The 140,794-nt window shown below is 47.8% G+C and overlaps 3 protein-coding genes, 1 long non-coding RNA gene, 1 other non-coding gene and 2 pseudogenes across 11 annotated transcripts in view; 4 read left to right on the top strand and 3 right to left on the bottom strand.

The window, feature by feature from the left end:
• GATAD2B (GATA zinc finger domain containing 2B) overlaps positions 1 to 54,098 on the top strand; it is a 123,169-nt gene extending 69,071 nt beyond the window's left edge. The window contains exons 2-11 of one of the 3 annotated variants that reach the window (XM_003892694.5): positions 30,253 to 30,588; positions 39,224 to 39,353; positions 40,357 to 40,488; positions 40,807 to 40,938; positions 41,426 to 41,596; positions 42,374 to 42,689; positions 45,415 to 45,617; positions 46,714 to 46,824; positions 46,997 to 47,114; positions 48,535 to 54,098. In XM_003892694.5, coding sequence (XP_003892743.1) covers positions 30,254 to 30,588; positions 39,224 to 39,353; positions 40,357 to 40,488; positions 40,807 to 40,938; positions 41,426 to 41,596; positions 42,374 to 42,689; positions 45,415 to 45,617; positions 46,714 to 46,824; positions 46,997 to 47,114; positions 48,535 to 48,668 — 1,782 coding nt within the window. In that variant the 5' untranslated portion in view covers position 30,253 and the 3' untranslated portion in view covers positions 48,669 to 54,098. The remainder of the gene's footprint in view (positions 1 to 30,252; positions 30,589 to 39,223; positions 39,354 to 40,356; positions 40,489 to 40,806; positions 40,939 to 41,425; positions 41,597 to 42,373; positions 42,690 to 45,414; positions 45,618 to 46,713; positions 46,825 to 46,996; positions 47,115 to 48,534) is intronic. The other 2 variants (XM_009181975.4, XM_017947299.3) reach the window with 2 other exon arrangements.
• On the top strand, positions 2,729 to 4,756 carry LOC101015992 (annotated as a pseudogene).
• Positions 54,099 to 77,252: 23,154 nt separating the features above from the next.
• On the bottom strand, positions 77,253 to 82,548 carry SLC27A3 (solute carrier family 27 member 3). 3 transcript variants are annotated; one of them, XM_003892692.5, is made up of 10 exons: positions 81,289 to 82,548; positions 80,726 to 80,935; positions 80,209 to 80,367; positions 79,546 to 79,670; positions 79,068 to 79,262; positions 78,870 to 78,960; positions 78,540 to 78,738; positions 78,204 to 78,301; positions 77,942 to 78,072; positions 77,253 to 77,583 (listed from the first exon to the last, which is right to left on the bottom strand). In XM_003892692.5, the coding sequence occupies exons 1-10, from the start codon at positions 82,004 to 82,006 to the stop codon at positions 77,407 to 77,409; spliced, it is 2,103 nt and encodes a 700-aa protein (XP_003892741.3). In that variant the 5' UTR covers positions 82,007 to 82,548; the 3' UTR covers positions 77,253 to 77,406. The 3 variants fall into 3 exon arrangements, with proteins under 3 accessions (XP_003892741.3, XP_031508881.1, XP_031508882.1); XM_031653021.1 differs by having other exon boundaries at positions 79,068 to 79,163; XM_031653022.1 differs by lacking the exon at positions 77,253 to 77,583 and having other exon boundaries at positions 77,966 to 78,072; positions 78,154 to 78,301.
• Positions 82,549 to 82,658: 110 nt separating this feature from the next.
• Positions 82,659 to 131,818, bottom strand: INTS3 (integrator complex subunit 3). 2 transcript variants are annotated; one of them, XM_031653020.1, is made up of 30 exons: positions 131,001 to 131,741; positions 118,639 to 118,722; positions 118,005 to 118,088; positions 112,431 to 112,544; positions 112,138 to 112,222; positions 110,425 to 110,491; positions 107,931 to 108,075; positions 106,766 to 106,895; positions 104,426 to 104,523; positions 100,122 to 100,313; positions 98,301 to 98,388; positions 97,534 to 97,613; positions 97,009 to 97,100; positions 96,248 to 96,354; positions 95,069 to 95,188; positions 94,554 to 94,683; positions 94,037 to 94,091; positions 93,702 to 93,805; positions 93,174 to 93,218; positions 92,846 to 92,965; positions 89,553 to 89,706; positions 88,395 to 88,463; positions 87,522 to 87,597; positions 87,112 to 87,225; positions 86,693 to 86,741; positions 85,458 to 85,625; positions 85,007 to 85,107; positions 84,736 to 84,808; positions 84,369 to 84,525; positions 83,385 to 84,257 (listed from the first exon to the last, which is right to left on the bottom strand). In XM_031653020.1, the coding sequence occupies exons 1-30, from the start codon at positions 131,151 to 131,153 to the stop codon at positions 84,180 to 84,182; spliced, it is 3,132 nt and encodes a 1,043-aa protein (XP_031508880.1). In that variant the 5' UTR covers positions 131,154 to 131,741; the 3' UTR covers positions 83,385 to 84,179. The 2 variants fall into 2 exon arrangements, with proteins under 2 accessions (XP_031508879.1, XP_031508880.1); XM_031653019.1 differs by having other exon boundaries at positions 82,659 to 84,257; positions 84,736 to 85,107; positions 131,001 to 131,818.
• LOC116272488 lies at positions 104,939 to 105,042 on the top strand. The gene has a single exon (XR_004181162.1). It is a non-coding gene; the product is annotated as a small nucleolar RNA U13 (small nucleolar RNA).
• On the top strand, positions 106,998 to 108,187 carry LOC103876129. 2 transcript variants are annotated; one of them, XR_635222.4, is made up of 3 exons: positions 107,026 to 107,113; positions 107,817 to 107,844; positions 107,979 to 108,070. It is a non-coding gene; the product is annotated as an uncharacterized LOC103876129 (long non-coding RNA). The 2 variants fall into 2 exon arrangements; XR_635223.3 differs by lacking the exon at positions 107,817 to 107,844 and having other exon boundaries at positions 106,998 to 107,113; positions 107,979 to 108,187.
• Positions 131,508 to 135,600, bottom strand: LOC103876126 (annotated as a pseudogene).
• Between the last annotated feature and the right edge of the window lie 5,194 nt (positions 135,601 to 140,794).

Raw genomic sequence — 140,794 nt, 5'->3', positions numbered from 1 at the left:
TATAGCATAAACATTTTTTCTAAACCACTTCTAAGTAAGTTTTAGACTTTTACCTCTAAATACTTAAGATTGCTGTGGTAGGCAAAATAATGCCCCTTCTCCCAAGATGTCTACACCCCAGCCCCCATAACCTGTGAATATGTTCCATTTCATGGCAACAGAGAATTAAGATAGTAGATGGAGGCCGGGCGCCGTGGCTCATGCCTGTAATCCCAGCACTTTGGGAGGCCGAGGCGGGTGGATCACGAGGTCAGGAGATTGAGACCATCCTGGCTAACATAGTGAAACCCCGTCTCTACTAAAAAAAAATGCAAAAAATTAGCCAGGCGTGGCGGTGGGCACCTGTAGTCCCAGCTACTTGGGAAGCTGAGGCAGGAGAATGGCGTGAACCCAGGAGGCGGAGCTTGCAGTGAGCCAAGATCGCACCACTGCACTCCAGCCTGGGCAACTGTGTGAGACTCTGTCTCAAAAAAAAAAAAAAAAAAAAAGATAGTAGACGGAATTAAGGTTACTAATCAGTTGACCTTAAAATATGGAAATTAGTCTAGATTATCCAGGTGGGCCCAATATAATCATAAGGGTCCTAAAATGGAAAAGGGGAGCAGAAGAGTGTCAGCGAGATGGCAGTCAGAGGAGTAGGCTTGAGATTTGAAGATGAAGGAAGTGGCCATGAACCAAGCAAAGTAGATTATCTCTAGCAGGTAACAGCAAGACAATGGATTTTCCTCTAGAAACTCCAGAAGGAAATGTAGGAGCTGACTAGGCACGGTGACTCATGCCTGTAATCCCAGCACTTTGGGAGGCCAAGACAGGTGGATCACTTGAGGCCAGGAGTCGAGACCAACCTGGGCAACATGGCGAAATCCCATCTCTACAAAAAATACAAAAATTACAAAAATTAGCTGGGCGTGGTGATGCACACCTGTAATCCCAGCTACTTCCAGTCCCCAGAGGCTGAGGTGGGAGAATCGCTTGAGCTGCAGAAGGCAGAGGTTGCAGTGAGCCAAGATCGTGCCACTGCACTCCAGCCCAGGTGACAGAGCCAGACTCTAAAAAATAAATAAATAAATAAGTAGGAGCCATACCCATGCCTTGAATTTAGCGTAATGAGACCCGTTTTAGACTTAATGACTTTCTGAGTGAAAGGTAATAACGTTTGTATTGTGTTTAAGCCACTAAATTTGTGGTAATTTATTATAGCAGCCATAGAAAATTAATAGTAGACTGGGCTCGCGCCTGTAATCCCAGCACTTTGGGAGGTGGAAGGTGGGTGGATCACTAGAGGTCAGGAGTTTGAGACCTACCTGACCAACATAGGAAAATCCTGTCTCTACTAAAAATACAAAAATTAGCCGGGCGTGGGGACACATGTCTGTAATCCTGGCTACTCGGGAGGCTGAGGTAGGAGAATCACTTGAACCCAGGAGGCAGAAGTTACAGTGAGCCAAGATCTTGCCAGTGCACTTCAGTCTGGGCAACAGAGCAAGACTCTGTCTCGGGGGGGAAAAAAAAAAAAAAGAAAAGAAAAAAGAAAACTAATGGTACAGTTACATCTCAAAAAAAATACGGACAATCTCCTGTTCAACCACAATACTATTATAACCAACAAGATTAATAATAATTCCCTAATATTATTTAATACTAAGTCCATTTGAAAATTTACCCAGTTCCCCATAATATCTTTTGTAGTTGTGTTTAAACCAAGATTCAATCAAAGATTATACATTATATTTGGTTATGTCTCTAAGTCTCTCAACCTAGGACAGTCTGTATCACCACCTCTTTTTTTTGATATCACCTGTTTTGAAGAGACAACGCTTATTGATTTGAAATAGGTTCCACATTGTAGATTGGTCAGATTGTTTCCATGTTGTCTCAGTGCCTGCGGTGAAAAGTTTGATCCCTAGGGTAAGGTAACAACAAGATTGTTCCATTGTTAAGATGTGTTTTTCCTTTTGCATTTAATCGTCTGTGGAGTTATTTTATTTAAACTGAACTAGTTCTTATGAAAATAAATGTTAAACTTCCAGACCAGCATATTTTATAATGCCAGGATAACAGACCATATAACCTAAAACCCTTATGCTATTCCATTACAAAACACCTAGTAATGCCGGATGAAATGTAACAACTATTTTTAAATTTTTAAACAAATGTTTAAAAATGCATAGCTAGCTAAGCCTGAAAGAATTAAGGAAAATTCTTAGGGACTGCAGATGAAAGAGGAACTGAAAATGAGCAGTATGCATGTGACTTAATGCTGTGGTATTTCTGGGTGCTTCGCCTAGTCTCAGTTACCTAAAGGCTTGGTTTTAATGTCCATGAGCCTTAGGCCTGTATGGAACAGAGTTAGAAATGCAAATCTGTATATAAAGCAGGGAGCCTTAAAGGTTCATACTCAAGAGAAAGGAAGGGACCACAGAAAATTCCATCTACTGTATGAGGAAACAAGGAAACTTTTGTGTCTCAGTCTGGACTCTGGCTGGGGGTAGATGGGAATGTCTCCTGAAAATTTATGTTTGGACTCAAGAATACACAATAAGGAAAGGATCAATAGGGCAAGGATGGTCCCTCCAACAAATGGTGCTGGGAAAACTGGATATCTACAGCAAAATAATGAAATTTATCTTGTACTGTACACAAAAATCAACTCAAAATGGATTAAAGAGTTAAACATAAGACCTGAAACTATGAAACTCATAAGAAGAAAACAGGGAAAAAGCATTATGACATTGGTCTTGGCAATGATTTCGTGGATATGACATCAAAAACACAGGCAACAAAAGCAAGTGGAACTGCATCAACCTAAAAAGCTTCTGCATGGCAAAGGAAACGGCAGAATGCAAAGGCAGTCTACAAAATGCGAGGAAATGTTTGTGAACCATGTATTTGATAAGGGGTTAATCTCCAACATTTGTAAAAAACTCATACAACTCAGTAGCAAAAAAAAAAAAAAAAAAGGCCTAAAAATAGGCCCTATGCTGCCGTCCGTCAATTTATTTCTCCAGGAAGAAAAATGGCATCTGTTGCAGTTGATCCACACCACCCAAGTGTCGTGACTTGGGTGGTCAACCTGCCCTTGGTGAGTTCCATGTATGACCCCATGTCCTCAGCCCATGTCAGTACAAAGGACTAGTGTCCCTACTTGAAGTCTGTGTGTGAGATGGCAAAGAAGGGCGTGAAGACCATCACCTCGGTGGCCATGTCCAGTGCTCTGCCCATCGTCCGGAAGCTAGAGCTGCAGATTGCAGTTTTGCCAATATCTATGCCTGTAAGGAGCTAGACAGGATTGAGGAAAGACTGCTTATTCTGAATCAGCCATCAGCTCAGGTTGTTGCCATTGCCAAAGGTGCTGTGACGACTACTGTAACTGGGGCCAAGGATTCATCACAGGGGTAATGGACAGGACCAAAGGGGTAGTGACTGGCACTGTGGAGAAGACCAAGTCTGTGTCAGTAGCAGCATTAACACAGGCTTGGGAAGTCAGATGATGCAGCTCGTGAGCAGTGGCATAGAAAATGCACCACCAAATCAGAGCTCTTGGTAGGACAGTACCTCCCTCTCACTGAGGAAGAGCTAGAAAAAGAAGCAAAAAAAGTTGAAGGATATGATACGGTTCAGAAGCCAAGTTGTTACGTTAGACTGGGATCCCTGTCTACCAAGCTTTACTCTGTGTCTACCAAACTTCACTTCCTACCAACAGGCTCTCAGCAGGGTTAAAGAAGCTAAGCAGAAAAGCCAAGAGACCATTTCTCAGCTCCATTCTACTGTTCACTTGATTGAAATTGCCAGAAAGAGTGTGCATAGTGCCAATCAGAAAATTCAGGATGCTCATGATAAGCTCTACCTCTCGGGTGAAGTGGATAAGGAGTATTGGATACGATGATACTAATGAGTCCCACTGTGCTGAGCACATTGAGTCACATCCTTTTGCTGTTGCCCACAACCTGACTTAGCAGCTCCAGACCACATGCCATACCCTTCTGCCCAACATCAACGGATTGCCACAGAACATCTAAGGTCAGGCCAAGCACATGGGGGTGATGGCAGGTGACATCTACTCAGTGTTCCACAATACTGCCTCCTTTAAGGAAGTGTCTGACAGCCTCCTCGGAATCTTTAAATGACTTGATGGGTTATCTTGTTAATGACATGCCCCTCAACTGGCTGGTAGGTCCCTTTTACCCTCAGCTGACTGAGTCTCAGAATGCTTAGGACCAAGGTGTGGAGATGGACAAGAGCAGCTAGGAGGCTCAGTGATCTGAGCACAAAACTAATTAAACCTGCCCCTGTCACCAGTGCATGATGTGGCCAGCCAGTTAACACCTTTTGTTATGTTGAAATTAACCTGCTAGGCAACCCTAAATTGGGAAGCAAGTAGCTAGTAAAAAGGTCCTCAATTATAGTTATTTCCAACTGGATTAAGAGCTTTAAAGTTTCTGGCATTAGCAGATGATTTCTGTTCACCTGGTAAGAAAAGAATGCTAGGCTTGTTAGAGCCTAGCCAGAACTCACAAAAAATTCGAGTGCACTTATGTTCTCATTCTGTGGCCATTGTGTTACTCTCTGTTACCATTTGTGTTGAACAAAAACATCTTCATGTGGGCTGGGTGTCTGCTCTGGTATGATTTGAGCAGGACTCTTTACTGATTTATCTCATGATTGCTTGTACAACTTGATTTTAGTTTTTTATTTCTCAAATAGGAATACTACCTTTGAATTCAATATAATTCACTGTAAGATTTAACAACAAAAAGTGGGCCGGGCGCGGTGGCTCAAGCCTGTAATCCCAGCACTTTGGGAGGCCGAGACGGGAGGATCACGAGGTCAGGAGATCGAGACCATCCTGGCTAACAAGGTGAAACCCCATCTCAACTAAAAAATACAAAAAATAACTAGCCGGGCGAGGTGGCGGGCGCCTGTAGTCCCAGCTACTCGGGAGGCTGAGGCAGGAGAATGGCGTAAACCCGGGAGGCGGAGCTTGAAGTGAGCTGAGATCTGGCCACTGCATCCCAGCCTGGGCGACAGAGCAAGACTCCCTCTCAAAAAAAAAAAAAAAAAAAAAAAACAACAACAAAAAGTGGACCAAGGACCTGAATAGACATTCTCCAAAGAAGACATAAAAGTGGCCAAGTATATATGAAAAATTGCTCAACATTGCTAATCATCAGAGAAGTACACATCAAAACCACAATGAAATATCATCACCTCACACCTGTCAATGTCAAGATGGCTATTTTTTTTTAATTGACAAAGGAGTGAAGAAATTGAAACCCTTGCACACTATTGGTGGGAATGCAAAATGGTACAAGAAGCCACTATGGAAAACATGGAGGTTCCTTGACATATTAAATATAGAACTACCAGATGGTCCAGCAATCATGCTTCTAGATTTCCAAAATAATAAAATCAGGATCCCTAAGAGATATTAGCACTCCCACATGTGACAACATGGATGAAGCTTGAGGACATTATGCTAAGGGAAATAAGACAGTCACAGAAAGACAAATAACTGTCTGAGTCTACTTATGTGAGGTATCTAAAGTAGTCAGATTCATAGGTTGACAGTTAAATGGTGGTTGCCAAAGGCTGAGGGGGAGGAGAAATTGGGGAGTTGCTAAACAATGTATGTAAAATTAATGTCAAGCAGGAGGAAAAAGCTCTAGAGATCTGCCATACAACACTGTATCTATAGTCAACATTAATCAACATTAATGTATTGTACACTTGAAAATTTAAGAGGGTAGATCTTGTGTTAAGTGTTCTTATCACAATAAAACGAATTTTTTTTTTTTTTGAGATGTAATCTTGCTCTGTCACCCAGGCTGTAGTATAGTGGCGCGTTCCTGGTTCACTGCAACCTCCGCCTCCCGGGTTCAAGCGATTCTCCTGCTGCAGCTTCCTGAGTAGCTGGGATTATAGGCACATGCCACCACGCCTGGCTAATTTTTGTTATGTTGAAATTAACCTGCTAGGCAACCCTAAATTGCCTAAATTGCTGGAGTTCAAGACCAACATAGGCAACATGGTGAAACCCCACCTCTGCTAAAAATGTAAAACATTAGCTGGGTGAGGTGGCACATGTCTGTAATCCCAGCTACTCAGGAGGCTGAGGCAGGGGAATCGCTTGAACCCGGGAGGTGGAGGTTGCAGTGAGCTGAGATCACACCATTACATTCCAGCCTGGGTGGCAGAATGAGACTCCATCTCAAAAAAAAAAAAAGGATTAAATATAAACATTTTGGAAAAAAAGAAAAAATACTTTGGAGGAGACATTTGAAAAAGAATCAAATAGAAAATCTAGAAATGCTAAAGAATATTTTGTAAATATTTTGTTTTGTTTTGTCTTTGAGACAGAGTCTTGCTCTGTTGCCCAGGCTGGAGTGCAGTGTCATGATCTTAGCGCTCTGCCCTCTCCACCTCCTGGGTGCAGCCTCTGGAGTAGCCGGGACTACAGGGATGTGCCACCATGTCCAGCTAATTTTTTTTTTTTTTCTAGAGATGGGGTTTTGCCATGTCTCCCAGGTTGGTCTTGAATTTCTGGACTGAAGCCATCCACCTGCCTCAGCATAGCCAAAGTGCTGAGATTACAGGCATGAGCCTGTAATCAAGAATATGGTCTTTTATCAGCACATATTTTATCTAGTAAATATTGTAGGCCAGGCACTGAATAAAGTAGAAACCTCTCCTAAGGAGTGCTTACATTTTATTGAATGGGAAATAGATGAACAAATAGAATATGTCAGATGATAATAATTACTGTGAAGGAGAGTAACATGTCTGGTGCCTGGGCTGAAATGACTCAAAAAGCAGAGGAGTGCCAACTCGGTGTCTATTGTGGTCTCTCCCTGAGGCTTGGCTTTTTTCACAGCATGGCAGCCTTGGGGTAGTGAAACTTCTTAGTGGCTCAGGGCTCCAGATTTGAGTATTTCAGTAAATAAGAGAGAAGCTGCATTGTTTTTTACAACTCAGTTGCAGAAATCGCACAGCAACTGGTTGAAACAGTCAGACCCCATCCCCCAACTCCCAGCCAGATTCAAGAGAAGAGAAGAAGACATAGACTCTGCCTCTTGATGTGAGGAGTCAGGCTTTTTTTGTTTGTTTTTGAGATGGAGTCTTGCTCTGTTGTCCAGGCTGGAGTGCAGTGGTGCGATCTCAACTCACTGCAGCCTCTGCCTCCCGGGTTCAAGCTATTCTCCTGCCTCAGCCTCCTGAGTAGTTGGGATCACAGGCGGCCACCACCATACTGCCTAATTTTTATATTTTTAGTAGAGACAGGGTTTCATTATGTTGGCCAGGCTGGTCTTGAACTCCTGACCTCAGGTGATCCACCCACGTCAGCCTCCCAAAGTGCTGGGATTACAGGCATGAGCCCCCGTGCCTGGGCCTGATTTGAGGAGTTTTGAAGAATTTTAAGGGGACAGTGTTTTTAAACTGCGACAGATGCCATTTAAGCATTTTGAGCGAAGGAGTATTATAATCTTAAATTTTAGAAAGATCACTGTGATTTCTCTATCGGACATAGACTGAAAGCAGAGTAACAGTAGAAACAGAATTAAAAAGAATTACCGGTAAAACCCATCTCTACTAAAAGTGCAAAAATTGGCTGGGCATGGTGGTGCATGCCTGTAATCCCAGCTACTTGGGAGGCTGAGGCAGGAGAATCGCTTGAAACCGGAAGGCGGAGGTTGCAGTGAGCCAAGATCGTGCCACTGCACTGCAGCCTGGGTGATGTCTCAAAGGAAAAAAAAATCAAATTTAAAATACATTTGGAAGGTGATGCTGATAGCGTTTACAGATAGAATGCATGTGGGTATGAGAAAGAGGAACTAAGAATGACTCCAAGTGTTTAGTTTGAATGGTGGTGTCATTTGCTAAGATGTGTAACAATAGGGGAAGAAACAGTTTTGGACATAAGATTATAAAATGCTTGTTAGATATCTGCTATCGTTTGAATGTTTGTCCCTCCAAAATTTATGTTGAAATTTAATTGACATTGTAATAATATTAAGAAGTGGGACCTTTAAGAAGTGATTAAGTTGTTAGGGCTTTACCCTCATGGGTGGGATTAATGTTATAGAAGGGCACCTTCTCTTTGCCCATCTGCTGTGTTATTAGACAGCAAGAAGGTCTTCACCACATGCCAGCACCTTGATGTTAGGCTTCCCAACTTCTGGAACTGTATGCCAATAAATAGCCAATAAACTTCTGGTCTTTATAAAGTACCGAAAGCTGGGTACAGTGACATACACCCATAGCCCCAGCTACCTGGGATGCTAAGGTAGGAGGATCATTTGAGCTCAAGGAATTTGGCAACATGAAGAGACTCCATCTCTAAACAAAACAGAACACACACACACACACACCCCTATGTAAATTACCCAGTCTGGGGGTTTTTTGTTTGTTTTTTGTTTTGTTTTGAGATGAGTCTTGCTGTTGCCCAGGCCAGAGTGCAGTGGCGCGATCTTGGTTCACTGCAACCTCTGCCTCCCGGGTTCAAGCAATGCTATGCCTCAGCCTTCTGAGTAGCTGGGATTACAGGCACCCACCACCACACTTGGCTAGTTTTTTTGTATTTTTAGTAGGGACAGGGTTTCACCATCTTGCCAGGCTGGTCTTGAACTCCTGACGTCATGATCCCCCTGCCTCAGCCTTCCAAAGTACTTGGATTACAGGCATTAGCCACCACACAAAATGGACTAAGACCATCCAAATGGAGATGTTAGTTAGGTAATTGACTACATAAAGAGAGTTTTGGAGGAGAATGACAGCTAGGAATATCAATTTGAGAATTAGTATATAAATGCTATTTAAAACCATGGGAACACTCCATTTTTACAGTTAGAAGATAGAAAGATGAATAAAAACTAATGAAGAAGACTAAGAATAAAGGATCATGAGTGTAGAATAAGACCCAGAGATGTGAAGTCCCGAAAGCCAAGTGAAGAAAGCAGTTCAAGAAGGAAGGAAGATTGAATTGATAAAATGCTGCTGAAAGTTCAAATAAGGATTGATAAATACATAATTATTGGACTTGGCAACATGAAGGTAATTAGTGACCTGGAAAAAATAATCTCTTTAAATTGAGGGAATAAAACCTGAACTGAAGTGGTTTTAAGCCAGAAGAAAGAGACAACAAGTATAGGTAACTCTTGAGGAATTTTGCTGTAGAAGGGTTCAGGGACATGGGGCGGTGACTGGAATACGACAGGAAGTCATGGGAAGAATTTTCTAAGGTGTAAGAAATACTATACCAAGTTGGTATGGTGATGGGGTGATTCTCAACACTGGCTAAATAATAGAACTAACTGGGGAATTTGTTAAAGGATAGCTGCATGAGTTCAATGGCAGACTGATTAAATCAGAATCTTTGGGAATTGGACCGTGGTATCAGTATGTTTGTTTGTTTTACAGTTATTTAGATGATTCTAATATGCATCCAAAGTTGATCTGCTTTGAAGTAGATCAGTAAAATTAACTCGTTATATAAACAGTATATCCAACACAGTTGAAAATTAGGAACAATAGAAATTACACAGAATGCAGCATAGGAATATTAAAAACGGAAAATACGAAAAAAGAGATGAGACATGAAGACTAGAGTGAGATGGTCCAAGATATATCTCATGGGAGTTCTAAGATAGGGTAGAGAAAATGGAGAGTAGCAACATTCAAAGAGATAATAGCAGAAAATTTCACATAATTTCTAAGTATGAATCTTCAAGGAAAAAAAATAGTGAATCCTGAAAGAATAACACTAAAGACAAAGATCTTACGAAAGCAGCCAAATAGATTACTGCAAAGGAATGAAAATTAGACTCAGGCCAGGCTCTGTGATTCATGCCTGTAATCTCAGTGCTTTGGGAGGCCTAAAGAGGAGGATCACTTGAGTTCAGGAGTGAGGCTGCAGTAAGCTATGATTTTACCAGTGCGCTTCAGGCCAGGTGACAGAGGGAGACTCCATCTCAAAAAGATGTGGTCTTTCTTAGTTATCCACAGAAGTGTGTCTAGTTACTCAGCTGTAAGCATTCTGAGGTCAGGGACTAAATACAACAATTAAGTACAATGTTGCAAAAACACTGACATTAAAAATAGAAGTTCCAGGCCAGGCACAATGGGTCACACCTGTAATCCCATCTGTGATCCCAGCACTTTGGGAGGCTGAGGCAGGCAGATCACTTCAGGCCAGGAGTTCGAGACCAGTCTGGCCAACATGGCGAAACCCTGTCTCCACTAAAAATACAAAAGCCAGGCGTGGTGGTGCACGTCTGTAGGCTCAGTTACTTGGGAGGCTGAGGCACAAGAATCACATGAAACCAGGAAGCAGAGGTTGCAGTGAGCCAGGAGATTGTGACATTGCACTCCAGCCTGGGTGACAGAGCAATACTCTGTCAAAATAAAATAAAATAGCTTTGACTGTAAGTAACACACTAATGATGACTAATTCATTGGAACTAAAAATAAGATAGGACTGAAATAAAAAATAAAAATTTAATAGAAGGCATAAAAGAGCAAGAAGGGCCAGGTGCAGTGGCTCACACCTGTAATCCCAGCACTTTGGGAGGCCGAGACAGGTGAATCACGAGGTCAAGAGTTTGAGACCAGCCTGGCCAACATGGTGAAACCCCGTCTCTGCTAAAAATACAAAAATTAGCCAGGAGTGGTGGCGGATGCCTGTAATCCCAGCTACTCGGGAGGTTGAAGCAGAGAATTGCTTGAACCCAGGAGGCGGAGGTTGCAGTGAGCCGAGATCATGCCGCTGCATTCCAGCCTGGGCGACAGAATGAGACTCCATCTCAAAAAAAAAAAAAAAAAAAGGCAAAGAACAAGAAGGGGCTGGACATGGTGGCTCATGCTTGTAATCCTAGCACTTAGGGAGGTTGAGATGGGTGGATCACTTGAGGCCAGTTCAAGCCCAGTGTGGCCAATATGGTGAAACCCCATCTCTACAAAAAATACAAAATTAGCTGGGCATTGGTGGCATACACCTGTAATCCCAGCTACTTTAGAGGCTGAGGTAGAAGAATCACTTGAACCTGGGAGACAGAGGTTGCATTGAGCCAGGTTCACACCACTGCACCCTAGGCTGGATGACAGAGTGAGACTGTCTCAAAACAAACATAGCAATAAAGAAGCACAGAACAAGCAAGGTAAATAGAACAGAAGATGGTAGAAATAAAACTAAATATATTAGTGATCATTACAAGTGTAAATGTACTAGTCAGTTTTTTAGAAACAATTCAATGGAAAAACAAATTCAGGTAAATACTGTCAAAAACATAAAGGTGTAGAAATTGAAATTAACAGTGAAAAAAATGTTGTAGGTAAATATTAACCAGAAAGTTAATGTCACCATACTAATATAAGACAAACTTTAAGGCAAAAAGAATTATTATGGGAATGGTTTTTGGGGAGTTTTTTGTTTTGTTTTGTTTTGTTTTGTTTTGTTTTGTTTTTGAGACGGAGTCTCGCTCTGCCGCCCGGGCTGGAGTGCAGTGGCCGGATCTCAGCTCACTGCAAGCTCCGCCTCCCGGGTTTACGCCATTCTCCTGCCTCAGCCTCCCAAGTAACTGGGACTACAGGCGCCCGCCATCTCGCCTGGCTAGTTTTTTGTATTTTTTAGTAGAGACGGGGTTTCACCGTGTTCGCCAGGATGGTCTCGATCTTCTGACCTCGTGATCCACCCGTCTCGGCCTCCCAAAGTGCTGGGATTACAGGCTTGAGCCACCGCGCCCGGCCTGGGGAGTTTTTTTGTTTGCCTTTTTTTAATAGAGATAGGGTCTTGCTCTGTCATCCAGTTGAGTTCAGTGGTATAATCATGGTAAACTGCTGTCTCAAATACCTGAGCTTAAACAGTCCTTCCACCTCAGCCTCCTGAGTAGCTGAAACTGTGGACGCATGCCACCATGCCTGGTTAGTGGGTTTTTTGTTTTTTTTTTGAGATGGAGTCTTGCTGTGTCACCCAGGCTTCAGTGCAGTGGTGCAATTGCTCACTGCAGCCTCAGCCTCCCAGGCTCAAGGAATCCTCCCACCTCACACCTCCCCCCTCCGCCGCCCCCGCCAAAGTAGCTGGAACTATAGGCGCGCACTACCATACCTGGCTAATTTTTTATATTTTGTAAACATGGGGTTTTGTCATATTTCCCAGGCTGGTCTTGAACTCCTGAGCTCATGGGATCCACCCGTCTCAGCCTCCCAAAGTGCTGGGATTACAGGTGTGAGCCACCGCCACGCCTAGCCTAATGTTTTAAATTATTTTTAGAAGACAGGCTATCACTATTTTGCGTAGGCTGGAACTTTTTTTTTTTTTTTTAATTTAAGCTAATACAGGGTCTGGCTCTGTCATCCAGGCAGGAGTTCAGTGGCTTGATCAGGCTCACTGCAGCCTCAGCCTCCTGTGCTTAAGCAATCCTCATTGAATTGTCTTGGGACCCTTGTTGAAAAATCAGTTGACCATAAATATTAGGGTGTATTTCTGAGTTTTTTTCCATTGATCACATATATGTCTTTATGCCAGTACCACACTATTGTTAAATCCACTGTAGTTTTCATCTCAGACACTAGTCTTCATCTCTAGAAATTTGACTTGAGTCTTTTTGTACATCATCCATTTCTCTGCGTAACTTTTTGAACATAGGGAATGCAGTTACAGTATTAATAATCTGTTTTAAAGTCATTTTAATTCTAACAGAATTAGTTCTGGGTAAATAGATTTCTTCTGATTGATTATTCTTCTCATTATGGGTCATGTTTTCATGCATCTTTGCAAACCTGTTCATCTTTAATCAAATTCCAGACATTGTGAATTTTATGTTTTTGGGTGCTGGATTATTTTTATTCCTATAAATCTTGAGGGTTGATTTGCAATTCAGTTATTGTATTTGTCAACTGTGTGGGTCTTTGCCTTTTTTTTTTTTTTTTTTTTTTTAGTATATAATTTGTTAGGGCAGTACTTAAACTAAGCAGTACTTAGTTTAGGGCTAAAAGTTCCGTAGTACTAAGGTAGGACTTTCCTGCACACTCTACCCGATACCCCATAAATTTAGTTTTTCTAATCTGGCTATTAAGAATAGGCACTATTCCTGGCCCCGTGTGAGTGCTGGGTAGTGCTTGCTCCATTCCTTTCATATGTTTTTTTTCCCCCAGTCTTGGATAGTTGCCTCAGTTACATGTGCTGATCAGCACTCTGATCTCCTCAGTATTTGAGGGGATCATTTTACAGATCTCTGGGCTTCTGAGACTTTATCTGCAGCTTTCTCTGCTGTGATACTCTGTCCTTTGAAATCTGGCTGCCATTATCTCATTATATTCTCAGCTCCATCTCTTCAACTCAGGAGTCTCTCAGGCTTTGCCTCAATCTCCCTCCCCTCCTGCATCATGTCCTGGAAACTCCCTTAGGGCAATAAGCCAGGCCAGTTGTAGAGCTCACTTCATTGCTTCTTGTCACTCTGGAGTCACTGTCCATTGTTGCCTGATGTCCATTGTTTTCAAAACCCTTGTTTTTATGGTTTTTTTCTTTTTTTTTTCTTTCTTTTTTTCTTTTTTTTTGGTGGTGGTGGTTCTTTTAGGTGAGAGGGTAAATCTCTGGTCTCTTGAATCATCTTGACCAGAAGTGGAAATTGCAACATTGGTTTTAACATCAACAAATTGATCCCTAAATGCTGAGGTGGAGAATGGATAACTAATTGTATATTCCTGCTGTGGGATTCTACACAGCAATTAAAGCAAATGAAGTAGAGCTTTATCCAGTTACTTGGACAGATTTTAAATATAAAAAAAATGAAGGCTGGGCATGGTGTCTCATACCTGTAATCCTGGTGCTTTGGGAAGCCAAAGCAGGAGGATTGTGTGAGGCCAGGAGTTCAAGACTAACCTGGGCAGCATAACAAAACCCCATCTTGACAAACAATTTTTTAAAAATTAGCCATGTGTGGTGGTGTGCACCTGTAGTCCTAGCTGCTTGGGAGGCTGAGGTGGGAGGATTGCCTGAGCCCAGGAGGTCAAGGTTACAGTGAGACATGATCACACCACACTACATTCCAGCCTGGGCAACAGAGTGAGATACTATCTCTAAAAAAAAAAAAAAAAAAAAAAAAAAAAAAAAAATGCCAGCTGCAGTGGCAAAAATTAGCCTGGCATGGCAGCATGAGCCTGTAATCCTGGCTACTCAGGAGGCTGAGGCGGGAGGATCACTTGAACCCAGGAAGCGGAGGTTGCAGTGAGCCAACATGGTCCATTGCACTCCAGCCTGGGTGACGGCGAGACTCTGTCTCAAAAATAAATAAATAAGGCTGGGCGAGGTGGCTCACGCCTGTAATCCCAGCACTTTGGGAGGCCGAGGCAGGCGGATCACCTGAAGTCAAGAGTTTAAGACCACCCTGACCAACATGGTGAAACCCTGTCTCTACTAAAAATACAAAAAAATTAGCCAGGAGTGGTGGCGGGCACCTGTAATCCCAGCTACTCCGGAGGTCGAGGCAGGAGAATTGCTTGAACCCGGGAGGAGGACTGCAGTGAGCTGAGATCGTGCCATTGCACTACAGCCTGGGCAACAGGAGTGAAATTCCATCACATACATACATACATACATACATACCTACAAACAAAATATGTTAAAAAGCAAAAACAATATTGGAAAGAAAAATGAAGGATAGTACAGAAGTGATAATTTCTAAAAATGTACAAAATATTCTATATATTATTAATGGCTACATGTATATGCAATAAACTTATTAAAGTATTTATGAGAATGGAAACAACATCTGAAGGAGGAGGGAGGGGAAGAAAGGGTTGAGAGTGAAGTTACACAGTGCTTCAGTTTTATCTAATGTTTTGTCTCACTAAAAATAGGAGACCACATAGATGCCTCATGACTAGTATCTAAAATACATAAAGAACTCTCAAACTCAACTGTAAAAAGGAACAGCAAAGAGCTCGGTTAGGAAATGAGCAAAAGACATGAACAGAAGTTTCATAGAAGAGAATTACAGATGGCAAATAAACATGTAAAAAGAACATCAGTAGCCATTAGGGAAATGAAAATTGAAACCACAATGAAATACTACCACACACCTATCCAGATGGCTTAAGTAAGAAATAATGACACCAGTCAGGTTCAGTGGCCCACACTTCAAGTCACTTCTCCTCTAGTGGCTGAGATAGGAGGATGGAATGAGGCCCGGAATTTGAGGCTGCAGATTGCTAAGATGGTGCCTCTGCACAGCCACTGCACTCCAGCCTGGGTAACATAGTGAGACCCCATCTATTAAACAACAGTAATAAAAATGGCACCACCAAATGCTGGTGAGGGTGTGAAAAACCTGGATTTCTCGTACATTGCATCTGGGAATATATGATGGAGGAAAACAGGTTGGCAGTTTCTTATGAAACCAAACATTCACTTACCATATGACTCAGCAGTTGCACACTTGGGCATTTATCCCAGATAAATGAAAACTTTTCTACAAAAACATTCCCATGAATGTTCATAGCAGCTTTATTCCTAATAACCAAAAGCTGAAAACAACTCAGATGTCCTTCAGTGAGTAAATAAACCATGGTACATCCATACCATGGAATACTACTCAGCAATAAAAAGGAATAAACTGTTGGTACTTGCAGCCACTTGGATAAATCTCAAGGAAATTATCCTAAGTGAAAAAGGCCAATCCTAAAAGTTACATACTGTATGATTCCAACTTTATAATAATTTGAAAAGCTAACATTTTCGAAATGGAGAACAGATTAGTGACTTTTAGGAGTTAGGCATGAATGTAGCAGGAGATGGGAGGGGAGAGGTAGATGTTATTATAAAACGGTAACACGAGGGATCCTTGAGGTGATGGAATGGTGCTATTTCTTAACTGTAATAATGGATACGTGAACCTAAAAATGTGACAAAATTGTGTAGAACCAAGTATACCTACAAATGAATACTAATAAAATGGGACATCTGAAGATCTGCTTATTGTATCAATGCTGAGATCCTGGTGGTGATACAGTATTATAGTTTTGCAAGATGTTACCATTGGGGGAAACTAGATAAAGGGTATGTGGGATCTTTATCTCCATCTTTGAAATATTTTATAATAAGAATATGCAATCTCTTCAGTGTGTACAATAAAATTCTCTGTGACCATTTGAGACATCTCTTCTTGTGACTATTTGAGTCACAAGAAGAGGAATCAGAAAAAATAGTGGAAACATAAGAAATGAAAATTTTTTGCTTATTAATATTTACTTCAAAGTTTTTAGATTTTAAAAAGATAAATTAGAATTTATGAAAGTATTTTTTTTTTAAGAATATATTTTTGGCCGGGCACAGTGGCTCACGCCTGTAGTCCCAGCACTTTGGGAGGCCGAGGCGGGCGGATCACCTGAAGTTGGGAGTTCGTCTGAGACCAGCCTCACCAACGTGGAGAAACTGCATCTCTACTAAAAATACAAAATTAGTTGAGCGTGATGGCGCATGCCTGTAATCCTAGCTACTCGGGAGGCTGAGGCAGGAGAATTACTTGAACCCGGGAGGCGGAGGTTGCGGTAAACCGAGATCGCGCCATTGCACTCCAGCCTGGGCAACAAGAGCAAAACTCCGCCCAAAAAAATAATAATAATTAGTATTTTCGGCAGGGCGCAGTGGCTCATGCCTGTAACCCCAGGACTTTGGGAGGCCGAGGCAGGTGGATGCCCTGAGGTCAGGAGTTTGAGACCAGCCTGACCAACATGGTGAAACCCCATCTCTACTAAAAATACAAAAAATTAGCCGGGCATTATGACGGTTGCCTGTAATCCCAGCTACTCGGGAGGCTGAGGCAGGAGAATCGCTTTAACTCGGGAGGCGGAGGTAGCAGTGAGCCAAGATCATGCCATTGCATTCCAGCCTGGGCAACAAGTGAGACTCCGTCTCAAAAAAAGAAGAAAATGTTTTCATTTCTACTTAGGAATTTTAAACCAAAACAGCTTTTTGTTTGTTTGAGACAGATTCTCGCTTTGTCACCAGGTCTAGAGTGCAATGGCATGATCTCAGCTCACTGCAACCTCCGCCTTCCAGGTTCAGGGGATTCTCCTGCCTCAGCCTCCCAAGCAGCTGGGATTATAGGCACCCGTCATCATGCCTGGCTAATTTTTTGTATTTTTAGTAGAGACACGGTCTCAACATGTTGGTCAGGCTGGTCTCATATTCCTAACCTCAAGTGATCTGCCTGCTTTGGCCTCCCAAAATGCTGGGATTACAGGTGTGAGCCACTGCACCCAGCCTTCAAAACAGTATTTTTTTTTTTTTTTTTTTTTAATTTTGAGAGGGAGTCTCGTACTCTCGCCCAAGCTGGAGTGCAGTGGCGCGATCTCGGCTCACTGCAAGCTCCGCCTCCTGGGTTCACGCCATTCTCCTGCCTCAGCCTCCCGAGTAGCTGGGACTACAGGCGCCCGCCACCTCACCTGGCTCATTTTTTGTATTTTTAGTAGAGGCGGGGTTTCACCGTGGTCTCGATCTCCTGACCTTGTGATCCTCCCGCCTCGGCCTCCCAAAGTGCTGGGATTACAGGCGTGAGCCACCGCGCCCGGCCAAAACAGTTTTTTAAACTTACTTTTTATGTGTTAAACACTATTGTTTTGTGAGGATTGTTGTCTCTTGTTCATTATAAATACTGATAACTTTTCAGAGGTAACATAACCATGTTAAGATCTTTTAGACTATTGCTACTTTAAACTTTTAAGTAACATTATGTAACTATAGGCTTCACTTTCGTCATTTTTGAGAATTAGAGGTTTTCCAACCTAGCTAACAATTTAGGTTTTTCTGTTCTCTGATGTGATTAAATGGAAGAACAAAGGACAAATATAAAGAGCCTTGTACGTTGCCTTATACAGAGCAGGTACTCCAGTACGTTAATTTATTTTGTTCAAATCACCTCTTCATTCCCCTGTCCTCTGTCTGCCTCTCAGGATCCTCTTAAGTCTTTGCTGCAAATCCAGGTTTTGGTTTGATGTTGTCAGAAACTTCACAAGCATGAATGTAGAGTGATTTCATTTGGCATTCTTGTTTCTTATAGGAGTCCAACAGCAAGTTTAAAGTTGGACATTTTTCTTTTTCTGCTACAGTTGTTTGACACAACTACTCTCTTCCTTGAACTTTTTTTTTTTTTTTTTTTTTTGAGACAGGGTCTCGTTCTGTCACCCAGGCTGGAGTGAGGTGGCCTCATCTCAGTTCATTGCAACCTCTGCCTCCCAGGTTCAAGTGATGCTCATGCCTCAGCCACCCGAGTAGCTGGTATTACAGGCATGCACCACCACACCTGGCAATTTTTGTATTTTTAGTAGGGACAGGCTTTTGCCATGCTGGCCAGGCTGGTCTCAAACTCCCAGCCTCAAGTGATCTGCCATCCTGAGCCTCCCAAAGTGCTAGGATTACAGGCGTGAACCACTGTGCCCAGCCTCTGCCTTCTTATATACTACTTTTCATCCTCGCATTTCAGTAAAGAGAAAATTCACCGAAAGGCAAAAGCTGAAGCCAGGGAATAATCCTTTTCTCTGACTGCAAATCTCAGTCACCAACTCCTATCAATTCTGTGTTCTTCCTCTGAATGTAAAAGAGAAAATATGCACATGGTGGCACACATCTGTAGTTCCAGCTACTCAGGAGGCTGAGGCATGAGAGTTGCTTGAACCCAGGGGCCCAGGCTTCAGTGAGCCATGATTGCACCACTGTACTCCAGCCTGGATGACAGAGTGAGACAAAAAGGAGAGGCAGGGCACGTCTCTTTGCAGTGAGCTGAGATTGCACCATTGCACTCCAGCCTGGGCAACAGAGCAAAAACTCCATCTCAAAACAAAAAAAAAAAAAGGCGGAGAAAATGAGTTCATGTAAACATCCAAGTATGTATTTTTGTTATATGCACATCCTTCTATTGGAATGAAATTCTGGAAAACAGTAACTTAGTCTTTTTCTAAAAATCTTTACTCCTAATGCCTGACTTTGACATGTAGTATATGATTAATATTTGTGGGGTAGATACTTGCTTCTTAAGAAGTACTTACTACACAGTACTTGCTTCTTAAGAAGTCTGCCTCTGAGAAGGGTGTTGTACTGTGTAATAGATTGTGGAAGTGAGCTAGACCTGTGTTGTAATTCCAGATTTACTCTCTAAAGCTTTGCAATTGGGATACACCTCTTCGCACCTGTGAAGTAGAAACAATACTACCTACTTAGTAACTTGTTGAAAAGATTTAACTAAGTTTCTTCTCCAACTGGAATGGAGAAAAAAAAATTCAAGGAAGAATACATGATAAAGTGCCCAATAGCATGTTTGGCTTTAAGTGGGTGGTTAAGAAATAGTAGCTGTTACTATTAGGATCACAGAAGAAACAAAAAAAGATTGGTTAGGCATTAAAAGGCAATATACAACCTTCATTTTACAAAATTTTCTTTTTTTTGCAGAGGAATATTTATGTGATAAATTTTCAGTGAATATTATTTTTACAAATTTATAATGGAGGCGTAATTTAACTGTAGAATTTATTTTTAGTATATTTACAAAGTTGTGCAACCATCACAACAGTCCATTTTAGAAGAACATTTACAATCACCCTAAAAAGATCATGTGTGCCCTTTCGTAATAGTTATGTTGGATTTTGATTTTGCAATTTTATTGTGGTAAAATATATGTAATATAAAATTTACTATCTTAAACATTTGTAAGTATATAATTCAGTGGATTTAAGTACATTCACATTGTTTTGCAACCACCACCACTATCTACTTGCAGAACTTTTTCTTCATCCCGGAGACTGTTCCCATTAAACAATAACCGTCACTCCCCACCCCTACCTTAGCTGGAAACCTCTATTCTACTGTTTTTTTGTTTGTTTGTTTTGTTTTGGGTTTTGTTTGTTTGTTTTTGTTGTTACTGTTTTTGAGATAAGGGCATCTTACTCTGTTGCCTAGGCTGGTCTTCAACTCCTGAGGCTCAAGCATTCCTCCCACCCCAGCCTCCCAAGTAGCTAGAATTATAGGCACTTGCCACCGTGCTCAGTCCTCTATTATACTTTCTATCTCTAGGTACCTCATATATGTGGAACCATACAATATTTATCCTTTTGTGTCTGGTTTATTTTACTCAGCATAATGTTTTCAAAGCTTGTCCATTTTACATTGGATTTTGAGGCAGGCATGGTTGTGAGTGCATAAAGTTGAGGTTTATAGATTAGTGAAGACAAGTAGCCGTGGACAGATTGGTCAGAATTCTCAAGCTACCTATTAGGAACGACTTACCTCAGACATTCGTATATCTGGGTTTTGGTTTCTCGCAGCCTCTGATGGGTCAGTTTCTTTCTTGAATCATTAGTGTATAGTAAGGGGAAATTTTTTGATTTACTTTCAGCTATTTGTATAATGACAGTTCAAGGAGCCAAGGTAATGATGGCATCCCAAACTCTAGGTCTAGGTTATTGAATTTTGTTGTTTTGTCATACTATCAATGCTCATGAATATATCTCAAAACTTAGAATACTGTAGTATATCAACTTAAATGTATATATCTTGCTGTGTGTACTTAAGAGACGGGGTCTTGCTTTGTCACCCAGGCTGGAGTAGAGTGGTGCATCATAGCTCACTGCAGCCTCAAACTCCTGGGCTCAAATGATCTTCCCACCTCAGTCACTATGCCCAGCTAATTTTTTTTTTCTTTTTTTTCTTTTTTTATTTTTTTAGGCCGGGTGCAGTGGCTTATGCGTGTAATCCTAGCACTTTGGGAGGCCAAGGTGGGTGGCTCACTTGAGGTCAGGAGTTCAAGACCAGCCTGACCAACATGGTGAAACCTCGTCTCTACTAAAAATACAAAAATTAGCCTAGTGTGGTGGTGAACACCTGTAATCTCAGCTACTTGGAAGGCTGAGGCATGAGAATCACTTGAACCTGGGAGGCAGAGGTTACAGTGAGCCGAGATTGTGCCACTGCACTCCAGCCTGGGTGACAGACTGAGACCTTCTCAAAAAATAATAATAACAAATTTTTTTTTTTTTAGAGTCTCCCAGGCTGGTCTCAAACTCTCAGCCTCCAGTGATCCTCTTGCCTTAGCCTCTTGAGTCACTGGGATTACATATACAAGCCACTGCCTTACTGTGTACTTTTCTAAAGTACAGACATACCTCAGAGATTTTGTATGTTCCATTCCAGACCACCACAATAAAGCAAATACTGCAATAAAGCAAGTCACACAAATTTTTTGGTTTCCCAGTGTATATAAAAGTGATGTTTAGGCCAGACGTGGTGGCTCACGCCTGTAATCTCAACATTCTGGGAGGCTGAGGCAGGAGGATTGCTTGAAGTCAGGAGTTTGAGACCAGCTTGGTCAACATGGTGAAACCTCGTCTCTACTAAAAATACAAAAATTAGCTGGGCATGGTGGTATGCGCCTGTAATCCCAGCTACTCAGGAGGCTGAGGCAGTAGAATTGCTTGAACTCAGGAGGTGGAGGTTGTAGTGAACCGACATCATGCCACTGCATTCAAGCCTGGGCAACAGAGCAAGACTCTGTCTCAAAAATAATAATAAAAAACATAAGTTATGTTTAGGCTGGGTGCGGTGGCTCACGCCTGTAATCCCAGCACTTTGGGAGGCCGAGGCGGGTGGATCACGAGGTCAAGAGATCGAGACCATCCTGGCCAACATGGTGAAACCCCGTCTCTACTAAAAATACAAAAATTAACTGGGCACGGTGGCACGCACCTGTAGTCCCAGCTGCTCGGGGCTGAGGCAGGAGAATCATTTGAACCCGGGAGGCGGAGGTTGCGGTGAGCCAAGATCGCACCACTTCACTCCAGCCTGGGTGACAGAGTGAGACTCTGTCTCAGAAAAAAAAAAAAGTTATGTTTACACTATGCTGTAGTCTATTAAGTGCAATAGGATTATGTCTAAAAAAACAATGTATACATCTTAAATAAAAAAGCCTTCTTGCGAAAAAGTGCTAACAATCATCTGAGCCTTCAGTAAGTCATTATCTTTTAGCTGGTAGAGTGTCTTGCCTTCATGTGGATGACTGCTCATCCATTAGTGTGGTGGTTGCTGAAGGTTGGGGTAACCTGACAATCTTTTATTTATTTTTTTTGAGATTATAGGCGTGAGCCACCGTGCCTGCCCAACCTGGCAGTTTCTTAAAATAAAATGAAGTTTGCCCCATGGATTGGCTCTCCTTTCGTGGAAGATTTTCATGTAGCATGTGGTACTCTTTGATACCATTTTATCCACAGTAGAACTACTTTCAACATTGGCGTCATTTCTCTCGAACCCTGCTGCTGCTTTGTCAGCTTAAGTTTATGGAATATTCTAAATCTTCTGGTGTCATTTCAACAGTGTTCACAGCATCTTACCAGGAGTAGATTCCATCTCAAGAAACCACTTTCTTTGCTCATCCATAAGAAGCAATTCCTTATCCATTCAAAATTTTTTTTGTTTGTTTGTTGGTTTTTCCTTTTTAAAGAGTCTCAGTTGTGGTCTGTCACCCAAGCTCGAGTGCAGTGGCGTGATCGTACCTCATTGTAACCTCAAACTCCTGGGCTCATGCAATCCTCTCACCTCACCCTCCTGAGTGAGGTGCATGCCACTGTGCCCAGCTAATTTTTTTTTTATTTTTTGTAGAGATGGGGTCTCACTTTGTTGTCCAGGTTGGTCTCAAACTCCTGAGCTCAAGTGATCCTCCTGTCTCAGCCTCCCGAAGTGCTGGGATTACAGGCATGAGCCACTGTGCCTTGCCCAGGCTCCCTTCTAATTGTAGTGTTCTTGCTGTTTCTACCACTTTTGCAGTCATTTCTTGCATTGAAACCTTGAACCTATCAAAGGTCATCTGTGAAAGTTATAATCACCTTCTTTCAAATTCCTGTTAATGTTGATAGTTTTAGGCCAGGCGTGGTGGCTCATGCCTGTAATCCCAGCAATTTGGGAAGCCGAGGCAGGTGAATCACCTGAGGTCGGGAGTTCGAGACCAGCCTGACCAACATGGAGAAACCCTGTTTCTACTGAAAATACAAAATTATCTGGGCCTGGGGTGGCACATGCCTGTAATCCCAGCTACTCAGGAGACTGAGGCAGGAGAATTGCTTGAACCTGGGAGGTGGAGGTTGCGGTGAGCCGAGATCGCACCATTGCGCTCCAGCCTGGGCAACAAGAACAAAACTCTGTCTCAAAAAGAAAGAAAGAAAGAAAAATGTTGATAGTTTTGCTTCCTCCTGCAATGGTAAATAATTTCCAGGAAGTTTTTTAAATTTTTATTTGTATAGAGACAGGGTCTTGCTGTATTGCCCAGGCCAGTCTCAAACTCCTGGGCTCAAGTGATCTTCCCACCTGGGCCTTGAAAGCACTGGAATTACATGTGTGAGCCACCATGCCTGGCCTAAAATATATTAATATTTCTTTTTCTTTCTTTTTTTTTTTTTTTGAGACTGAGTTTTGCTCTTGTTGCCCAGGCTGGAGTGCAGTGGCATGATCTTGGCTCACTGCCACCTCCCCCTCCCAGGTTCAAGCGATTCTCCTGCCTCACCCTCCCAAGTAGCTGGGATTACAGGCATGTGCTGCCACGCCTAACTTTGTATTTTTAGTAGAGACGGGGTTTCACCATGTTGGTCAGACTGGTCTCGAACTCCTGACCTTAGGTAATCCACCTGCCTCGGCCTCCCAAAGTGCTGGGGTTACAGGCATGAGCCACCATGCCCAGCAATATTTCTTACATGGGAAGACTTGAAAGTCAGAATTACTCCTTGATTCATGGTCTATAGAATGGATGTGTTAGCCACATGAAAACAACATTAATCTCCTTGTTCATCTCCATCAGAGCTCTTGGTGACTGGGTGCATTGTCAATGAGCAGTAATATTTTGAAAGGGATCTTTTTTCTGAGCAGTAGATCTCAGCCATGAGCTTAAAATATTCAGTAAACCATACTGTAAACAGATGTGCTGTCATCCAGACGTCATTGTTCCATTGAGAGAGTACAGGCAGAATAGATTTAGCCTAATTCTTACCTTTTTTCTAAAAGATGGAGTCTTGCTGTGTTGTCCAGGCTGGAGTGCAGTGGCTATTCACAGGTGCAGTCATAGTGTTCTACAGCCTCAAAATCCTGAGCTCAGGCAACCTTGCTGCCTCAGCCTACCACATAGCTGAGACTACTGGCGTGCACTACTATGCCCAGTTTATTTAACGTAGTTCTTAAGTGCCCTAGAATTGTTGGAATAGTAAATGATCACTGACTTCAATTTAAAGTCACCAGCCATATTAGCCTCTAACAAGAGAGTCAGCCTGTCTTTTGAAGCTTTGGAGCCTGGTATTGACATCTCTCTATGAAAGTCTTCCAGTAGAAGGCTATTTTGTCTACATTGAAAATGTACTGTTCACATGGACTTATAGATGAAAACAGTAGATACTGAGTACTCCAAAAAGGGGAGGAATAGAGTGGGGGATAAGGGTTGAAAAACTACCCATTGGGTACTATGTTAGCTATTTGGGTGATGGGTTCAGTAAAAGCCCAAACCCCAGCATTATGCAATATATCCATTTAATAAACCTACACATGTATCCCTTAAATCTAAAATAAAAATTAGAAAATTTTAAAAAGGGAAAATAATGTACTGTTAATGTGTCACCTTTGTGGGTTATCTCAGCTAGATCTTATGGATAACTTGCGTTAGCTTCTACATCAGGACTTGGCTACTGCTGTACCTTGTACTTTTGTGTTATGGCATGACTTCTTAAACCTCATGAACCAGCCTTTGCTAGTTTCCAACTTTTCTTCTGCAGCTTCCTCACCTCTCCCAGCCTTCACAGAATTGAAGAGAGTTAGGGCCTGATTCTGAATTAGGCTTTGGCTTAAAGGAATGTTGTGGCTGGTTTGATCTTGCCAGTACACTAAAACTTTCTCCATATTGCCAGTAAAGCCTTTGCACTTTGCCATTATTTGTGTGTTCACTGGAGTAGCACTTTTAATAATTCCTTCAGGAACTTTTTCTTTGCATTCACAACTTGGCTAACCTTTTTTTTTTTTTGAGACGGAGTCTCGCCCTGTCGCCTAGCCTGGAGTGCAATGGCGCGATCTTGGCTCACTGCAACCTCCGCCTCCTGGGTTCAAGTGATTGTCCTGCATGATCCTCCTGAGTATCTGGGATTACAGGCGCATGCCACCACGCTTGGCTAATTTTTTGTATCTTTAGTAGAGACGGCGTTTCACCATGTTGGACAGGCTGGTCTCGAACTCCTGACCTTGTGATCTGCCCACCTCAGCCTCCCAGACTGCTGGGATTACAGGCGTGAGCCACCACACCCGGCCACAATTGGCTAACTGTTACATGCAAGAGGGCTAGGTTTTAGCCCATCTTGGTTTTCAACAAGCCTTCCTCGCTGAGCTTAATCATTTCTAGCTTTTGATTTAAAGTGAGAAACGTGTGACTCTTCCTTTCAGTTGAACACTTAGAGACCCTTGTAGGGTTAATAATTGGTCTAACTTCAATATTGTTGTGTCTCATAGTAAAGAAGCTGGAGAAAGAGAGAGATGGGAGAACAGCCAGTCTGTGGAACAGTCAGAGCACACACAACATTTATTAAGTTTGCCATCTTCTGAGTACAGTTAATGGTGCCACAAAACAATTAAAATAGTAATATTAAAGATACATTACCAAAATGTGACACAGAGACAGAGTGAGAACATGCTGTTAGAAAAATGATACCATTAGGGTTGCTCAATACAGGGTTACCGCAAACATTCGTTTTTTGTTGTTGTTGTTTGTTGTTGTTTGAGACAGAGTCTTGCTTTTGTCGCCCAGGTTGGAGTGCAGTGGCGCGATCTTGGCTCACTGAAATCTCTGCCTCCTGGGTTCAAGCGATCCTCCTGCCTCAGCCTCCCAAATAGCTGGGATTACAGGCGTGTGCCACAACACCCGACTAATTTTTGTATTTTTAGTAGAGACAGGGTTTCACCATGTTGGCCAGGCTGGTCTCGAACTCCTAACCTCAAGTGATCCGCCTGCCTTGGCTTCCCAAAGCGCTGGGATTACAGGTGTGAACCACTGTGCCTGGCCTTGTCTTCCTTTAACACAGTATCTGCAAAGCACAATGAAGTGAAATGCAATAAAATGAGGCATGGCTATACTTTTTGCATCTAGGTGTATAATCAGTTGAGTGGCAGACTTTTCCTACCCTCCCCAACTTACCATAGTATGCCCAGTTACTACTCTCAGTTATATAGTGCTGATTGAAGTACTAAAGACATTCAACTATAGAGTTAGGGGGGTGTTCTGTAGCACTCCACTTTCTAGTCCCTCCATCTGAAGATTTTTTTTTTTTTTTTTTTTTTTGAGACAGAGTCTCGCTCTGTCGCCCAGGCTGGAGTGCAGTGGCCGGATCTCAGCCCACTGCAAGCTCCGCCTCCTGGGTTTACGCCATTCTCCTGCCTCAGCCTCCCGAGTAGCTGGGACTACAGGTGCCCGCCACCTTGCCCAGCTAGTTTTTTGTATTTTTTAGTAGAGACGGGGTTTCACTGTGTTAGGATGCTCTCAATCTCCTGACCTCGTGATCTGCCCGTCTCGGCCTCCCAAAGTGCTGGGATTACAGGCGTGAGCCACCGCGCCCGGCCTCCATCTGAAGATATTTTTCAGAGGTAAATTGGGAGGTGAAGTGTGATAAAAATGTTCTAAAGTTGATTATAATGATAGTTGCACAGCTTTGTTTTTTTTTTTGTTTGTTTGTTTGTTTTTTGAGACGGAGTCTCGCGCTGTGTCACCCAGGCTGGAGTGCAGTGGTGCGATCTCGGCTCACTGCAAGCTCCACCTCCCGGGTTCACGCCATTCTCCTGCCTCAGCCTCCGAGTAGCTGGGACTACAGGCGCCCGCCACCACGCCCGGCTAGTTTTTTGTATTTTTAGTAGAGACGGAGTTTCACCATGTTAGCCAGGATGGTCTCGATCTCCTGACCTTGTGATCCACCCGCCTCGGCCTCCCAAAGTGCTGGGATTACAGGCTTGAGCCACCGCGCCCGGCCAGTTGCACAGCTTTGAATATGCTAAATATGGAATTGTATACTTTACATAGGTAAATTGCATGATATGTGAATTATATCTCAGTAAAGCTCTTCTTATTTTATTTTATTTTACTTTAAGTTCTGGGATACACGCACAGAAACTGAAGGTTTATTACATAGGTATACATGTGCCATGGTGGTTTGCAGCAGCTGTCAACCTGTCATCTAGGTTTTAAGCCCCACATGCATTAGGTATTTGTCCTAATGCTCTCCCTCCTTTTGCCTCCCACCTCCCGACAGACCCAGGTGTGTGATGTTCCCCTCCCTGTGTCCATGTGTTCTCATTGTTCAACTCCCACTTACGAGTGAAAACATGCAGTGTTTGGTTTTCTCTTCCTTTGTTAGTTTACTGAGATTGATGGCTTCCAGCTTCATCCACTTCCCTGCAAAGGACATGAACTCATTCTTTTTTATGGCTGCTAAAGCTGTTCTTTAAAAAGAGAAAGAATTAAAAAACGTTACCCCAAAATTCAGAAGTTTGGGTTCTGACTTTTCTCTTGTCTCTAAAAGGTGTGTTTCTGCCTATAATCCCCAGCACTTTGAGAGACTGAGGCAGGAGGATCATTTGAACCCAGGAGTTCCAGACCAGCCTGGGCAACATAGTGAGACTTTGTCCTACAAAAAACTGAAAAGTTAGCCCAGTGTGGTGGCATGCGTCTCTAGCTACTCAGGAGGCTGAGGCGTGGAGGATTGTTTGAGCCCTAGAGTTTGAAGCTGCAGTAGGCTATAATTGTGCCACTTGCACCCTAGCCTGGGTGATAGAGTGAGACCCTATCTCTCAAAAATAAAAATATAAAACAGGCCGGGCATGGTGGCTAATGCCTGTAATCCCAGCACTTTAGGAGGCCGAGGCGGGCAGATTGCAAGGTCAAGAGACTGCGACGATCCTGGCCAACATGGTGAAACCCCGTCTCTACTAAAATACAAAAATTAGGTGGACGTGGTGGCACACACCCATAGTCCCAGCTACTTGGGAGGCTGAGGCGGGAGAATCACTTGAACCTGGGAGACAGAGGTTGCAGTGAGCTGAGATCTCACCACTCCACTCCAGCCTGGTGACAGAACAAGATTCCATCTCAAATAAATAAATAATAAAAGGTGTGTGTTTCATTTTTTGGTTTTGTTTTGTTTTTGTTTTGAGACAGTTTCACTCTGTCACACCCAGGCTGGAATGCAGTGGTGAAATCTTTGCACACTGCAACCTCCACCTTGCAGGTTCAAGTGATTCTCATGCCTCAGCCTCTCAGGTAGCTGGGACTACATGAAAGCGCCGCCATGCCTAATTTTGGTATTTTTAGTAGAGACAGGGTTTCACCATGCTGGCCAGATTGGTCTCGAATTCCTGACCTCAAGTGATCTACCTACCTCAGCCTCCCAAAGTGCTGGGATTACAAGCGTGAGCCACTGCACCCAGCCCCTTTTTTTTTTTTTTTTTTAATTGCAACTGGAAAATAATCTTTTTTATTTTATTCCTCCCTCCCTCCCTTCCTTCCTTCCTTCCTCCCTTCCTTCCTCCCTTCTTTCCTTCCCTCTCTCCCTCTGTTGCCCAGGCTAGAGTGCAGTGGCGAGATCTCAGCTCACTGCAACCTCCACCTGCTGGGTTCAATCAATTATCTGCCTCAGCTTCCCAAGTAGCAGGGATTACAGGCGCCCGCCACCCAGCCCGGCTAAGTTTTTGTATTTTTAGTAGAAATGGGGTTTCACCATCTTGGCCAGGCTGGTCTTGAACTCCTGACCTTGTGATCCACCCGCGTCAGCCCAGTGCTGGGATTATAGGTGTGAGCTGCTGTGCCCAGCCCTGGAATAGAAGAAAATTTTTTTTTTTTTTTTTTTTTTTTTTTTTTGAGACGGAGTCTCGCTCTACCGCCCAGGCTGGAGTGCAGTGGCCAGGATCTCAGCTCACTGCAAGCCCGCCTCCTGGTTCACGCCATTCTCCTGCCTCAGCCTCCGGGAGTAGCTGGGACTACAGGCTCACCATCTCGCCCGGCTAGTTTTTATTTTTTTAGTAGAGACGGGTTTCACTGTTCGCCAGGATGGTCTTGATCTCCCTGACCTCGCGGATCCACCCGCCCCGCCTCCCAAAGTGCTGGGATTACAGGCTTGAGCCACCGCCTAGAAGAAAAATTTTAAGCACTCCATTTTACAAAATGAAATTTTGAAACTTGGGAGGTAAAGTAACTTACTAAATATTTGACCTGGTTAACATAAGTAGTAATTTTGACCTGTGTTTTGACTTAAAAGATTTTCTTACTATTTTATCTTTTACTGTTTCCTACCAGGACAACAACCCTGGATTTGAAAGTGCTGGAGAAAATCTAAATCTGAATTTTGCATTTTGAATTTTTGTGGCTTGCTTCTTGTTTCTAAGACAGAGCCTCACTGTATCACCCCAGCTGGAGTTCAGTAATGATCAGGCTCACTTCTGCAGCCCCAACCTCCTGGTCTCAAGCAGTCCTCCCACTCCTACCCTCCCAAGTAGTTGGGACTACAGGCATGTGCCACCCATGCCTTGACAGGATTTTAATTTTTGTAGAGATGGTCTCAATGATTTTCAGGCTGGTCTTGAACCCTGGGTCAAGAAGCAGTCTTCCACCTCAGCCTCTGGAGGAGCTTGGAATATAAGTTAAGCCACCATGTCAGCCTACACGGATTTTTCCATAGTAAAAAATCAAAGTGAAAAAAGGAAGATAATGATTAATTAGCCATCAATTTTGTTTCATGAGTAAAGAAAAAAATAGTGCTGCTTATCAGGCAACCACCTAAGTTCTTCATTTTAAAAGCATCTTAAGTTTCTTCAGATTTTGAATCTAAGCAATCCTACATGGCCACCATGTAACAAACCTGCACGCGGTAAATTCTTGAAATAAAATGAAATAAAAGCTAAAAAAAAAAAAAAAAAAGGTTTTCAGTCTGTATCCATATAGAATTCAGGGCAACATCAACAGGTCTTCACTTATGTAAATTTAAGTTTACTTAAATTGCTGAGGTTGAATGGAGAGCTCTCCTTTAATATAGATGTTCTAGGACAATATCAGGACATTAGCTTAGTTAACTTTGAACTCTGTGTGTGTGTGTGTGTGTGTGTGTGTGTGTGTGTGTGTGTGTGTGTGTGTGTGTGAGAAAGAGAGAGAGATTCTTGTAACTTTATACTATTTAAGGGACTTTATTCTGATCTTACTTGTAGTTTTCTTTCCATAGGATGGATCGAATGACAGAAGATGCTCTTCGCTTGAATCTGTTGAAGCGGAGCTTGGACCCAGCAGATGAGCGAGATGATGTCCTGGCAAAGCGACTCAAAATGGAGGGGCACGAGGCCATGGAACGTCTGAAAATGTTGGCATTGCTCAAAAGGAAGGATTTGGCAAATCTTGAGGTGCCACATGAGTTACCCACCAAACAGGATGGCAGTGGTGTCAAGGGCTATGAAGAAAAACTTAATGGGAATCTCAGGCCTCATGGAGACAACAGGACTGCTGGAAGGCCAGGCAAAGAAAACATCAATGATGAGCCTGTGGATATGAGTGCTAGACGGAGGTATGGCTCAGTTCAACTGCCTCCAGAGATAGGGTCATCTCATAAAGCCTGTGAAAATGGAATGAATTCCAGTGAGAGGAGGGTATTTTTCATCCTAAAGATTCTTAAAAGAAGATACATCATCGAGTTTGACCATAAATTCATTTTATTTCCAAATGAAACCAGGTGCCTCAAAAACTGCTTAGCCTACAGAGAATCATAGTTCTTACTCTTAAAAAATGGTCATTTCTAGATAAAGGGGCCACTAGATATCTGATAGGCCAAATGGAAGTGAGTTAATGTATACCTTCAGTCTAATCTTCATGGCCATCTTATGAGGAGAAAAATAGTCTTTTTGTCAGATAATTCCAGGAGTTTTAGGATGTATTTATTGTGGAGTCCCAGCTTTTATTGCATCCAAAAATGTGGGCCTAGCTTTTCTTGTGTCAGAAAGCAAATTATCTTCATGTGGTAAGTCTCTGCATTCTTGCTGTATCTGTACCACTTCCCCCAGCTCCCCCATATACATATACATTCATTTGTACATATATGTTACTCTCTCTTTCACTCACTCACACATGCAAACGTGTTTTCCCAGGCCTTTTTTTCTGGTGTCTCTCAGGGTTGAGTACTTGAAACTGTAGAGCACACGGTAAGGAGAGATACCTGGATCTGGCCAATGGTTGAGTCTACATGTGCAGTGAATCATAGTACAGATAACCCTAGTTTGGGGGTTTTTTTTTTTTTCTTTTTGTTTTTTATGAGGTTTTTTGGTGGTTTTGGTTGGTTTTGTTTTTTGTTTTGTTTTGTTTTGTTTTTTTGAGGCAGGGTCTTGCTCTGTTGCCCCGGCTGGTGTGTAGTGAGTGGCATGACCCGCTGGATTCAAGTGATCTTCCCACCTCAACCCCAACTCACCCCACCCCCGAGTAGCTGGGACTACAGGCACATCCCACCATGCCTGTCTAATTTTTGTATTTTTGTAGAAACGGGTTTTTGCCATGTTACCCAGGCTGGTCTCAAATTCCTGAGCTCAAGTGATCCTCCCTCCTTGGCCTCCCAAAGTGCCAGATTACGGGCATGCGCCACCGCACCCGTCCAGTTTTTCTTTTTTTTTTTTAAGATAAGGTCTCACTTTGTCACACAGTCTTGAGTGCAGTAGCATGATCATAGCTCATTGTAACCACCAACTCCTGGGCTCAGGTTATCTTCCCGCCCTAGCCTCCCAAGTAGCTGGGACTAAAGGTGTGCATCATCACACCCAGCTAAATTTTGAATACTTTTGTAGAGACAGAGTCTCACTATGTTGCCCAGGCTGGTCTCAAACTCCCAGCCTCAGGTGATCTTCCCACATTGGCCTCCCATAGTGCTGGGACTACTGTCGTGAGCCACCACACCCAGCCTATGAGCCACTACACCCAGCCTATAACCCTAGTTGTGTGTGTGTGTGTGTGTGTTTGTGCTTTTGTTTTTTTTTTCTTGAGTTGGAGTTTCACTCTTTTTGCCCAGCCTGAGTGCAATGGTATGATCTCGGCTCACTGCACCCTCCACCTCCCGGGTTCAAGTGATTCTCTTGCCTCTCTACTCTCATGAGTAGCTGGAATTACAGGCGCGTGCCACCACACCCAGCTAATTTTGTATTTTTAGTAGAGATGGGGTTTTACCATGATAGCCTGGCTAATCTCGAACTCCTGACCTCAGGTGATCTTCCCACTTCGGCCTCCCAAAGTGCTGGGATTATAGATGTGAGCCACCACACCCAGCCAACCCTAGCTTTTAAAACATTCAGTTTAGGCTGGGTGCAGTGGCTCATGCCTGTAATCCCAGCACTTTAGGAGGCCAAGGCGGGTGGATCACGAGGTCAGGAGATCGAGACCATCCTGGCTAACACGGTGAAACCCCGTCTCTACTAAAAATACAAAAAATTAGCCAGGCGTGGTGGCAGGTGCCTGTAGTCCCAGCTACTCGGGAGGCTGAGGCAGGAGAATGGTGTGAACCCGGAAGGCAGAGGTTGCAGTGAGCCAAGATTGCACCACTGCACTGCAGCCTGGGTGACAAAGCGAGACTCCCTCTGAAAAAAAAAAAACAAAAACATTCAGTTTATAAATAGTTCAGAAACAGCTGATAGCTGTGAGAATTAGTCTTCAGTGTTCAGTTGCCCTCCAAATGACCTTGCTGAGTTTGTTGTAGGACTGATCCAAAGCAGAATCTCTAAAAAGCTGGACTGATGGAGAATGAAGAAGAAAGGAATGGTTATAACCTTACACATGTTACTTTCTCTACCTTTTGATGTCTCCTTACTGGTCTTGTCCGAGGATTATTTTTTTAAACCACGCTCCACAAGCAAACATTATTCTTGGTAGTAACTTTAAAAACTCTTAGTAAGCGGTGGCTCACACTTGTCATCCCAGCACTTTGGGAGGCCGAGGTGGGTGGATCACCTGAGGTCAGGAGTTTGAGACCAGCCTGGCCAACATGGTGAAACCTTGTCTCTACTAAAAATATGAAAAAATTAGCCAGCTGTGGTGGCATGCACCTGTGTTCCTAGCTACTTGGGAGGCTGAGGCGTGAGAATTGTTGAACCCCGGTGGCAGAGGTTGCAGTGAGCTGAGATCGCACCACTACACTCCAACCTGAGCGACAGAGTGAGACTCTTTTTTTTTTTTTTTTTTTTTTTTTGAGACGGAGTCTCGCTCTGTCGCCCAGGCTGGAGTGCAGTGGCCGGATCTCAGCTCACTGCAAGCTCCGCCTCCCGGGTTTACACCATTCTCCGGCCTCAGCCTCCCGAGTAGCTGGGACTACAGGCGCCCGCCACCTCGCCCGGCTAGTTTTTTGTATTTCTTAATAGAGACGGGGTTTCACCGTGTTAGCCAGGATGGTCTCGATCTCCTGACCTCGTGATCCGCCCGTCTCGGCCTCCCAAAGTGCTGGGATTACAGGCTTGAGCCACCGCGCCCGGCCTCTCAGAGTGAGACTCTTAGCTCAATTTTTAAAAAAGCAAAAAGAACAACAACAAAAAACTCTTAGGAAACCTCAGGCAGATTCCCTAGAGGTCCTTGAAGAGAAGAAAAATACTTGTAATTTATAGGTAGTGCCAGCAGAATATTATATAAATAGGTTCATTTTTAGATTGCTTGAAAGAAAAGGACGTCAGTGAATGAGATCATGAACCTGAGTAACCTACTTGCTTTTATAATCACCCTTACCCTTCTGGAGCAAGTAACTTATCCTACTTCATTGGGGACAAAGAGTTAAAGAAATGTTAGGTGGATTCTTCACATCCCAAATTGGAACTCTTAAATGCATTTTTCTTTCCTTCCCTTTCCCTTTCCTGACAAGGTCTCACTCTGTCGCCCTGGCTGGAGTGCAGTGTGGCATGATCTCCACTCACTGCAACCTCCACCTCCCAGGCTCAAGCAATCCTCCTGCCTCAGCTTCCCAAGTAGCTGGGACTACAGGCGTGTGCCCCTATACTTGGGTAACTGTTTTGTATTTTTAGTAGAGACGAGGTTTTGCTGTGTCACCCAGGCTGGTCTCTTAACTCCTGCTCTCAAGTGATCTGCCCACCTTTGCCTCCTAAAGTGCTGGGATTACAGGCATGAGCCACCATGCCGGGCCCAACATTTTTCATAGAAACTTTGTTAACACAGTTTTTTTTTTTTCCTGTTTTCAGTCCTGCTTCTGTAGACATTTTGGTAAGATCTCATTAGTGCTATTGGAATTGTATTATATTGCAGATACAGACAGTATATGTTAAAAAGTCAGACTTCCTGAAAACCCAACTTTTTTTTTTTTTTTTTTTTAAGACGGTGTCTCGCTCTGTTGGCCAGGCTGGAGTGCAGTGGCACGATCTCGGCTCACTGCAACCTCCGTCTCCTGGGTTCACACGATTCTCTTGCCTCAGCGTCCTGAGTAGCTGGGACTACACGCCAGCTAATTTTTGTATTTTTAGTAGAGATGGGGTTTCACCATGTTGACCAGGACGGTCTCTATCTCCTGACCTTGTGATTCACTCGCCTTGGCCTCCCAAAGTGCTGGGATTACAGGCGTGAGCCACCATGCCCAACCAAACCCAACAATTTTTTTAAAAATGTTATTTTGGGGTGATTTTTAAAAATCATTTAAAGAGATGGGGTGTCGCTCTGTTGCCCAGGCTGACATGCATTGGCTGTTCACAAGCACTGTCGTGCACTATTTCCTCAAATTCCTGAGCTCAAGCAGTCCTCCCCACTTGGCTTCCTGAGTAGCTGGAACTATTAGGCATGGGCCCCTGTACCCAACATGGGGTGATCTTTTGAAACACAATCCTCTGGAAGCTTGGGACTCCAGATATACTGACAGTTATTTCCATTTAGCCCTGAGATGTTGTATAATAATGAACAAGACTACTGGGCACAGTGACTCACACCTATAATCCCAGCACTTTGGGAGGCCAAGGCAGGAGGATCATCTGAGGTCAGGAGTTCGAGACCAGCCTGGCCAACATGGTGAAACCCCATCTCTAGTAAAATTACAAAAATTAACCAGGCGTGGTGGCGGGTGCCTGTAATCCTGGCTACTTGGAAGGGAGGCAGGAGAATCGCTTGAACCCAGGAGGCAGAGTTGTAGTGAGCAGAGATTGCACCACTGCACTCCCAGCCTGGGCGACAGACCAAGACCCTGTCTCAAAAGAAAAACAAAAAAACAAAAAACCAACAGTGAGCAAAACTGATACATTCCCAGCAAGGAGAACCATAGTTTCTTTGATAGTGATAAAAGGAGGAAAGAGCTGGGTGCAATGGTGCATGCCTGTATTCCCAGCACTTAGGGAGGCCAAAGTGGGAGGATTGCTTGAGTGCAAGAATTTGAGATCTGCCTGGGCGACATAGTGGTACCTCATCTCTACCAAGAAAAGATGAAAGAATTTGAAAGCAGAAGGCAAGAGAAGTTCTTAACATAATAGCCATGTCATAATAGCCTAAATAGCTTATTTTACCATCAGTTGGTCAAGTTATGATACCTGTGAAATAAAGTATGTATGAAACCAACGCTACTAATGTTTTGAAATTCTAGAAAGACACGGCAGTTCTTAGCTTAGTTGTTTTTACTACTGGGATAAGGATTAAGAGCTTTATAGCTTCTGAGAATATGCCAGACTAAGTCACAAGTGATGTCACAGCAAGTGGGGCTTTTAATAATATCTCTCTAATAGGTAGGAGTTCATACTTAACTACCCCCAGTGTTGTAAATTACATGTATGTTTAGGAAAAGAGCAAAATAATTTCTCTCTGGGAATGTTTAACAAATGAGGCCAGAATCCTAGCTCATTAGTTTTTGAAAATTGAGGAATGAGGCAGGACATGATGGCTCACGCCTGTAATCACAGCACTTTGGGAGGCCAAGGCAGGAGAATCACTTGGGCCTAGAAGTTTAAGACCAGCCTTAGTAACATAGGGAGACCCTTTCTCTACAAAAAATTTAAAAATTAGCTACTCAGGAGACTGAGGTGGGAGGATCTCTTGGGCCTAGGAGATTGAGACTGCAGTGAGCCACGAACGATTGCACCACTGCACTCCAGCCTGGGTGACAGAGTGAGACCCTGTCTCAAAAAATAAAAGCAAAAATAAATACAAGAAAAGAGACTAGGCGCGGTGGCTCATGCCTGTAATCCCAGGTCTTTGGGAGGCTGAGGCGGGTGGATGATGAGGTCAGCAGTTTGAGACCAGTCTGGCCAACATAGTGAAACCCCATCTCTACTATAAATACAGAAAATTAGCCAGGTGTGGTGGCGGGCACATGTAATTCCAGCGACTCGGGAGGCAGGAGAATCACTTAAACCTCAGAAGAGGTTGCAGTGAGCCAAGATTGCACCATTGCCCTCCAGCCCGGGTGACAGTGCAAGAGTCCGACTCAAAAAAGACTTTGGCTTTGCCTTATCTGTGCTATCTACCTAATACTGGTGTGTTTATATCTGGGAATAAAATAATCACTTAAAGTTGTTCTCAGATATAACTTCCTGATAAATGGCATACAATTCCCAAATCTCCATCCAGTAATGTCGCTGTTTGTCTTGGCACTGGGCGGGCAGTTCCTAAGCAGTAAGTGGCACTCATTTGAGCAAGGAAGAATTCCTTACCTTAGAAATAACTTGTAATATATATTATGCAGCCAGGACCAGAATAGAAAGAGCTTCTGCATGAAAAATCTTCCAGATTCCAAAATTACCCATGATTTATTTTTTATTTATTTTTAATTTGTTTGAGACAGAGTCTTGCTCTGTCACCCAGGCTGGAGTATAGTGATGCGATCTTGGCTCATTGCAACCTCTGCCTTCCAGGTTCAGGTGATTGTTGTGCCTCAGCATCCTGAATAGCTGGGATTACAGGCATGTACTACCATGCCCGGCTAATTTTTGTATTTTTAGTAGAGACAGGATTTCTCCATGTTGGCCAGGCTGGTCTCAAACTTTTGGCCTCAAGTGATCTGCCCACCCAAAATTGCCCATGTTAATCATAGACGGGGAGTATAAAGGAATATAGATATGAGAAGTAAATCACACTTTAAAAATGAATTCAGGCCGGGCACAGTGGCTCACGCCTGTAATCCCAACACTTTGGAAGGCAGAGGCAGGCGGATCACGAGGTCAGGACTTTGAGACCAGCCTGGCCAAAACAGTGAAACCCCATCTCTACTAAAAATACCAAAAAAAATCAGCCAAGCGCCATGCCGGGTACCTGTAATTCCAGCTACTGGGGAGGCTGAGGCAGGAGAATCGCTTGAACCCAGGAGATGGAGGTTCCAGTGAGCTGAGATCACACCATTGCACTCCAGCCTGGGCGACAGAGCCAGACTGCATCTCAAAAAAAAGAATGCAGACACTTTATTCAGGCCTAACCATTACTCCTCATATTCGGGGTTAGAGAATGAAAGGCTCTTTTCTCCCTCTAGTGGTTTCTTTTTCTGTATTTCTACCTTCTCAGCTTGCTGTGTCTATGGCCGGCAATCTAGACAAACTTAATAGTAGTTCACAAGATAGTCATTCTTATCTTTCTGTCCCCCTATTCTGTTTCCTTACCTAAGTTTGGTTGATTTTAGCAACTCAGATTTACCCTGTTGAGAAATTGAATGCTTATTCCAGTGATCAGGGTTGCCCTATTCAAAAGGTATCCATGTCCTGACTGGGCATGGTGGCTCACACCTGTAATTCCAACACTTTGGGTGGCTGAGGCAGCAGGATCACTTGAACCTGGGAGTTCAAGACTAGCCTGGGCAGCATAGCAAGACCCCCACCACTTTCCAAAAAATTCAGAAATTATCCAGGCACTCAGGAGGCTGAGGCTGGGGGATCTCTTGGAGCCAGGAGTTTGAGAATGCAGCAAGTACCACTACGCTCCAGCCTGGGCAATAGAATGAGACCCTGCCTCAAAAAAAAAAAAAAAAAATCCATGTGCCAACAGCAGCTAGGACAAGAAACCCTGAGAAGTGGACGGCTAGTGATCTGTGATCATTAAGGGTTTAAGTTGATTATTTAAGGCCAAATGGGAGGCCAAGGCAGGAGGGTCACTTAAGACCAGCTCGGGCAACATAGTAAGACCCTATGTCTACAAAAAGTATGAAAATTAGCCGGGCATGGTGGCACATGCCTATAGTCCCAGTTACTCAGGAGGCTGAGGTGGGAGGATCACTTGAGCCCAGTAGGTCAAGGCTGCAGTGAGCTGTGATCGGGCTACAGGACTCCAGCCTGGGTGACAGAGTGAGATCCTATCTCAAGAGGGGAAAAAAAAAAGGACCAAAGAACAATCGACCTAAATACTCCCAACTACACTGACAATCTCAAGGAAGGTAGGATCTGGGAATGTATCTTTGAAGTCAGAGGAGAATTAGAAAATACAGTCATTGATTTGGGAACCTGAAGCAATTAGAGTTTCTGGAATTCTTGTTACTAGGTCTGAAGCAGTATGTGCCATTTTTTATCATCTTACACAAATAAGCATGATGCTTTTAAGGCTAACCCCAGAATAACCTAAATTAGAGTTATGTAGTAAATAGGATTAGGAGTAAGAGGAACCAATGTGGGAGATTTAGATTTCAAAGTAATTTCTAGACTCTTTGAGGTAAGATGCTGAATAAAACTCTGGTAAGTAGATGCAAGTTCAATATATTTGTTTCTGGAGGTTTAATCCTTTTCTATAAGACTGTAGACATTATGCTTGACACTATTCCGTCAAATTATTAATGCTTCCTTCTTTTGTGTATTCGTCAGTACCTACTCTTGATGGGATAGACTATTTTTTTTTTTTTTTTTTTTTTTGAGATGAAATCTTGCTCTGTTGCCCAGGCTGGAATGCAGTGGTGCGATCTTGGCTCACTGCAACCTCTATCTCATGGGTTCAAGAGATTCTCCTGCCTCAGCTTCCTGAGTAGCTGGGACTACAGGCGTGTGCCCCAATGCCCAGCTAATTTTTGTATTTTTAGTAGAGGCAGGGTTTCACCATGTCGGCCAGGCTGGTCTCGAACTCCTGACTCCAGGTGATCCACCCGCCTCGGCCTCCCAAAGTGCTAGGATTACAGGAGTGAACCACTGTGCCCGGCCCCCCTTGGATTTTTTTTAATTCAGCATAGATAAGAAATTTTCTTAACTTTTGTTGGAAATAGCTTATTTTTTCCTTTTCTTGTCTAGTGAGCCAGAGCGAGGAAGGCTAACTCCCTCACCAGACATCATTGTTTTGTCTGACAATGAGGCTTCCAGTCCCCGTTCCAGTTCCAGAATGGAAGAAAGACTCAAAGCAGCCAACCTAGAGATGTTTAAGGTAAAAAGAAAGAAGAATTTCTTTTTTCATGTTACACTCCTTCTATTTTATTTAATTCCTCAAGAGTCTTAGTTCTGTTTTTTGACTGTTTACTGTTTGGATATAAATACCCATTGATGAAAACTTTATAGTGACTCTCGACTTCAAGGGCTTTTAAAAGGAACTGTTAGAATCAAGTGGAGACGACAGTTTGAAAAGCATGTGTGTAGGCCATTATACTCAATGTTATTTTTCTTTGAAAAATGAAAACAAAAGTTCATAATTAAGTCATACAAAGTACACCCTTGGCTAGAAGGATACCTTCTGCACTCTAACCTGAGTACCTGAGTATGAAGGGATTCCTAAGTTTTTGTGTATATCTAGAGGAAATGTGGCTTTAAGAGATTTAGGAATATTTATTTTAAAAGAAGACAGTGTGGCCAGGCGCTGTGGCTCACGCCTGTAATCCCAGCACTTTGGGATGCCAAGGCGGGCGGATCACGAGGTCAGGAGATCGAGACCATCCTGGCTAATACGGTGAAACCCCGTCTCTACTAAAAATACAAAAAAATTAGCCGGGCGTAGTGGCGGGCGCCTGCAGTCCCAGCTACTCGGGAGGCTGAGGCAGGAGAATGGCGTGAACCCAGGAGGCGGAGCTTGCAGTGAGCTGAGATGGCGCCACTGCACTCCAGCCTGAGTGACAGAGCATGACTCCGTCTCAAAAACAAAAAAACAAAACAAAACAAAAAAAACAATGTTTCTCTTTAGTCATTCTTCTTTTTGCCAGGAATCTGACTGATTAGCATTTATATGTGGTCTCTCCTTTAATTCTGTAAGCATTTCTTTGAGTACCTACTGAATGCCAGGCACTTTGCCAGACCCCAGTGATACAAAGATAATCCTATTGCCACTTTTGCTTCTTGTGAAAGATGAAGGTTTCAGAGCTAAGAAGTAAAGATTGTCTCTTGCAGGAAGGAATTCTGGGTACCTGCTGCCATAGCTGACAGTCTTGTTGTTTCCTTAGGGGAAAGGCATTGAGGAACGGCAGCAGCTTATCAAGCAGCTGAGGGATGAGCTACGATTGGAAGAAGCCCGACTGGTCCTGTTAAAGAAACTGAGACAGAGTCAGCTACAGAAAGAGAATGTGGTCCAGAAGGTAATGTGCCCTAGAAATAAGGGACTAAGGGAAAGTAGAGAAAAACTGGTTTGAGAGTAGGTTACCCCAGGTGGGTTCAGGTGGGTGGCCCATTTCTTCCTGGGTCCATAGTTTTTTAGTCTGTAGTAGTAGTGATTTTTTTTTTTTTTTTTTAAATCTCAGGCCTTAAGAAAACCTTGACTCCCTTTTTCTGGTTTTTTCTGCTGGTTGACAAGAACTTCACACTGACAAGGAACTTTTAAAGTCTAGAAATGTACCAGACTTCCACCTCTGATTATTGGCCTTTTCCACAGTCTTATTTTCTCTTCCCTCTCCCAGACTCCAGTTGTACAGAATGCAGCATCTATTGTTCAGCCATCTCCTGCCCATGTGGGACAGCAGGGCCTATCTAAGCTTCCCTCCCGGCCTGGGGCCCAGGGGGTTGAACCTCAAAATTTGAGAACATTACAGGTATGTGACCCATAGTGGGATCTTAGTGTTGGAGGGCCCTGTCTAATCCTGTCTGTTTTTGGGCTTTTGTGAACATTATAGAAGAACCTGGCCATGATAGAGGTGTTATTATTACTGATTGTTCTGTTGGTCCATTATGGCATGATTTAGTCTTCAGTAGAAAGATGAGTAACTTTCATCTTTCCACTGTAGTTTTTCTTATCTAGGGAATGCTTCCAGTTTTTCTAGAGAAGGGGTAGTTTTCTGTCTAACCCTATAGGATTAGATAGTTTATACGAAAAAAAGCCAAGGACTTCCTAGCCACTAATCAGGGTTTACAGTGATGGTAGATTTATCTCATAGACCATTAAATGAAATTACCAAGTCTGGGTGTGTTCCTATGTTTCTACTCAGGTATTACAGGCAGTGTTTTCCTTTTTGCATTTCATGCTGTGTTATACACAGCGTACAACCTGTGATTAGTTCTTTTCCTCTTCTTCCGCTCCAGGGTCACAGTGTCATCCGTTCAGCTACCAATACCACCCTTCCACACATGTTGATGTCTCAACGTGTTATTGCACCAAACCCAGCCCAGCTACAGGGTCAGCGGGGTCCACCTAAGCCTGGCCTTGTACGCACCACAACACCCAACATGAATCCTGCCATCAATTACCAACCGGTAAGAGAGAGCTGAGCCCTAATGTGGAAACAGAGAAATCCTTTATTTGCTTTGCTTGTCGAAAGAGCCATAGGTTTTAAGTTTTTATACATAGATAAACTCTAGGACAGAAGTGGTTATTTGGGTAGGAATTTAATTGAGAGCAGTCCCAAAAGTAGAAGCTTTGAGGAATTATATTAAAATAGTAGTAGAGAAGAGAGGTTATACAGCAGAGCAGCAGTAAGCTAAAAATCTGCCTAGAAGAGAGTGATCTAGGGAATAAGAAGCACAAGAATGTGTGAGAGAAAGCAAAATCTTTATTTCTCTCTCTCTCTTTTTTTTTTTTTTTTTTTTGAGATGGAGTCTCACTCTGTTGCCCAGGCTGGAGTACAATGGCATGATCTTGGTTCACTGCAACCTCCAACTCCTGGGTTCAAGGAATTTCCAGCTAATTTTTTGTATTTGTTGTAGAGACGGGGTTTTACTATGTTGGCCAGGCTGGTCTCAAACTCCTGACCTCAAGTAATCTGCCCGCCTCGGCCTCCCAGAGTGTTAAGATTATAGGTGTGAGCCACCACGCCCGGCCTTTATTTCTTTCTTAGCAATTTTAGCTCATGGTCATCATCATTTTCCTTTCCTATGTGTCAGAGTTCTTTTTCAATGAATAAGTTGACCACCTCCTATTTTGGAGAAGCGAAATAGTCCAAACCAGGATCAGACATTGTCCTCTGCCAAGAACGTAAGAATTGGTCCTTTCTCCTACATTCCATGATTGACCCCATTCTCAATCTATTTCAGCAGTCAAGTTCTTCTGTTCCATGTCAGCGTACAACATCCTCTGCCATCTATATGAACCTTGCCTCTCATATCCAGCCAGGGACCGTGAACAGAGTGTCCTCGCCACTTCCTAGCCCCAGCGCCATGACTGATGCTGCCAACTCACAGGCTGCAGCCAAATTGGCTCTTCGCAAACAGCTGGAAAAGACACTCCTGGAGATCCCACCCCCTAAACCTCCAGCTCCCTTACTTCACTTCTTGCCTAGCGCAGCCAATAGCGAGTTCATCTACATGGTAGGCTTGGAAGAAGTCGTACAAAGTGTCATTGACAGCCAAGGTAAGGCTATTTTTTGAGCAAGTGGTTGCCAAGCCTAATTGACATAGGCAGAGTATCAGAGGGTACTGTACAATATTAAATAACTTCTCCTTCCTGTTACCAAGCCACCTCCCCTCCCTTCTTTACAGGCTGTTTGGGAGCAACATGTTAGAAGTGGAGTGTGTGTGTGTGTGTGTTTTTGTTTTTTGTTTGAGATGGAGTCTCGCTGTGTTGCCCAGGCTGGAGTGCAGTGGCACAATCTCAGCTCACTGCAACCTCTGCCTTCCGAGTTCTGGCAATTCTCCTGCCCCAGCCTCCCATGTAGCTAGGACTACAGGCACATGCCACCACACCTCGTTAATTTTTGTATTTTTAGTAGAGACAGGGTTTCATCGTGTTGGCCAGGCTGGTCTGGAACACCTGACATCAGGTGATCTGCCCACCTCGGCTTCCTAAAGTGCTAGAATTACAGGCATGAGCCACTGCACCTGGCCAGCCGGCTGGGGCCGGCCGTTCTGTCTGTCTGTCTGTCTTCAGCTTGTTTTTTTTTTCCCTGCGTTAGGTCAGGTATCATTGAGGCTTGATGTTTTTATTTGTATTGTATCTATCTTGTATGTTTTTTGTAGGACAGTAAGTTCTCACTTAACATCATCAGTAGTTTCTTAGAAACTATGACTTTAAGTGAAACAGCTGTGGTGAAGGGGGTCCTCAAATAACACCATTTTATTATAACATTGGTAAGAAAAAAAGATTGGTTTTGTAGTATGTCGTTTCACTTAAATCACAGTCTCTAAGAACCTGTCAGCAACACTGAGGACTGACTGTATTTTGTTTAGTTCTTTTAAATGGTGGCTAGCATGATGCTTGCATAATTTGATAATAGAACTTCTTTCTCTTTTTTTTGTTGTTTGTTTTTTTGAGACAGGGTCTGACCCTATTGTCCAGGCTTGAGTGCAGTGGTGTGATCTGAGCTCTCTGCATGCAGCCTTGAACTCCCAGGCTCAAGCCATCCTCCCATTTCAGCCTCCTGAGTAACTGGGACCACTGCCATGTACCACCATGCTAGTTTTTTTCTTTTGTTGGTTTTTTTTTTTTTTTTTTTTTTTGGAGACAGAGTCTTACTCTGTCACCCAGGCTGGAGTGCAGTGGCATGATCTTGGCTGGCTCGCTACCTCTGCCTCTCGGTTTCAAGCAATTCTTTTTTTTTTTTTTTGAGATGGAATCTTGCTCTGTTGCCCAGGCTAGACAGTACAGTGGCATGATCTCAGCTCACTGCAACCTCCACCTCCTGGGTTCAAGCGATTCTCCTGCCTCAGCCTCCCGAGTAGCTGGGATTACAGGTGCCTGCCACCACGCCTGGCTAATTTTTGTTTTTAGTAGAGATGGGATTTCACAATGTTGGTCAGGCTGGTCTTGAACTCCTGACCTCAGGTGATCCACCTGCCTCGGCTTCCCAAAGTGCTGAGGTTACAGGCGTGAGCCACTGTGCCCTGTCCAAGCAATTCTTTTGCCTCGGCTTCCAAAGTAGCTGGCATTACAGATGTGTTCTACTACATCTAGCTAATTTTTTCTGTTTTTAGTAGAGAGAGGATTTTGCTATGTTGGCCAGGCTGGTCTCAAACTCCTGGCCTCAAGTAATCTGCCTGCCTCAGCCTCCCAAAGTGTTGGAATTACAGGTGTGAGCCACCATGCCTGGCAGGGAACTTCTGTTTTTATGTCAGTGTTTTTGCAACATTGTACTAAATTACTGTATTTAGTCTTTGACCTACCAATGCTTACAGTTGAGAAACTAGACACACTTACATAGATAACTAAGAAAGACCATATAAAAAGCTATAAACCAATACTAAAGCATACTATAGAGTATTAACAACATATAGTCTAGACTAACTGAAGTTATTAAACTTGAATTTCTAAACATGTAGACTTCTGAGAAAGCCTGCCAGTAAAGGAAAATGCCCAGAGGAGTCAGTATTAGCTATAAATAGATCACAAAGTGAATAATTCAAACACTGATAACTATTTAAAACCATAAATGTATATGACAGGGTAAGTACAGTCTGAGGTAAGGAGATACTAAGAAGCAGAAGTATTGGTTGAGTAAGACAGAGTCCTTTGACTTTGAATTGACACAGTATTTTCTTCTCAGTGTGATACAGTAGAAAATCAGGAAACATCCCAGCTTTATCAGAAGCTACCTTTGTTGTTGTTGTTGTTGTTTGAGACTGAGTCTTGTTCTGTTGCCCAGGCTGGAGTGCAGTGGCACAGTTTTGGCTCACTGCAACCTCTACCTCCCAGGTTCAAGCGATTCTCCTGCCTCAGCCTCCTGAATAGCTGGGATTACAGGCGCGTGCCACCACGCCCGCCTAATTTTTTTGTATTTTTAGTAGAGACGGGGTTTCACCATGTTGGTCAGGCTGGTCTTGAATCCTGACCTCATTAGCCGTCCACCTCCGCCTCCCAAAGTGCTGGGATTGTAGGTGTGAGCCACCGTGCCCAGCCAGAAGCTACATTTCTTCGACTTCTTTCCTCATTTGAAAATGAGGATGGCACTGTCTGAATTTTCTGAAGTGATATTGTTATAATCAGATGAAATAAAAGTATTTTGTAAATTATAGAATATCTTTTTTGTAGAGTCTCTTTCTTTAATTCAACAGAATTAAACTCCTGGAAAAGATCTGTTTGATTAAGAGAAACAGAGGCGATAGGAAATGTAGAGCCACTGACTGTTTTTGTTGGTGTCTAGGCAAAAGCTGTGCCTCACTTCTGCGGGTTGAACCCTTTGTATGTGCCCAGTGCCGCACAGATTTCACCCCTCACTGGAAGCAGGAAAAGAATGGTAAGATTCTATGTGAGCAGTGTATGACCTCCAACCAGAAGAAGGCTCTAAAAGCTGAACACACCAACCGGCTGAAAAATGCATTTGTGAAAGCCCTACAGCAGGAACAGGTAAGAATTCTGGCTGCTCTCTGGCCACCTGTCCCAGTTTTTTTTTCCCCAAAGGGTCATGCCTTCTGGTTTGCAGGAGTAGTTCATGTGATCCCTACAGGTCCAGAGGTTCCCTTTTTGTCTCCTTATCATTCTGTCCCATTTCCATTTGAGCGAGTATTCTGATTAAGAACACGGTAAAATATAATGGCTGAGGTTAACAGAAAGGGACAGAAAGCTTGGGGCTCTTGGCTTTTCCATAGCACTCTATTCTCATCTTCATTTTCTCCTAAAACAAATAATAGATTTTGGTGGGAGGAATTTATATTTGTACTATAAATCTCTTTGAAACAGTTATTTACAGTGCATATTTGACAAGAAGTGATAAAAGAAAGAGTGAATTATGAAGTAGCCCAGTGAAGAGTAGTGGTTCTGGAGTATGTGAACATCTCATGTAGCAGTTAGAAGATGAGAGTATCTTAGAGAGGGAAAAATGTGTTGGGAAACTCAGATCCTTTTCTTCCTATTTCCCACTCCACCTATCAGACTCCCTTGTTTGAGTAGCATCATGGACTCCTTGGAAAATCGGGTAGGCAGGAGTCAAAAATAAAACCCCATTTATGCTCTAGGACTGGTGGTAAACAAATAAATAAAAATTTTTAAAAAGAAAAAGTGTTGAAATAAAACCCCAGTAATTCATCAGCCTTAATTATATCAGTGGGTTCATCACCTCTAGCCAACTTCTGAGAGCCAGCTTTCCTGGAGAAAGAGAGGAGGATCCCTTGATCAATGAAGCAAGTTAGCTGCTTATACCCAGAATCTCAGTGTACCACCCCACCAAACTCTTTTGCCTTTTCCATATTCCACCAACTAGCCAACAACATTAGAGGTTAAGAATACCTCTAGGTTTTCTGGTTAGGAAATTGGGTGGTCCAGGCGCAATGATTCATGCCTGTAATCTCAGCACTTTGGGGAGGCTAAGGTGAGAGGATTGCTTGAGCCCAGGAGTTCAAGACCAGCCTGGGCAACAAAGGCAGATTGTGTCTCTATTAAAAAAAAAAAAAAAAAAGAAGATTGGGTTCTGTCGTACTCAACCTGATCTGATGACTCCCAACAGGAAATTGAACAGCGATTACAGCAGCAGGCAGCCCTCTCCCCCACTACAGCTCCAGCTGTGTCCAGTGTCAGTAAACAAGAGACCATCATGAGACATCATACGCTTCGGCAGGTAAGGAACTTTTTGCCTAATCCTTATTTCTTTAGAAGATTTATCAGCCATTTATCACAGTTTGTCCTTTCTATTGTGGGAAATCATACTCTTCTTCTGTACCCCTTATCTTTGCCCTCACTTAACATTCTATCATAGCAAAGTTGTATCAACTGTCTCCTCATCATTGCAGGCTCCACAGCCCCAGAGCAGTCTCCAGCGTGGCATACCCACATCTGCCCGCTCCATGCTTTCAAACTTTGCACAGGCACCCCAGTTGTCTGTGCCCGGTGGCCTCCTTGGTATGCCAGGTAAGGAGGATTAATCTGAAAACGTTTCCCATGGGTCAACTGTTAGTATACAGTTCTGTAGCAGCGCCTTTAGGGGAATTGTTCCTTCCTTTACTTTCTGTTCTTTATGTAGGGCATGTACCCTCACTCTTCTGTTACTCAGCAAATGTTTGCTAAATTCATATTACATTCCAGTCACAGTGCAGTAGGGTTTTGGTGGTGAAAATGACCCAGATCCTACCATTATAAATTTAACTTTTAATATCCCTTCAGTAGAAATGTGGTTATTGATCTCTTTTGGCCGGGACAGCAGGGTTAACTGTTCAGTTTGAATGATCCAGAGATGCCTCTCCACAATCTGCAGTCTCAAAATCAAAGCTGATTTAATGATTCTCTCTCTCATAATTATTCATTTTCCTCTCACCACTGTTTCACTTGTCTCTCCTATACCATCAGAAGCATGTTCATTATTCTTGGTAGGACTGAAATTTTAGGAAGTCCCCTTTTCCTAAAGCTTAGGAATATGAGTGGGGATTGAAATAAAGTTGCTGTGTGAGGCGCGGTAGCTCACACCCGTAATCCCAGCACTTTGAGAGACCGAGGCAGGCGGATCACTTGAGATCAGGAGTTTGAGACCAGCCTGGCCAACGTGGTGAAACCCTGTGTCTACTAAAAATACAAAAATTGGCTATGCGTGGTGGCTCATGCCTGTAATCCCAGCACTTTGGGAGGCCAAAGTGAGTGGATCACCTGAAGTCAGGAGTTCGAGACCACCCTGGCCAACATGATGAAACCCCATCTCTACTAAAAATACAAAAAATTAGCCCAGTGTGGTGGCGGGTGCCTGTAATCCCAGCTACTCAGGAGGCTGAGGCAGGAGAATCGCTTGAACTTAGGAGGCGGGGGTTGCAGTGAGCTGAGATTGCGCCACTGCACTCCAGCCTGGGCAACAAGAGCAAAATTCTGTCTCAAATAAATAACCAGACAAAATTAATTGGCCAGGTGCAGTGGCTCACGACTGTAATCCCAGCACTTTGGGAGGCTGAGGCCAGTGGATCATTTGAGGTCAGGAGTTCAAGACTAGCCTGGCCAACGTGGTGAAACCCCATCTCTACTAAAAATACAAAAAATAGCCGGGCAGTAGTGGCACGTGCCTATAATTCCAGCTACTCTGGAGGCTGAGGCAGGAGAATTGCTTGAGTCTGGAAGGCAGAGGTGAGCCAAGATCGCACCACTGCACTCCAGCCTGGGTGACAGAACGAGACTGCATCTCAAAAAAGAAAAAGAAAGTTGCTGTTGAAATAAAGCTAACCAAGTGTGGCCCGATACTGGTAAATTCTGCTTCCTTTCCATCTCCAACTCTGCAGCCCAAGGGTAGAGCGGAAGGGAATGTTATTTCCTCTTTTAATACCTGCCCTCCACTTTTGTCTCCTGGGTCCAGGTGTCAACATTGCATACTTGAATACTGGCATCGGAGGACACAAAGGCCCCAGTTTGGCAGACCGACAGCGTGAATACCTTTTAGACATGATCCCTCCCCGGTCTATATCGCAGTCCATCAGTGGACAGAAATAACGCCTGTTCCACTTGTACTGCCCCATCCTTGAATCCTTTATCCCTTTCCTCTTTCATTCCCCCAACTTCTGTCGCATGCAGTGCCTGTACTGGTGCCTACCATACACGGAAAGCAAAACAGAAAAACAGAAGACAAAAAATAGAAATCAGCAAGAAAACACACGCCCTGCCCTGCCACCTCCCCTTTATTTCACACTGCTGCGATCTGTTTTTCTGCCGCTCTGTCTTCTCTCTTCAATTTTCTTTAACAGTGAGGTGGATCTTTACCTCTGATAGAGGTCAGAATGAGGTCCTGGGGAGAATCTAAGCCCTCCAATGTGTGTTTCTAAAGTTGTTTTATGCTATAATTATTACCATTTTTAATGATGTTGTGTGTCCTCCCTTTGTTCAGTGGACGGTTAAACCTTCCCCCACTCAACCAATCTTTTTCTTTTTCCTTTTCTTCCTTTTTTCTTTTTTTTTTGTAAACACAAATGATATTCAGTTCAATGATACGAGCATTGCAGATTGCAGTAGGGGTCCCAGCTGCCGAGTAGGACATGACTAAGAGTGTTAGGGGCAGAAGTTTTGAATGCACTTAACCGGAGGAGGGCGTGGGGTTGGGGGTATCGAACAAGGACGAATAGCACCCCACCTGTGGGTGTTTGGGAGCTGGACAATTTGGGTGGCAGTGTTTAGTATTGAAGTTGGACTCTAAGAATGAGGGGAAAGAGCCTGGAGGGAGGAGCTTTAAAACTCAACCACTCTGGAATTTACCCATAGAAGACAGGGAGAGAGAGGTATGAAGATGGGCTTAATTATGAGCCAGGGAAGATTGAAACTAGGTCCTGCCCTTCTGGATCTTGGGGAAATAAGACCAATCTCCTGACCCCAGTGGGAACACGGAAGTCTACTCCAGGCCAACCAGCCCAAAATTATTTCATCTTGTATCCTTTGTAAAATTATCTCTCACCCCACCCTGCTTTTAAAAATTCTAATCTGTCCCCTCTAACTATAGCCCCATCTATAATACAGAGGAACGGCTGTTCCAAGACTGTTTGCTGGGTGTCCCACAAATTGGATGGACATGAATGAGTCAAGTGACAACAGGAGGAAATAGAGGAAAGAAGGGATCTCTCTCCCAACAGTTGAGATTCTCATATTTGCCTATTCTTTCACCCTCTGAGTGCCAGGAGATGAGAGCCTGGGGGCACACAATCAGGTTGGAGTCCTGTCCTTACTCTGCTGCACCAACTGCAGAACCAACTGCTCAAAGCCAAACAGTTCGTGGCAAAACCAGCTTAGGACCTCTGCTGTACAAATAGTTGTTTCCCGCCCCCAGAATGATACTAATTTTGTCTTTTTTTTTTTTTTTTTTTAAGCGCTACTAATGTAGAGAATGAATTGAATTGTGCAATGTTGCTGTTCTGGGGATTGGGGAGATTAGCATCCTATTTGCCCACACTGTGGGAAGAGGGAGTGGACCAGATTGTTTTTGAAGTAAGGGAAGCCCCTTAAAGGTACGGGTTTCTGCTCTTCTCATAGTGTACACCCACCTGCCTCTCTGGCTCCAGAAGCTGCCAGAGTGCACTGGGGGCAATGTTCTCAGCAGAGAAGAATGAGGAGAAGTTTAATATGTTGCCCTTGAAAGTCACCTGAGGAAGTTTCCCCACTTTTATTTTTTAAAATTAATTTTTTTAAAGAAGGCACTTTTAAAATTAACACACACACGAACTGCACATCTTCCCCATAAAATTTGGAGGTGGGGTGGGAGAAAGAGCTAAAATCAGGCTCAGTTCCCCTACTCTGGCCTCTACTCCCTACACCCCAGTGCCACTGTGGGTGACTATACTGGCCCTACGGGCCTTCCTGGCTTTTTTCTTTCCTCCCTTTCCCCCAAATTCATTGAGCACTTAAAGGAGCAGAGATGCAGCCAGTGTCTGGGCTCCCCCAGTGGTGAAATGATCTGGAAGCTAGATGCTAGTAACAGGTAGTGATTGGGTCTTTTCGAGTATTTTTCTGGGGAATGTGGTGCCCCTGACTGTAAGTGGTGGGAGAGGGAGGGGGGGTTAATGGAACTGGGTCTGGGATTATTTTAAAATTATATATATATATATAAAGATATATTCTTACATCTTTTCTTTGCCCTCTGTGCTTTGAAAGCACTGGATAAATTGTTTGGTTTTGCTTTTCTCTCTTCCACAAAATTGGAAGCTTTTTTTAAAAATATTTTCCCTACAAGTCATCTTGCCTTGTGGCATGTCTGTCTAGCCTCTTCCTCCCTCCCTCATGATGAAGTGCCATTTCTGTTACGTCTCCCTCTCCCCAAGCTCAGAGGTGCTCAGAGGTACGAGATGCCCAAGTTTGTCAGTTGAGATTAGAAGTAAGGAACAGAGAATGTGCAATACCGTCTGGCTGTGGGCCGTCCTTGCCCTGCCCTGAGCTGAGTCCTTTCCCTGGGAGCCAGGCCACCTTAGAATGGGGTTTGGAAGTAAGATGTGTAGAGTTGGGGAATCATGGAGAAGGAAAGCCTATAGTCAGTGCCTGCTTAGGTGCTGAGGCCATAGGGGAGATGGTGGAATCTTCCCTGTTTTTATCCCCTCAGGGTCAGTTACATAGAAGCTGCTTCTTGACTAGTATAGCTCGGTGACCCTTTGTTCAACCGCTGAGGTTTGATTTCTTACCCTTTCTTCTCCCCATTTTCATACTCTTCCCAGGGATTAGTGATGGAGGTGAGGTCTCCCTAATCATGATAAAGTATTAACCTTCCACCTCCTCCCTTCCCTCCTCCTTCCTCATCCTTCTGTCTTCCTCAATTCTCTTTCTCTTTTTCATCACTGATTGCCTTGTGTCCCTCCAAGTCTACTTGTTACTATCCATCTCAAGGCTCTGGGCCGTGTAGACACTAAACCTCATGCCCTAAGGACAGGAGGAAAGACCCTCTGTTTGGAATATTATTAGTAGAGTGAGGATCCCACCAGTTCTGCCTGGCTTCCTCCATCCCCAGAGGCACTAAAAGCAGTAGTTTAAGGTTGGTGTCTTACTCCCTAGAAGCCTGAAATGGGTGAAATGGTGGTAAGGCTTGGGTAAAACTGGGGGACAGAGGTTCTTATTTGTCGATTTTATTTTATAATTTGACCACGGCATCTGGACTCCCTCTATCCCTGGAATAAGTATTTTTCCCACATTTTTGGATATATGTATGGTAGACAATTTTTTTTTAAGACACAGAGATAAATGTTTTCCTGCTTTGGTTACCTTTCCTTTCCCCTTTAAAAGGAATTAGCTATAGAACTGCTTTGTAAAGATGCTTCTTGATATTTTACTTTTGTTCCTTTTCCCTAATCATTCCCTTTTCTCCCTACTCCTCCAGAAGGCATAACCCTTCTCTCCACACCCCTACCCCCAACCCAGTCCTAGGCTCCCATCCTTTCCATCCAGACCTTCATTAGCTTATGATATTTGCTGCCGAGATGTTATAACAAGGACTCATTCGTGTATATAAGCTATTTCTTGATCCATTTAAAAGGAATTGTACATTGTGTAGAAAAAAAAAAAAAGCCTGAAAAAGAGAAAAAAAAGCCCTAGCCATGGATATTGTGAAACTGTGTTATGTCATTTTGTAATGTGCCCGTTTGTGTATGATCCGTGCAAAAGGGTTTCTGGGGAAGGGGAGGGGGTAGGGAGGCAGGGCTGTGGAGGGTGGGTAGGGGAGTGGGCCGGGCCCAGCACACTGAGACTGGCAGCTGCTCCAACCCCATCCCTCCTTAGAGATGCCACCTCCCCCACCACCCACCCCTAATTTGTGCCTTGCCTCCCCACCCTGGAGTAGTCCCTCCGGGTCACCAGCACTGCCTTGGCAGAGCCCACTCCCTACCCTAACCTGCCCACCCTCCCTATCCCCCAGCATTAGGTTGATACTGTGGGGAAGTGCTGGGGGTTGGGAGGTAGCCGAGGAATGGGGCAGTTCCCGGGGGCATCGAAACCAAGTATTATTATGAATTGTAATTGTATTTGCACTGTTTTTTTTTCCTCTGATTGCATCAGCATATATACAATATACCTATATAACAAAATTCAGTGTCAAGCTTTCTTATGCAAGGGATTTCCCCCACCCCACCTCCTCAAAAAGGAAAGAACCTAGTCTTACGGGCCTTTGAGGGTGGATTGTCAGGGGATGATAGAAAGGATTTTAATAAGTCATCCTGAGGAAATTTCACCTAGTGAGAGCCACATCCATCTGCACAGTCTTAGGCTGTGTGAACCGAGGTGAGGCTGAGCTCCTGTGAAAGCCATGACCTCCTGGTCCCGGACTGTGTAGAGTAAAAAGAACCACCAACACAAAAGGGGTTGAGGGGGCTGCAATCTGGAGACCTGGGGTCTCCTTCTAACTTGCTATGTGATCTTTGGTAGTTAGTTTTCTGGGTCTCAATTTTCTTATCTGTGAAGTGAAGCGGGAGATCATCTGGCCACCAAGTTTAAAATTCTGTACTTCTTTCCTCACCTGCCAAAGCCAAAAACAACTTGAGGTGAGGAAAGTGTTGGGCCAAGAAACCAGGGAGGAACTGAAAGTGACTCGTGTTGAAGTGGTTATGTGTATGACAGTGCCCTTGGAGAGCTGCCAGTCCTCTACGGTTACCCTTGATTTGGGAGAGGCAGCAGAGTCTTGTCCAGGGTGTCAGACCAGTGACATCTTTGCCTTTATGCCTCTAGTCATCTGAGGGCAGGGACCAGGCCTCAAGCCCCATCTCACAGCCAACCACAGAGCCCTTAAGGGTGGCTGACAACTGAATGCCCCAGGTTGGTGCTCTAGTTATTTACTCCCTTTGTGAGCTACAGGATATGGAACTTCCCCCATCTTGGTGATAAAATAGGAGAGCGCAGACACAGCCCACATTTTGTCTCCTTCCCTCAGATTTCATCTGAACCCCCCTAAAGGCAGCTGTTTCACAGTCTGTCTCCTTCAGGGGCCCAATTTCCCCACAGCCTGGGCTGAGTACTCCTACTCTCTTCTTTAGGTTCTGGGCTGATAAAGCCTGGAGAGGGTACAGGGTGATGGGTGAAGCCCTGGTGAAGGTGGAAGGATAGATTGGGGTTGGGGGGTGGGGAGCAGGGAGGTGGGATGGGGAATGGCCTTCCCTGAATAGGGTGGGTGGGAGGGGAACAAGACCCTTTTGCACAACTCTCTTTAAGTTTCCTTTATTTCTTTTTTAACTCATTCTGATTTTCTGCATTGTGTTTGGGAAATAAAATGAAAAAACTAAGACCAATAGAAACTGGTTTTCAAAAAGGCAAATACACTCCCATCTGTTTCAGATGCTGCTGAGCATTTCAGCAGTGACAGATTCAAATAATAAGCTAATTTTTGGAGAAAGGATTAAAAGAAAAAAAAACTTTGTAATATTTATCACTTGCAAGCTATGTTTAATAAAGAAAGGAATGGTTTCTAAACTTTCCTGTGGCTTGTGCTTTCGTTATGGGGCTGGGGGTGGCAGTTTGGTGGGATAATTTTTGGGGTAATTGGGAGATGAGCTATGGCTGTCTTCCCTAGTGAGTCCAGCCATGGACTGAGTGCCTTTGGTTTGTATCCTTCTCTTTGACTGTGATGATTATTTAAAGCCCTGACCTACTTCTGTGTTCTTGTTCCCCTCCAACTCTAGCTGGAGCCAGTGTTCTGGAAGCCACCAACCCCACGTTAGTTATCTGATGACTTCAGGTCTAATGGTATCATGGGGAGGGGGCTGGGTCTCCATTCTCTCCTAGGGAAAGGTGTCCCCTAGCAGTCCTTGGCCCTTTCCACCACACTGCTCTGGTCTCTAGTAACAGAATCCTTTAGTCAGGCACAGTGCTGCATGCCTATAGCTACTCAGGAGGCTAAGGGGGGAGGATCACTTGAGCCAGGAGATCAGCCTAGGCAATGTAGTGAGACCCCATCTCTATAAAAGAAAATAAATATTTTGTAACATGCTTGTTCGTCTAGATGGTTGCCACATACCAGCAGGGGCTCACATTGCTGTTCTCTAGCAAACTACGGAATATAGTTATTTAACAATCTGAATACAACATCCCCTGAAAGATCTGGAACTGCACTTTCTCACCATCTCATCACTCCCCGTCCCCAAGTTTTTCTTTCAGCCGAAAGCATTAACCAGATCCTAATTTATTTTTTCCGTTTTGGTTATTTATTTCCAACAAAGCAGTTAGACCAGGCCCAACCAGAGAAGAGGATGTCATTTCCTCAAAGACTTGACGTTTGGGGCTATTCTTAGCCCTCTTGCTCCTCAGCCACATTTTTTAGTTACAGCTGCTGCTGTGCCTTGTGCAGAGGGCGCTATTGTGGAGGGCCAGAGCCCAGCCTTTCAGGAGTCTTGTTGTCATTGGTACTAGCATTACTCTAGAACCTAGAGCACAGGAGACAGTTTTGGGGTCCTCTAAGCCATGGACTTTCCTTCCCTCAAGACCCTTCCCTTTTTGGCACAATACTGGACAGCCTTGGAGAGAGAGATTGAGGGAGTGGCTAGGGCTTTGGCTTTAGAGCATGGCACAGCTGGATGAGGAGGGACTGTGGTGCCCTGGATGCCATAGGCTGGTAGAGGGAGAAGTGGGAAAGAAGTGCTCTTTGGACCCCCAAGAGTTGATGGAAGGGAGATGGGGGATGCTCCCCAGCCTCTATGCTCATTCTACAGGCGATTGAAGACTGCCAAAACCCTGACTTAAACTAATTTCTTTCAAAAATAGAAATCAAATGGGTAAGGATGCCCCCTGAGGAGGAGCCAGGGCTTTGGATCTGGGAAGGGTGAAATGGGTATTTGGTTGCTCAGAGAAGCTCATATGAGCTCAGATATGTAAGACTCTTATGTTGTAGGGAGAAGGGGGGCAAGGAACTCAGCACCCCTTTTGCCCACCTGCCCACTTGGACCACAGGGAATGCAGGTCACCTGTCCCTGGGCAGAGCTCAGCTTGGGCACGAGGAGACTGAGATTTTAGACTGGAGGGCTTCAGGTTGTGAGACGGAGATGATGACAGCCTCTTCCCCTGCCCCCACTTTGTGGGGAACTCTTAAAGCTATGTGTCTTTGGGCAGGTTCATATTTGGATCAAGAAGAGGTGAATATATTGGATGGGGTTATGAGGCAGGAGTAACTGGGTTGGGAGTAACTCCCAGCTGGGCTTGGTTTAGTTTGAGGTTATTTGGTGTGTTGGGGGAAGGGATTCTGATTCTCCCATTTCTTGAGGTCGGGGAGGAACACAGAAACCACACCCTCTTCTCTCCTGCTATGGCCAGTCCTGCCCCTCCCTGGAGAGGGGCTGAGGGACTTTTGGTTCTTTCCTGACTCCGGGGTGACAGGGACAGGTGAGGCAGATTCTTTGGTGTATCCGGAGTTAGTGGCATCTCGGAGGCAGCCAACTTGAAGGGCCCTAGGCCAAGGCCAGCTGTTCCACGGTCACCTGAGGGTGAAGGAGGTCAGGCCCCTGGAACAAGACCTCAAACACGCCAGCTTCCCCCACTCATTTCCCGTCACTGAATCCCCCTCACCTGGGTGGTGAGTTCAGTCTTCTCCCCCGGCTTCCCTCCACTCTGAATCTGGCCTTGACGGCCCCCAGCTCTGTCCAAGGCAGTCCGAGGCATTCCCCAGCATTCCTGGGACCCCTGTTTGCAGAGGAGGCTGCCAGGATAGGAAGGGTCAGCAGCATAGTCTGTCTGGTGCCTCCCTCTTCCTCGCATAACTCCCAACCCCTCCTCCTCCTCCATGCTCCCCAGAGATGGAGAAGGGTGGACCCCTCCTCATGTTGCAGGATGGCAGGGAACTGGCTCTAGCTCATTTCTGCTGCCCTTGTCCTTTGCCTTGGGAGCTCCAGTCCTCTCTTCCCGCTCATGGCAGGCCTTCTCCTGCCCCTGGAACCACACAGCTCTGAAAAGAATTGGCTTCCCCTCTCTGCCTGAGTCTCCTCACTAGCAAAATTGATTGGTTGTGGATTGGGGCTCTTTCCTGCTCTCTTTGGTCCTGTGCCACAGTGACGAAGACTGTCTCCCTGGCAGATTTCCCACATTAGCACTTACCTGGCCCTTACCTATGTCTCCAGCCCAGGAAGAGGCAGAGGAGGCAAACAATGAGGGCAGCCAGGCCCACGTGGATGCCCACCACAACCCCAGGCAGTGGGCTGCTCTCACCCTGGCTGCAAGAGCACCCAGCCTTGGACTCTGTGGACACTGTGCCGTCTGTCAGAGAGAGGACCAGGGTTGGAGGTGAAGCTCAGCCCTCCTCCTCCCTGAAGACTGGCAGCCATGGGGGCCTGCTCTGACCCCAGCCCTACGACCCTCCTACCAGACCCCACTTACTCGGAGTGGCTAGGGGCACACCACACAATGAGACAAAGCGGGCACTGCTTTTCCATCCCCGTTGCCATTGAATGCCTGCAGCTTGATCTCATAGAGGGCTGCTGGTTCTGCAGGAAGCAGGAGAATGTGAAGGGGATGGGCATTTATGGGCCAGGAAGCTCAGTACCTGGGGCAAGATCACACTGAGAAGGGCGGGCCTTGAGCGTCACAAGAAGGTTCAGAGCCTCACCCAGGTCTGTGTAGAGGAAGGACCTGACACTGCTGGCCAGGAGCAGGGGCCCCTCAAAATGGGCAGCAGGCAGCTTGCGGTGAAAGAGTTTGAAGCCTTGGATGGGTCCCAGCTGTGGTGGCAGCTCCCAGGAGGCCTGCACAGAGGTGGCATTGAGCACTTTGGTGGAGAAGCCCAGGGCAGCAGGGGCTACAGAGGAAAACAAGCAAACTGGTTGGCAGTCCCTGTCCACCTGAGGCCAGGGACTTCCCAAGGCTGGAGAGGCTGTCACTCACTGCTGCCCATGGTGGAGGCAAAGACGGGGCAGAGTCCTGACTGGCACCCTCTGCTGAGTAGGCCCGCAAATGGATGGTGTAGGCTGTGGCAGGCTCCAGGTTGGAGAAGACGTGCTCAGAGGTGCTTTTGCTCATGGCCTCTTGGAGCTCCGGGCCAGATGACTCTGAGGAGCAGAACAGCATCTTCTCAGTAGTCATGTCCTTGCACCCTCACAAACTAGGGACGAAGCCCCCTCCTGGTGCCTGTCTGGACCAGCCAAGCCTCCAAGGAGAGCAGGGAAAGAGGCTGCAGAAGTTGGAGCTAAGCTGAGAAAGGATGTGGATGAGGAAAGGGCCTAGAGTCAAGCTGAAAAGCAATAAGGAAGCACCAAAAGACCATGTACAGAGGCAGCCAGCCCAGAGAACCACAGGCCCAGAGGCCTAGGAAGAATCCGGAAGGGTCTGGGGTCATGGAGGAGACTGGGACCCAGAGAGTGAGAGGGACTCGCCTAGGACATCAGCAGTCAGGAGCAGAGGTGGGCTGGCGCTGGGGACTCCTGGCTCCTGGCCCTGCTCTGAGCTCAAAGCCCTGTCCACCCACCCACACCCACCTCCCACAGGCCGGAGGTGCAGCACATAGCCAGTGATGTCCCCGCTGGAGGGGGGTGGCTCCCAGGACACTCGAATGGCAGAAGTAGAGAGAGCCATGGCATGCAGGCCCCTGGGGACAGGGTGTGACTCTGGGCCCCCTTTCACAGCCAGGCGGGCACTGGCCTGATTGGAGCCTGCACTGTTCTCTGCCATGCATTGATAGATGGCCTCATCGTCAACTGAAATGCCTGCCAGCATCAGCGTACTAGAGAAAGACAAACTCAGCTGCTGGGAGCCCTTTCCCACCAAGCCTTGGTGGAGTGGCCCTAGAGGAGGAGGCTGTGTGGGGGCATTACCTGTAATGGAGAAGTCAGGGCAGAGCCTCCTGGGGGAAGGGGGAATTGCTGGAAGTAGAAGGTAACTTGCTGGGGGTTTGTGGATGGGTGTGGATTTTTGAGATTTAGGTAGTGAGTGTTGCATGTAGGTGGGGGTGGACGCCCAGGGTGGGTAGGGGGACATACCATTGCCAGTGGCCAGTGGGGAGTGGTAAGACACGAGTACCTATTGTGGGTCAGCCTGATGTTATCCCCAGGACTCAGCACCTTCCCATTCTTCAGCCAGACCAGATGGGGCTCAGGGACGCCCTGGGCCACGCAGGTGAAGATGGCACTGCTACCCGGAGGCTTGGACAAGGACTGTGGCCATTGGACAAACTCAGGGGGAGCTGGGCAGGCAATAGCACAGAGGAAGACGCCATGAGACCCGGCCTCTTGCCTCCTGCCCTGGACCCTCTCCAGATCCAGGCTCCTGTCAGGGAGCTGGGGTCCCCCAGCACTCTCCCCACCCGGTCCGGCCCTTGGGGCTCACCCTGCACGAGCAGGACGCCCTGTGCTGTGTGCCGGACATGGGTGCCCGGCCGATTGGCAGCGCAGACATAGACACCTGAGTGCTGGACTGACACGTCGGAGATCATGAGATTCCTGGTGCCCAGAACTTGGATGCCCTCCACGCCGATGGAGCAGCCATCTGCAAGAAGGTGTTGGGGGGGTCAGGTTGGGATAGGACAAGGGCACGGGGCTCTGAGAGATGGGCCGGGGCAGCTGCACACACAGGTGGCTCCAGGAGACAAGTGGCCGAGGGTGACCCGTGGCGATGCACTCCAGCACTGCCGTCTGGTGCACTGTGAGGGTCAGGTTCTGAGGCCCGGACAGGATCTCCGGCTCCTGCAGCAGCCTCAGGGGTCCCACTGTGTGGTGGAAACAAGCAAATCGGATCAGGAAAGGAGAACCTCCTTCCAGTACTCAACTTCTACTCCAAGCCCACTCTTCCAGCCCACAAATGTCACCAGACCTCAGAGTTGTGCTTTGCAGCTGCTATTCCATCTCCAACTTACAGATTTTTAAAATGACCTGCCCAAAGTCCCATGGCAGTAGCTATCAGGCCGAAGGTCTGGTAGACTGGGGGTGGGGAGAGAGAGGACAGTGAGCATTCTTCTCCTACAAACCCTGTGTGTGTCCCCACCTTCCCTGGGCGCCTCACCCTGAGGGGCAGGAAGAGGCACCCACAAAGTTAGTAGGAGGCCTTCTCTCAGCATGACCAGCCTCCTAAGACCTCAGCCTGCTTAGCTGCTTAGGAGGGATGTAAGTGTTTTCCGAAAGTAACTCTTGTTTTGGGTCTAAATCACATCTTCATTTTATACCATGCTCCCCCGTTTCATTAGTTTATTCAACAGATCATCACTGGGGGCTCCCATGTGCCAGGCATCGTCCTCAAACTGGGAGCAGGGTTGTGAACAACATCGTGTTAAACAGAGCTCTGCTTTCCCGTAGGCCATCATCCCCATTTTCTTTATTACCTTGTATCATGTGAGGCCTTAACGTGTCTTTAACCTTTCATAAATGCCCTTTATTAAGAATGTCTCAGATAAAATGTGTTTCTAAAATGAAAGTCTCTCAAGGGCTGGTCTAAAGTCTTACACATCTTTATCCCTCAAGGTGTAGAATTGTGTTTTGTTCATTCATTTTTTCAGCAACTATAGATTGAAGGCCTACTTTGGGCCCTGCCTTTCTCCATTTGCCTCTTGCAAGCTGCAGTACAGGCTGTAGGCTGCCCTGGAATCTCCTGGCCTCATGCAAAGAGGCTGTGTCCTGCCTGGTCAGACAGTTCAGTGAGGGGAGGCTGGGTCACCCGGGCCGACCCCTTCCCCATGCCAGTCATTGGCTGTGAGCCCCACACATTGTCCCATTTTGCCCTTACCACAGCCTGTGAGCTGAGTACTGTTATTTCCCCCATTTACATGAGAAGATCAAGGATCAGAGAGGGTCAGTAACTTGCCCAATGACAGAGGGACTGGCAGAACTGGGGGACTCCCTGGATCTCGGTAGCACTGAACAGCTGACAACGAGCTTCCCCTCTTTAGCCACTGTGTCCTTGAAGTCTGGGAAATTCTGTCTCACCCTGGTGCATGCCCAGGGTAAGTGCCTGCCCAGGTGTGTGCAGTTGAGTGCATTAGGGGTGAATGACTTGGGGCCTTGGTCCCCAGCTTCTACCCCTGAGGAAGACTACTCTGACGCCAGCTCCTTTAGGCAACCCTTGAGCCTTCGGTTTTTAGTTGGTCCTCTGCCCCCAACAGACACCTGCTCCTCCTGCTAACCTCCTGTCGCTCTCCAGCCATTCGTCTCCCTGCTCCACGGGCAGCAGAATCCTATGTTTGCCCGATAGCCTTGAAAGACATGGCCTCCTGCCCTGCCCTCCTGCCCCAGACTGTGGATAGGAACGGGAGCCACAGGCCAGAGGGACCCCACCGGGCTCCTCTCTGCTCCTGCAGAAGAGCTGCTGACCCCCACCCTTGCTTCTAGTTTCTAAGTCAGTTACAGATCAGAAACACAACCGTTCCCCCTTCCCCTGCCAGTCTTCAGTTTAAAAATTATATACCAGCCGGGCACCGTGGCTCATGCCTGTAATCCCAGCACTTTGGTAGGCTGAGGCGGGCGGATCACTAGGTCGAAAGATTGAGACCATCCTGGCCAACATGGTGAAACCCTGTCTCTACTAAAAGTACAAAATTAGCCGGGCGCGGCGGCGGGTGCCTGTAATCCCAGCTACGCGGGAGGCTGAGGCAGGAGAATCGCTTGAACCCGGGAGGCAGAGGTTGCACTGAGCCGAGATGGCGCCACTGAACTCCAGCCTGGCGAAGGAGTGAGACCCCGTCTCAGAAACAAACAAAAAAAAAAAAAAAAAAAAAAAAAAAAAGATACAGCCTTCGGTGAAATTTTGTTGGAGATGTTTTGAAAGTTCGTCCAGGCGCGGCGGTGGTGCCCGGTGGTACACTAGCTTATTTATACCCTGGAGCCCCCTAGTGGCCGATTCAGGCATGACTGTCCCTCACAAACACCTGTGGCATCTCCAGTTTAGGCGGGGTCTAACCTGCCTCTCCTGCTAGGCACCAGCCCCTCATAGGCTCTGCTGTGGCCTTCACTTTGGGCACAAAACTGTCCCACCCTACTTGGCCTGCAAGTGAGGTCACCCTGGGTGTTTCATCTCAGGTACAAAGCTATTTTCATCCTCACCCCAAGGAGACATGCAAATGTCCATGCACACATGCACGTGTACATGCAAGCACAGACACATACACAAACACATGCACATCTACACGCCATGTGTATGAGGGCCATGTGTTCAAGACACAGGCTGACTCAGCCCCAACGCTAGACCCTCCAGAGCTCCCATTGCCCTCTGGATCAAGTCCAAACTATTTTCATGATATGCCTTGCCTACCCACCAACATTAACTTTGCTACCCTGAATTCTGCCCATTCTGTGGTCCAGCAACACAGAACTGCCTGTGTGAACTTTGTTGTTCTCCCTTGTGCATTTGTTCAAGGAAATGCCCCGCCCTGCCCTCCTGACCTTGGCTTGCCTCTCTCCACTCACCCTTCAACATCCAGCTTGGGGTAGCTTACTCCAGAAGCCCCTGACAATCCTTGCCCACAGCCTAACCCTAGGTTCCCACAGAACCACCTTCTCTCTCAGGTTGTGAGCTCCAGGAAGCCAGGGATGGCTCAAGCCTGCTGCCCTCCCACACCTGGCACAGTGCTTAACATGTCATAGGTACTCAAAATGCCTGCCTGTCCCATGTACAACCACAGCAACCATACCCTCCTCTCTGCCCAGTGCCCATACTGGGCCTGGCTTACCGCTCAGCATCAGCTGGGCATCCTGGCTGTGGTGGGTACTGGCCATATTCCATGCCACGCAGCGGTAGGTTCCCACGTCCGCCTGGCTCACACTGGTGATGTGGAGGATGCCACTAGGCAGCAGTGTGACCCTGAGGATGCACAGGTCAGGGCTCCATGGCCTGTGCCCTGGCTCACAGCCCGCCGTCTCATTGCACTGCTGGCAGGTGCTCACCGGTGGTTGGCAGTATTCAGGGCTGTGCCATTGTGCTCCCAGGAAATGGATGGTTCAGGCACCCCCTAGATCAGGCACTGGAAACGAGCAACTCCACCCCGCTCCACCTCAACCGATTCTGGATGTTGGTGGAAGTGGGACAGACCTAGAGGATGGGGGGAGGCGGTTGGGCACCTGAAGAGCTGGCCCTGGGCTATCCCCCCACAACCAAGTCCCAGGGCCGGGCCCCACCTCTATGCCCACATCTGCCACTTCCTCTTCAGTATGGAGCCCTGCAGCCTCATGTCTAGGACTTCTGTGGGCTATAAGCACTTTGCCTTCCTCCATCACAAAAATTTTAAATCATAGTTTACAATGGCATTGGAATATAGACAAATATAATCCATTCTGGACTCATTTTTGCATATTTATTATTATATTCATTTTTTTCTTCTGGTTCTGAGGAAGTTAAAACATTTTTGTGGGCCCCTAAAAGAATCAGAGGCTCTACCAGTGTGTACACTGTGTCTAATGGCTGGGCTGGCCCTGCTCAGGCCCACTCTCAGCGACTCTGGACCCCATGGGTGCCTTCTGTGGGTGCCCCACGCACTTTCATCCCCCAATCCCAGGAGCAGCCCTGTCACTTACTTGCCAGCTTTACCCGGGCCCGTCGGCTCACCAGCCGCCCGTAGCGGTTCTGGGTCACGCAGTGGTACTCGTGGGCACTGGAAAGGAGGCTCCAGCGGGAAGGCAGGGCAGCCAGGTGCAGGGAGCCATCTAGCATCAGGGTGGCACCGCTGTCATTGGCTAAGGCCAGCCCATCCCGCTGCCAAGAAATGGACACGGGCGGCTCACCCTCCACTTGGCAGGGCAGCACCAGTGGGTGCTCCCGCACAGCCACTGTGTCCCCCGGCTCCTGCACAAAGGCCAGCTCGGAGCCTGCAGCACGGCCTGTAGGGACAGCCAGCACAGCCTGGACACGGCGGTCCCCTGTGGGCCACCCTCTGACCACCACCTCCCCCACGGCTTTGACTCCCTCCCAGCTTTGGCAAGGGGCAAGGGACAGGACTTGACTTTAGGGAGACTTTGGGGCAGCAAAGGAGAAACAGGGAAGAGAGGGCAGGGCCCGGCCATCTGAGGAGCACGGGGGGCCACTGGCCGGCTGGCGGGTGCGGTGTGGGCCTGGCAGACCGGCTGTGATTGATGGCCTCTTTCAGCGGGGCCCTGGCAACGGGGAGGGGGCGGGGTGGGCACAATGGTGAGGTCAGGGGCTGAGGCGTGGGCATTGTGCTCCCCAGGGGACAATGGGATTGCCCCCTCCCTCCCCTGCCGGCCCATCTGCCTGTCTGCCTGCAGGGTCAGCTTCCCAGGACTCCTGGCTCTCCCCTTTCCCCCTCCCGCCACCAGGACCCTGGCCTCTGAATAGGGAAGGAACACACTTACACTCACACACACTCATTCACGAACACACACACGCTTGGATTAAAAATCACAACCTCACTGGCCACCAGGTCTTCTAGATACAGACAGATTCCATCCGAGACACACACTCAAGGAGGCCCCAAACACAGGTAACACGTAGATGTCCCTACAGACTCAAAGTCACAAATACATAAGCACAGGGCCACAGACACTAATGGCACAGGCCCAGAAATGCATGAGCAGAGCTGTGAACCCACATACACAGCCCCCTTCCCACATACCCCCATCAATACAATAACTCAGCCTGTGAGGCTGAGCCAGGACCCCCGGCAGACGGGGTGGATGGGCAGGCAGACAGAGCCTCCGAGGGGCACATGGGCAGGGGGCTGAGCCAGCCTCGGTTGGCTCAGGGACATCTGTGCGGAAGCCTCTGGGGCCCTGCCTCTGTATGCCCCGCAGTCTGCTCAGCCACTTGCCTCACGTGGACCCCAGGTCCCCTTCTGGCCACTGCGCCCCAAAGCCTGGGCTCCTAGAGCCCCCCATGGCTCTAGGGCTCACCCCTCTCCTCTGCTGTCCTCAGGGTTTCTCCACCTCCACTCCGGCCACCTCCATCCCTCTGCTCCCCCAACCTTTCCCCCCAACTCTCCCACCCCTATGCCTGCCTCTTTTTCTTCCCCGTCCCTCTGCCCTGGTTTTCCCTATGGCCCTCATGGCTCAGCCTCTTACCGCAGCCTGGGAGCAGCAGCAGCAGCAGCAGCGCCATGGCCCTACCAGGCCTGGCCCCTCAGCCTGGGCGACTTCCCCAGCAGCCCCAGTCTCCTGCCTTCAGCCTAGGGGCCCTTGGGCTGTGGGCATTCCCCACCCCGCACTCTGGCGCACAGTGTGGGGGCCCTGGTCTTGCTTTGGAGAGCCCAGGTTCTGGGGCACCAAGGTCTGGGGTCAAGGCTGAAGGTTACGGTACTTCTCTTCGTGCTCCTGCAGCTGGCTCTCTCTGCTTTCAGCCTGAGCCCCCTCCCCACTCCTATCCTCACTGTCCCCTCCTCCCAGGGCCAGGACCCAGACACCGAGACAATTGGGGCAGGGAAAGGGGAGGGGGGAGGGCCAATGAGAGCAGGGCAAAGTTGGGGGGTCAAACCCGCCCCTTTCTCAGCTTCCAGAAATCTCTCCCAGCCCATCACCCGCCCCTTACTCCCTCTCAAACTTTGACTGAATGAGAGTGAAGTTCTAGGAGGAGCTGGGGCATCTGGTTCCCCAAGCCCATCCCTGGGAATCCACGTCCTGGACAGGGGTGGCTTGGAGTCTGATTTGGGGGTCCTGGGGAAGTGTGCAGAGCTCCCACCCTCCTAGTAGAGTCTCTGTCCCAGGTGCTGAGCCCGGGCCTGCAGTGGGGGACCTCATCCCATTAGTTCGGTCCCAGCCCCAGCAGCCCCGGCACCATTCATAGCGTCATTTTCCAAAGCTGTTCTCGCTATTCTGATTGGGACAATGGATTGGGGCCGCCAGGGGCCGGGAGGCTGCCAACCAGCGGGAGGTGGAGGACCAGCCCCATCCTAAAGAGAAGAAAGAAACCCAGGCCTCCCACCCCTTGCCAGGCTGACCACCTAAAACATGCAAAAAGAGGGACTACCCTTCCGCCAAAGGAGCCTGGGACTCAGGCAAGAGCTGACTTGAAGACTTGCTATTTCTGCAGGATGCCCTCCCCTAAACGCCGCCCTCCTGAAAAAGAGCATAGCTTAGGAAAGATGACAGGGGTACCAGGGATGTATGGGAATATCTGTGAGAGGTGATAAGGAGAAAGGCTGGGCTGGGGGAGTTTCGTGTGGCAGAGAATGAGGCCCCATCACCCAGCTTCCAACCCGAGGAGCTCCAGCCTGTCTGGCCCCCAACTCAGTCTCCCCCTGAATCCCGGTCCCCTTGCCCGCTCCCATCAACCTCGGCATCTGGCCTTGCCCTGCCTACTTGAGGCTGCCCCTTGCCTCTTCAGCACAAGCTCTCACCCTCAGTCTTCGCCCCCACTTGCTCACTGTCTCTCTGGCTTGTCCCACCTTGCTCATAGGCTGCAGAATCAACTCAGGCCATTGTCCCTCCCAACTCAGCCTCCTCCCCCCAGACAGCAGTCCTTGGTGTCTGTGTCCCAGGACGGGGCTACCCCTAGCAGAGACCTCTGTGGGACAGGAGAGCGAGCAGCCTCCCCCTGGGGCCTCCTCATCCCAGCCCTGCATCTCTCTGTCCCGGAGCCTCCTATGAGGGTTCCCGCTGCTTCCCCAGAGGGGCCTCCTGAGTCATGGCGGTGGCCTGGGTAGGGAAAGGCGCATAGGCCCTGGGGTCAGATGTGGAACAAATCACCTAGGAGCTGCGTGTCCTTGCGTAGGCAAATTTACCTTTCTTTTTTTTTCTTTTTCTTTTCTTTCTTTCTTTTTTGAGACAGAGTCTCACACTGTCGCCTGGGCTGGAGTACAGTGGCGCGATCTCGGCTCACTGCAACCTCCGCCTCTGGGTTCAAGTGGTTCTCCTGTCAAGTGATGCTCCTGAGTAGCTGGGATTACAGGTGCCTGCCACCATGCCCGGCTAATGTTTTGTATTTTTAGTAGAGACGGAGTTTCTCCATGTTGGCCAGACTGGTCTTAAACTCCTGACCTCAGGTGATCCGCCCACCTCGACCTCCCAAAGTGCTGGGATTACAGGCGTGAGCCACCGTGCCCAGCCTGTTCTGTGACCTTATAAGAGAAGGAGAGGGGCCGGGCGCGGTGGCTCAAGCCTGTAATCCCAGCACTTTGGGAGGCCGAGACGGGAGGATCACGAGGTCAGGAGATCGAGACCATCCTGGCTAACAAGGTGAAACCCCATCTCAACTAAAAAATACAAAAAATAACTAGCCGGGCGAGGTGGCGGGCGCCTGTAGTCCCAGCTACTCGGGAGGCTGAGGCAGAAGAATGGCGTGAACCCGGGAGGTGGAGCTTGCAGTGAGCTGAGATCCGGCCACTGCATCCCAGCCTGGGCGACAGAGTGAGACTCCCTCTCAAAAAAAAAAAAAAAAAAAAAAAAAAAAAAAAAAGAGAAGGAGAGATCTCTCCATGTGCACATACCAAGGAAAGGCGTGTGGTGACTCCACGGGAACGCAGGCCTCTGCAAGCCAGGGAGGGGCCCTCGCCGGGAATGGGATTGGCCAGCACCTTCAGCTTGGACTTTCCAGGCTCCAGAACTGTGAGAAATAAAGTCCTATTGTTTAAGCCATCTAGTGTCTGGTGTTGTGGCAGCCCGAACTGACTCAGACATCCCATCTTCCCGGCCAGCTTCCCCTGCTGCTGTCAGAACTGCCCACTCTCTAACAGCTACTGAGAAGATGCATCACTGACTGCGCCACTTGCCTGTCACCTCCAAATCCGCACTCCAGCATGGCTCACAGGACAAAGAATGACCCATACAGGAGACCTGGTCCAAGGATGTCACTAAACAGCCATCCTGTCTTAGCCTAGTGACCCTTCGCCTCTCTGCCATCTGCTCACCTGTAAGAGGGGAGAAGCAAGACCTGCCTTTCACAGTTGCAAGGACAAAGCAAAATGTGGTGCTAAGGGCCAAACACTTCCTCTTTTTTTAGAAGAGATAAATCTATTTTTTGAGACAGGGTCTCACTCTGTTGCCCAAGCTGGAGTGCAGTGGCAAGATCACAGCTCACTGCAACCTCCACCTCCTGGGCTCAAGTGATTCTCCCACCTCAGCCTCCCGAGTAGCTGGGACTGCAGGTGTGTGTTACCATGCTGGGCTATTTTAAAAATTTTGGGTAGGTAGGTAGAGATAGGGTCTCACTATGTTGCCCAGGCTGGTCTTGAACTACCAGACTCAAGCTGTCTTCCCACTTCAGCCTCCCAAAGTGCTGGGATTATAGGCGTGAGCCACCGTGCCTGGCCCACTTCCTCTCTTTTCTAGGAACAGCTTTACTGAGATATAATTTACATAGCAGAAATTTCACCCATCACCCATTTAAGGAATTCAGTGGCTTTCCGTATATTTTCAGAGTTGCACAGCCATTACCACAATCTATTTTAAAACATTTCGTCACCCCAAAAAGAAACTTAGTACTCACTAACATTCACTCCCCATCTGCCCTCTCTCAGCCCCTGCCAATCACCATTCCACTTTCTGTTTCTATGAATGTGACTACTCTGGGTACCTCATAGACAGTGGAAACATACGATATTTGTCCTTTCGTGTCTGGCTTATTTCACTCAGTGTAATGTCTTTAAGTTTCATCCATGTTGTAGCCTGTCTCAGAACTTCATTCTTTTTAATCCCTGAATAAGATTCCATTGCATGGACAGACTACATTTTGTTTATCAGCCCATCAGGAGACTGACATTTGGGTTGTTTCCACTTTTTGGCTATTATGAGCAATGCTGCTACAAACATCTGTGGATAAGTTTTTGTGTGGACGGATGTCTTCTGTTCTCCTGGGCATGCGCCTAGAAATGGAGTTGCTGGATCACATGGTAACTGTATTTTGAGGAACTGCCAAACTGTCTTCCACAGTGACTGCAGCATTTTACATTCCAAGCACTTCTTTTTATAACACTCAGGATAGGAGTTAACTTTTATCGGTCCCAGGACCCTTTGAGAATTTGATTAAAGCCTCCCTCCTGCCACCAAGAGGATAGACCCACACTCCCTGGGACACTGGCAAACGCCGTCCTGACGCAGGCTAGGAAACTCCATCCCAGGGATGGAGCCCGGAATAGCCTTGGAACTCAGGAAACGCCGCCAAGATGGACTTGCTGAGAGCTGCCCTCCTTCCCTCCCTCTCCAACAATTGCCTATTGGCTCAACCCTGAACAGTCCTCTGGCGTCATCTGAGGTTTCACAGCTGCCCAGGCTTTCCTGGAATAACGTCCCTGGAAAGTCTCAGCTGGCAGATAGAATCCCCCGAAAAGTCCCCAAGCACGCCCAGGACGCTGTCTCCTTTCCCAGCCACCTCCTCTCTCCTCTCAGCCTGGTCCTCTGCCTCTCTCCGAGGCTTTTTTCTGCCTCTTCCCTTCTCTGTCCATCTCCATCGGCTTTCCCATCTGTGGTCGGCAGAATAGGACCCTGGAGAGATCCAAGTCCTCATCGCCGGAACCTATGAATGTGCTAAATTACATGGCAGGGGGGAATTAAGGTTGCTACAGCTGATCTTAAAGAGGTGCTCCGGGATTATCCAGGTGGGCCCAATGTCATCATGAGGGTCCTTAAAAGCGGAAGAGGAAGGCAGAGGAGAGAAGAGGGAGATGTGGCCGCAGAGGAGAGTCAGAGAGGTGATGTGCAGGAGGAAGGGGCCACAAGCCAAGGATGCCGGGTGGCCTCTAGAAACCGGAAAAGGTGAGGAAGCCCATGCTCCCCTAGAGCCTCCAGAAGGGAACATAGCCCTGCCAACGCCGATTTTAGGCCAGAGAGCCCTGTCAGGCGTCTGACTGCAAAGCTATCAGATCAGACATTCATGTTTGAAGCCCTTATGTCTATGGTAATCCGTTACAGCCCCCGCAGGAAATGCACGACTCCTGTGGGCTCCGTCTCTGATGTTCAATCCGGGGCGCTGCATTTCGCACCGGCTTTCATGCGTGTCGCCCCCAGAGCAAGCTCCAGGAGGACGGGGCTTTGTGGTGCTCCCAGCTGTGTACCCTGAGCAGAGTCTGGCACACGAAGGGCTCTCAGTTAATGTTTGTTAAGCGGAGGAGGTGCCGGGCGCGGTGGCCGCGCCTGTAATCCCAGCGCTTGATCACTTGAGGTCAGCCTGGGCAACAGGGTAAACCCATCTTTACAAAAAATTAGCTGGGCATCTGTGGTCCCAGCTACTCGGGAGGCTGAGACAGGAGGTTCATTTGAGCCCGGGAGGCAGAGGTTGCAGTGAGCCAAGAAAGTGCCCTGCACGCCAGCCTGGGTGACAGAGTGAGGACCCTGTCTCAATAAAGAAAAAAAAAAAAAAATTACAAACGTTTTCTTCATAACCACAATGCCATTATCATATATAACAAAATTCCTTAATAATTCCTTAATATCATCTAATATCTAGTCCTTAAACAAATATCCCTGATTGTCTCAAAAATGTCTTTCTACTGTTTTTCTGTTTTGAATCAAGAACAAGGTTTATACACTGCATTTGATTATTGTGTCTCTTAATGATTTTTTCAAAGGCAAACACTCCCAACCCTCACCCTTATATGTCATTGAATTGTTGAAGAGACTGCATAAATTTTCCAGTAAAACTTTGCATGTTCTGGGATCTGTCTGATTTTTTTTCTGTGTGTGTGCTATTGAATATGCTCCTCTATAAATGGATGTTGGCTCAGAGGCTTGGTTTGTTCAGATTCCACTTTTAGGCAAGAAGATTTTATTGGTGGTATTTTTTTTTTTTTTTTTTTTTTTTTTTTTTTTTTTTTGAGACGGAGTCTTGCTCAGTCGCCCAGGCTGGAGTGCAGTGGCGCAATCTCAGCTCACTATAAGCTCTGCCTCCTGGGTATACACCATTCTCCTGCCTCAGCCTCCTGAGTAGCTGAGACTACAGGTGCCCACTACTACGCCCGCCTAAATTTTTTTTTTTTTTTTATTTTTAGTAGAGACGGGGTCTCACCATGTTAGCCAGGATGGTGTCGATCTCCTGACCTTGTGATCCACCCACCCTGGCCTCCCAAAGTGCTGGGATTACAGGCATGAGCCACCGCGCCCGGCCTATTGGTGATATTTTATGCTGCACACTGCATTCAGGAGATGCACAATATCTGGTTGTCTTACTGTTAGTGATTCTAAAATTGATTAGGGGCTACAGGTGCTGATAACCTGATCCCTCCAAGATTCCTTGTCAACCTTTTCTTTTTTTAATTTTTTTTTTTTTGAGATGGCGTGTCACTCTTCTTGCCGAGGCTGGAGTGCAATGGTGCCATCTCAACTCACTGCAACCCCCACCTCCTGGGTTCAAGTGATTCTCCTGCCTCAGCCTCCTAAGTAGCTGGGATTACAGGCGCCCACCACCATGCCCAGCTAATTTTGTATTTTTAGTAGAGACAGGGTTTCACCATGTTGGCCAGGCTGGTCTCAAACCCCTGACCTCAGGTGATCCACCTGCCTTGGCCTTCCAAAGTGCTGGCATTACAGGTGTGAGCCACCATGCCTGGCCCCTCGTCAACTTTTTCTTTCTTTCTTTTTTTTTTTTTTTTTAAGAGACGAGGTCTCCCTGTGTTGCCCAGGCTGGAGTGTGGTGGCTATTCACAGGCACAATCATAGTTCTCTGCAGCTTCAAACCCCTGTGTTCAAATATTCTCCTTCTGCAGCCTCCCAAGTGGCTGGGACTACAGGCATGCGCCACCATACCCAGCCTCATCAACCTTTTATCCAATAGTCATATCTATTGGTAATAAATTGCCTGACAGTTATTTCATTAGGGGTTTCAAAATGCTGATTTTCCAGTTCTGTCATTCCTTTCTCATTTATTAACTGAAATTCTTCTTCTCCTTTTTTTTTTTTTTTTTTTTTAGATAGAGTCTTGCTCTATTGCCCAGGCTGGAGTGCAGTGGCCGGACCTTCTCGGCTCACTGCAAGCTTCGCCTCCTGGGTTTACGCCATTCTCCTGCCTCAGCCTCCCGAGTAGCTGGGACTACAGGCGCCCGCCACCTCGCCCGGCTAGTTTTTTGTATTTTTTAGTAGAGACGGGGTTTCACCGTGTTAGCCAGGATGGTCTCGATCTCCTGACCTCGTGATCCGCCCGTCTCGGCCTCCCAAAGTGCTGGGATTACAGGCTTGAGCCACCGCGCCCGGCCTAATTTTTTGCATTTTTAGTAGAGACGGAGTTTCACCGTGTTAGCAAGGATGGTCTCGATCTCCTGACCTCGGGATCCGCCTCGGCCTCCCAAAGTGCTGGGATTACAGGCGTGAGCCACCGCGCCCGGCCAAAAAAATTTTTTTTTAAAGAAAATGATTTTATTAACCAAAACTAGTAAAGGGAAAGTGGCCAGATTCCCATTCAAAGCAACCACCTTGATTTTTGCGGGGAAGGCAGGGATTAAAAAAAGAAAAAGAAAGAAAAAAGAAAAAAAAATGGATAAGGAAGGCATGCAAGAATTGAGCTGTGTCTTGTTCTGGTGGCTAGCTTGGGTCCCAGTCCACCTGGATTTCAGGCTGGTGTCATCTCAAGAATGGCTGGATTGTTAACTAGCCACCTTGAAGTAATCTCTGGAATTTTGCAGCTGGGTCTCCGGACTTGGTTCCTCTATCTCAAGATTAGCCCCTGGAACCTCTAAGAAGGCACATAATTAGACACTAGCATATAGTTAGATAAATGTGAAGGGAATACATACTGTAGGAAAGGGAGGGATGCGGAGTCTATTTTAAGGCTAAGACAGAAGGCTTCTGCAGTTTTCCTCAAGATAATACCTTAAAACCCAAGATTAAAAAAAAAAAAAAAAAAGTTTACAGGAGGCTGAGGCAGGAGAATCACTTGAACCTGGGGGGCAGAGGTTGCGGTGAGCTGAGATCACGCCATTGCACTCCAGTCTGGGCAACAAGAGTGAACCTCTGTCTCAAATAATAATAATAATAGTATTAATAAATTAATTTTTTTAAAAAAAAGGCCAGGCGTGGTGGCTCACGCCTGTAATCCCAACAGTTTGAGAGACCAAGGCAGGTGGATCAACTGAGGTCAGGAGTTTGAGACCAGCCAGGCCAAAATGGTTAAACCCCATCTTTACTAAAAATACAAAAATTAGCCAGGTGTGGTGGTGGGTGCCTGTAATCCCAGCTACTTGGGAGGCTGAGGCAGGAGAATTGTTTGAACCCAGGGGGCGGAGCTTGCAATGAGCCAAGACCACGCCATCACACTCCATTCTGGGTGACAAGAGTGAGACTCTGTCTCAAAAAAAAAAAAAAAAAAGAAAAAGAAAAAGTTTAAGACCAACTGCGGTTGCTCACACCTTAATCCCAGCACTTTGGAAGGCTGAGAAGTTAGAGGATCACTCAAGTCCAGGAGTTTGAGACCAGCCTGGGCAACACGGCGAAACCCCATCTCTACAAAAAATACAAAAATTAGCCGGGTGTGGTGGTGCCCATCTTTGGTCCCAGCTACTGGGGAGGCTGAGGTGGGAGGATCACTTGAACCCAGGAGATTGAAAAAAATTTTTAAATGCATTTTAAAGTTAAGGTGTCAGGTTACAAAAAGGGAACATATGGCCAGGTGCAGTGGCTCACGCCTGTAATCCCAGCACTTTGGGAGGCCGAGGCGGGCGGATCACAAGGTCAGGAGTTCGAGACCATCATCCCGGCTAACACGGTGAAACCCCCAAAAATTAGCCGGGCATGGTGGCATGTGCCTGTAGTCCCAGTTACTCGGGAGGCTGAGGCAGGAGAATCGCTTGAACCCAGGAGGCGGAGGTTGTAGTGAGCCGAGATTGCCCCACTGCACTCCAGCCTGGGCGACAGAGCGAGACTCCGTCTCAAAAAAAAAAAAAAAAAAAAAAGGAACATGTTCTATACTTCCACTTATATGAAATGTCTACGATTAGTGGTTGCCGGGGCCTAGGGTTTAGGGGTGAGTGGACAGTAACTGCTAATGAGTAGGGATTTCCTTGTGAGGTGACAAAAATGTTCTAAATTAGGTGGTGGCCGTTGATGCACAACTTTGTGAATATACTAAAAACACTAAATTTTACACTTTAAACAGGTGAGTTTTAAAGAGGCTCTGGGAGGACAGCTCCAGGTACTCCGGCCGCTCCCCTCCATTTGCCTTTTTGGCTGGAGGCGAAGAGCTGCTGGTACAGTCATAAGAATGGCTCCGCCCTCCTTCCCAGCCTGCCCCGCCCCTCCCGCGCGCCGGACGGGCGCCGATTTGCGCTTGCGCAGCGAGGCCGGGTTTACGTAGGCGCGAAGCGCCGTCCTGCAGGAGCCCGCCTGGCGGAGGCCGCCAGGGAGTAGGCTGGCTGGCTGCGCCTGACGCCTTTCCGTCCCGAGCAGCGCCCTTAGATGGGTTTTTTTGCCAAGCCCCACGGGGCTTCTCCGGGCGTCGCGCGCGAGGGGCCTCCCGACTCTTCCTGCCCTGCCATCTCCCCGCTTGTGGGGTCGCGCGCGGCCGCTCTGGGTGTCTCCCGGCTCGCGGGTTTCCTTCCACTTCCCCTTCCCGGGGCTCACGGAAGCAGCGGCAGCCCAGGGGCGCAGGAGGGATGGGGCCGACAGAGGCGCCGGCAAACTCTTTCCGTGTAGGGCCGCACGAGAAGTATTTTCTGCTTTGCAGGCCATCGGGTCTCATAAACACTCGGCCCTGCTGTTGTGGCAGGAGAGCAGACATTGACAATCGTAAGGAACGAGCGCGGCTGTGTGCCAGCAGAACTATTTATGGACACTGAAATTTGAACCCGTGTAATTTTTACATGTTATGAAATAGTCTTTTGTTTTGTTTTTTTTTAACCACCTAAAAATATAAAAAACAATTTTAGTGTGCTGTATGTAACAAAAACAGGCAGCATCGTTTGCTGCCTTTGAGGCAGGTTTGGGAAGGGAGCCCCTTTACCCCCAGGGAAGATTCCGCAGACACAAGGCTGAGAGTATTGCTACGCTTTGAGAACTGGGTTCTCTGCGTCCACCATCCTCTTCTATCCAACCTGCTGAGAAAGGGCACTCACCACCTGAGGGCCACCCTAGTTCATCTGTTTTTTGTTTTTGAGACAGGGTCTCACTCTATTGCCTAATCTGTATTGCAGTGGTGCAATCTCGGCCTCCTGGGCACAAGCCATCTTCCCACCTCAGCCCTCCAAGTAGCTGAGACTGCAGGTATGCACCACCACGCCCGGCTAATTTTTGTTTTTTGTTAAGATGGGGTTTCGCTATGTTGCCCAGGCTGGTCCCGAACTCCTGGGCTCAAGCCATCCTCCCATCTCAGCCTCCCAAAGTGCTGGGATTACAGGCGTGAGCCACCGCGCCTGGCCACTGGTTCATCTTTGCAAACTGTCTCATGATCTCATTTAATTTTATTTCAATCAACTTTTTGTAGGGCAACCTAATTTTTTTTTTGAGACAGGGTCTCACTCTGTTGCCCACGCTGTAGTGCAGTTAGCACCATCACTGCTCATTGCAGCCCCGACCTCCCAGACTCAAGGGATCTTCCCACCTCAGCATCACCCCTCTGCCCTGGTAGCTGGGACCGTAGATGCGCACTACCATGCCTGGCTGTGTTGCCCAGGCTGGTCTCAAACCCAATTCTTTTATAATTTATTTTATTTTTAATTATAGCAAACAGAAAACCTGATGCTTTTGAATTAAAAGTCGGCCTTCTTACAGCTTTCCATTTCTTTCTTTTTTTTTTTTTTTTATGAGACAGAGTCTCGCTCTGTACCCCAAGCTTGAGTGCAGTGGCATGATCTCGGCTCACTGCAAGCTCCACCTCCCGGGTTCATGCCATTCTCCTGCCTCAGCCTCCCGAGTAGTTGGGACTATAGGCGCCCGCCACCACGCCCAGCTAATTTTTTTGTATTTTTATAGAGATGGGGTTTCACCGTGTTAGCCAGGATGGTCTCGATCTCCTGACCTCCTGATCCGCCCGCCTCGGCCTCCGAAAGTGCTGGGATTACAGGCGTGAGCCACCGCGCCCGGTGCTGCAGCTTTCCATTTCTATCACTAGTTGCAGCCTCTGTGACAAAGCTGGTTCAAAGAGCCGAGCCATGAGCTCAGCATAGGAGTGGAAGACAGAACTCTGTCCCAGCGACTGGCTCAGCCCAGTTTGCCAGAATCCCCTTCCTCCCAGCTGACCTTGCTAAAGTGCAGATACTCAAGAGCAGGGGTGACACAGGTGCAACTGACATGCTTCACTTGGCATTTGTGGGTTTGCAGAGTGAAGTGTGGGGTCAGGATTTAGGCCAGCACCGTTCAGTAGAAATATAACCTGAACCACATGTGTAATTCTACATTTTCTAGTAGCTACACTTTAAAAAGCAAAAATAGGCTGGGCGCAGTGACTCACACCTGTAATCCCAGTACTTTGGGAGGCCGAGGTGGGCAGATCATGAGGTCAAGAGTTCGAGACCAGCCTGGCCAACACGGTGAAACCCAGTCTCTACTAAAGATAGAAAAAAAAAATTAGCCGGGTGTGGTGGCGTGCACCTGTAATCCCAGCTACTCAGGAGGCTGAGGCAGGAGAACTGCTTGAACCCGGGAGGTGGAGGTTGCAGGGGGCGAGATCGCACTATTGCACTCTAGCCTGGGCTACAGGGTGAGACTCCATTTCTGAGTTAAGGTGTGGGAGAGCAGCTGCAGGAGATGCCCCACTGCGAGCCAACAGGCTGCCTACCTACCCTACCCCCAGGCACACCCTAACTATTGTACTCCTCCTGGGGCAGATTGGAGAGGTGCTCAGAATGAGCTAAATCCCACATTTATTGGTCTGTGCATGAAGATGTCCCCAGCACCTCAGCATGTGCCTTACCTAGTCTGTCAGTGAGGCTGCACTGGGCTTGCATGTGGAAGGGGGCAAGTTGTAAAGTTCTGGAACAGGAGGGCTGGCAATAGAGACCCAAGTGTGCCAGTAGGGCATGTCCCCTGACCTCTCATGTTGGGCAGAGGGGCTAGAAGGGGAAAGGCAAAGTAGCAGAAAATTTCAAGGACCCACAGCTCAAAACAGAGGGGGACTGTAGTTCCTAGGAGAAGCAGGAGCTTCATCATTTCAAGCTTTTAGATGATGAACTTTCTGGACACCTCATTTGAGGGTCGAGAGGCCTTTTTCCTTTTGATTCTCACCATCCCTCCTGCCACCACATGCACTCAGCCTCACTCCATGGAGGGGCTTCCGTCAAACTCTCCTGCAGTATCCGAGGGTCTCCCCTGGGAACTGCTCCTTCTGGGAATGTCTGACAGTCACCAGGTAGGAGTAGGGACATCTGGAGGCAAGGGCACCCCACTCTTCCCCCTCAAAGATTGGCTTCTCAGAGACAGCTGCGAGGCAGAGGGGTATCTTGAGCATCCTTGCCCCCACAGTCAAACACTTGTTTGGACTGGTTAGGACTCTTCCTCAGGCCCAGCCTACCTGATTCTCGGGGAGCAGCTTGGGCTGGCTGTGGGGGGCAGCGTTTCTGTGTGCCTCTGTCCACCTCTGCCCTTTGAGCCAACCCCTCGGGTCCTCCAGTTCCCAAGACAGAGCAGTGGGAGCCTGGCACTCGAAGAGTAAAACTGGAGTGAGCTACACAGGAACACAGACAAACATCAGTAACCAGAGGTTCTCCAAGGACAAGGGTCACACAGGATCTCCTGAGAGGAAAACACCAAGGTCCAGATATGGGACTCTGGCCCACAGCCAGTCAGGGCAGGAACGTGTGGCCTGTGGCTCCACGCCAGGAGAAAACTCTCGAGGAAAAAGCAGTTCCACAGAGAGATAGACACATACTGTAGGTCAGAAAGACAGCTGGATCTGCTGTAGCCACATTTATTACAAAATAGTGACCGCAGTTCTGGTATAGCAAAGGTCCCTGACAGCCCAGCACCCCTGCAATGGCCCCCACCCCACAGAGTCCTCTCAGGTGCCTCAGGTGTGGAAGGTCTCAGATTCGAAGGTCCCCTGCCAGGAGGGCGCTGTACCGGGTAGGTGTGAGGGGCAGGTAGGCACCTGCAGCCTGGTCCAGAACGTACAGTGGGTCGGACAGGGTGCTGGGGTCGAAGCCCTCCTCTGCCATCCGCACTTTCTGCTGTTTGAAGGTCTCTGTGGTGGCCAAAGACTCCTGGGGACAGGAGGAAGGGTCAGAGGAGTTGGAGGGAAGGGGACTCTGCCCAGCTGGTTCAGGGGAGTTGCCTGAATTTTGTTAAGGAGCACGTCTGGGGAAAGGGACGTGCGAGGTCAAAGTTTAGGGGAGGAGGTGACAGGGAGGAGAAAGAGCCAGGCCAGAAGAAGGCAGGGATAAGGAAAGAAGTGGGGTGAAGGGCGTATGTCTCCGTGGTTTTTCTCTTCGTGGAGTGTATTACGTTGGGGGCCCCTTTGTAGAGTTTGGGAGCCATCAAACTCCCAAAGTTGATACATGGGGTGGATATGTGGAGTGAGGATATATGGGGTGAGGGGCTGCGGGGGGAGTGGCTGGTTACCTGGAGCCTGAGGAATCGGGGCCGGGCATAAGGTGGCAAGTTCTCAGACACGTGGGTGTAGAGCTGCATAAGGTCCAAAGAGTGGGGGGGACGCAGGACCAGGGCCGCCATTCCAGCCCTGCCTTCATGCCCTGATGGGTGTGGGAGACAGAGTAAGCCCCTCCATGGCTGACCACCATGAAGGCCTCGTGCTCCCTGCGCCCAAGTATTACCAATTCGGGGTGGTGGCTGGGTGCCTCCCCCACCTTCCATGCCTAGGCACCTGGCACAGTGACTCCATAGACGTTCACCTCCTGAAGAAAATCCAGGGCCTCAAAGACCTCTGCCACCTCAGTTGTGGCCACATTCTCCCCCTTCCACCTGTCAGAGAGCAGAGATCTGAAACTGGGAGTCAGGGGTCAGGGCCTCATGGGCTTGGTGGGGAGATGAGGTCAGAGGTCAGCGTGCCAGACTGTCACAGGGATGAGATGGTGAGATCTGAGAATGAGAGGTTAGCTGAGGACCCGGGTTGAGGTGGCAGATCAGGGAGTTGAAGTTCAGAAGCTTTGGATCACAGAGATCAGATGTCCAGGATGAAGAACCAGTTATGGACAGATACCTGAAGGTGTCTCCAGTACGATCATGGAAGCGGAGAAAACCTTGGTCATCGCAGACCAGCAGGTCCCCAGTGTTGAAGAAAACATCCCCAGGCCGGAAGACATCCTTTAGCAACTTCCCCTGGGCCAGCTCTGGCCCGCCAGCGTAGCCCAGGAATGGGGACTGCTGGCTTACCGGGGCCACCAGCAGCCCTGGCTCACCTGGCAGAGTCACCAGGGTCAGGAGTGCTGTCACCTTTCCCAGAGCCTCCTGCCCCCATCCACCCGTCTCCAATTCCAGTCCTCCTGTGCCAGCGTCAGCACCTCGCCCACCCCACCAGAACACCACCAACCTGGAGATGTGGCCATACAGTGCCCCCGGGGGTCCCGAATCGGCTCTCCTATGGTGACATCATAGCGAATCAAGGAGAAGGGGAAGATATGCTGGGGAAAGGGAGACCCGGGTACTGAACCATTGAAGTCACATGAGCCCCCTCTCCTGCCAGCCCTCTGCTGTTCCAAGGGTTCTCAGTTTCCTCTCTGCCCCTCACCTTGTAAAGCCAGGAAGCACGCCCCACAGCGCCCTGCTGTCCTGTGTAGTTGATGGTGGCCACGTTGCCCTCTGTCAGTCCATATGTCTCCAGCACCTGCAGGGGCCCAAAGCGCCGCACAAAACGCTCCCAGGTGTCTGGGCGCAGCCCGCTGCCCACTGCCAGCCGGACCTTATGGCCGTGTTCTGCCTTGCTCTGAGATGAGTGGGAGAGGGGCCGGGGCTTCAGCACCAAGATGCCCGCTCCCCGCAGTGAATTCCTGTTCTCCATTCACCAGAACCCCCCACCACTGTGACCTCCTTCAGAGGCTGTAAGCGTCAGATGGCCTAGGCCATCTCCGGCTCCTTATCTTACACTGCGATTTCCTTCTTGCTGCTTCTCCCTCCAACTCCCTGTCTCAATGTCTCCTGTCAACTGTCCTGTTCCCCATGAGCTAGCCCTGTGTCAGCAGCTCTGCCCAGGATCTATGCCTACGCACCAGGGGCTGGTTGACAAGGTATCGACACAACTCCCCAATGTACTGGAACACGGTCACCCTGTGTTGCTGGCAATCTTCCCAGAACTGACCAGCCGAGAACTTGGACTTCAGCACCACTGTGGCCCCTGCCAGAAGTGGGAAGTGGGGAAGAAGGAAGCAGGTAAGATTAGGAGCAGAGTGGGGAGCCCGAGCCCCTCTTTCCAGACCCCAGCCTTCACTGTAGTCATTCCCTGGGAAGGGCCCACTGTGGGAGTCACACCGTCAGGAAGCTGTGCTGGCCCTCTTTCCCCTCCCCCGGCCCCTGTCCCCAGCCTTGGAAGAGGTGAATGCCCTTTCCCTACTTCCCAGCCCCAAAGATCCCATCCTCCACACTCTCACCTCCTTGTCTCTCTCTCCCTCTTCTCTATTTGCCTGTTCCTGGACTGACAGTCCTTCCCTGCCTTTGATCCTGCAGCCTGGAGTTATGTGGCTACATGGCCCCCCCTGCCCCGTTCCTCAGTCTGTAGGTCTAGGCAGGTAACATTGCCATTGTAGAGCTCCTGGTGAGTAGGGCTCTGCCCCATCCGTCCTCTAGATTATCTACCCTGGAGGACTCACACCACAGTAGGTGCTTAATAAATGTCTGCTGGATGAATTAATGAAGGTGGGGTTGGGGAGACTGACCAATGCCCAAGCAGCCCACAACGCCCAGCAGGGAGCCGGACATATGGTAGAGTGGGAGGGCGAGGTAGATCACATCTTCCTGGTGGACACCACACAGCTGGTAGAAGCCCTGGCATTGCAGGATCTTCAGATGACTGATCCGAGCAGCCTTGGGGAGGCCTGTGGGGTGGCAGTTGTGGGGCGATCAGGGGAAGGGTGGACTCCAAGCTCTACCTATCTGTTTGCACCCCCACTGGGTTTCCCACAGAAAGAGGTGGACGCAGGACGGAAGCTGAGGATGGAGACCAGGCTGTCCTGGAAATCTGGGTGGTCTGGGGGAGGTGGAGAAATCAGTAGGAGGTGAAGGGACTGGGGAGTGAAATGATGAAGAGAAAAAGGAAGTGCCAATGAAACCAGCATCCTGTCTGGGGCTCTGAAGGAGTGGTCTGGGCGCTGAGGAGGTCCCAGTCTCTGTTCCCAGAACCCTGCCTTCCTCTGCCTTAGTTTCGGGGAGCTAAGTATGGTGCCCGGCTCTCACCCGTGGTGCCAGAGGTAAAGATGTACAGGCACGTGTCTGTTATGCTCTGGGGGGAAGAGAGGTATCCTGGCACTGGCCCATCCACTTCAGCGGACACTTCAGCCAGCAAATCGCTAATTCCAGAAGGGTGGGTTCCTGGGCCTGCAGCCCACAGGTGAAGCCCCATGCCTCTCAGGGCGGGCAGGTCCGGCTCCAGGGACTCCAGAAACTCTGGAAGGGTGGGAAAGCACAGCGCCGGGGCCCTGGCTCTACCTAGAAGAGCCTATGACCCATGTCCCCTCCCCATCCCAGCCCACACTACTCTTGGGTGAGGGTGAAGGGTATGGACATTCCATCTTGGGTCTGAGGCCTGGAACTCGACTCCTTGGGGATACTTGGGGCACCAAAGATTCAGTCTCATCCCTTTGCAAACCCGGAGACTCCTAGCTCCACTCACTTTCGAACCCCAAGGGATAGTCGGCTTCTTCCCAGGCCCAGGGATGAATCCAAGCCCTTCTGCGGTCCCCGACACGCCCCCTTCTGTGGCTGGCCGCGCCTTGGTTAGTTCGGCGCTCCAGCCTTACCTGGCGCCAGCACCAGCGCGCGCGCGCCGCAGCTGCGGAGGCAGTGCAGCAGGGGGCCCCGGCGCAGGGCGGTGGGCACAAAGGCCGTGCGCAGGCCGGCCTTGGCCAGCCCGAACCAGAGCCACAGAAACTCTGGGCCGGCGGGAAGGAGCAGCGCCACGGTTGTTCCAGGTGCCAGAAGGGCGGCGGCTCCTCCACCTCTGGCCGCACCGTTCCCTCCAGCAAGCCCCGCGCCGCTTCCGGCCGCTGCATCTCCGGCGCCCGGCGCCGCTCGCTCGCCTTCTCCAGCGCTCCCCGCGCCACTGTCGCTGCCGCCGGGTCCCCCGTCCCAGCCTAGCGCACGTAGGAAGGCGCGTGCAGCCCTGTTACTCTCGCGCTCCGCCTCCGAGTAGCTAAAGCGCCGCGAGCCGTGAATGAGAAAGGTGTGCGCGGGGCGCTGCCGGGCTAGTTCCGCGAGGCGCCAGGCCAGGCTGCAGCCCCCCTCGGGACTTTCCGGGTCGGCGGCAGCCGCGGCCAGGGCGCGAGCTCGAAGAGCCCTTTTGCAGCGCAGGGCGCGCAGCGCGAAGGCCAAGTCCGCCGGGAGCCAGCGCAATTGCGGCCAGAGGTGTAGCTTCAGCAGCAGCAGCGGTAGCAACAGCAGCAGGGGCAGCAGCAGGAGGGCAGCCATGGAGCCCGCTTCTTCCGTCGGCACCGTCTGGTTCCAGCCGCTAGCAAACATCCCTGTTCCTCCCTCCCGAAAACCTAGGGCCTCTCGTTCTAGCTGAGACCTCTCCTTCCCGTGAGCGCGCCTGCGCTGGCACACGCCCCTTCCCACCCAAGCCCCCACCACTCCCCACGGGCGGAGAGCAGAAACCCGGGAGGAGTGCGGGTGTGGGGCGGCCCCGGACTCCCAGCCCTCCCCACAGCCTACGCTCCGCCCTAGGCGCGCTCCCTCCCGGACTGCTCCCTACCAGGTCGGGGCGGTGCTCGCGCCTTCCCTCAATCCCAGGGTTATGTCTGTCTTCTAAGTTCTTTCTCGGCTTGGGCGGTTTAGGCATCTGGCTAAGCTCTAGAGTCCAGGCCTGACAGCCAGGGCTTTTGGATCGCAGTCCATCTTCCCCTCAATGTTTCTCATTTTCCCGTGAAGGGAAGGTACCATTGCTCTCTCCCAAAAGAATGAAGAACTTGGCCCCTGGCCCATTTGGTTCTGCAAGTCCCAGCAGGATAGGCAGGCCCCATCCCCTCCTGCCAGCCGCAACCCCAGGGGATGGGTGGGGGCTGAGAGTTAAAATAGGGGAAAGGTGGAAACCCAGACTGCCAGATTTCTGAGGGGCCACGACAGAGGCCCCTCCCTTTGGGCAAGGGTACAATAATTGGGGCCAGTCAGCAAATGCTCTCCATTCTGGTTTTAATTGGGGCAGAGGAAACTGGGGAAGGAGAGAGGAAGGAAAAAGGCCTCTGGTGGTTTAGACTTTCAAAGGAAGGAACAGCAGTGATGAGAGAGGGGAGAACCTGGATTCTGTAAAAAGACAAATTTTCAGGGTGAAGAGGAGCAGCTCTGTGCAGTTCACCCAAACTTCACTCCTCAGTCCGCCTCCATTCTCCCTGGACAGCGGGGGAACAATAGCATAGCCAAAGAACTCTCCTCTGCTGGTTCACATGGCCCAGCAAAGTGGCCAGACTGTGGAAGGAACAGCATCTCTATCCCTCCCTGGTATCCGAACTTCATCTCCAGATACAGTTGTCCCTGGAGACCAAGCTGGAGTATCCCTCCCGTCAAGCAGGGAGTCCTCCGGCAGTTGTTGGTAGGCACACAGACTTCAACTGGAGGATGACAGACCTTTTGGAAGCCTCATTTCTTGAGAAATGAGAAAGGACAGGCCTCATCCTACAGGGGATGGTTCTGCATAGATAGGTCAGCGCCTGGCTCCCACCTCCAGTGGTAGCAGGAAGGATGGGTAGGGGCCAAAGCCAAGTCCCTTCTGCTCTAGGCAAAAGTGGGGGCAGAACAGGAAGGGAAAGGGGGTTGTTCTGAGGTTACAAGTAGCGATGCCAATCAAATCAAGACCAAGCTATACATGCACGGGGCAAACGCCAGCAGACACTCCAGCACAAAAGACATTCTGGCTTGTTTTATTGTCATTTAAAAACAACTTTTAAGACACGATTATCTCTGCCAAAAACAAACAAACAAAAAAACCAAAAAACCCAGATTCAAGGAAATGGGATCATTTGACAGTTCTGTGAAACTTGCCTCTGGGACTCCCTGGACTCTGGTGTAGCTTGAGGTGCCAACCTCAGCCTCCAGGGCACACCACATGGGGCTGTGGCCACCCTTTCAGACTCCTTTCTGAATGCTTGCGGCATCTGCCCCATGATTAGGAATGGACACCCTGACCACGTCACAGATGCCCATTTCACACTGGCATGTGGATAGTGACTATAAAACACCCCTTCAGAACAAACCAAGACCCGAAGGGGGAAGCAGGAAGGGACACCCACACACTGAGTCTCTGCTCTTATCCCAGCTTCTCTGGCCAGCTGCCCCTTTGTCATTTCCCTTCTTTGTTGCAATGGCTCCTTGGGAGACTGGGGGAGGAGACTGGGGAAGGGGCCTGGGGGCTGAGGACTTCCACTATGGCCTGATTTTACAGAGCCTCTGGCTTCAGTCAGATCCCAAATATCACTGGGAACAGCAGTGTGAGGGGCTGGAGGCCCCAGGAGGGAAGGGGCTAGGGGCTGCATGGCAGCTTCTCAAACTCAGCCAGAGGAGAAAGCTCCTCCTTCCACCGGGGTAGCTTGGGGATGCGGCAAGGGTGTTTCCCCTGCAATCTCCCCAGCCTCTATTAACCTTTGAATCACCAAGGAGGAGAAAGCAATCCAGCTGGGGTTGGGATGGGGAATGCAGGGCCTCAGTCACTGTCAGAGCCCACTGCAGAGGACCCTTTTCGTTTCCGCTTGGTAGGCTTCGGTTTCGTGTCTTCCTCCTCCTGGAAGAGATGGGAGGGGAAATGGGAAGTTACCAGCCTGGGCAGCTGCTGGTGCCGACTCCACCTGCACCCAGTGCTCCTTTTCCCCCTGTGCACTGGCTGGGCTCTCACCGAAGCACTGCTGGAGCCTGACTCTTCTTCAGCATTGGGGGGCTGTGTGGCATTCTTACGACTTCGAGGGCTGGACAGAGCTGCTTTCCGCCGGCTCTTGGGTGGCTTGGTGGAAGAGTCCTCATATTCCTCCGCCAGGGAGAAGAGATCACTGAACCTAAGGAAAAGGAGCAGGAGCTCTGAGCGGGAGCCTACTGCTCCTACGGCACCTCCCATCCTCTTCTCTGCCCCCAGGCCTAGGCCTCTTTTTCTTCAACCCTGGACCCTAAGGTCTTGCTGGCCATTACGTTTATGTCCCTAGCAGGCTTCCTCTCCCTTAGGCTTTTCCCCTACTACTTTCCAAGGCCCAAAGTGGCAGGAGCCTCACTTCATCTTGTGGGCTTCGTCACAGCTCGCCTGGACATGCTGCAGCGCCTGGAGAATTGGGGTCTGGCTAAAAACTAGAGGAAGAAAAGGGAGAGCAGGGAAGGAAAAACAATCAGATGTCTGGGAGCTTATTAAACAGCACCCAAAGGTTGTTTTATCCCCAGTGTGGGTTGTGGCCCCGAGTGTCCTGCCCCTGCCCCCAGCCTGGCTCCAGGCATAGTCTGGGCCAGGGCAGCACTGTCTACACTGGACGCCGAGGGTGGAAGGCATACAGTTCTGCTTGGTGTTGGTCAGGTTGAGCCGCAGGTTGTCCAAGTGCTCCAGGATCTGCTCCAGAGTCAGCTGGGCCAGCTTGCTGCTAGAGCTCCTCAGGCTGTGCAGGAATCACCAGAGCCAGAGTCTGAGTGCGGGAGGGTTCCAGAGTGCAAGACACCCTCCACCCGCCAGGGCCCCCTTACGACAGAGGCAGCCTACATGGGGAGCAGGACAGGCAGGCTGGGAGAGCTGGGGTCAGGTGAGAAAGGTGTGCCTAGAGCAGGGGATCCTGGCCACAGGGGCACTGGAAGATGGGGAGAAGGGGCCACAGTGGTCTCACATGCCATGTGGCTTCGGACCACTAGATGTCGCCCACAAACCAGGCTGGGACAGCACCAGCCCCCACCACCACCGGGCAGCAGTCACTGCAGACCATGGCCTGGAGGGTAGACAGGGACTGTGTCCCACCTCTGTCTCTTGCGAGGCAGGCTGTTGTTCTTGATGAGCAGGGACTTGATGTGCTCGGCCAGCAGCTCGTCATGTTTCATGCACCAGTGCCGCAGGATGCTGGTGGTGAACTGGTCGTCAGGATGGCAGGGCCGGCTCAGCACCATCTTCACCATCTCCTCACTGGGCCTGGGGGAGGAAGGGGGCACTGGGTGCTGCTTGCACAGTGGCCACAGGGCATGCTGGGTCTCTCCCACTGATTTCCCAAACCCCGGCCTCCCTACCCACCCACTACTCTCACATCCCTCTCCCTCTTCTCCTTAGGCCAAGGAATGCCTGGTTTCATCCTCTGTGGAAGCCAGGAGAGGAGAAGTGAGATTCTTCACTTGCTGTAGTAGAAGAAAGTGTGTGCGTGTGTGTGTTGGGAAGGAGAACCCCCAGTTCTCCTCTTCCTCCCCTAGAACAGTCAGGGAGTGGGCCTGGGAGGCAGAAGCACAAGCAGGTGACATGCAGATGCTCCCCTACCCCTACCCTGCTAGAGCTGTGGGCCAACCTGGCTTCCAGCTGGAGGAAGAGGGGAGGAGAGGGTTGTGAAGCCACAGCCCCACACAGCCTCCAAGCTTCCCTCTTCCTCTAGGATACTCTGTACCATTTCTAGTCTCTCAGGCAAGGGAGCAGAAAGGGTGGAAGGAAGACAGAAAGGTAGGAAGGACAAGATACACAGCTGCTGCCCCATTTATCGGGGGATGTTGCTAAAGCGGCTTTGCGGGAAGAGGGGGCTGCCACCCTCTCCCTCTCTGCCCCACCCTATCAAGGCACAATGGGGTCCAGCTGGCTCTGCTCTGCACAGGGTGAGGGAGAGGATGGTGCGTGACCCCTCTACCCTGACCCTCCCTCCTCTTGGATTAGCTGTGCAGTGGCCGCAGGAGCATGGGGTGGCGGGGGCGGGGGTGGGGGCGGGGAGCAGGAGCCACCAGGGATTAGAACTGCTGTGGCAGCAGGAAACAGGGATGTCCGGTCCCCACCTCCCCACCTCCGAGGGCAGCTCCTGGTGGGCAGGGGGGTAAAGTCGAGAGGAAGCCCAGATCCCAGGGGAGCTGCTCATTTGTAAGTCACGTTGGGGGAAGGGCAGAATAAGCAGATGTTAACGACAGGAAAAAATATGGCAATAAGGAGCAGGACAGAAGCCCTTTACACCACAGCAGCTCTTGGGATGTTAAAACTGAGGGCTAAAGAGCCCCAGAAGTGGAACTCACTTTTCTCTTCGGAGTTGAAGCAGTAGGCAGGACAGGGCCTCTGGGTGCTCTGTGAGGGAAGGGCAGAGGCTGTTCAGGGGAAGGTATGATTCCAGGATGGAATCTGGGGACCTCTCTCATCCCCCAACAGCCACTGGAGGGAATAAGGATAGTCTTTGATGAGGAGCCAGGAAGAATCCCCTACCCCACTCCTATCAGTCCCTGAGCCGCCTGAGCCCCAGCCCAGAGCCTGGCTCATGGTGGACCCACAGGACTCATCTAAAGAACAAAAGTGGCTGACAGGGAGCCTGCCCTTGTGCACTTTGGTGGGAAGGAGGACAATGGATCTGGGCTCATCCTAGAAGCCTAAGCCTCAGCCTTGCCCTAGCTGTATAGGAAGTGTCATGTCTGATGTGCTCCCTACCCACAAACCTACTTACCCTTGTATTTGAGGTGCTGCAGGATGGGGATTATGGTCTCCAGGGGAATATTGTGGGCCAGAAAGAGCTGCCAGGCACAATACTGCTCAAAGGTCTCCCAGTCTAGGCTCTGAACTGGAAGAGACAAAAGAAACATCTCTCTCAAGCACACACACACACACACACACACACACACACACACACACACACACCCCTAATCCACTGACTACCAACCAGCACTCCAAGCAGGGATGTTACAGAGGTAGGACAGATCCAGAAAGACACTGCCCCAGACCACACCAGGGTGGAGTACAGTTCTGTCCCCTTAACTTCCCAGCCCCAGAACCAGCTTTCCAGATAGTGTAAGATACACAGGACTGACACCCTGCCCTCCTCTCCTCTCCCAGGTACCTAAAGGTTTGATCACTTACTGAGTATGTTGAGAACTGAGTCTTTTCGAAACATAACCAGGTTACCCATCATCACGTGGCAGACCAGCTCCTGGAGCTAAGGAGGTGGAGGAAGGAGGCAGAACCCATCAGCTCTGAAAGGGGCCAGGAAGCTATATGGAGGGGGACGCAGGAGGGCTCATAAGGGGGAAAAAAAATTAGAAGAAGTGAAAGCCCAGTTTAAAGGAATGGGAAGGAGATGGCACACAACGAATGCTGCCATCTCTGAAGGATGAAGGGGCTGATAAAGTAGCCACAGGCCTGAGTGGGAATCTTAGGACTATTTTGGGCAAAAGCAGTTACAGCCTTGGTCTGAGCCTGAGAAGGAAAGGACCCTGAGAGGCTGGGCTCTAGATGTAGGTTGGGCAGGGTAAAGACAAAAGAAGGAGGATTCTTGGGTGCTAAGCTTCCTCTTTTATGAATGGGAACTAAGTGGAGAGGAGGAGAAATGGGATCCCAGTACAGGCCTGAGAAGGACCTGAGCAAAGCTACAGCCTCTTGGGGACCTACGCATGGTGAAAAGGTCAAATAGAAATGGTCTGACCATTTTCATTCCGAGTCAAAGGAAAGACCAGTTGAGAGCTAAAACCACAACCCCCTCAGGTTTTGCTGTGGAACAGGAGTGCCCAAAAAATATGGAGGATAAGGGGAACTCCAGGCAGGATTGGCCTAACCTCAGCCTGCCTTGCTTGGGCTCCACTTTTCCTTCCCAGGCCCCATGGCTGAAAGTGCACATCACTGTAGCCAGAAGGGAGCATGGGCTCCCTGTCTGCAGGCCTGGAGGGAGAGCAGAGGCCCTATTCCCCTAATGCTGCCTCCCAGACCTTTCTGGGGAGGTCAGAGCTCAATGTTTACCTGTGCAGAGTCAATAACAGCCACGATCATGTTCAGCAGCTCTCCGCTCCTCAAGGTTTCATCTGGAAACTAAATGGAAAAAGAGAGGGGAAGAGTCCTGGGTGGGCTCCTCAGCTTTCATCCCATAACCCACTCTCCTTCCTTATTACATCTCAAGGTGTGACTGGGTCAGTCAGACACAGGCCCTAAAATAAACCGCTAAACAGAGATCTAACAGCTATGATGCTGGAAGACTTCGAGAACTTGAAGACCCCAAGTGCTGTTATTTATGTGTGCACACCATCAGGGGTGTGGGTTTTCTCTGATAGTTCCCACAGTGTGTGTACAGAAAGGAATGGGGAACTACTAGAGATAAAGCCAGAGCTGAGAGGACTGGCCATGATGCCTGATTCTGTGTGGGAGCAGCGGTAGAATAAATATTTGCATCCTTGGCAGCAAAGAAGTCCAACCTGTGCTGACCTTTGGCCAAAGAGGTGGTGTAAAGAGTATGTCTGGAGGTATGTGGGGTAGGCAGGGCCCCATCTAGAGAAGGGGGAGCAGGGGGAGGGAAGTACCCTGTGTCCAGCATCTGCACCCCTCCTCCCTCCAGTACTCGGCCGAGATCACAGTTCCTCCTGTCATGCCCTGGATCCTCATTTCCCTCTTCCTGGGAACTTCTACCAAGAGGAGAAAGGGCTGATACCTGTTATGTCCCAGTTCCTAGAGCGTGAGTGAACCAGGGGAAATGAAAGTGAGTCTCCACTACAGAAGCCCCGGTCATCAGGAACTATCAGAGAGAATCCAAGCAAGGGTGAGCCATCAGAGGACAAGAGGGCCTGCTGATGTGGATCTGTCCACGTTGATATGAACATGGATCTGGTTTGTGGGACCTGTCCTAGGTCCAGATGATGGGACCCAATATGAGAAGCCAAGAATATAGGCCTAGACCCCAGAGCACATCAGTTACACTGAAGTATAGGAATTCAGGGAGTTCTAGAAATGTTTCAACCACTAATAAAGAGAAGTGGAAGGAGGGGACAGCTGTGATTGTGGGAAGCAATGGCCCACCTAGGTTAGTGAGGATGAACAAAAGAGGGTTCAGGGTTGTGTGTGCTCAGAGTGTTCACTGAAGTGTGTTCCTGTGAGCCGCCTGGCACAGATACGGAGGTAGGCACTAACCTCTGTGTAGATGGAGGGCGTGAGGTGGCACAGGAGCCGCACATCATCCTCCTGGCAGGCCTTCATGTCCATCATCAGGCAGGTGTGTAGATCGCCCAGCTGGGTAGCCTGGGCAAATGACTCGTACAGGTTCATCTTCCCTGCGGCGGCTTTGCTGCAAGACCAGCTGGGCCTGAGCCAGTAGCCTGACCCCAGTGCCCACCTTCAAGCATCACTGAAGCAGGCTCCCGCTCTAAAACTGCTTCGCTGGCTCCAGATGCCCTGTGCTGATCTGCCTCATGTCCCTCCCAACTGCCTCCCGCAGGGGCTTGATAACTCATGGGAACCAGAGGATACTCTTCTTTCTCTCCATCCTTCCCCAGAACTCAAGAGGGCTCCAACCATGGTCAGTGAGTAAAGCTACTGACTGATGAGAGTCAGGAACAGAAGAGGGAGGGCTCAGGTCAGGCTGGAGAAGGCTTTTTCTCTTGCTTTCTGGGCTCTAACCATGAGGGCAATGACACCTCACAGCATATACACACTTAGCTCAAAATGGCTTGTAGGCCTAAACGTAAGAATTAAAGCCACACAACTTGTAGAAGAGAAACAGGAGTAAATCTTCATGACAACAAAAACACAAGTGGTAAAAGAAAAAAATAGACAAATTTAACTTCATAAAGAGTTAGCACTTTTGTTCAAAAGTGCTATCAAAAAAGTTAAAACTTACAGAATGGAAGAAAAAATACTTGCAAATCATCATGTCTGAGACTTGTATCCAGAATATATAAAGAACTCTTTTGGTATGCAACAAAATCTTAAAAAGATTCTTTTTGGCCGGGTATGGTGGCTCATGCCTGTAATCCCAGTGCTTTGGGAGGCAGAGGAGGGTGGATCACCTGAGGTCAGGAGTTCAAGACCAGCCTGGCCAACCAGCCTGGCCAACATGGTGAAACCCCGTCTCTAATAAAAAGAGACGTGCGCTCCTGTAATCTCAGCTATTTGGGAGGCTGAGGCAGGAGAATCACTGGAACCTAGTATGCGGAGGTTGCAGTGAGTGGAGCTCACGCCACTGCACTCCAGTCTGGGCAACAGAGCAAGACTCTGCCTCAAAAAAAAAAAAAAAAAATCTTAAATGTCAATAATAAAAAGACAAATAACTCAATTAAAAATGGGAAAATTTTTTTCTCCAAAGAAAATATACAAATGGCTGGGCCCGTGGTTCATGCCTGTAATCCCAGCACTTTGAGAGGCCGAGGTGGGCGGATCACCTGAGGTCAGGAGTTTGAAACCAGCCTAGCCAACACAGTGAAACCCCATTTCTACAAAAAATACAAAAATTAACTGGATGTGGTGGCGTGTACCTGTAGTCCCAGCTACTAGGGAGGCTGAGGCAGGAGAATTGCTTGAACCCAGGAGGCAGAGGTTGCAGTGAGCTGTGATCATACCACTGCACTCCAGCCTAGGTGACAGAGCAAGAATCCATCTCAAAACAAACAAACAAACAAAAAAGGAATGAAGAAACGATACATATTACAACATAGATGAACCTAGAAAACATTATACTAGGTGAAAAAAGCAAGTCACCAGCCAGGCGCGGTGGCTCACGCCTGTAATCCCAGCACTTTGGGAGGCTCAGGTGGCCAGATCATGAGGTCAGGAGATCGAGACCATCCTGGCTAACATGGTGAAACCCCGTCTCTACTAAAAATACAAAAAAAACAAAAACAAAAAAAAACTAGCCGGGCGTGGTGGCAGGCGCCTGTAGTCCCAGCTACTTGGGAAGCTGAGGCAGGAGAATGGCGTGAACCCGGGAGGCGGAGCTTGCAATAAGCCGAGATCGCGCCACTGCACTCCAGCCTGGGCGATGGAGTGAGACTCCATCTCAAAAAACAAAAAAACAACAACAAAAAAACAAAGCAAGTCACAAAAGATCACATACTGTATGATTCCATTTATCTGAAATGTCCAAAATAATCTATAGAGGCAGAAAGCAGATCAGTGGTTGCCAGGAGCTGGGTGAAGGGCAGAATGGCAAAGTGATTGCTAATGGGTATGAGGTTTCTTTTTGGGGTGATAAAAATGTTCTTTCTAAATTAGATAGTAGTGATAGTTGTATAACTTTGTGAATACACTAAAAAATTATTGAGGTCGGGCACAGTGGCTCACACCTGCAATCCCAGCACCTTGGGAGGCCAAGGCGAGTGGATCACCTGAGGTCAGGAGCCTGACCAACATGGTGAAACCCCGTCTCTACTAAATAAAAAAAAAAAAAAAAATTAGCCGGGTATGGTGGTTTATGCCTGTAGTCCCCGCTACTTGGGAGGCTGAGGCAGGAGAATTGCTTAAACCCAGGAAGAGGAGATTGCAATGAGCCAAGGTTGTGCCACTGCACTCCAGCCTGGGAGACAAGAGCGAAACTCTGTCTCAAAAAAAAAAAAAAAAAAATTGAATTGTATACTTGAGAATAAATTTTAAATTTTCAAATTTTATGGTTTTTGAATTATATCTCAAAAAAGCTATTAAGAAAAAAAAACCTTAAGGCCGGGCGGAGTGGCTCATGACTGTAATCCCAGAACTCTGAGAGGCCAAGGTAGGCAAATCACTTGAGCCCAAGAGTTTAAGACCAGCCTGGGCAACAGGCAAAACCGTATCTGTACAAAAATACAAAAATCAGCCGAGGGTTGGTGGCTTACGCCTGTAGTCCCAGCTATTCAGGAGGCTGAGGCAGGAGAATCGCTGGAGCCTGGGAAGCAGAAGTTGTAGTGAGCTGAGATCGCACGCCAGCCTAGGTGACTGAGTGAGACCCTGTCTCAAAAAATAAATAAATAAAAATTTAAGTTAAAAAAAAAAAGCCTTAGGAGCACACAAGCCTTACTGAGAGGGGGGAAAAAAACCCCAAAACCAATAACTGGGCATGGTGGCGCATGCCTGGATGTAATCCCAGCTCCTCAGGAGGCTGAAGCAGGAGGATCGCTCGAGCCCAGGAGTTTGAGACCATCCTGGGCAACAAAGTGAGACCCTGTCTCTACAAAAAAAATTTTTAAAAATTAGCCAGGCATGGTAGTGCAAGGCTGTGTAGTCCCAGCTACTAAGGATGCTGAAGTGGGAGGATGGCTTGAGCCCAGGAGTTTGAAGCTGCAGTGAGCTATGATCAGGTGACAGAGTGAGATGCTGTCTCTTAAAAACAAACCAATCCAACCAAACCAACCCACAAGGCCCTGGTGATGACAGTCCAGGGTGGGGGAGCCATGGGCGGAAGAGAGGCTCTTCAGGATGTGTCCTGACACCATTTGAAACATGGGGACCATACCCACCTGGCCCTCAGGTAGTAGAGCAGGTGGTAGCCAATCTTGGGCTGCTTCTGATACAGCTCAGAGAGAAGGTCTAGAAGCAGAGAGAAGCTGCTGTTGTCTTCCTGCATCTGACATAGGTTCCTGGAGTAGGGCATGGGAGGAGAGGAACAGAGCTTTACCCAGGGCAGACTCTCCCGTGGAGTTTCTCAGGTGGCACGGGCTGTTTGTGCCCACAGCATATGTCCTCCTCCCTGGAAAGGGAGTCCCATTACCCCAGGACAGAAGCACATGTGTGTGCTGTCAGGGAGGACGGAGGGCAGAACAGTATCTCCTATAGCTGCATGCTTACCTAAATATTAGGTACAGAGGCTTTCCTACAGACTCCTCCAGGGACCTACAAGAAGAGGGTTATATTTGAGAGTCCATGTGAGGGGGTGAGGTGAGCTATGGGCAGATATGGAGGACCAGCTGGAGGCTAAATGCCAGCCTGCTCCTTCCCTACCCAAAAGGCAAACTTCCTGCTGCTCTGTAGGCTTGGTAACAGAGAAAACAGGTTCCTAACATGGGACCACGCTCTCGCCCTTCAGAGACAGGCTCCAGGCCAGTGTCCAATCACACCTGATTCAGCAGATTAGAGTTACTTGGCCCAGCAGCAAGGGCTGGAAGCATGAGGAGGGGATGTTAGTCCACCTCCCCAGTACACACGGTGTTCAGCAGGTAAAAATAAGCCCTTGTTTAAATGAGTTGGTACATGTGAGAATAAAAACACCAAGTGAATAGATTTTTCTCCAGTCTACAGTAAGGGGTCTCTTGGACTCAGGCTGTAAGAGCAGCCTCTGGCTCCTGAGGCTCAGGAGTGAGGGAAGATGAGCCTTACTCCTCAGTAATCTCCTCGGGCAAGACCTCCCCTCGAAAGTGGGCCTTGAAGAGCTCCTGTAGGCAGGAAGCAAGGACAGACAGCTGCTCCGAGTCAAAGTCTTCCTGAGTGATGAGACAAGGGAGAGAGAATCACTACCTACACCCACGCCCCGCTGCCCCCACTATCCCAGTCTTGGAACTCATCTGCTTCCACCTCCAGGATCAGCAAGCTCCCCTCCCCACTATAAGAGGGACTCATCTAGGGGAGGGAAAAAGTGAGTTGGCTTCCCTGGGAGATGTGTAAGCTAAGCAGGCTAGGCTGCTTCCTCCCTAAGGGGTTGGGTTCCTCCTCACCTCCAGGACCTGGTCCACAATTTCCTGCATGACCTCACACTGGGCCTCCGTATCACTGCAGGACAGAAATGAGAGGAAATCCCAGGGACATAAATGATAGCAGAGGGCAGGACACACACCCAGAACAGTGCACAAGCACACTCACATGCACAGAGACAAAACAAAGGAGCTCTGTGTAAAATCCCAGCTTGGATGGGAAGGCTTTAGGGCAGAATTGGTGCTGTCTGGGCAGAGGCCTAAAGAAAAGGAAAATCCCCACCAACCCTGCTTTGGTTCTCAGAGGCTCTTCTCCCAAGAATCTGCAGTGGGAACTCAAGGTGTTAGGGAACGAGGCTGCCCCACTCCCAGCTTGTACTCCCAACGTAAACTGCAGAACTCCCTCATGAAGCTTCAGCTGCCTCTCCACACACTCCTATCATGTTTGCCTCCAACCCCCATCTCCTGCTGTACCCATTAAGCACCAGGTGGAGAGCCTGCGGCTGGACCTCTTGAGGTTGAGAACAGGGTCTGTACCCACCTCCCCTTCTGTAGCTGGAGTACTTTGTCCCTCAGGGACTCATCCAACTGGTCAAGGTAAGGGGTGATATCAACTGGCTCCTCCACAACTGTCTCCTTGATAGGGTGGAAGCGAAACTCTCTCTTCTTTCCTAAAGGGAGTGATTTGGGAAAGAAGTCAGTTTGCCCAGATGCCAGCAACAGAGACAGTCCCCTCAACCACTTATCCCCTTCCTCACATGCCCTAAGTGTGCACCTGTTTCCTCAATGCTGTGTGAGTGCCTGAAGCATCTCCCTGAATGTGCACATGTGCTAGCTCTTACAAGCAAACAAGGGCAGGAACCACTTCTTTTTTCCTTCCTGCCTTGAGTGTTAAGTGCAGGGCTCTGCACTCTGGAGTCTCATCCAGACACCCTGTGAACAAAACTTTAACTCACAGGAATAAGGGTGACAGGAAGAGTGCAGAGAGGCTGCTTCTGGGAACTGGTCCTCTCAGGGCCAGCATAACCCTGAACTAGCCCTTGCTGATACCCTCACCTTTGCTGTTGAGATCCTCTTCATCGTCACTGAAGGCTGCCTCTGCATTGTCATAGCAACTCTCATCCTTATCCGACATATGGTTGTCCATCTCCATGGAAACTGGCTCCTCAATTTTGACTTGGGAGTAAAAAAAGATAAGGCATATGATGGCCTCGTGGGTCCTCTAACATGCCTCATGCTTCTAGGAAGGGAGAATGGAGGGCAAGTGAGAGAATAAGGTGTTTATGATCTAAATGGAATTCTGACCCTGGAAGGACAAACCTCTTGACAAACATCTTGTCCTCATAACCCTCCATGACCTGCAGAGGGATGTTGCCAGGAATAAGAGCAACACAGGACATGACTCCTCTATGCTCAGCTCGTTAGGATTGGTAATTAGAGTAAGACCTGGGACAGTCCCAAGTGCTAGTCTCACTCGTCGCCTGGGCTGGAGTGCAGTGGCGCCATCTCGGCTCACTGCAACCTCCGCCTCCCAGGTTCACACAATTCTCATGCCTCAGCCTTCTGAGTAGCTGAGACTACACGTGCCCACCAAATACAAATTTTTTTTGTATTTTAATAGAGACGGAGTTTCATGATGTTGGCTAGGTTGGTCTTGAATTCCTGACCTCAAGTGATCCGCTCGCCTCGGCCTCCCAAAGTGCTGGGATTAGAGGCATAAGCCACCATGCTTAGCCTCCAAGTGCTCTTTAATTTAAAACCAAGTTGGAAGATACTACTTGGCTTAGACCCTTATCCCAAAACAAAGTGTGTATGTGTGGTAAGGAGATGGCAGTTGAATTCTGAGCAAGGTTTGAGGCCCAACATGACATACTGTCATCAGAGGCCAGGACCTAGAGCTGGGAAGAGAGAAAAAATGGGCAAGTTAAAGTGAGATAAATATTGTAAATATTACATGAAAGCCTTCTAACTACTGAGCAGGAGTTACTAGGAGAAAAAACAAGAGTTAAGAGAGCAAGAAAGATGAGACCACGTCAAATAAGATTAGATGAAGCAAGAGAATCAAGACAGACAACACAAAAATGAATAAAAAAGATAAACTGAAGAAGGAAAACCTGTGATGGACAGCGTCACGGAAGTGGAGAACCGTGAACATCCTGAAAAGGGCTCTGGCCTGAAAGCCTTGTTGTCTTGCCCCTCTTTTGACACAGGTGATGGAATGGGAGGACCTCATACCTTCCACAGGTGGGGAGGGTGAGCTGCAGAACTCAGGAAACTTCTCCCTCAGCATTGCCCGCAGCTCCTTATCCAACTTAGGGTTGTCAAACAGGGGAGCCAGGTGTCTAAATGGGGAACATGATGAAGGTCAATATCAGAGCTTCTCTCTTTTTTTTTTTTTTTTTTGAGACAGAGTGTCACTCTTGTCACCTAGGCTGGAGCACAGTGGCACAATCTCGGCTCACTGCAACCTCCACCTCCCGGGTTCAAGCAATTCTTGTGCCTCAGCCTCCCAAGTAGCTGGGATTACAGGTGTGCGCCATCACACCTGGCTAATTTTTGTATTTTTAGTAGACACGGGGTTTCACCATGTTGGCCATGCAGGTCTCAAATTCCTAACCTCAGGTGATCTGCCTGCCTTGGCCTCCCAAACTACTGGGATTACAGGCGTGAGTCACTGTGTTCGGCCAGAGCTTCTCATTGCTAACTCAACATGGAGCTGAGATAGGTCTAAGCCCAATCATTATAACTGGACCATACTCAGATCCCTGAAGGGGGTCAACAGGGAAGATGAAGGCATTTGAAGACCTTTGTAATACGATGGCAGTAGAGAAATTCCTCTAAGAGCCAGGAAGACATATGCCCAGCAGTCTGAGGTAGAGCCAATACTTTTTACACCTGTCAGAGAAAAGGGCCAGCAGTGCTATGGCAACATTTGGATATGCCTGGACCTAATGAAAAATGGGAAAACAACCTCCTTCCCCCACCAAATTCCTTACGCCAAGACTCGCTTCTCCACAATGTGGTTGAGAGAGGAAAAGACACCCTGCCGCACGTGGCCTTCCAATGGTGGATAGAAGTTGGGAATGATCTGGAAGGGAAGAAGGAGGGGAAAAATGAGCACAGGACTCCATCCAGAGAGTTCTGCTGAATTAGATCTGAAAAGCTGCTTTGGTTTTGATCAGGAGACACTGGGGAGAATGGCTGCAGAGAGAACTGGACTTCCTGACCATTCCAGGCCACTCAATGAGAAATTCTTACTGGACCTGGCTGCTCCCCAAGGAAACTAGATTCTACCTTAAGTCACCATCTCTGTGATTGAGCAACCCCACAGAAAATGGAAGATGCAACTGCAGACAGTGGAATATGGAAGGGAAGCATTTATTAACTTGGGGGATAGGACCTATGACCACTTCTGCTCTCAGTCAAGGCATACTGAGAAGACGCATGCACTGGGAGATCGGGGAGATACACTTAATTCTGCTCATCCAGGCATGGGGAGAAAAGAGAGCTCTAACACTTACGCGGCACATGAAGTCCAAGAGTGTGGCAGTGATGGCTGGGTGGGGCTTCATGGAGTGGTGCATAACCAGGATGGCTGGTTCTGGAGGATGTGAAATTAAAGAGCCCCTCACATCAGTCAGTCTCTTTTTTTTCTTTTTTTTTTTTTTTTTTTTTTGAGACAGAGTCTTGCTCTGTCACCCAGGCTGGAGTGCAGTGGTACAATCTCGGCTCACTGAAGCCTCCGCCTCCCAGGTTCAAGTGAATCTCGTGCCTCAACCTCCCCAGCAGCTGGAATTACAGGTGCGCGCCACCACGCCAGGCTAAAGTCAGCCTGTTTCTGTCTCCATAAAATGGCATGTCAGTATACATGAATGGCTCTGGGAAGTGCTATGTCTATTCCCCCCATTCCCACTGAGCAGACCCAAGAGCTGACAGCCCCCGAAACAGCTTGTAGTCCTCATTTCCCTTCTTGTTCCCAGCATTCAGCTTGGAGAAGGGAAGTAATAGGAGAGGAAAAGCAGGACATGGTACAGCCTTTTCCTTTGCCCAGGCCCTCCCCTCCTGAAGACCATGCATCAGGCTGCGGGGAGGAGGTACGGTGATGGCTTAGCCTTATCAAAGCAATTCTTTCTAGGTCAAGGGAAAACTGATGAAGAACAACAGAGCTGCTCCCAGATAAGCTGCCTCTACTCCATGGTGCCCTGAGATTTATGACTGCTATCACTAAGACAAGGCAGTGGGGCTTAGGGTGGTGGGGAAGTGGAGCCGCCTGGTCTTGGTCACATACCTATGTTCATAATGCTATCCTTGTCTGGACTAAAGAACAGCCAGTCGTAAAACAAAGCCAGTTTGGCATTGGAGGCAGCGACATTTGACTGGAAAAGAGAGGAGAGAAACAGAGGGCTAGTTTCATCAATCACCTCCCTCCATTTCAGAGTCCCAAGACAGAGTCCAAGGCCCACTTGGCTGTTCCATCTATGAAATTCAGTTCCTAGTGAAACAGGTGGAACGCTCACCTGCCTTGTGTTGTGTATGGGTGAATACTCTGTGGTCTTAACCAAGAGGACAGGGATTGGGCCAGGTACCCCCCAACCTTTTTTTTTCCAGACAAGGTCTTGCTCTGTTGCCCAGGCTGTAGTGCAGTGGCACGATCTCAGCTCACTGCAACCTCCACCGCCCAGGCTCAAGAGATCCTCACCTCAGCCTGGGACTATAGGCACGCACCACCTCACCTGGCTCATTTTTGTATTTTTTTGTAGAGATGAGGGTCCTGCCATGTCACCCAGGCTGGAGTGCAGTGGCATGATCACGGCTCACTGCAGCCTTGACCTGTTAGGCTCGGGTGATCCTCCCAACCTCAGCCTCCCGGGTATCTGGGACTACAGGAGCACACCACCATGCCTGGCTTTTTGTTTTATTTTGGTGGAGATGGGTTTTGCCATGTTGCCCAGGCTGGTCTTGAACTCCTAGGCTCAAGTGATCCTGCCGCCTCAGCCTCCCAAAGTGTTGGGATTACAGGCGTGAGTCACCATGCCTGGCCAGGCCTGGGTTCTTTTCTTTTTGTTGTTGAGACAGGGTCTGACTCTGTCACCCAGGCTGGAGTGCAGTGGCAGGATCTCAGCTCACTGCAACCTCCACCTCCCAGGTTCAAGCGGTCCTTTCACCTCAGCCTGGGACTACAGGTGCACACCACCACACCTGGCTAATTTTTGTATTTTTTTGTAGAGACGGGGGTCTTGCCATGTTGCCCAGGCTGGTCTCAAACTCCTGAGCTCAACAATCTGCCCGCCTCAACCTCCCAAAGTGCTGGGAATACAGGCGTGAGCCACCGTGCTCAGCAGGCCTGGGTTCTTAATAAAGCCAGCAGTTCATATCTCTGATTTCCGTAAGGGAGAATGCTTGGACTCAGAAGTTCACTCATCACCCCTGAGCTGAGGCAACAGTCAGACTAGCACCCCTCAGCTGCCCTTGCTGGGCTCTCCAGGCACATTCCTGAAGAAGAGACCCCCACCTCTCCAGGAAGAGCCTGTTGTCATATCTGAATCAGCACATTCCAAGGACCTAGTCAAACGGGGGAGGAGGAGCCCTGTTGGAAGAGGTCAGGGAGCAGCCAGATGCCAGAGAATGGATAGTTTCCCACCCTAGGCACAGAGAGGAAAACACTTGGAAGGAAATGCCTCCACTGCAGACTTGCTGCATTTACAGAAGGGAACTAGACAAAGCTGAAGCCAAAAAGGCATGGCGGTGAGGGTCTAAAGAATACAAGCTCTGAATCTGAGAAAGAAACAGTTAAGAGGAATAGCTGTATATGGTTTCTGGAAGCAAAAATGAAAAAGGCAGGGATGCTCCAGAAACCCAGGCTTTTGGGGGTTGGCAGTAATGGGGGAGATGAACCTGTTCAATCTCAAACCCAGATGGAAAATAATGAGTGTAAGTAAATTTCTAGAGACACAAAGGGAAGTGAGGCAGAAGGCTGAGATACTCTGGAGGACCAGAGTGAAAGAAGGGCCCTTAGGGGTCAAGTGGCCCTGGAGTCAGGAAGAAGAATGGAAATATGGGAAAACCATGGAGGAGGCACCCTTCACCACCCAGTATCTTTTGCCCTCACCGTGCACGTTGTCAGGAGCCAACCAATGATGGCCCACCGGGGCAAGATATCTGAACTCAGTACTTCATTAGAAGGGTGCACTACCCCACAGATGTAGCGAATGAGGTCACAGCGCAGAGACTGACTATCTGGAGTTGACAGGTACTGGCGCTGGAACCAATCTTGGTATCGCTTTTGTTGACCAAATCGCACCTGGGGAAAGCGGAAGCAAGAAAAAGAACTTAGAAGACAGTGTGGGTCCCTGGACAGAGGAAAACAAGCACCACTTAACTCTAGGTTTGCCCTAGACCTCCATTTCTTCCCACAACTTATTCATTAGCTCATATTGTGTCGTAAGTCTCCTCTCTTTTAGGAGAACTTCTTGATTTGAAAAAAAAAGCTGTGCCAGGCACGGTGGCTCATGCCTGTAATCCCAGCACTTTTGGGAGGCCGAGGCGGGTGGATCGCCTGAGGTCAGGAGTTCAAGACCAGCCTGATCAAGATAGAGAAACCCCGTCTCTACTAAAAATACAAAAAAAATTAGCCAGGCATGGTGGCGCATGCCTGTAATCCCAGCTACTCGAGAGGCTGAGGCAGGAGAATCGCTTGAACCCGGGAGGCGGAGGTTGGGGTGAGCTGAGATGGCGCCATTGCACTCCAGCCTGGGCAAAAAGAGCGAAACTCCGTCTCAAAAAAAAAAAAAAAAAAAAAAAAGCTGAAAATTTCTAGCCTGCACTGCATGCTAGTGTTATAGTCATTTTTGCCACCTACCTCAGGCTACATCTACCCCCAACTGCAACTTCAGTCCATTTTTTGGCTCTTTACTCCTTGTACTAGTCACCAACTCTCCAGTCAGAAGTATAATCTTGCTGGGCACGGTGGCTCATGCCTGTAATCCCAGCACTTTGGGAGGCTGAGGTGGGCGGATCACGAGGTCAGGAGCTCGAGACCATCCTGGCTAACATGGTGAAACCCCGTCTCTACTAAAAATACAAAAAAATCAGCCGAGCATGGTGGCGGGTGCCTGTAGTCCCAGCTACTCAGGAGGCTGAGGCAGGAGAATGGTGTGAACCTGGGAGGTGGAGCTTGCAGTGAGCCGAGATCATGCCACTGCACTCCAGCATGGGTGACAGAGTGAGACTCCGTCTCAAAAAAAAAAAAAAAAAAAAAAAAAAAAGGAAGTATAATCTTTTCTCATTTTCTTTTTTTTTTTGAGAGGGAGTCTTGCTCTGTGCCCCAGGCTGGAGTGCAGTGGCGCGATCTCGGTTCACTGCAAGCTCCGCCCCCCCGGGGTTCACGCCATTCTCCTGCCTCAGCCTCCCGAGTAGCTGGGACTACAGGTGCCCACCACCTCGCCCGGCTAATTTTCTTGTATTTTTAGTAGAGACGGGGTTTCACCGTGTTAGCCAGGATGGTCTCGATCTCCTGACCTCGTGATCCGCCCGTCTCGGCCTCCCAAAGTGCTGGGATTACAGGCTTGAGTCACCGCGCCCGGCCTAATCTTTTCTCATTTTCTTGAGCCACTGGTGAACAGCAAGAAATGTTCTTCAAGAGTAAGAGCTGGGCCTGTTCACCACTCAACATCAACTGAGAATTTCCTGGTGCTGACCTAACAGGACCATTATCCAAAGCCTAGACTCTCCAAACCTTCTTGTGGAAAGTTTTTCCTCAAACAGACCCTAAGTGATCACAAATAATAACACTAAATAAGGAAAAGGATCTGGTTTCCCTCTTCTTATATTCTCCCATCTGTCAGAAGAAATCAACCAAGATAGAGCAAAAAGGTAAAAAAAGCAAACAAAAAGATACTTCTAGATCAACACCATCCAACAGAACTTTCGGCAATGATGGTTGCTATTGTGCACATGAAATGCAGCTATTGTAACTGAGATATCAAATTATTATTATTATTTATTTAATTTTTTTGAGACAGAGTTTCACTCTTGTTGCCCAAGCTGGAGTGCAAAGGAGCGATCTCGGTTCACTATAACCTCCACCTCCCAGGTTCAAGTGATTCTCCTGCCTCAGCCTCCCAAGTAGTTGGGATTGCAGGCATACACAACCATGCCCAGCTGATTTTTGTATTTTTAGTAGAGACAGGGTTTCACCATGTTGGTCAGGCTGGTCTCGAATTCCCGACCTCAAGTGATCCACACACCTTGGCCTCCCAAAGTGCTGAGATTACAGGTGTGAGCCACCACACTCGGCCCGAATTATTATTATTATTATTATTATTATTATTATTATTATTTTGAGATGGAGTCTTGCTCTGTTGCCCACGCTGGAGTGCAGTGGCGTGATCTCAGCTCACTGCAAGCTCCGTCTCCCGGGTTCACGCCATTCTCCTGCCTCAGCCTCCCGAGTATCTGGGACTACAGGTGCCCGCTACCATGCCCAGCTAATTTTTTGTATTTAGTAGAGACGGGGTTTCACCGTGTTAGCCAGGATCATCTCCATCTCCTGACCTCGTGATACGCCTGCCTTGGTCTCCCAAAGTGCTGGGATTACAAGCATGATCCACCGTGCGCGGCCCAAATTATTATTTTTTAAGAGACAGGGTCTCATTGATGGGAGGATTGCTTGAGCCAGGCTGGTCTCTAACTCCTGGGTTCAAGCAATCCTCCCACCTCAGCCTCCTGAGAAGCTGGGATTACAGGCACATGCCACTGCACCAGGCTCTGAATTTTTTTTTTTGTTGTTTGTTTGAGATGGAATCTCACTGTTGCCCAGGCTGGAGTGGAGTGGCACGATCTCAGCTCACTGTAACCTCTGCCTCCTGGGTCTGGGTTCAAGTGACTCTCCTGCCTCAGCCTCCTGAGTAGCCACCACCACACCTGGCTAATTTTTGTATTTTTTGTAGAGACAGGGTTTCACCATGTTGCCCAGGCTAGTCTTGAACTCCTGACCTAAAGTGTTCCCACCAGCCTCGGCCTCCCAAAGTGCTAGGATTGTAGGCGTGAGCCATGGCGCCCAGCTGTGGGTTTTTAATTTTAACTCATTTTAACTAACTTAATTTTTTTTTTTTTTGTGACAGCGTTTCACTCTGTCGCCCAGGCTGAAGTGCAGTGGTGCGATCTTGGCTCACTGCAACCTCTGCCTCCCGGGTTTAAGTGATTCTCCTGCCTCAGCCTCCCGAGTAGCTGGGATTACAGGCGTGTGCCACCACACCCAGTAAAATGTTTGTATTTTTAGTAGAGATGGGGTTTCACCATGTTGGCCAGGCTGGTCCCGAACTCCTGATCTCAAGTGATCTGCCCACCTTGGCCTCCCAAAGTGCTGGGATTACAGGTATGACCCACGGCGCCTGGCCAAGAATGTTTACCATACCTAGTCCTGAAGGCTAACTTAAATTTAAATGGCAACACATGGCTGGTGGCTACCACATAGTACAACACAGACCTCGACAATTAGTCTGGGTGACTTGGGAAAGCTGATTAGGAAAGTAATTCTCGACAGCCAGACTGGCCGCAGAGGAATGGCCTGGGAAGTCTGCTAAAAACAGACTCTGGCTGAGTGCAGTGGCTCACTGTAATCCCAGCACTTTGGGAGGCTGAGGCAGGTGGATCACCTGAGGTCAGGAGTTCGAGACCAGCCTGACCAACAGAAAAATCCCTTCTGTACTAAAAATACAAAATTCGCAAAGTGTGGTGCATGCCTGTAATCCCAGCTACTCGGGAGGTTGAGGCAGAAGAATTGCTTGAACCCAAGAGGCGGAGGCTGCAGTGAGCTGAGATCGCGCCACTGCACTCCAGCCTGGGCAACAAGAGCAAAATCCCGTCTCAAAACACAAACAAACAAACAAACAAAAACAAAAAACCCCCACAGATTCCTCAATCAAATTATCTGGGACAGTGGGATCCAGGAAGCTGCATCTTTAACATGCTCAAGTAATTCTGCCATTATTCAGTCAAGTTTGGAAAGATACATAACTCTTTTCCTGAGACTTCATGGTTCTCCTGGAGCAATTGTGGGTTTCTTAACATGAACACTTTCACTCTCCCCTTTATAGAACATTTCACACTTGTAAATGGTACTAGTATTTCTACATAATTATTGGTTTAGTGACCACTTTAGATAAACTAAAAGCTTCACGAGAGCTGGACCTGTATCTCTCTTATTCGACAGTGTATCCCCAATCCTTAGCACCGTGCTCAATGTGTAGGCATAGAATGAATAAAGGACAAGGAAGCCAGTAGCCAGGCAGATCAGGTACGATTATTTAGCTACCATTCTACTGGTTAGTAAACAACGGTAACAGCTCCACAGACCAAAGCAAAGCCCAACCAGCGTGTGACCTCTTCTCTTGCTGCAACACCTTAGCTTACCCGGGATGTCATGAAGAGGAGTTTAGTCTCCATGTCTGGGGTTAGACGACATGCTAGGAATTTTCGGGATGTTCTTGACTGAAGAAGCTGTAGGATACCTGAATCAAATGTGGAAGGGAAGAGAAAAGAGGAAGCCTGAGGACCAGAAAGAATGAAAGGCAGGTTGGGAACCTGGGCCCAGGTACTGATGGCCAGTAGTCTTGCTCACGGAGAAATTCCAAGACAAGACCAAGGGAGGTCAAGCACAGGTGGGGATTCCAACCAGCACTTACGTGTTCTGCTCCAACCAACCACTATCCCCAGGACCCAGCTATATTACTTCCTGTCTTCTGCTGGTCTTCCAGAGCCTCCTACCCACATGATTCCCACTGGCAACAGATGGGAAAGTTAAGGGGAAAATATGGGAAACCCCAGCTGCTCTTCCTGCTCCTGATGATCCCATCCTTGGGTCCTGGAATCAATGTTATCTGTGGCATGAGCATAAGCCCTGGAGTCAGAAACATGTGGATCCAGATCCTACCATAGCTCATAAGCATGATTATTGGTTTTTCACATTCATGCGTGACATGTGCCTCCCTCAAACCTTGTTACCATGTCCTCACATTACCTGCCTGACATGAGAGAACAAAAATAATTTAAAAGGTCAGGCATACCGGTGGCTCACACCTGTAATCTTAGCACCTTGGGAGGCCGAGGCAGGTGGATCCCTTGAGCCTATGAGTTCAAGACCAGCCTTGGCAACATAGTGACACCCCATCTTAAAAAAACAAAAAAGAGGCCGGGTGCGGTGGCTCATGCCTGTAATCCCAGCACTTTGGGAGGCCAAGGCGAGTGGATCGCTTGAGGTCAGGAGTTCAAGACCAGCTTGGCCAACATGGTGAAACTCCATCTCTACAAAAATACAACATTTACCTGGGCATGATGGCAGGTGCCTGTAATCCCAGCTACTTGGGAGGCTGAGGTGGGAGAATCACTTGAACCCAGGAGGCGGAGGTTGCAGTGAGCTGAGATCATGCCATTGCACTCCAGCCTGAGTGACACAGCGAGACTCCATCTCAAAAAAAAAAAAAAAAAAAAAAAAAAAAAAAGACTTGGATCAAAATCCTGCCTCTGTCACCTAACCTACCCGCTGTATAGCCTTGGGCAAATTACTTAATCTCCTTAAACCTCGGTTTCTTTTCTTTTTTTCGGGGGGGTGGCGATGGAGTCTCACTCTGTCGCCACGCTGGAGTGCAGTGGCACGATCTGCAACCTGCGCCTCCTGGGTTCAAGCGATTCTCTTGCCTCAGCCTCCCAAGTAGCTGGGAATACAGGCATGTGCCACCATGTCCAGCTAATTTTTGTATTTTTAGTAGAGACAGGGTTTCACCATGTTGCCCAGAATGGTCTTGATCTCTTGACCTTGTGATCCACCTGCCTCGGCCTCCGAAGGTGGTGGGATTACAGGCGTGAGCCACCATGCCTGGCCTCAAACCTCAGTTTATGTATAAATGTAGAAACTAAAATACTTGTAGGGCTGTCCAAAGATTAAATGAGGTAATACGTGTTTGTCTAACACAGAGGAGGTACTTAAAAGCAATGAAATAGATGTTCAATATAAGAGTACTACAATTTCCAGCACTTTCCTCTCTTTCCTGACTTCCCAGGTCCTGGACAACTGCCTTCCGTGTGTGTGTGTGTGTGTGTGTGTGTGTGTGTGTGTGTGTAGGAGGGGAAGGGGTGTGTGCACGATCACAAGCACATGTGTGTTGAGGTGGTGTGGGGAGCAAAGCTGTACAGTTATTGTTCAGACCGTAGCAGGACCCTGGGAAAGGGAAAGGGATATAAAAAGGACTTTGTCGGGGGAGGCACACGGAGACTCCCTCCTCCAAAGTGGATTTTGCCCAAGCTAGATACTTGGAATTCGAGGCAAGACTGTTCCCAGGGAGGGGCCTTCTCTTATAGGATTAATTCCAGGCCTCTACTGACTCAGTCTCACGAGTTGACCTCTGACTCCCCTGCTAGACTCTGTGAAGCTGAACACTGGCCACTGGCTCACCTCCTGAGCCAAGGAGCTGCCAGGAAGAGGGGAGGAGGACTACCGTTCTCTGTCTCTCTTTTTTCTTCGTAGTAATGTGGCAGCTGGAGTCTGCCAAGTAGGGGCTGTCTAGGAACTACATGAATTGTTCTGTACCTCTACCATTCCCAGTTGTACTTGGCAAAGCTTGCCCTGTCCCAAGCTTCCTAAAATCTGATCGCCAAAAACTGTCCTACCCACCAACCTCTACCTTCTTGATTCAAGCAAGACATATACATTGAACTCCCAGCTGTCAAGGACAGGATGCCTAAGACCCTACTTACCTGTGAACTGAGGACTCAAGGCCTGAGGATTATGGATAATATCTTTCCAAAGCAGTTCAAATTCTGGTATCCTAGCAACATTCTGAAGCAGTCTTACGAGATCCCGACCAATCATCAGACATTCCATGAACTTGATAAGGAAGAGGAAGTGGGGGACAGGAAAGAGAATAAAAACATGGATTGTTTACCTGCTGGAGGGAGGACAAAGGAACAACATGTTCTAGGGAGGGAAGGAAAGAGGGTTAAAGAGACTATAGGATTTCTTCTGGAACCAAAGGATTGGCTCCTAGCTGTTCAGGGGAAGAGAGCTGGAAGCTGGAAGCTGGGGACTGATATCAAGAATGAGAGGTTAGCGGGAAGTGCTGAAGCCCTGCTGGCTTTTACATTAATCTACCTCCCTCTCCACCCAGAACTGTTTCAATCCAGTTCAAGGACGACTAAAGTTTCAAAAGGATGGGACTGGCAGAAACCCTAACCTCAAACTCATTTTGTCTAACAAAATTCTGCAGTATCTAATTCTGTGGGTCCAATTCTGTGGTAGAAATGTCTGTATCTGTGTAGTCTAAATGAAACCCATTAGCAACATGTAGCTAATGCAACTAGAGAAGTGAATTTTAACGTTTCATCTAACATTAATTTTAGGCTGGGCACAGTGGCTCACGCCTATAATCCCAACACTTTGGGAGGCTGAGGCGGGAGGATCACTTGAGGCCAGGAGTTCAAGACCAGCCTGGGCAACAAAGCAAGGTCCAGTATCTACAAAAATATAAAGTAAAAAAAAATTTTAATTGCCACATGGGAGGTCTGATAGAGGACAGTTCATAATCTCACTAGACCATGGGAATTACCCAGGAGAGTAGGTGGGGGCCGTGTCATGGCAGGCACACAAGGACAGCTTATCTCTGTGGTGTGCAACAGTATCCTTGAAGCTGACCAGGGAAATCCCAAGGATGCCAGCTTAACGGGTAGCATTTCTAGGAATTAGGGCTATTCTACACTAACTCCCCCTCCTTTCTACCCTCATCTGTTGACAAATGATGGAAAACACCAGATCTTGACGCACCTTCGTCTCTAACAAGGTATTTCTGACTTCACTGCATAAACCTCCAGAGGTATCTCAGCCTGAGTCTCACTTCCCCACATTATTTTTGTCCTGTTCCCTCACCCGTTCCCGAAGCAGTGAGATGCAGAAGTCCACTTCCTTCTGTCGCAGGGCCTGGAGCTGGGCAGTCCCATGGTGGTCCACGATGAGGCGGAGGTACGTGTAAACAGCCATGGCAATGAGGATGCTGCTCTTCAGGACCCACTCCCTGCAGGGAAGAAACACACTGGCTCCTATGCTCTGTCTAGAACTATTCACCCTCCCAATTCACCCTTCCTGGGTTTGGCTACAGTGCCTCAGAAATAACTGATGATTTGACACTAGGAGTAGATGCTTTGATTTTTTGCTTGCTCACTCAAGCTAGTATCTATCTTGGACTAACAACTGGCTAAGCTACGGACAACTTCCTAATTTTCTCTTACAAGTGCCTAAAAGGTAACTGCCAAATAAAAGCAATCTCTTTTTACCACCTAACTACTTAGCTTCCAAGAAAATAACTCTCTTTGTTGACTCATTCATTCAAACATTTACTGAGTGCCTATCAGGCGCCAAGCAACATGTGAGGTACTAGGGACAGAATTAAGCCACAGTATCTACCCAGGTCAGACTATGGGGAAAAGCTGGGTAAGTGTCCCTAAGTCAGCGGTTCTTAAGTGTGATGCAAGAACATGTGGGGATTGCCAAGACCCTTTCAGGACCTGGAGTTTTGAGAACGTACTGTGCTAGCTCAGTCTGCTGATCATTAGCAGCTCACCATGCCACAAACCTTTCCCTGGCTCTATCTAGTCACCGACACACAATGAGTCCCCACTCCCACACAATGAGTCACCTGTCCTAAATCACAACCTGAAAAAAAGAACCCGATTTTGGGTGGCAAACTCGTCTGCTCATGAGTTTCAGAATATCCCTGAGGAAAAAGGGGGTAATGAAAGGTTTGTTCCCAGTTGCTTTAAAAGGAGTAGAGAGAAAGACACAGTGGGGATATTCCTAAAACTCTAATCCTGTCTCTAAGTGACAAAATTGAGATGCTATCTCCTCCCAGCAAACAATTTGTAATGGTTTTGGCACCCCTGCTGGAAGGCAGGGAACTGGAGGAAGATGACATGACGTTTAATTAGTCCAAGCAGGCCACATCCTGATTCCGGAAAACTACTCAAGCCACCTAATTAAAATACTCTGTGGCCTTTTCTTTTCACAGAATGGGTGCACTAGCCAAGGTTACTGGGGAAGGTTTCCTCCCCTACCTGCTACCTTTTAACTCCACAGCCCTAGAAACATTTGGAAGGGAGTGAGGAGGAGGGTGTAGGAGAGGACACACTTTTAAATTTCTAGGTATTGACTTTCACCAAAAGATGTTAAGTTTTTTGGAGGGTAGAAAACAGGGCAGTTATCTGGCTGTCATCTGATGCCTGTACAGAAAATTCAGCTTTAAGGTATGGGGATAGGAGGTATTTGGCACCAGGAACAAAATAAGAAAAATCACTTTTTAGAAAGATTGCTAGCAAAGGTAATGAAATTACCTGAATCCTGGAATGGCATAATAAAGAGAAAGAAAGAGTTGAAAGGCCCCCTGACCCAGGACAGTAAAAAGGAACAAAGACCTAGGAAAAGCAGAGATCTGGTAAGAGACTGTTAGGATCTAACGTGCTACTGCAATGGCACCAATAACAGAAGTGGCTCCAGGCCCAGATGTGGCCGCACACCCGTGCCGAGAGCACTAGGTGGCACTGCACAGCAGATAGGGCAGGGCTCTCAGACCTGAGCAGAGCACAGCACACGGCCATCTCTTTCGCAAGGGTGAACGTTGGGAGGAGGTCCATTCTTCGGAACTACAGATAGTATGGACACTATTAGCCCTCTCAATCATTCGACTGCTATGGTGTCCTCAATCAGAAAAGAGACTCAGAAGTCAAGCAAGAGGAAGACTGAAACCAAGGGGAAAGCCTCACCTCCAAACAAGTTCAGAGGTGGAAGAGCCCTCATAAAATTTCTGGCCTTTTATTTTGATGGATAAGGGAAAGAATCAGCCAGAAAGTCCAGTATGTACCCCCTGATGCACTCTCTACCACTGGAGCCTCCAAACCCCATATGCAGACTCCAGCAGGATTCACTAATCTCTATTACCTGCTCACACCAATTGCCCCCTGTGCCACTTCAAAAAGAGCATGGGTTCGATGGAGAAGCTTGGAGGGGAGACAAGGATACCTGCCAGGCGTGGGTGTTTGCCTGGCCCAACTCTGCTGAGCTCATTCCTCCCCAGCTTTCCCCTAAGATAAACATTCCAAGGAGGTCTGGATCAAAAATAAACCCTTATCAGATGGAGCCAGTTTTTCTGGGCTATGCGATATTTTGGCAAAGACCTCTTTCCCATTCCTTCATTCCTTGGGCATTAATTTCTTCACTTGCCAACAATACACTTGTCTCTCCCTCTCCTTGCCTCCCCCTCTCTGACTTAAGGTGTTCATGGGCCACACAATCCTTTCATCCCCATTTCCCACACTCACACTCCTAACGGCCATTATCTGGCCTGTACCCCACCCTTCATGGTGGACTCTACCTTTGCTCTGTCAGGATATCCAGAACACTTTCTGCCAACCAGATATTTTTGGCTGTAACGTCTCCACCTTATTTCAAAAGGAGAAAAAAAGAATAGCTCTGATTAGCAACTCAGCCAATCCAATACATCTCTTCACCCATTCTGCTGGTTCACCCTGACTGCCATCCCATCACTGCTGTTCTTAGTGCTGAGATAAACTGCCTTCTGTTCTGTCAGGCTTTAAAGTTTCACCCTTTGCCTCCGGAAAGAAGAAAAGGGAAGGTTCTGAATTTTTCTAGAAACCAGAGCTGCTGCTTTTCCACAGATTGTGAGTTGGAGTGGGAACATTTTGGCCCTTGAAAATGAATGTCCAGGCCGGGCGCGGTGGCTCAAGCCTGTAATCCCAGCACTTTGGGAGGCCGAGACGGGTGGATCACGAGGTCAGGAGATCGAGACTATCCTGGCTAACACGCTGCAACCCCGTCTCTACTAAGAAATACAAAAAACTAGCCGGGCGAGGTGGCGGGCGCCTGTAGTCCCAGCTACTCGGGAGGCTGAGGCCGGAGAATGGCGTGAACCCAGGAGGCGGAGCTTGCAGTGAGCTGAGATCCGGCCACTGCACTCTAGCCTGGGCTACAGAGCCAGACTCCATCTCAAAAAAAAAAAAAAAAAAGAAAATGAATGTCTGACAAGTAGATATAAGAAGCCCACAGTTGGAAAGAAAGGATGATATCTCAGAGAGGGCCTGAGAGGTACAGGTGGCTGACAACAGCTGCAGTCTAGCAACTGGATGTCCTGAGTCCTGCACTCAGGCCCCCAACAGGCCAAGAGTTTCTTATTTCCAGGTAACAGTCTTTCCAGGTAACAGTGCTTGCTATGAAACTTCCTGGGGCAGAATTAACATACAGCAATGCCAGACCAGTCTTGGGATAAGAAGTGGGGGCTGGGAGTGCCAAACAGGGAAGAGGCCAGGAAAGAGGATAAAAATAGCCAAAACTATGCCTTGCCCCAGGTCCCAATTAAAAAATTCAATGTTCACAAAGTCACACATGACATAGATTAAGGTTCATACACATCAAAACAGGAGCATCAGTGTTACATAAAATTTTAAAGAGGAAGCAAGCCCCAATGGGCTAATGGTGAGGTAGTAGCAGGTCACTTTTAAACAAACACATGCAATCTTGGGAGTAGTCGCTTGAATATGCGGTGGCTCAGACAGATGTCACCAACGCCAAGATGAGAATAAAACCTAAATGTCAGGGTCTGTTCTGTGACATAGTTTGTCCTCATTCTGGCCCCAGTAAAGGGCCTAATTATTAGGGAGCAAGCATTCAGATCATAGGGGTGGAGCCAGGGAAGATGTCTAGGTTTCTGAAAGCACAGGGACTTGGGAACAAATTTATTTGCCCTCACTTCTCTCCCTATTTCTTCCTGCTCTGAAATGCTATAAAATCTCAGAGTGAAGACTGGCTAAAATAGGCCAAATAGTCTGTCAAGCCCCGGGTTTAGTAGGAAAGAAAATGAGGCAAGACTTACTGCTTTAAAAGGCCCCCCCATGATTTTTCAGTCAATTTATTTATACAACATATGTGGCCAGAAGATGTCTGTATCAGAAAGAAACAGTCTAAGCAATCCAGAAATTCCATCCCTTTGGCACTTAATCATTCTCCATTGTCTCTATTTAGTCTCTGGGCTCTCCTCCTTTCTTCTTTATGCTCCTGCCATCAAACTCACCTGCAATCTGCTTCATAAACGTCATACAAACACCATCGGCTCCCAGAACCCCACTCTTCACCAGTTCCCGTACCAACCACACCAACTAAAGGAAAGAGGGAAAAACAGATGAAGAGCAGCACCTGTGAGTTTGAGAAGGGAACTAATTCAATTACAACTGAAAGGAGCACATTACAATTTAGACATACAACGATAGGGGTGTGTTAGCCCTGATTCCTCTTTCCCACTCCTGACAGAGAGAAGATCCATCCTCTCTCTTTGAGCTGGATCCTGTCTTTTCTTTCTGGCCTTACCTGAGTACGGCAGGTATCCTGCAGCTTCAGGTACTTCTCCATAAGTATCTGGTTGATTTTATTCAGGACAATATTCATGCCATCACGACTCACCAGAGCCAAGTCCCGGTAACACTGTGAGAAGTAAAGTTTGTGATCAGCCAGCAAGCTGAGGATAAGGTCCTTAACCCCACCCACAGTGGCCCCCTTGCCCTCTAATCCCTTAAACTTAAATAACACCAGTAAGGCACCAAGTAGCAATGAAATACTTTCCATTCTGGACACTTTCTTTCCATAGGGGTCCTGTATTCCCAATCCATCCCTTGTTCTGTCACACAGAGTGGGGAAAAGGTACTGGTTATCCTTTAATGAGGTAGAAAAGCCTGCTGGGCAGCTGGGTGCGGTGGCTCACGCCTGCAGTCCCAGCACTTTGGGAGGCCAAGATGGATGGATCACGAGGTCAGGAGATCGAGACCATCCTGGCTAACACGGTGAAACCCCATCTCTACTAAAAACACAAAAAATTAGCCGGGTGCGGTGGCAGGCGCCTGTAGTCCCAACTACTCGGGAGGCTGAGGCAGGAGAATGGCATGAACCTGGGAGGCGGAGCTTGCAGTGAGCCGAGATCGCGCCACCGCACTCCAGCCTGGGCAACAGAGCGAAACTGTCTTGAAAAAAAAAAAAAAGAAGAGCTTGCTGGGCAAGGCTCCTAGTACTATCCTTGTCCCCCTACTTCCCCTCTTAGGAAGTGTCATACTGTTTGATGCCACAGGCTGAGCAAAACCAGGTGGAGGCCATCTGCTTTTCATCTGCCAGTAAGTAAAAGGTCACTGCAAAATGGGTTTGGCTGAACAAGCCAGAAAGGATCCTAAAGAGGTTTTTAGACCAGTACTGACCCAGCCAGATACAGTAAAGGGAACAGTAAGGGAAGAAGATCCAGGGCAGGGCCCTAGACAGTTAAGGACAGAACCAAAACTGAAATTTTTTTGAATTTTTAGTTTTTTTATACTTGGGGTCTTACTCTGTTGCCTGGGCTGGAGTGCAGTGGCACGATCGTAGCTCATTGCAGCTTCGAACTTCTGAGTAGCTGGTACTACAGGCATGCACCAACACGCCCAGCTAATTTTTAAAACTGTTTTTTTTTTTTTAGAGGCAAGGTCTCACTATGTTCCTAGGCTGAAACTCTTGGCCTCAAGTGATTTTCCCGCCTCGGCCTCCTGAGCAGCTGGAATTACAAGCACGAGTCACCATACCCAGTTGAACTAAATATCTTCATTCTTTTCTCTGTGATGCCCTTTCCTTCTGCCACGTATTGAAAAAGGAGAGGTGCTTCAGCACACCAAATCCTGGGAGAGGTAAGGGAGGGCGTGCTAATTTCTTCTGTGAGATTATTGCTTCCCTTCCCCTTAGTTTTTTTTGTTTTGTTTTTTTTTTTTTCTCCTTCACTCTGTCTCTATTGTGAGACCAGACTCTTGGAGGAATACCTTAGGGGGCCTCAATAGCAACTTCCTTAGCCTGCTGAGTTCTATCCTGTCAGGGTCTCATCAGAAAGAGTAGAAATTAGGCAGGTAGCTTCCCACAACCTCTGAAGACCAGTAGCAAGGATGGCATCAACAATAATAATAATATAGTATAGCAAGGGCTGGATACGGTGGCTCATACCTGTAATCCCAGCACTATTTGGGAGGCCGAGGCGGGTGGATCACCTGAGGTCAGGAGTTCAAGACCACCCTGGCCAACACGGTGAAACTCCATCTCCACTAAAAATACAAAAATTAGCTGGGTGTGGTCACATGTGCCTGTAGTCCCACCTACAACTGAGGCTGAGGCAGGAGAATCACTTGAACCCAGGAGGTGGAGGTTGCAGTGAGCCAAGATCACACCATTGCACTCCAGCCTGGGTGACAAAAGGAGACCGTCTCAAAAAAAAAAAAAAAATAGAGCAAGGATGTTGTTATACTATAGCAGGCAATAATACAGCAAGGATGGCATCAACAATAATAATTTTTTATATATATATATAACTGCATTTGATATACGTAACAACCTTTTTTTTTTTTTTTGAGATGGAGTCTTGCTCGTCACCCAGGCTGGAGTGCAGTGGCGCAATCTTGGCCTCCCAGGTTCATGCCATTCTCCTGTCTTAGCCTCCTGAGTAGCTGGGACTACAGGTGCCCGCGACCACACCCAGCTAATTTTTGTATTTTTAGCAGAGACAGGATTTCACTGTGTTAGTCAGGATGGTCTCGATCTCCTGACCTCATGATCCGCCCGCCTTGGCCTCCCAAAGTGCTGGGATTACAGGCGTGAGCCACCGTGCCTGGCCAACAACCTTTTAAAATAGGTACTACTTATTATAATTATTACTTTTACAGATGAGGAAATAGGCATGGAGAGCTTAAAAGTTATTTGCCCCAGGTAGCCGGGCGCAGTGGCTCATGCCTGTAATCCCCAAGCTTCTTTCTAGAGCTGCCTGCTGGGAGAAATACCTGGACCAAGGGCTGCCTGCGCCTGAGTCCTTGACCCTTTGATGAAGACAGACCTTGACATTAGACCCTTTCCCATTACCTTTATCTACGGACTGCCAGCACCTGCACAGCTTAGGACTCTACCTTAGCCTCCCTCCTTGCCAGTTCCCCAGCCAGGCCTGCTCCCAGCTGTTTAGTTCAGACACCAAATAGAAAATAAACTCAAAGGATATAAACATTCCTAAGAGCTGCCAACAGGGCTGATGCAAATCAAGAAGGTACAAGTGAGACAAAATCCACCCCATGCATCCTCTATTATTTCCCAGTGCTGACCTGCTTTCTCCTTAACTGAATTCTCTTGTTCACCTGTTCAATCCATCCTAATCCCACCCACTAAGTCCCAGAGAGTTGGCCCTAACTCCTTGAACCTGCCTGCCAGTTCCTCAGCTCATGCTTCCCTATAGCAGGACTCTATTTGTTCAAGACTCAGTTTCCACTACTTCACCATATCCACATCCCATCTTGGTCCATAGAGATTCAAGAACAACTAAATCTCAAATCCATCCTGAGGTTTCTGTTCCAAAGGCAGAATTAACCCCAAATATAAATCCTTAGAAAGCAGTCCCGTTGCTTTAAGCTGAAGCCTAAAATGATGCATTACAATCAGTCCTCATCAGTAACTCCCACCTAAAACTTCTGTAGGACAGAAGTATTTTTACAAAATAATCACTCTTTTAGGGAGAAGGATCAAAGCTCTAGGGAGATACGTCACTAATTCTTCCATCATGCTCTGACCTGGCTCAAGGTCTCTGAATGAGTCACTACTTGATAGTTCCTCACCCGCCTACAACTGTGTCCTCCTAATTCTGTCTTTACTGCCTTTGTCTGAAGAGTCCTGACCTGCAGGCTTGGCCCAGAAAGGCTCACAGGTAGGGGATTTACCTGGAAACTTTTAGCATGTGAACATGAATGCTAGTGAAGGTGTCAACCAGCTATGAGACCCAAGGCAAATGCTTCACTTCCCCAGAGGGCCTGGGCCTCCCGCATGGGGCTGTTATAGGGCAAAAAGAAGAGGAGATACTCTAGTCTCTTGCTGTTATAGGGCAAATAGAAGAGGAGATACTCTAGTCTCTTGCATTTACATTGCAAAACCCAGCGGCCTCTTACTGATAGGCCAGGCAAAGAGCTAGAAATACCACACATACTCTGCCCCCTTCACTTAGGTTTACTGATTTACCCAGGTTGGTCCAGATCACCTGAAACAAACAAACAAAACTTTCCAGCCTTGCCTGCACTGAGATGACTAAATGGAATTTGAATGGTATTTATAAAAACTCACATATAGTCAATGATGGGTGCACACAGACACACACACACACACAAAGATTTAAAAACCCACACAAGAGGTAGTTAAACTTTAACTCCAACCCATCCACTCTCATCTTTGCCAACAATTTCTTTAAAATGGATGGGCTGGACTGGATCATATCACTCTTTAACACCACTCAACTGGAAACATTCATTTGTCTTCAAGGATCTTGATGATAAATTCAGTACAAAAATGAAACAGCAATTTAATTCGACAAGGTCCCAGCCCAGAATGGCCTTGGCTCTCCTGGGAAACCAAGGATTTCTGAATACTTGCTGCCTCACTGCCCACCCTCACCCCAGACCCTATTCTAGTTGGCATTAGAAGTACAAACAGATCAGGTTCCCATGCCCATAAATCCTTCCCTTGGCATTAATTCAAGCAGCTATGCCAAGGAACCATGAGCATCCTGCTCTTATCCCCGGAAATGATTTTCCTTTGGTTCCCCTTGAACAAACGACATCATCTCTGACCTCCAAGTTACCTCACAGGTAAACTGGGAGTGGTTAGGAGGAGATAGAGCCACCAACTTCATATGGTTTTGTGAGAGGATCAAATGAGATCTTGTCTGGATAGAGTCTAATAGAATGCTGGGCACTGAGTATGTTTGTTTCCCTCTACATCACCTTTATTCAGAGAAGAACCAATGAAATATTAATTCCCCCATTCCAAGCTCTTCTTAGTGTCATATAGTTAATGCCAGATAACAGACACATACCTTAACTCATTATACCAAGACTCAAAGGACATAGCGTTGCTAGATAGGGGAAATTTGGAGAGGCAAAAGACAGAATTTTGCTACTTTATTTTAAAAACAACAGGCCGGGTGTGGTGGCTCACATCTGTAATCCCAGCACTTTAAGAGGGCGAGGTGGGTGGATCATCTAAAGTCAGGAGTTCGAGATTAGCCTGGCCAACATGGCGAAACCCCGTATCTACTAAAAATACAAAAATTAGCTGGGCATGGTGGCATGCGCCTGTAATCCTAGCTACTCGGGAGGCTGAGGCAGGAGAATCGCTTGAACCTGAGAGGCAGAGGTTGCAGTGGGCCGAGATCAGGCCACTGCACTCCACCCTGAGCAACAGAGCAATACTTCATCTCAAAATAAATAAAAAGAACAGAATTCAAAGAGATCACCCTGCCTAGTCCCTCACCTCAAGGAGGGAACCTACCTGAACCATTCCACATAAAGGGGACTCTTCAGTTTGTGAAGAACCCCAAACTAGTTTTCATATAATATTCCTCAGAAAGTCTGACTCCAGTATATTCCAGTGTTCTCCTAACCACTATATTATTTACTGTATCAATCATGTAACATTAAGCTGTCTCATCTAAATCCTACCTACTAAAAATTTAAGCCTGTTTTCTATTCACCTGCCAATGGCAGAATCTGCAAACTACAGGCCATGCTCTTCTGAATAAGAACTCTCATGGACTTGGTTACAATTGTTCTCTTCTATTCCCTGGATTAAATCCCAACACTTTTAGCCTTGCCTCATAAATTTAAAATTTAAAACTCTATGTGTTTTTCCACCTTCATGACTGCCATTTAGCTTCAGAATCTGGAGAGAGAGAGGGGACTTTAATCAGAGGATGACAAATTCACTGAGTAAAAAGGGACTTATAACTATATTTAGAGAACAAGGTGATCCAGCTCTGGTCAAAGAGTCTCATACTACCCCAGTTAAACTGTAAGTTCCACCATATCCTGGATCATATATGAGGAGGGTTTATGGGTCCAGAGCAGGGTGCCTTACCTTCTGGGCTTGGGCAGGTTCAGTAAGGATGAGAGTAAACAGACCTAGGCAGATTTCTTCATGCTGGGGGAGGCCTTTGCACACCTGGAATATGAGAAAGGAAAACAAACTAGTTGTCACTCAAGGGCAGTAAGTTCTCAAACTCAGTTTCTCCCAGAAAACATGGGACTCCTAAGGAAGATGCAAAGGAGAATAATCAACTTTTAAATCTGATGATTGCCTCCTCTTAAAAGAGATTTTTTAAAAAAGAAGAGAGATAAGGACAACAGGTGTGGTGGTGCACACCTGTGGTCCCAGCTACTCCAGAGGCTGAGGCAGAAGGATTGCTTGAGCCCAGGAGTTCAAGGCTATAGTGCATTATAATCATGCCTGTGAATAATCACTGCATTCCAGCCTGGGCAACATAGCGAGACCACATTGCTATAAAAATAAAAAGCTATACTGAAAGATGCCCAAGTCTCCAAGAGATAGGCTCCCACAGTAAGAGAGAAGAATTGAGAAATTTGATTCAGGGAGCCAAGACTTGATGAACTTCAGTCCCCTACCCCCAACCACTTAGTCTTCCCATCTTTTTGACCATGTTTCAAGACTTTCACAGCAGCAGCAGTGGCTGCAGGGATAGCATTCTACTTACATAGGCATTGAGGGCATCATTGGCTTCTCTCTCGGAGACACCAGCAGTCATCGATGTCACAATGCTCATACACCTTTCCAATCTCTGGGAAGGGGTGAGAAAAAATGAACAGTGTGCCGTAACACCACTTACGAAGTACTTCTGGGCCCCTAAAAGTTTAACAATTCAAACCTGATTATGCCCGTTGATGTAACTGCCAGTTTACTAATAAAGTCACCATGAGGATATAACCAGCAAAATCTAAAATGTGGAAACTGTAACAGGTGACCTCATTTTTTTAACACATAAATCACAAGAAAAAAAGTGAGGGAAACCTATATATTAAGAGACTTAGGCCCAGGGGTGGTGGCTCACGCCTGTAATCCTAGCACTTTAGGAGACTGAGGGGGGCAGATCACCTGAGGTCAGGAGTTCGAGACCAGCCTGGCCAACATGGTGAAACCCTGTCTCTACTGAACAGCAGCAGCAGTGGCTGCAGGGACAGCATTCTACTTACATAGGCATTACATTGTATTACATGAAAATACAAAAATTAGCTGGGCGCAGTGGCACGTGTCTGTAATCCCAGGTACCTGGGAGGCTGAGGCAGGAGAAATGCTGGAACCCGGGAGGCAGAGGCTGCAGTGAGCAGAGATCGTGCCACTGCACTCCAGCCTGGGTGACAGACCGAGACCCTGTCTCAAAAAAATAAAATAGGCCAGGCATGGTGGCTCACACCTGCAATCCCAGCACTTTGGGAGGCCGAGATGTGTGAATCACAAGGTCAGGAGTTCAAGACCAGCCTGACCAACACGGTGAAACTCCGTCTCTACTAAGAATACAAAAAAGTAGCTGGGCACGGTGGCATGCGCCTATAATCCCAGCTACTCAGGAGGAGGAAGCTGAGGCAGGAGAACTGCTTGAACTCGGGAGGCAGAGGTTGCAGTGAGCAGACATCGTGCAACTGCACTCCAGCCTGAGTGACAGAGCAAGAGTCTCAAAAAAATAATAATAATAAATTAAAAAATAAAAATAAAATAAAAGGGACTTAGGTCAGGCCAGATGCAGTGGCTCACACCTGTAATCCCAGCACTTTGGGAGGCTGAGGTGGGCGGATCACCCGAGTTCAGGAGTCTTGTCAAGACCAGCCTGGCCAACATGGTAAAACCCTATCTCTACAAAAAATACAAAAATTAGCTGGGTGCGGTGGTTCACACCTGTAATCCCAGCACTTTGGGAGGCTGAGGGGGCTGGATCACCAGAGGTGGGGAGTTCGAGACCAGCCTGACCAATATGGAGAAACCCCGTCTCTACTGAAAATATAAAAATTAGCTGGGCATATTTATATTTACAGTTATATCCTCATGGTAGCACATGCCTGTAATCCCAGCTACTCGGAAGGCTGAGGCAGGAGAATTGCTTGAACCCGGGAGGCAGAGGTTGAGGTGAGCCGAGATCACATCACTGCACTCCAGCCTGTGCAACAAGAGCAAAACTCCAGCCGGGCGTGGTGGCTCATGCCTGCAATCCCATCACTTTGGGAGGCAGGAGGACTGCTTGAGCCCAGGAGTTCGAGACCAGCCTGGGCAATATAGGGAGACCCCACCTCCATAAATAAGAAAAAAATTAGCTGAGCATGGTTTTGCATGCCTGTGGTCCCAGCTACTCAGGAGGCTGAGATGGGAGGATCGCTTGAGCCCAGGAGGGCAAGGCTGCAGTGAGCTATGATGGTACTGCTGCACTCCAGCCTGGGCAAGAGAACATTATTGTTAATGTTTTTAGTTATGATATAAATACTATGATTATGTTTTTAAAAAGTCCTTTTCTTATAGACTTTATATAAAATGTTTACAGATAAAACTGTGTATCTTAGATTTGCTTCAAAGTAATAGAGGTAGCTGAAAGAAGATAAAAGAAGATTGCTATCTACTGTTAAGTACTGAAGCAGAGTGATGGCTACATGAAGATTTTACTATTCTACTTTTTTATACTTGAAACGTCCCCTCAAAATGTTAAAAACAAACTTAAAAACCAATGAGAGTGTAAGGAAAGAAAAATAGAGCACCAAAGGCCAAACTAAAACCTACCAGGGGCTGGGCACAGTGGCTCATGTCTGTAATCCCAGCACTTTGGGAGGCTGAGGTGGGAGGATCACTTGAGGTCAGGAATTTGAGACCAGCCTGGCCAACATGGCAAAACCCCATCTCTGCTAAAAATACAAAAACTAGCCAGGTGTGGTGGCGCAAGCCTGTAGTCCCAGCTTCTTGGGAGGCTGAGGCAGAAGAATCGCTTGAATCTGGGAGTCGGAAGTTGCAGTAAGCCGAGATTGCACCTCTGCACTCCAGTCTGGGCTACAGAGAGAGACTCTGTCAAAAAAAAAAAAAAAAAAAAAAAAAAACCCAAAAACCTACCAGGGTCTCTAAACAAGGATGGAAATAGCTGCATTAAAGCCTACCCAATAGTCATTCTGGTTTCAACTCCACCATGGCATGGGGTCAACATTCTAAGGGAACCTTAGTCATGGGTCCCTGTTCAGAAGAAGCAGTATTGGTAAGATACTGACAAAATGTATCTCGTAAGTCAATGAACCTCTCCATTATCACCACCTAAACTATTTCCTGAGTCCTTTTAAAACTTTATCTTGAGGATTAACACAAAAACTGTTTAAGGAAAACCAATTTCCAATGATAATTATTCTGGCAAAAGGAGGACAAAGGAAGGCTGGTTTACTTCTATCTGATCTTAGAGGTCATCACCACGTATCTTATTGAGAAGTGGTTCTATTGCATCATTTTGAGGAACTGACAAAGATGGATAATAGGATAGAGGTTTAAGAATGAAAGACGGCCGGGCGCAGTGGCTCATGCCTGTAATCCCAGCACTTTGGGAGGCCGAGGTGGGCGGATCACGAGGTCAGGAGATCAAGACCATCCTGGTGAACACGGTGAAATCCCGTCTCTACTGAAAATACAAAAAAATTAGCAGGGTGTGGTGGCGGGTGCCTGTAGTCCCAGCTACTCAGGAGGCTGAGGCAGGAGAATGGCGTGAACCTGGGAGGCAAAGCTTGCAGTGAGTGGAGATTGTGACACTGCACTCTAGCCTGGGCAACAGAGGGGACTCCGTCTCAAAAAATTAAAAAAAAAAAAGGCCGGGCGCGGTGGCTCAAGCCTGTAATCCCAGCACTTTGGGAGGCCGAGACGGGTGGATCATGAGGTCAGGAGATCGAGACCATCCTGGCTAACCCAGTGAAACCCCATCTCTACTAAAAAATACAAAAAATTAGCCGGGCGAGGTGGCGGGCGCCTGTAGTCCCAGCTACTTGGGAGGCTGAGGCAGGAGAATGGCGTTAACCTGGGAGGCGGAGCTTGCAGTGAGCTGAGATCCGGCCACTGTACTCCAGCCTGGGCGACAGAGCCAGACTCCGTCTCAAAAAAAAAAAAAAAAAAAAAATTAAAAAAAAAAAAAAGAAGAAGAAGAATGAAAGACAACTGGGCTGGGCGCGGTAGCTCATGCCTGTAATCCCAGCACTTTGGGAGGCAGAGGGTGGGTGGATCATGAGGTTAGGAGTTCAAGACCAGCCTGACCAACATGTTGAAACCCTGTCTCTACTACAAATACAAAAATTAGCTGGGTGTGGTGGCATGCGCCTGTAATCCCAGCTACTCGGGAGGCTGAGGCAGGAGAATCGCTTGAATCTGGGAGGCAGAGGTTGCAGTGAGCCAAGATTTCGCCACTGCACTCCAGCCTGGGTGACAGAGCGAGACTCCGTCTCAAAAAAAAAAAAAAAGAATGAAAGACAATCATGCTTCTCCTTTACCATTATCCTCAGGTTGCCTATGTCTATCCTGTGTAAGAGCATAAGGTGGCACAGGGTAGAACTGAGTGGTAAGGCAAGGCAAGTGTTTGTAGCTGCCACAGCTACAAAACTTCAAGCTAAAATAAGCCCCAAGCCACTTATTACAACTTAATATCAGGTCTGACTATGCCCCAAATTAGGTCAGATTGGTAGCTCAGCCTGAATAAAAAGCACCTGTGTACTTGTGAAAAGGAGCTGTGAGGTCACATGAAAGCTGAGCTATGACTCTCACAGCCTACCTCTCCCACAAGCTCTGAGATCCAGTATTACCTAGTCCATCTCCTATATGATAAGGGGAGGGAAGGAAAACCCTCTGGCTGGGCTTCCTCTGTTTTTAAATCTTATCCCACTTGCCGGGCACAGTGGCTCATGCCTGTAATCCCACTACTTTGGGAGGCCGAGGCAGGTAGATCACTTGAGGCCAGGAGTTCAAGACTAGCCTGGGGAACAGAATGAGATCCCCCGCACCATCTCTACAAAAACTAAATAAATCAGCCAGGCATGGTCGTGTGCACCTGTAGTCCCAGCTACTTGGGAGGCTGAGGCAGGAGGATCACTTGAGCCCAAGAGCTGTAGGTTGTAATAAACCATGATTGCACCACTGAACTCCAGCCTGGGTGACGAAGCGAGGCCCTGTCTCAAAAATCATCCCTCTCTACCCAAGATAGTTATCAAGAACTGGGGAATCAACCACATCCAGCTGCTAGGTTCAGATTGTTCTTACTAGGAGATCTGGGGGAAGCCCTGTACACAGCCTAGGTTAACGGTTTGAGAGGAGAAGGAGATGGTGAACAAGGAGTGGCATAGCATTCTAAAATTCTAGATATTCTTTCCTATCAAAGGGAAAAATCTCTGCTGAATCAATGGAGAGGAAAGGCAAGCAAAATCAAACAGCGGCTAGCTAATAAGCAAACTGACAGGAAGCATAACATAGAAAGAACCCTCTACCACTTGCCAGCCTTAGGCTAATCTTGGGTAATTTAGCCACTCAAAACCCCTCAAAACAGAGATAATGCCTCTATCACAAGGTTGCTGTAAGGGTTAAACAAAATGACATGTGAAAACACCTAGCATACAGCATCAGTTAAATTAGAATCTATTCAATCTGCAGCCAGGCATGGTGGCTCATGCCTGTAATCTCAGCGCTTTGGGAGGCCAAGGTGGGGAGGAATCACTTGAAGACAGGATTTCAAAACCAGCCTGGGCAACATAGTGAAGATGCTGTCTCTACAAAAAAAATGTTTAACAATTAGCTGGGTGTGGTGGCGTACCTCTAGTCCAAGCTACTTGGGAGGCTGAAGTGGGTGGATCATTTGAGCCCAGGAGGTTGCAGATGCAGTGAGCCATGATCACGCCACTGCACTCCGCCTGAATGACAGAGCAAGACCCTGTCTCAAACAGAACAAAAACTATTCAATTTGCGGGAAATTCAGCAATTGCAAAACTAAATTTAGAGGACTAAAATCTCTCCACTCCCAGCCACTACTTCTATTCTAATGGGATGGCCTTAAAGATTCCTGAAAATGGCCGGGCGCGGTGGCTCAAGCCTGTAATCCCAGCACTTTGGGAGGCCGAGACGGGCGGATCACGAGGTCAGGAGATCGAGACCATCCTGGCTAACACGGTGAAACCCCGTCTCTATTAAGAAATACAAAAAACTAGCCGGGCGAGGTGGCGGGCGCCTGTAGTCCCAGCTACTCGGGAGGCTGAGGCCGGAGAATGGCGTGAACCCGGGAGGCGGAGCTTTCAGTGAGCTGAGATCCGGCCACTGCACTCCAGCCTGGGCGACAGAGCGAGACTCCGTCTCAAAAAAAAAAAAAAAGATTCCTGAAAACTCCTACCACAGGACATGAATGCCTGACCAGGCTAAAAAGCTTTCTCTCCTATCTACTCTCTGTAAACTTTTGTCTTCTAGGAGACAAGATGAAAAGGTAGGAGAGAGGGAGGGGCCTGAATGATGTATCCTGTACCAGATCTTGCAAAGATGGCTACACAGACCTAAGGGCTAGCTGAGTCTCAGGCAATGATCTATGGCTGAGAGACCTTGGGTTGAACAGTTTCTCTAGGCCCCTTCCCTAGCTCCCGCGAGTTCTGCTCAGAGGCCTGAGTCAATTCTACGGGTCACTGCCCAGTGAAGGAGAAAAGTGGCCTCTTGGAACAGAGAGGCCCAGCTAAGGTTGTAGAAAGTGAGAGTCCAGAATTTGGATGGGTGGATAACAGCAATGAGGAAAAAATATGAGGCCCAGTCCTTTCTGTTCACAGACGAGAAGTATAAATGATATTTTACTCTTCCTGAACTATACAAATTACTTTTCCAAACAGGGATGGGAAAATTAATTACAAATCATTCAGGGTGACAAAGGACCATGTCCCTTCAAAGAGAGCCACAGGAAGCCAGATCCCTACAATCAAGTAATAGCAACCCTTTTCCCCTAGTCTTCAGAGGCTCCTAGTAAAGATCAAATCATAGGTTCAGATGCCAACAATTGCTGGCAGAATGGCTCTGTTCAGAGTAAGCCCTCCATGACAGTACCTTAGAGAGCTGAGTAAATATTTACAATCTCTAGGAGCTCCTGAACTAATTTTTCTAATACTAAGACTACCTGACCATGGTTTCCATGACAGCAGCAGCAGATGAAATGGGGGAGAAAGGGGGGAAGGCCTTTCTCTTTGCCAGTATATACCCAAAGCTGGAGACTCAAGCTTTCCATTTCCTCTAACCTTTCCATTTCCCCTCCCTCAGCCAGGTGGATATAGAGTCTGGTAAAAAGCATACAGTGGCCGGGTGCGGTGGCTCACACGTGTAGTCCCTGCATTTGGGGAGGCTGAGGAGTGTGAATCACGAGGACTGAGAGTAGTCTGGCCGACATGGTGAAACCCCATCTCTACTAAAAATACAAAAATCAGCTGGGCGTGGTGGTGCACACCTGCAGTCCCAGCTACTCGGGAGGCTGAGGCAGGAGAATCACTTGAACCCGGGAGGCGGAGGTTGCAGGAAGCTGTTGCGCCACTGCATTCCAGCCTGGGTGATGGAGCAAGATTCCATCTCCCAAAAAAAAAAAAAAAAAGCATAAATACTGCTCTCTATGGCAAGTGGCCTTAAAAACTAAATTCCCGGCCAGGCACTGTGACTCACGCTTGTAATCTCAGCACTTTGGGAGGCCAAGGCGGGCAGATCATGAGGTCAGGAGATCGAGACCATCCAGGCTAACACAGTGAAACCCCGTCTCTACTAAAAATACAAAAATAATAGCCGCGAGTGGTGGCAGGCGCCTGTAGTCCCAGCTACTTGGGAGGCTGAGGCAGGAGAATGGCATGAACCCAGGAGGCGGAACTTGCAGTGAGCTGAGATTGTGCCACTGCACTCCAGCCTGGGCGATGGGGCAAGACTCTGCCTCAAAAAAACAAAACAAAAACAAAAACAAAAACAAAAAAAACCTAAATTCCCCATCTTCAGAAAAAGAAGATACAATCTAACTCATAAAATCCCCAAGGACGGCTGGGCGTGGTGGCTCATGCCTATAATCCCAGCACTTTGGGAAGCCAAGGCGAGTGGATCACAAGGTCAGGAGTTCGAGAGCAGCCTGGTCAATATGGTGAAACCCCATCTCCACTAAAAATACAAAAATTAACTGGGTGTGGTGGTATACACCTGCAGTCCCAGCTACTTGGGAGGCTGAGGCAGGAGAATCACTTGAACCCAGGAGGCAGAGGTTGCAGTGAGCTGAGATCACACCAATACACTCCAGCCTGGGAGACAGAGCAAGACCCCGTCTGCAAAAAAAAAAAAAAAGAGAAAGAAAAAAGAGAGAAAAAGCATAAATACTGCTCCCTATGGGAAGTCAGTGGCCTTGAAAGACTAAATTCTGGCCAGGCACGGTGGCTCATGCCTGTAATCCCAGCACTTTAGGAGGCCGAGGCGGGAGGATCACAGGTCAGGAATTCAAGACCAGCCTGACCAACATGATGAAACCCCGTCTCTACTAAAAACACAAAAAAATTAGCCGGGCATGGTGGTGCACGCCTATACTCTCAGCTACTCTGGACGCTGAGGCAGGAAAATCACTTGAATCTGGGAAGTGGAGATTGCAATGAGCCGAGATCATGCCACTGCACTCCAGTCTGGGCAACGGAGTGAGACTCCATCTCAAAAAAATTAAAAAAAAAAAATTAAAAAAAAAAAACAACTAAATTCCTCATCTTCAGAAAAGGAATATACAATCTAACTCATAAAATCGCCAAAGATGACTGGGCACAGTGGCTCCTGCCTGTAATCCCAGCACTTTGGGAGGCTGAGGCGGGCAGATCACCTGAGGTCAGGAGTTCGAGACCAGCCTGGCCAACACGGTGAAACCCCATCTCTACTAAAAATACAAAAAAATTAGCTGGACATGCTGGTGGGCACCCGTAATCCCAGCTACTCGGGAGGCTGAGGCAGGAGAATCGCTTGAACTCAGGAGGTGGAGGTTTCAGTGAGCTGAGATCACGCCATTGCACTCCAGCCTGGGCAACAAGACGGAAACTCTGTCTTAAAAAAAAAAATAAAAAATCCCCAAGGACTCATGCAGGTAAGGAGTTACTGAACAAGCTGGGTTCAAAGTATTCCACAACCATGAGTCACTTGTATATGAAATTATGATTTAAGGGGACAAAAACTAGAAGTGACTCAAAGTCCATTCCCTGGAGATTCCTCCCATATGGATATGAATTATTCCTTGGGGAAAACCAGGTAGGGACATACCTCTACCAAATGCAACCCTGAGACCTATCCAGGGCTTAAGAGGAAGCTCTGGCCAGGTGTGGTGGCTCATGCCTGTAATCCCAGCACTTTGGGAGGCCAAGGTGGGTGGATCACCCGAGGTCAGGAGTTTGAGACCAGCCTGGCCAACATGGTGAAACCCCATCTCTACTAAAAATACAAAAATTAGCCAGGCGTGGTGGTGCCTGTAATCCCAGCTACTCTAGAGGCTGAGGCAGGAGAATTGCTTGAACCCAGGAGGCGGAGGTTGCAGGGAGCCAAGATCGTGCCACTGCACTCCAGCCTGGGCGACAGAGGGTGACTTCGTCTCAAAAAACCAAAAAAAAAAGTTAAAAAAAGAGGACGCGGGGCCAGGCGCGCTGACTCATGCCTATAATCCCAACACTTTGGGAGGCCCACGTGGGCGGATCATGAGGTCAGGAGATCGAGACCATCCTGGCCAACACGGTGAAACCCCGTCTCTACTAAAAACGCAAAAAATTAGCTGGGTGTGGTGGCGGGCCCCTGTAGTCCCAGCAACTCGGGAGGCTGAGGCAGGAGAATGGCATGAACCCGGGAGGTGGAGCTTGCAGTGAGCTCAGATCATGCCACTGCACTCCAGCCTGGGTGACAGAGCGAGACTTGTCTCAAAAAAAAAAAAAAAAAAAAAAAAAAGAGGATGCTCTGACTTCTTGGGCCTCCTGCTTTCAGCCTGATTTAAAAGTGGTTGGTCCCTCTTTGGCAGAAGAAAAACCAGGAGCTACCAAGGCTCATGAGATTAGGAACTACATGTTCTAAACTCCTTCAATCTCTGGCACTATTTTTATCTCATTCCCTCCCCAAATTGGGATGGGAATGGGCAAGAAGACTTCCGCCTTCAAAGGGAAAAACAGGGCCAAAGAGAAGAAAGGATACACCAAGTGTTCCCTAGGGTAGAAGAGTTAAGAGTTCCTGCCTGGAATGCTCTTGACCAGTGCTTCCTACTCCAAATCTCTAAAGGTCTTTCCTAATCACACCCAATTATAATGACCCCAGTCTCTTCACTACTCTAACCAGTTTTTTTGTTTGTTGTTTTTGTTTTTTTTAACCTTCCTTGTGGATGTGTTAACTCAAGCTGTGAGATGATAAGCTTTGAAAGGTAGACCTTGGATGTCCTCCATCCTGTTTTCCTATCAGACCCAGCACATAGTAAGCATACATGGTCAGGAAACTACCTCTGTGTTCCTGGGCAATAGGTAGGTCTGTGATGGAAAATAACCAAGCCAGAACAAGCAGAGGTCAGTTGATCAACACCAAGTTTTCATAACTTTGGTGTGCAGAGATCTGTGGGGAGACCCAGAGGAAGAAGCCAGTAAGTCCTGCCCTTAGAGACCCTCTGGGGGGGATAACCGAACCACACACATAGGGAAAAAAAATAGTGTGGCAAGTATTGTGAGAAAATTCAAATGCAAAGGACAAACGGCAAAGAAGGGGGACCATGAAACATACTGGAAAACAACCACATTATGGAGATCAGAAAAAAAGAAAGACCCTCCCTCCCCACTTTCCCTGGAAAACAGCTGAAAAGTTCACTCTCAGTATAAATAAAGTCAAAAAATGCATGCTTCCCCTCTTCGATGGTCCCCTCCTGCCGCATCATTTCATTCAGTAGCAAACACGTCACAGCTCAGAAGAACAGGATGCTGTACTATTCAGTGAATTGAATTAAAGCAGAGACACAATGACGCCTCTAAGAATCAGGGTGGGGATTCCAACCCCTGGGTCTTTTGCCCTCCACTCAAACTGATGGAGGGATCAAAGGCAGTCCGTTATTGACTTTCTATACTTCTACAGCTCCAGTGCTAGTACACAGGGATCAAGAAATGCCTTGACAATGATAGTGGCCATTTCTTAAAAAGTAGGTAACACCAATTGCCAGGCAGTCCTAAAGTCATTCTCACTTGTTTTGGGAATACATTGTTTACATTCATAATTATATCTACCTTAGCTGATAACTACAGACAACAGAAAACAAACTCTGATTTACCTGAATGCCCACAGAATTACAAGGGAAAAGCATGATGGGAAGGCAGACCGCAAGTAGACATTTGCTGGTGGATCAAGCCGCTTCCTGATTCACAAAGTTCATTTTTGCATATATGTTCTACGATCTTGTATCTGACCCATTTTTTCAAATCTAAATTCTGAATTTCACCTGTCTGCCTGCCCACCCTCTAATAGCTGACAAAGTTAGAAGCAGGGAAACGGCCAGTGAAGAGCCAAGGCCTGTTAATGTACTCATCCTATCCCTGGATAACCACTGAGTTGAATATTAGGCCTTACAAATCGTTAAGCAATCAATGTCCCAGTTCTGGATCTCATATTCTTTTTTTTTTTTTTTTTTTGAGACAGGGTCTCTCGCTCTGTCGTCAGGCTGGAGTGCAGTGGCGTGATATTGGCTTACTGCAACTTCTGCCCACAGGTTCAAGTGATTCTCCTGCCTCAGCCTCCCAATAGCTGGGACTGCAGGCACGAGCCACCATGCTCATCTAATTTTTGTATTTCTAGTAGAGACGGGGTTTCACCATGTTGGCCAGGATGGTCTTGATCTCTTGACCTTGTGATCTGCCTGCCTTGGCCTCCCAAAGCGCTGGGATTACAGGCGTGAGCCACCACGCCTGGCCTAGATCTCATAGTCTTAAGTACGTATTCTCGTTTGTAGCAGTGGAAAGGTATACATGATCAACTCTGGGATGGCAGAATGAAGAAGCTGGGTAAGAGGACAGGAGGGGCAACTATCAGGACCCCTGAAGTCCTCATTCAGGTCCATTCCATTGCTTCACTCCACCTTCTTTTTTTTTTTTTTTTTTTTTTTTTTTTTTTTTTTGAGACGGAGTCTTTGCTCTGTAGCCCGGGCTGGAGTGCAGTGGCCGGATCTCAGCTCACTGCAAGCTCCGCCTCCCGGGTTTGTGCCATTCTCCTGCCTCAGCCTCCCGAGTAGCTGGGACTACAAGCGCCCGCCACCTCGCCCGGCTAGTTTTTTTGTATTTTTAGTAGAGACGGGGTTTCACCGTGTTAGCCAGGATGGTCTCGATCTCCTGACCTCGTGATCCGCCCGTCTCGGCCTCCCAAAGTGCTGGGATTACAGGCTTGAGCCACCGCGCCCGGCCTCACTCCACCTTCTTATTCAGAAGCGATGTGTTCTCTCCTCTGTGTGTGCTATCTGGTTCTGAAGGAGAGTCCCCTAGGTACCATTCACCCCACTACTGTGGCTAATGCCACCAAACTAAACACTACTCACTTAAGTCTTCACTCATTCTAAATGCCCAGTTAAATCACTAGCAATTGGTTGTGTGTACATGAAGTCAATGACAGCATCTAACAGGAGGGTCCAAGGTCTACTGCCCGCTCTTATCAGCCCCCCAAACATCTACACACACACACATTACATCTCAACTCAACATATTGACCTAAGTCTGAAACAGGGTTGATAGTACAAATAGCTGTGGTGTGTATGTGGAAAGGAATATCAAAAATAAATTCGGTAAATCTGGATGCTGTATCCCTTCCTTCACCAACACCCCCCACCCATTTTCATACTAGTGGCTGCTGTTACTATGACAACCTGTCCAGGAAGTTGGCCCACACTTCTTCCTTCAGGAGCAGGAAGCTGGAGCAGTGTTTGTGTTGCTTCAGAAAAAAACTTGAAAGCCTCCTCCCCCGCCCCCCCTCGTCCCCCCCACCCGGTATCCGCTCCAGTATCCCTCCAAAACCCAATTTCTTAACTCCCTTCCCTCCCCCCACACCTACCTCCTCTAACTCATCCTTGGCATCCAAACTGGTTGAAAGTAGCAGCCTCCCCCCTCCTGGTGCTCCTGCTCCCGCTCCTCCTCCTCCACCTCCCGCTGCTCCCGAAGCAGCTGCTGCTGCTGCTGCTGCCCCTTTTCCCTTCTGCAACTCCATGGCTGCAGCCAGGAGACGGGAAAAGGTCAGGGAGTGGATGGATGGAAAGTCCTAGATATCAGGAACTCTGGATTGCCAGGGACTGGGGGACAAGAGGCACAAGTTGGGGAGGGGAGAGCAAGGGCCCCTGTCCTCTCCACTCCTCCCTCCTCTCCAAAAGGCCGCGCCTGCGTTGGGGGCGAAGGCAGAGTCCTCTGGGTCCTGACTTTGGGGTGGCAGTGCTGAGGGAAAGCCGCTGGCTCCGAAGTACAGTGGGATAAAAGCCTGTGCCCCTATGGGAAGGGTAGGAGAGGCTTCCGCCCCTGAAGAAGTGGACCCTAAGAGCGTCTGACCCTAAGAAAAGGAGGGAAAACCCTAAGTTTCTGCCTCTTTTCCCCGTTGGGGGGGGAAAGAGGAGTCCTGCCCCTGAAGTAGGAGGTAGGAAACCTTCCTGGCTGATGCCCCAAGGCTTGGGAAGTGAAGCGCCTTTGGATCCGGCCCCTAGGGGGTGAGGGTGAGGCAATAAGCGCTATGGGAGGACAGGGAGGACCAGCGTCTCCCCACACCACACAGAGGCAGCCATGGTGGAAGGGCGGGGGGTGGGAAGGCGGAGGGCGAGGGCGAGGGCGAGGGAGGGGGAGAAATCCTGTAGGCCCGCGCCGGAAGTGAGCAGTCGCGGCCTCTGGCCTCGGCCAATAGCTGCTTCCGCGGTGGCACTGAGTCTCCAAGGGGTAGGAAGATCTCGGCGGACCGGCCTTTTCCCCGTCTGCCAATTGTGTTGAGGGAGAAGAGAGCCTGGTTTGATGGGCAACTAGCGTGCCCAATCGCTTCCCTCCTTTGCTCTCAGGTGGGGTGGGAGCGCGAGGCGATCAGGAAGGAGAGAGGCTGCGCTTGCGTGCGCTGACGCGCATGCGCGATGTCACCCTCCGCCCTTCTCCCTCCTCGTTTTAGAATTTGGGTGGGTGCAGGAACCTGGGCAATGTTCCTGCGTGGCTTTGAGAGACACGAAGCCTGCAACGAAGTGGCAGGGTCGGGGAGGCAACGGTACCCCAACCCGTAGGCAGTCACAGAGCAAATGCCGTCGGATGGTATGAAGCCAACTCCCAGAGCTAGGAGTGCATCACACAGGCAAGTGTGTGCGCTCTCACAAGTGCAATGATCAGACTTTGCAAAAAAAAGTGCATTGACCCTTAGGCCGGGCGCGGTGGCTCACGCCTGTAATCCCAGCACTTTGGGAGGCCGAGGCGGGCGGGTCACGAAGTCAGGAGATTGAGACTATCCTGGCCAACATGGTGAAACCCCGTCTCTACTAAAAATGCAAAAATTAGCCTAGCGTGGTGGCAGGCGCCTGTAGTCCCAGTTACTTGGGAGGCTGAGGCAGGAGAATCGCTTGAATCCGGAAGGCGGAGGTTGCAGTGAGCCGAGATCGCGCCACTGCACTCCATCCAGCCTGGGCGACAAGAGCAAAAACTCGTCTCAAAAAAAAAAAAAAAAAGTGCATGATCCACTGGTTCAAAACAAGTCGTTCGAGTCGTGCCAGCACTACGTCCAGCAAAAATGTTCCAAACTTCATTTTTGTTTTGAGTATCTGGGACTGACCCATGTCACTGAAGTCACTGTACTTTCACCTAGTGCAGAGTGTTGTGATGTGTTGCGAACCTAATGTAGCCTTGATTGTAAGTCCATTTGTATTTCTTGGTTCTCCATTTGTGTGTCTCAGTGGCATTTTTTTTTTCAAGAGCACTTTAGGATTATTTTTCGCAGATCCAAAGACAGATCAAATTTCGCTTTTTTTTTTTTTTTTTTTTTTTTTTTTTTAAGACGGAGTCTCACTGTTTTCACCCAGGCTGGAGTGCAATGGCGTGATCTAGGCTCACCGCAAACTCCATCTCCCGGGTTCAAGCGATTCTCCTGCCTTGGCCTCCCGAGTAACTGGAATTACAGACACCCACCACTACGCCCGCTTAATTTTTTTTTTTTTTTTTTTTGAGATGGAGTCTCTCTGTCGCCCAAGCTGGAGTGCAGTGGCGCGATCTCGGCTCACTACAAGCTCCGCCTCCCAGGTTCACGCGGTTCTCCTGCCTCAGCCTCCCGAATAGCTGGGACTACAGGCGCCCGCCACCATACCCGGCTAATTTTTTTGTGTGTTTTTTTTTTGAGGCGGAGTCTCACTCTGTCGCCCAGGCTGGAGTGCATGCGGGTGATCTCGGCTCACTGCAAGCTCTGCCTCCCGGGTTCACGCCATTCTCCTGCCTCAGCCTCCCAAGTAGCTGGGACTACAGGCACCCGCCACCGCGCCCGGCTAATTTTTTTGTATTTTTAGTAGAGACGAGGTTTCACTGTGTTAGCCAGGATGGTCTGGATCTCTTGACCTCGTGATCCGCCCGCCCAGGGATTCCCAAAGTGCTGGGATTACAGGCGTAAGCCACCGCACCCGGCCAAATTTCGCTATTTTTAAAGACTGCATTAAAAAAAAAAAAAAAATCCACAGGCTTGTCCTAGTGCAGTGGTGTTTACAACTCATTGATCACAACCAGTTACAGATTTCTTTGTTTCTTCTTCAGTCCCACTGCTTCACTTGGGTAGCCTTTAAAAAACAAAATCCACATTCCTGCTTGTTTTACTTCCAGTAAAACGGAGACAAAGGTTGCCTGTGCTTTGAGAACATTATGTGACCTAACGGATGTGAGATCACATTTTAAACTGGAATACACTGCACAGATACTAGTTACCACTGCAGGCAATCCTATTTATTTTTACACTTGTAGTGGCTTAACATTTTAACTCTATATGTGAATATTCCTTTAAGTTGGCTCACTCATTCCTTTCTTTAATAGTAGGTGTAAGACCTTAGGGAAGTCCCAGCAAGACCATCCTGGCTAACACGGTGAAACCCCGTCTCTACTAAAAAATACAAAAAAACTAGCCGGGCGAGGTGGCAGGCACCTGTAGTCCCAGTTACTCGGGAGGATGAGGCAGGAGAATGGCGTAAACCCGGGAGGCGGAGCTTCAGTGAGCCGAGATCCGGCCACTGCACTCCAGCCTGGGCGACAGAGCGAGACTCCGCTTGAACCTGGGAGGTGGAGGTTGCGGTGCGCCGAGATTGCACCATTGCACTCCATCCTGGGCAACAAGAGCGAAACTCCATCTCAAAAAAATAAAATAATAAAATAAATAAATAAATACATACATACATACATACAGAAGTACATAAATTCAAAGCAGGAACCCTCTCATCATCTTTGCTATCCACTAAGAGCCTCACACTTCAGAGCACCTTCTTGCAAGCTGCCGAATCAGTGAATGAACCTCATTTAGTAAAGGTTTTTCAAGGCAAGCCAATAAGGCCATCTTCTCAAATCCAAAGTAAAGTCTCTTTCTCCAAACCAATTACTCAGATATTCCAAGATAGTAGCTACTGTTGTCTGATTCATCTGCTAACCAAGGGAAGAAAACCAATTTGTACATAATCAATTCCAGGACTTTCATGTGTAGCTGTCAGTGACCACACCAGCACGTAAACTTTCATCCAGACAAAATTTCTTCCAGCCTTCTTCATCTTTAGATTTTGGCGTAGTCACATTACTATCCAACTGTCATGATTTCCAGCGATTTCTATGTTTGTGCACATTCTGTCTTACGTTGAAAACAGTGCCACTTGATGTTGCCACTGAAGTGTTGGGGAATAACCTTCAGGGGCAGGTTGGCATCCTAAAAGAGAAACATTCACACCTTGCTTTCAACTTGTTTTTTTTTTTGAGATGGAGTTTTGCTCTTGTCGCCCAGGCTGGAATACAGTGGCACGATCTCAGCTCACTGCAATCTCCGCCTCCTGGGTTCAAGTGATTCTCCTGCCTCAGCTTCCTGAGTAGCTGGGACTACAGGCGCCCACCACCATGCCTGGCTAGTTATTGTGTTTTTAGTGGAGACGGAGTTTCACCATGTTGCCCAGGCTGGTTTTGAACTCCTCACCTCAGGTGATCTGCCCGCCTTGGCCTCCCAAAGTGTTGGGATTACAGGCGTGATCCACCGTGCCTGTCCTTCCTTTTCTTTTCTTTCTTTCTTTCTTTTTTTTTTTGAGACAGAGTCTTGCTTCTTGCTCTGTCGCCCAGGCTGGAGTACAGTGGCCAGATCTCAGCTCACTGCAAGCTCCGTCTCCCAGGTTTATGCCATTCTCCTGCCTCAGCCTCCCGAGTAGCTGGGACTACAGGCGCCCGCCACATCGCCCGGCTAGTTTTTTTGTATTTTTTAGTAGAGACGGGGTTTCACCGTGTTAACCAGGATGGTCTCGATCTCCTGACCTCGTGATCCACCCATCTCGGCCTCCCAAAGTGCTGGGATTACAGGCTTGAGCCACCGCGCCCGGCCTGTCCTTCCTTTTCAACTTCTTTGGGTCAGTTTGAGCTACCACAGCATCTGGACATTGAGCTGCTTTGGTCTGGACCTGCCTCAGGTATTCCTGAGGCATCCTCGGGGATAATGAGGGATGGAAACCTTCTGTCTGGTGGCAGAGCTCTACTGGCAGTAACCGGGGTATCAACTCCTGCACTGCAGACTCTGCTCGTACCCATGCCATGATTTTCAACGCAGCCAGTTCCCCACAGAATCTTTTTCTATTCCCTTTCTCTTCCCAACTTATGTATCCATTTAGTTTTATCTATATCTTTATTCCTTCCAATTGAAACAAACTTTAAGTAACTTGTAAAATAGAAAAAATTATTTTTTCTCAACACTTTTACATGCTTTTACAACTTTCCTTGCCAAAAATATATCTTGCTTTTGTTTATACACTTTGTATACAGAATTGTTTCTTTTATATCTAGTAGGTTTTTTGTTTGTTTGTTTGTTTGTTTTGAGATGGAGTCTCTGTCACCCAGGCTGGAGTGCAGTGGCACCATCTCGGCTCACTGCAACCTCGGCCTCCCTGGTTGAACTCCTGGGCTACAGTTATTCACTTGTGTTAGCCTCACAAAATAACAGGCGTGAGTCACCACAATCAGCCCAATTTTTGTTTATTAAGAGATCTATCTAAATATATTTAAGTTTTCTATATTGTATATAAATAAGATGCCAAAGTATAAAACTTATGTTTAATAATTAATGTTTCAGTATTTTAACTTACTTAGAAATGACTCAGACATTTTGTGATTATCTGTTACTTAATTTAACATAATATGACTTAATAATTTATTTTATTTTATTTTATTTTGGCCGGGCGCGGTAGGTCACACCTATAATCCCAACACTTTGGGAAGCTGAGGCGGGCGGATCACTGAAGGTCGGGAGTTCGAGACCACCCTGACCAACATGGAGAAACCATGTCTCTACTAAAAATACAAAATCAGCTGAGCATGGTGGCGTGTGCCTGTAATGCCAGCTACTTGGGAGGCTGAGGCAGGAGAATTGCTTGAACCCATGAGGCGAAGGTTACGGTGAGCAGAGATCACACCATTGCACTCCAGCCTGGGCAATAAGAGCGAAATTCCATCTCAAAAAAAAAAAAAAAAAAAAAAAAAAATCTCACTATGTTGCTCAGGCTGGTCTTAAACACCTGGGCTCAAGTGATCCTCAGCTTCCAAAAGTACTGGGATTATAGGCATGAGACACCACACACAGCCTTTATTTTACTAACAAATTTAAAGCTAGTTTTATTTATCAAAAATTGTCACATAAACATAGCACATATAGACATATAGACAGACAAACAGAAGTACATCTTATAGCTTTCATAAAAAGTTATCATTTGCTGGCTTTCAAACAGTTTTTCTTGCCATGTGTGATGATGCATGCCTGTAATCCCAGCTATACAGGAGACTGAGGTGACAGCATTTAAGCCCAGGACTTTGAGACCATTCTGGACAACATAGTGAGGTACTATCTCAACAACAAAAAACATAAAACAAAAAACAAAAACAGACTGGGTGCAGTGGCTCATGCCTGTAATCCCATCACTTTGGGAGGCTAAGGAGGGCGGATCATTTGAGGTCAGGAGTTCAAGACCAGCCTGGCCACCACAATGAAACCCCGTCTACTAAAAATACAAAAATTACCCAGGCGTGGTGGCACGAGCCTGTAGTCCCAGCTACTCAGGAGGCTGAGGCAGGAGAATTGCTTGAACCCATGAGGCGGAGATTGCAATGAGCTGAGATCACACCATTGCATTCCAGCCTGGGCTATAGAGCGAGACTCCGTCTCAAAAAATTGCAGGCCGGGCGCGGTGGCTCAAGCCTGTAATCCCAGCACTTTGGGAGGCCGAGGCGGGCGGATCACGAGGTCAGGAGATCGAGACCATCCTGGCTAACATGGTGAAACCCCGTCTCTACTAAAAATACAAAAAACTAGCCGGGCGATGTGGCGGGCGCCTGTAGTCCCAGCTACTCGGAGACTGAGGCAGGAGAATGGCCTGAACCTGGGAGGCGGAGCTTGCAGTGAGCCGAGATCGCGCCACTGCACTCCAGCCTGGGTGACACAGCGCGAGACTCCGTCTCAAAAAAAAAAAAAAAAAAAAAAAAAAAAAAAATTGCAAAAATAAAATAAATAAATAAATAGTTTTTCTTTTTGCCATTCAGGCTATCAATCTTCTAATTACCTGTTTTATTACCCTAAGCAATTGTTAGCTAGGCAGTCCTAAATTTGCATGTCTAAAGGGATGAATCTTAGGTAAAACAAGGTAGAAAATTTAGATCTCGCCGGGCGCGGTGGCTCACGCCTGTAATCCCAGCACTTTGGGAGGCCGAGGCGGGCGGATCACAAGGTCAGGAGATCGAGACCACGGTGAAACTCCGTCTCTACTAAAAATACAAAAAATTAGCCGGGCGCGGTGGCGGGCGCCTGTAGTCCCAGCTACTCAGGAGGCTGAGGCAGGAGAATGGCGTGAACCCGGGAGGCGGAGCTTGCAGTGAGCCGAGATCGCGCCACTGCACTCCAGCCTGGGCGACAGAGCAAGACTCCGTCTCAAAAAAAAAAAAAAAAAAAAAGAAAAAAGAAAATTTAGATCTCAAAGGCACAGAGCTTAAACCAGGCCCACATATTGTACCATCATTTGCCCAAACCAAGGAAGAATGGGTAAAAGCCCAGTTAAGACGAGATGCCGAGCTGGGCAACAGAATGAAACTCTGTCTCAAAAGAAAAAACCAAAACAAAACAAAACACCATGCCAAGGAAAAGCACCTTAAACAACGTTATAGCTTGTTATGTAAGTTTTTTTTCTTTTCTTTTTCTTTTTTTTTTTTTTTTGCCTATAGTTTCAGCTACTTGGGAGGCTGAGGCAGGATCACTTCAGCCCAAGAGTTCAAGGCTACAGTGAGCTGTAACTGCAGCACTACACCCCAGCCTGGGCAACAGAGTGAGACTCCAATTCTTTATTTTTCCACAAACTCCAGATCCTGCACAACAGCAACTGTTTTTTTTTTTTTCTGAGACACAGTCTTGTTCTGTCACACAGGCTGGAGTGCAGTGGTACGATCACGGCTCACTGCAGCCTTGACATCACAGGCTCAAGTGATCAATTCTCCCACCTCAGCCTCCCAAGTTACTGGGACTAAAGGCATGTACCACCATGCCAGGCTAATTTTTGTATTTTTTGTAGAGATGGAGTTTCGCAATGGTGCCAAGGCTGGTCTCCAACTCCTGGGCTCAAGTGATCTGCGCAACTCGGCCTCCCGAAGTGCTGGGATTACAAGTGTGACCCACCACACCTGGCCAACCGCACCTCCCTCTTTTTTTTTGAGATGGAACTTCGCTCTTTGATCCAGGCTGGAGGGAAGTGGCACGATCTCGGCTCAATGCAACCTCCGCCCCCTGGGTTCAAGCGATTCTCCTGTCTCAGACTCCAGAGTAGCTGGGAGTAGCTGGGATTATAGGTGCCCACTACCAAACCAGGCTAATTTTTGTATTTTTAGTAGAGACGGGATTTTGTCATGTTGCCAGGCTGGTCTTGAACTCCTGAACTCAGGTGATCCACCCGCCTCGGCCTCTCAAAGTGCTAGGATTACCACGTGAGCCACTGCGCCTGGTCAAACCCCAACTTTTTTTTTTTTTTTGAGACCAAGTTTCATTCTTGTTGCCCAGGTTGCAGTACAGTGGCACAATCTCCGCTCACTGCAACCTCTGCCTCCCGGGTTCAAGCAATTCTCCTGCCTCATCCTCCCGAGTAGCTGGGATTACAGGCAAGCACCACCACCCCTTGTTAATTTTTGAATTTGTAGTAGAGATGGGGTTTCACCATGTTGACCAGGCTGGTCTTGAACTCCTGACCTCGGGTGATCTGCCCACCTTGGCCTCCCAAAGTGCTGGAATTACAGGCGTGAGCCACCGTGCCCGGCCACCCCAACTCTTCTTTTTTTTTTTTTTTTTTGAGACAGAGTCTCGCTCTCATGCCCAGGCTGGAGTGCAGTGGTGTGATCTCAGCTCACTGCAACCTCCACCTCCCAGGTTCAAGCAATTCTCTTGCCTCAGCCTCCCGGTAGCTGGGATTACAAGCACCCGCCACCACGCCCGGCTAATTTTTGTACTTCTAGTAGAGACAGGGTTTCATCATGTTGGCCAGGCTGGTCTCAAACTCCTGACCTTGTAATCTGCCCACCTCGGCCTCCCAAAGTGTTGGGATTACAGGTATAAGCCACTGCGCCTGGCCACCCCAACTCTCAAACAAACAAAAGAAAATTTGGCCAGGCTTGTCTGGAACTCCTGGCCTCGGGTGATGTGCCCTCCTTGATCTCTCAAATTGCTGGGATTACAGGCATGAGCCACCATACCTGGCCCAGACTTTTAAAATTTCAAAAAGCAACCTATGAGATATCACTAAACACTTTCTAGAATAGCTACAATTGAAAAGACTGACAGTACTAAGTGTTGGCGAGTATGTGTAGTGACTGGAACTCTCAGGTTTTGCTGGACCTAGTGAAAATTTGGCTAAGTCACTGTAGAGGTCAAGGGAATACTTTCCTTTCTGCCTCTGAAGGCACACTGAAAATCAACTGACAATTGGACAGATTTTTTTTTTTTTTTGAGACAGAGTCTCGTTCTGTCGCCCAGGCTGGAGTTCAGTGGCCAGATCTCAGCTCACTGCAAGCTCCGCCTCCCGGGTTTTTACGCCATTCTCCTGCCTCAGCCTCCCGAGTAGCTGGGACTACAGGCGCCCGCCACCTCGCCCAGCTAGTTTTTTGTGGTTTTTTTTTTAGTAGAGACGGGGTTTCACCGTGTTAGCCAGGATGGTCTTGATCTCCTGACCTCGTGATCCGCCCGTCTCGGCCTCCCAAAGTGCTAGGATTACAGGCTTGAGCCACGGCGCCCGGCCTGGACAGATTATTATTATTATTATTATTATTATTATTATTATTATTATTTTGAGACAAAGTCTCACTCTCTTGCTCAGGCTGAAGTGCAATGGCATGATCTCAGCTCACTGCAACCTCCACCTCCCAGGTTCAAGCGATTCTCCCACCTCAGCCTCCTGAGTAGCTAGGACTACAGGTGCCTGCCACCATGCCCAGCTAATTTTTTGTATTTTTAGTAGAGACGGGATTTCACTATGTTGGCCAGGCTGGTCTCAAACTCCTGACCTCAGGTTATCCGTCCACCTCGGCCTCCCAAAGTGTTGGGATTACAGGCGTGGGCCACCATGCCCGGCTAAAAGGGCAGATTAATAGAAAAAAAAGGTA

The sequence above is a fragment of the Papio anubis genome, chromosome 1, assembly GCF_008728515.1.
Source record: "Papio anubis isolate 15944 chromosome 1, Panubis1.0, whole genome shotgun sequence".
Taxonomy (NCBI): Eukaryota; Metazoa; Chordata; class Mammalia; order Primates; family Cercopithecidae; genus Papio; species Papio anubis.
This window is presented reverse-complemented; position numbering and strand designations above follow the sequence as displayed.

Bases quoted from the DNA above. Each gene is read 5' to 3' on its own strand.
- SLC27A3 (XM_003892692.5), bottom strand. From the start codon at position 82,006: ATGTTTGCTAGCGGCTGGAACCAGACGGTGCCGACGGAAGAAGCGGGC. The intron at 80,936-81,288 runs GTAAGGCTGGAG...CCACCCTTCCAG, and splicing joins CGCGCTGGTGCTGGCGCCAG to AGTTTCTGGAGTCCCTGGAG. The intron at 77,584-77,941 runs GTAACCAGCCAC...TCCTGTCCCCAG, and splicing joins CCCGATTCCTCAGGCTCCAG to GAGTCTTTGGCCACCACAGA.
- INTS3 (XM_031653019.1), bottom strand. From the start codon at position 131,153: ATGGAGTTGCAGAAGGGAAAAGGGGCAGCAGCAGCAGCAGCAGCTGCT. The intron at 93,219-93,701 runs GTAAGGCTCATC...CTCTTCTTGTAG, and splicing joins CCCGAGGAGATTACTGAGGA to GTCCCTGGAGGAGTCTGTAG. The intron at 86,742-87,111 runs GTAAGTAGGTTT...CTTCCCTCACAG, and splicing joins GCAGCACCTCAAATACAAGG to AGCACCCAGAGGCCCTGTCC.